At 43.5% G+C, this 144,179-nt stretch overlaps 1 protein-coding gene across 1 annotated transcript; it reads left to right on the top strand.

Annotated features, from left to right (window-relative positions):
* Positions 1 to 46,002: 46,002 nt before the first annotated feature.
* Positions 46,003 to 139,424, top strand: dennd4b (DENN/MADD domain containing 4B; the record flags this gene model as incomplete). The annotated part of the gene is made up of 28 exons (XM_084336825.1): positions 46,003 to 46,346; positions 51,347 to 51,602; positions 57,627 to 57,696; positions 60,451 to 60,620; positions 62,053 to 62,294; positions 63,036 to 63,102; positions 68,232 to 68,290; positions 70,987 to 71,131; positions 71,665 to 71,840; positions 72,647 to 72,747; positions 75,280 to 75,498; positions 77,967 to 78,112; positions 82,259 to 82,392; positions 82,864 to 82,978; positions 86,722 to 86,928; positions 89,957 to 90,085; positions 92,697 to 92,841; positions 95,877 to 96,032; positions 101,751 to 101,991; positions 110,045 to 110,333; positions 110,683 to 110,787; positions 114,022 to 114,197; positions 114,704 to 114,860; positions 116,921 to 117,160; positions 125,944 to 126,040; positions 130,131 to 130,296; positions 135,930 to 135,988; positions 137,507 to 139,424. The coding sequence occupies 28 exons, from the start codon at positions 46,003 to 46,005 to the stop codon at positions 137,650 to 137,652; spliced, it is 4,557 nt and encodes a 1,518-aa protein (XP_084192951.1). The 3' UTR covers positions 137,653 to 139,424.
* Between the last annotated feature and the right edge of the window lie 4,755 nt (positions 139,425 to 144,179).

Genomic DNA, 144,179 nt, shown 5'->3' with positions numbered 1-144,179 from the left:
CCTGTGCTACAAAACTATCAACCTCTGTAGCACCAGTGCTATGTGCAAAAAAAGTTAACGTACAGCCCTGCCAGCTGTGTTGTGATCATGCTAACCCAGTATGCAGGGACAGGTCTGGTACAGGGAACGGTATTGGATAATTTCCAGGTCTTGAAAAGGTTCAGAATTGCACAAAAGGTCTGCCAAGGTATGGAAGAAATACTGTTGTTGGGCCTGATGCACAAATGACTACACAAGCATCTCACAAGCGCTGCTTTTACATTTGCTGCTGGTTAGGTGTCTAAGGAGCGACAGTGACTCAGGAGGTAGAGCAGTCGTCTGGTAATCCGGAGGTTCCCGGTTCGATTCCCTCTCCTCCCGGGCAGCGTGTCGAAGTGTCCTTGAGCAAGACGCTTAACCCCTAATTGCTCCCGATGTGCAGGTTGGCACCTTGCATGGTTGCCTCTGCCATCGGTGTGTGAATGTGTGAGTGAATGGGTCAAATGCGAGGAACAAATTGTAAAGCGCTTTGGATAAAAGCACTATATAAATGCAGCCATTTAATAATAATTATTATAATAATACAAAAAAAAAATTATTTGTAGAGGCGCTTTATAATTGTGGAACAAATCTGTGTAAAAGAACATAAAAGCTAGCAAGAGTAAAAAAAATAATATAAAATTAGCAAGACTAAAACTAGTAAGGAGTGAAAAGAACATAAAATAAGAAGGGCTAAAACTAGTAAAAGAACATAAAATGTGTGGAGCTAAAATTAGATAAAAATCAACAAAAGGCTCTATTAAAAATATGTGTTTTGAGGCCCTTTTTGAAAGCATCCATGGTCTGTGGTGCTCTCAGGTGGTCAGGGAGAGCATTCCACAGACTGGGAGCGGATGAGCAGAAAGCCTGAAGTCTGGCACCTAGGGGTGGGGGAAAGATGTATACAGGAATATATCACTATTTTGTGTGCATATATATATATATATATTAGGGCTGGGCGTTATCGCGATAAAATTATTTTCATATAACTCGATATCGATAATTATCGTCGATATAATGTCTGTCAAGTTTAATTAACTTCTTATGCCCGGCGCCGATGGAGGGGCTATTAATAGACTTGTTTTGCTGCTGCGAATGTCTCGAGTTGATGTCGTCATCAGTCCGTGCACGTTAGCAGTTAGCCAGAGCAAGCGGTGTATTCCATGACAATGTACTAAATATGACCCTAAAATACTCCGTTCCGCCCCAATACATTGCAACGACGTCCACTGTATACCCCACACTACTATAAACGTGGCCTCAGAATTCACGCCACACACCCACTCGGCACGTAAATTATAAAATAGCGCTGTGCAAGCTAATTATCCTAGCCAGCCTTGTTTACTACCTCCGGGTCTCCTTCCGGGTCTCCTTCCGCTGTCGGCCATCTCCTTCACTGATTGGTTGTTAGTGCGTGTGCTCATATCCAAGCTTGGAAAATCGATATATCGAAACTTTGTGACTACGTTTCATGTTTATTTCGAGGAAATAATTTATTGCGATAGTTATCGTTATCGCTTTATCGCCCAGCCCTAATATATATATATATATATATATATATATATATATATATATATATATATATATATATATATATATATATATATATCAGCCAGGGGAGGAAACTAACTTTTTGGCTTACCAGCCAACTGGCGAGTATCTGATTTTTTTTACCAGCCAAACAGATTTTTTACCAGACAAAAAAAATCGCTAATTGTGATAATTACTTCTTTGTATGTCAAGCCGCGTCAATGTTGTGTATGCATCTGGGTAGGCACACTGTGCCTTTAAGACAGCACGGTGGTCTTACGACAGTGCTGTGAAATACCGTCAAGTGTTGTGGTAACGTCAGTTGGGTTGGTGTGCTGTTGTGCACAGTGCACTGGTTGAGCTAGCCCCTTTCGTGACTGCGATGTGCAAGCCAGGGGCTTTTGAGCATGAAATAAAATGTCTAACCTTACGTCGTAGTCCGGTGCTTTTTTGGAAACATTATAGTCATAACAGATACACCTAGCTGGCTGCTTTGAGCACACGGGGCTAACGTTAGCTAGCAAGCAGCTATAGCTAAAACGCTAACTAGAAGCTAACCACTGTATACAGTTCCAGTAGACTAACATTACACCTCTGTGATTTAAATGTGTCCTTAGTAACTTATACTCGAGGGTTGTACTAGGGTTGGATGCAGTTCCCCGTTGGTCAGTCTGTCTGTTTTCCATCTTCTGCTGTGTTTAACGTTATCTGTTTGCGAGTGCTCCTGATGGCTAGCCTAGTACCGCGGGACTTTTATTATTATATGTCCGCGGGTTGGCCAGTACTGCGCAAACGTTTATTAAACATTATATGTCCGCGGGTGGTCTTGTGCAGTGCTCTCGTGGCACTGTCAACTAAAGCGAACACTCAGAAGACGCGCACCATTTGCCAGTGCAGTGATTGCAGAATGTTTTATTTTTTTGTATACTCGCCAGCAGGGGAGGAAACTAACTTTTTGGCTTACCAGCCAACTGGCGGGTATCTGATTTTTTTTACCAGCCAAACATAAAAAATACTAGCATTTGGCCAGTAAAGTGGCCTAATTTCCTCCCCTGTAATATCACTATCACAACCGATATTGGCCAATATCGATACAGTGATATTGAAAGTGCCTTCTAAAAGCGTGTTCGTTGATTGCTGCAACAGTTAGGACAAAGGTAGAAGATAACACAACAGGTGGTTAAGTTTGATTATAAGGATGGAGATGGAGACGAAGTCAGATTTTAGAATAATACCAAAAGATGAGTTTATTCTAATCGCACAAGTAAAAATAGGTTTACAAGCCTGTGATCCAACAGCATAACAGGTGGAATGCAGAAGGTATGATGAATCGTGAGTGACATCAGGTTTTATACATGAACACTACTAGTTTAACTTTCGATACGTACTGCTAGGTGACTGGTTAATAAAAGTGATGAGGTAATGGTTGTTCACTCAGAAAAAATAAATAACGCACATCCTCCGTTTGTTGGTGCTGAGCCAAACTGTAAAAATGCTTGAAGAAGACCAGAAGGGTCGAAACGTCGCATCTGCCTTTTTTTGTCAAATAAACACCTTGGAACTACGAATGAGTTGCGAGCCCTGCTTTATTTTTTGTAATGGTTGTTCACTCCATTTACATTTAGTCGTTTAGCTGACGCCTTTTTTTTTTTTTTTTAACTTTATTTTTTAGCGCTTATCGCTTTTCTGGTCAAGCACGACCGACAGTTGTAGAGTGAAACGGGAGGGAGAACAGGGGAAGACATTCGGCAAATGACGGCGGGTCCGGGAATCGAACTCGGAGTCAACCAGAACCGTGACACAGCACGGCTCCTCCCGACGCAGAAATAGCGCCGAGATACGCGGTGAGCTACTGGAGCTCCCTTAGCTGACGCTTTTATCCAAAGCCACTTACAAGTTCTGTACGACAAGTCATCAGGAAGGGCACAACTCTATCAGCTGAGTAACAATGTTCATCAAAGTGTTGAGTGCTACAGTGTAGGTTAGTTTATTAGGACAAGTGCATGACAGTAAGGTTAGTTAGGGTTAGATTTGAATTATTATAATTTTTTATTATTACCCCCAGAAGGCGGTGCCGTAGCATTTGAGTATATTACAGAGTACAGATTACAAAAGTATTCTAGTATAAGAGTACTAGTTCTTGACTTTTTAGTTAGCTCGGGTACAAAAAAGCTACATTTAAGATTTCTCATGTCTTTTGAACAATGGAGTATTATAGGATTTTAGCTTATCAGTGATAAGAATGCAGATGTTCTGACTCCTAGCTATGAGTTCCGTACACCGAGGCTTTTACTCCTTATCAGACTGCACAAGGAGTGTCTCCTCTCCATTAAATCCCCACTGGACGAGGATTCACCCAAGATACACTCCCTACACCTACATTATAAGGCCTGCAGGGCCGCTTTCAGACTGAGACAGAGTAAATCAGATTCATATGAATGTATACAAATACTTACAATGCCAAGTGTCTATGTTTAAAATAAATAAATAAATAAATGTTATGCTTGACAATCCCATTTTTCTGCAATAACAATGGAATGAGGTAAACAGACTGAAAACCTTATTTTATTAGATAAAAATAGATGATGTAATATACAGTATATATATTTTCTTGTTTTATATATGACTGGCCATCTGTCAGTTGTCAGTAGTCGTAAAGGATATCGGCTAGCTAGTCCACAAACGAGTAATGAAACTAGTTTGCTACAATTGAGTAAATTTTAGTGGTTCAAAACATCCACAGCCACCGCGACAATCTATTTATCACCTGCTAGTACCGTAATCTCTCATAGCAACCGATCACACTGGTCCCATGAAGTTGTTTACATTTGAAAGCTTCATGTATTATGAATATGATACTAAACAACTTGACATCTCTTTTCAATTAACAGAAGGCCACGCCCCCCTCGACATACTGAGAATTGGCTGTTCTCAGAGAGGGTGTAAAACTAAAACAGCTATAACAAATCAAATGAAAAATGACACTCCTAACATTAACATTCCACAATAAGCTTTTCCTGACTCATTCCTGAATCATTGCACTGGATCTTTAAAGTCTGGAGAAAGTATGGAGTTGTGAAATGGAACATACGTATGAGGCATGAGGGAAACGGCCAATTGGACCAAGGAAACTATAAAAGAAGGAAGAGTCATTACGTCAGAACACCAGCGTTCTATGCTCTGCTTGGTGCCAGTTCTTCTAATATTGAAGCCCATGGGAGATGCATAGAGAAGCAAAATATACCAGCTATCTGAGGAAATATACATCAACCAATATATCAAAAGTTAGCTAGTTAACAATGCAACAAATTGCAGATGATTCTTACATCCGAGGTAATAACCTGTTTTAAATTACAGCTCATTAGGGATGGGTACCTTTCACATTTGAACCGATACCGGTACCGGTACCTGTGAATCGATACCGGTACCCAACGGTACCTTTTTTCGGTACTTTAGTCTCAAGAAATGTAATTTACCTACCTACCTCAGTCGTGAAAAACAAAAAATCCAAACTTCAAATAACAGTTTTCGGCTTGCCATTGCTCCGACTGCTTTGTTGTTGAATCAAGTCAAATCCTAGGTAAGCATATATTGTGCGTGTGAACGTTGACATGAAAAGAAAAAAGTAAAAAAAAAAGTAAAAAAAATAAAAAGTAATTTAATTTTTTTTTGGTATCTCACTTGAATCGATACTCGGTAGTACCGACGTGTTTTGGTTCGGTACCTCAAAAGTACCGAATTCGGTACCCATCCCTACAGCTCATAAACAAGGAGACGGCTGTTCCCATTCAACTCGATGTCGGCCGAACTGAACATTTCCACACTTGGCACCAATGTGCGTTCACACGCTACACAGTGACGTAATGACCCTTCCTTCTTTGATAGTTTCCTTGCATTGGACAAGGAACTGCAGAGAGATTTCCAACTTGTTCAGTAATGTGCTGTAGGATAGATTCAGAATAGCCTAGAACCTTCAAGATCCACTTGAAATAACACAGGAGGGGTTGTCCCTAACTGAGTTAGTATTGTAAACATGTGGGTTGTGTTGAGCTGTCATCAAACCCTGCAGGCTCAGGAAACCTGAGCAGGTTGCATGATCTTATGCTCCACACATTCCTTAGTTGTTTTCTATTGGTAGTAGACTGAGACCGTCTAGTAGGGGTGCACCGATGTATCGGTCGGGTATCGGTATCGGCCGATAAGCTCAAATGTGCCGATGGCAGTAGCCGATAAATATCCATCAATTTGTGTAGCGTCAAGACAAAAAAAGTTCACTTGCGACGTGCACAACGCCGTCCCCAGTCCCCCCCCCCCCCCCACACACACACACACACAAGCTACTGCATCAAAGTTACTACTTATGATTAACAAGCAGGGAGCGAAATTAACTTTTTGACTCACCGGCCAGTGGCGGGTAGATGGGAAGAATCTACCCGCCAAGCAGATTTCTTACCTGCCAACTTTTTTTTGATAAAAAAAAAATTATTATTATTTTATATCATTTTTTTTTAAACTAAAAGTGAATAGTTGACTGGGTCATTTTGTAACAGTAGCTAACATCAGCTCACGGAGGTCTCTCTGACTAGACTAACATCAGTCACGGTGACTGTGTGTTTACATGCAGCATACAGAAACAGGTAGGGGAGGTTTAGGAGCAGCAATGCTCAGACAGCGAGTGAGAACTCCGCTCAGAATTGGATCATGATTTTCGGTTTTCACATGACCATTTGATTGGCCGCCACACGGCGGTCAGTCCTCTAAGTGGGAGGCGCCAAACGTAAAAACTGCCCACAAATGGCGGGCGGCGCTCTCTAGTTTCGGTCCCTGTTAACAAGGCATTCATGTTGTGGCATTAACGTTATATAGTTAGTGTTACACGTTCAATAACATCAGCATATTATTAACCGAACGTAGCAAGCGTTCATACTAGCTCACTTCCTTCCGTTGCTCACAGAGCCCTGAGTTTTACCCATTCTGCAATCTGTTAATAACGTTTTCAATCAGACACATGTATAGAAAGGCTTTGTTTTATTATAACATTAGTTGCAGTAATCATTATGCCTCATTTAAGTCATCCTGCGGCGCTAAAAGCTAAACGTCGGCCGCGCCGTGTTGTTGTTCTAGAAAACCTCTCGTCAAAATCAATGGCGGACAAAAGCAGAAGTAAAAAATGTATACGCGATTGCCGATTGGTGGTAACGGCAGAGGCGGGTGCAAGCGGTGTGTGACGTAATTGGCAGAATCGACTGTCAATCAAAATGTCATTGGTTGAGACAATAGTATCTAGCTGCAGCCCAGCAGGTAGACCATGCTGGGAGAACTAGTATGTAGCTGCAGCCCTGCAGAACATACTGGGAGAGAGATAGTGCTATTTCTTGATGTTTCCTTTTTTTAAGTAAGTAAAGAGTAGGGATGCCCCGATCGATCGGCCACCGATCGTTATCGGCCGATAATCAGTATAAATATGCGATCGGGGAATTCCGATAATTAGTCATATTCGCCGATCGCGGAAACTGATCAAGTGGATATCTCACTCGCTTGTCTCAGACGCACAGGACCTGCAAACTGCTCCTCCTCCCTAGCCCCGCCCGTACCCGTGTAGAGTTTGTAAACACAGAGGAGGCGGACCTCCTCTGCTGAGTCTAGATAGTGCATTCGACCTGAGCTAACGTTAGCTACCTAGCTATCGTTACTGTTTAAACAAAATTACCCAGTCAACTATTCACTTTTAGTAGGCATTGTCTAACGGTATTTAGCCGGCTAGCTACTGATAGCTCCGGATATCAACAAATGCCCCAGGAAGTCTAGTAGTCCATGTTGATATCTCCGTTAGCTTGCGTTAGCTTGCGTTAGCTGACGTTAGTTCACAGTTCAAAACGAAATGTCCGATTGAACTAAATAGTTGTCTTAACGTCATCTAGCCGGCTAGCAGTAGCTACAGATAGCTCCTGATATCAATGTCTTATAACATTGATTGAATGCGTATTCGAGCTGAGGGCTTGCTGAATGTGAAATGACCAAAGCATAACGTTACCAATAGGGTCCCGCTGCAGCGCCGGAGAATCCTTTTTGGAGCTGGAGGCTACTAGAGTACACACAGACAGTGGAGCTGTTTGCAGATAGCGAGCATTTTGACTTGTTGCGTGGTGGCGATGTCTCGCAGATAATACAAGTACAAGTCTAATTATATAATATATATATTTTATAAAAAAAAAAATGTATATACAATAATTTTTAATTTCTTTTTAATCAAAAACGATCGGTATCGGATCGGTATCGGCCGATATGGCTCACGACGATCGGTGATCGGTATCGGTGGCAAAAAACGTGATCGGGGCATCCCTAGTAAAGAGGCCTATGTTCATATCGGTGAGCACAATTTGTAAGACAAATATACAGTAGTTTCATAAAAAAAAAGAAAAAAAAAGAAAAAAAAGATTTGCCACAAATATCGGTATTGGTATCGGCCGATTGTGTTAGTTGAACAATCGGTATCGGTATCGGTGGCAAATTTTCATATCGGTGCATCCCTACCGTCTAGTTGTTTTCTATTGGTATTAGGGCTGCAACTAATGATTATTTGCATTACATTACATGTTTTCAAGTGTGGTACTACTATCCTTAGGTACTTTGCCTCTCTGACACCAACTACTGAATACCCAGAGTAGGAGCTGATGTTTAGCCATGAAGTTTATTTATGTCTGTAAATGCTGTGTAGTGTGGATGCCTACTGTACATGAGTATTGTGTGTGTCTTGTATTGTGTCTTGTTATGTATGTTTTGTCATAATTTGTGCTTGCCTTCTTGGCCAGATCACCCTTGAAAAAGAGACGTCGGTCTCAATGGGTTTTTATTTTCTGGTTAAATAAAGGTTTGATTTTATTTGATTGAGTAGGTTGAGTAACCTACATGCCATTACTGCTTTTTATCTTTTGACATTGCATTATAGCTCCTTTATTATCCTGAAATAATATAACACGCACCAGTAGGGCTGTCTTAAATACTTAGAAGCTTCGAAGCTTCGTCCGATGGCACAAGCTTCGAACATTAAAAAAAAAATCGAAGTAAAAAATATTTTTTTTGCCTCCAAAATCTTGCGCCTCCATTCCAATGAAACGATAGTAAGCGGCGCCTCGACTCCACCTCTCTACAACAAGCACATGGAGATGATCTGTGTTGAAAACAACAAGGACATGTGCAGCAGACATGTCGACGAAGAAGTCATCAGACGTGTGGTTACACTTTAAAATATGCAAAGACAATGCCCAAAAAGCAGAGTGCCAGATATGCCAGAAGAAAATGGCATATCACAACTCTACAACAACTTTGTCAAATCACCTAAAAAACGTAAGTATCGTTGTACACGACGGCGACGCCGCACAAAACATTAATAAGGCTATGCCTATGCTGCTATGACTAATGTGTTACCAAGTTGGCTAATTTAATTGTAATCATCTGCTTTTGTAGGTGCATTGTCTGATATAATTATAAATGATAAATTAAATATAATATAATTGTTTGCTTGATAGACGAAGGTTGCAACATAATTATGTAATGTCATTGGCTGTGAGAGCAGCCCCACTGCACCCAGGCAGCGCAGCTGAGTGAAACCTTGTTGGCTGCGTCACAGTCACGAAAGGGGCTACTTAATTAATTAATCCAATCCACTTTATTTATAGAGCACATTTAAAAACAACAACGTTTACCAAAGTGCTGTACAAGTCCCACAACATAAGATACAAAAATATAAAAATTATAATTAATAAATTTTTCTTTTTCTCGAAGCTTCGAATTAAAATCGAAGCTCGGTCCCGAAGCTTCGATTGCCAAAAAAAGCTTTGAAGGTCAGCCCTACGCACCAGTTACTATGGCATTGTTTATCATTACATACAATTTATTTAGGCCTGCTGTAGCTAAATGCTGAAAAACAGGGAACAAAATTAACCTACCAGTCAGAAAGATTCTTTACCAGGTGGCTAAGTGGCGCAGTGGGCAAGGCGCTCGCCACTAACGCAGGAGATGCTGGGTTCGAGCCCAGCTCTCTGCGTTGCTACCGGCTTGGCTGGTCGTTCATACTAACACAATTGGCAGTGTTAGGGGTGGGAAAGCCGGTGCGTGGGGATTGGACGTTGTGGACAGCGACTCCTACAGGTCGGTTGGTGCGCCTGTACAGCAGGAGGTATCGGGGGCAGCGTGAGCCTCCCACGCGCTACTCCTCGCCACTGAGAGATCGCGCTGTTCAGGTGAAAAGATGCGACAGCTGCCTCCTCGTGTACCGGAGGGGACACGTGATGCAAGGCTTGGTCCTCACTGCAGCCGACCAGTGGGAGGCATAGTCTAGCAACGTTCGAGACAGGGGAGGGGAGAATTGAAGGGAGAATTGGCCAGGCGAAATTGGGATGGGAGAAAAATAAGGAGAAAAAGTGGATAAAAAAAAATAGAGATTCTTTACCGGCCAAAAATTATAAATAGCTTTTTAGTATATCTCCATGTGTTATTATATGTATTATGTCTTATCTCTGCACTCCACGTTATGGTAGTTCTTGTGCCAGCATAGAAGATACGATTTATAAAGAAGATGATATGTAAATCCTTTTGAATAAAATAGGCTCAGGAATCAGAGTTTTTGAGAGTTTGTTCAGAGAGTTTGTTAAGCCTTATTAGCCTAATCCATGTCAAAAAGAGTAGCCTATAGTAAACACACACGCACACACACACACACACGCACACGCACACACACACCAGGGTTTCCGTTAGAAAAAATTGTTGCCGGCCTCAAATGAGAGAAATTCCGGTCAGAGTTTATTGAGCTTAAAAACAATTGATAGGCAAAAGAATGACAACAAAACAAAAGAATGACATCATCAAGGCATGTAGATTTATAATATTTTTACTTAAAACTAGGCTACTTTTGCGTATAGTCATTATATTCCAAATAAAATAAGTCCCGAGACTCCATGCTGCTGCCGACTTTAAATCAAATGGGTGTCTGTGGGCAGTCGCCCGACATTAATAAACTAAACAGCAGTCTGTTATAATCACATTTTTATGAGCTAACGAATTCCGTTATATTGGACATTTGTATTAATTATATCAAGCGAAGAACTGAGAAATTTGGCAGAGAGAGACTAGAGCCATATGAAATCCGCGTTCACGGAATCGCGGACGGAATCGCGGAATTAACCAATAAAAATGGAATCAACTGCAAAACGTGGAATATTGCAGAATTTGGCCTAATCTGGACTGAAATTTCGTTTTTGGGTGGAACGTTTGGTGCACACGCGACCGGGGAGGCGGGGACTCTACAGCGTGTTACACACAACACAGCCGCGGTGCTCAAGCGTCTGGCTGCTTCAGTGTTAACATCGTCAAGAAGCTAAACAATTCCACAATAAGCCCTCAATTCAGAGCAGAACAGTATCCCAATGACTTTTATGCCTCCGGTGATAAGGTGTTTTGCTAATTCTGTCAACGTTCCGTGGACTGGACCCGCAAAAACACTTGCGACACTATTGTGATTAAATAGCTATAACGTTAGGACGTTTAGCTTCTAGTTAAATCTAGTGCACCCATCAATTTGTTTAATGCAAACGATTGTCATTATACACTGCCCTTTATAAACTAAATAAACTTAAATAGCTATGAAACGTTACAGTACATAGGACTATAGATGGAAATGATAGCTTCTTGCTAAATCTAGTGCACCCATCCATTTGTTTAATGCAAACCATTGCCATTATACACTGTCCTTTATAAACGAAATAAACTAAACTAAAGGTGCCTAAATGATGCATTACTATATTTCATCACAATATAATAGATATAGCTAGGTTACTGACATTGTCATTGTGATAATGTCAGTAGTAGCTAGCTGTATCTATTGTTTACACTTGAAATATGTATTTTTATTTTGTCACAATATTAATTGAAAAATATTGTGTAAAATTGAACTGTATTTCTGAGTTGCAGCACTTAAAAACATTAAATGGACTGTTATATCTTATTCAATTGTGGACATTTATTCATTCCCACTTATTAGACACTATTTCTGATGGTAAAATGAGCATAAAAGGCAAAATACAGAATTCTGAAATATTAAAACGGAAAAAATGGAATTTGGGAAAAAATAAAATGGAATTTGGAAAATAATAAAACGGATTTCATATGGCTCTAAGAGAGACGGCAACATTATCGTGGGTTTGCGTGACGACTCTCTCTCTCCACCTCCCAATGACTTATTTGCGAGAGTATGTCGATGCAGAGCAGCAGATTCAGCTGTTTTATGGCTCTTTTCTGGCTCTATCTGGGGACCGCTCAGCAGCGCCCCCCACCCAACAGCTGAATTGCCAATGGCTGAATTGGAGTACTGCACTGTGCCGCTGCTGCTCCGGCTCTGCAGCTGCACATGCATTCGCAAACCCAGCACTAAGCTCTCGCTGACAACGTCGTTGTCATTATTAGAAGCAACGATGAAACAAATGTAATGATTGTTTCGTTCATCGCATAGGCTATTTAATTTTAGCCTATTTTAATACAATTCAAATAATCAAATTGTGCTTAGAGGGAATTATTTTCACCGGACATTAAGACCGGAGAGATTAAATATGTCGGACTTCAACAGATTTTGCCGGTCAAATACCGGTAATTACCGGCTAACGGAAACGCTGGACCCCGCACCACCCGGTGACAGAACTCAGCGAATGAGATCGGCTTTGACGATCGGCGAAAATAAAGCATTATCACCGATCGCATATTTATACTGATTATCGGCCGATCGATCGGGGCATCCCTAATCCTGATGGCCTGGGGATAGAAGCTCCTTTTGAGTCATCGCTGTACCGGCCATGAGACTCCGGTAGCGCTTGCCTGACTGCAGCAGTGCAAAGAGGCAGTTTGTGTGGCTGGAGTCTTTGACTATTCTCACATGTAAAACGTTGTATTTAATGGGCTAGGTCTGTTTTTTGGACGGTCACTTGGTACTAGCAGGCACGGCCTTGAACGGAGAACCCCCCCCCCCCCCCACCAGCACCATTTGACCACGTATGTGTCCAATGCCACGGTCTTTGACGTGCTTAATGGGCAACCGGTAATAAAGGTGATCAAATTGGTTTTCAAGAAGCCACGCCATCTGCGCGTCCTCATACGTTCCTAAACAGATCACATCTATTAGCTCTGTGGATGTATTATTATTATTATTATTATTATTATTATTATTATTATTATTATTATTATTATTATTATTATTATTATTATTATTATTATTATTATTATTATTATTATTGTTTTTAAAATGATTACTCCATACACATTTTTATCTATAGCACCTTTAAATAAAACATATTTTAAATGTCTTCTATTTTCGATTGTCGGTCCTACTTTCTTTCCCCGTGTTGCTGCCGCATCCCTTTTTAAAACTCAGCTGGCCAGTTGAAGACGATCCTCAGAAGCAAGAGACTAATTGTTGTTTACTGTGGCTCACGACTAGACCTGCAAACAGTAGACCCACTGAAGGTTGGGAGGGAACAGCGGGAAGCCGCTGACGCCGCCTCTCCAGTGAGGGCCACTGTGTTCTACCCTTTCACTGCCACACAACAGCAGGTTAACCCTTTCACTGCGACAATACACAGAAGGTTAACCCTTTCACTGCCACACGACAGCAGGTTAACCCTTTCACTGCCAGATACAGGACACTACAGCTAGATAGCATAGCTTTTACAATTTTACGGTTATGAAACTGACGTTATTATTATTAACCCCCGGCATTCCTAGTCATCACAAGTATAGCAGTACAGGAATGTGTGTGTGTGTGTGTCAGATTGAGAATGATGCTGCTTACAGGCATGCCTATTGTCACCGTTTGGTATGAATGCTGTTACTTGTTGTGGGCGCTGCCCTGGATGACCATGGCTGCACCGTACCACTGTATGTCACTGTGGCGTAGCCGTGTGCAGCGTCCTCTGACCCGGGGCAGCACAAAGGGACATTGTAGCCCAGCCAGACCTCCCCTGTTCAGGGTTGACATCATGACCGTGCCCCTGGGCAGCACTCTCGCTCATATCTCCCCCAGCTACGCACGCACGCACGCACGCACGCACGCACGCACGCACTCACTCACTCACTCACTCACTCACTCACTCACTCACTCACTCACTCACTCACTCACTCACTCACTCACTCACTCACTCACTCACTCACTCACTCACTCACTCACTCACTCACTCACTCACTCACTCACTCACTCACTCACTCACTCACTCACTCACTCACTCACTCACTCACTCACTCACTCACTCACTCACTCACTCACTCACTCACTCACTCACTCACTCACTCACTCACTCACTCACTCACTCACTCACTCACTCACTCACTCACTCACTCACTCACTCACTCACTCACTCACTCACTCACTCACTCACTCACTCACTCACTCACTCACTCACTCACTCACTCACTCACTCACTCACTCACTCACTCACTCACTCACTCACTCACTCACTCACTCACTCACTCACTCACTCACTCACTCACTCACTCACTCACTCACTCACTCACTCACTCACTCACTCACTCACTCACTCACTCACTCACTCACTCACTCACTCACTCACTCACTCACTCACTCACTCACTCACTCACTCACTCACTCACTCACTCACTCACTCACTCACTCACTCACTCACTCACTCACTCACTCACTCACTCACTCACTCACTCACTCACTCACTCACTCGGGGAACAAAATAAGTACCAGCCAAGTTTTTAAAATCTACCAGCCAAATGGCTGGTAAGTCAAAAAGTTAAGTTTGTTCCCTGAGAGCAGAGCTACACAGCAGTGCGCCTATTTTGCGAGCCGAAATAAGTCTGTGGTTTTTTCTTCTTCTCACAACGGGTCAAATGCATCTAACATGCATTGCATCGTCGCCATTACTTTATGCCCACATCGCCCGAAATGAACGTTATGTTAGCGTAAGCTAACAAGCTAATCCTGATCAGCGGCAGAGCCATAGAGAACAGCAGACAGTGTGGACTGGGGAAAGGGAAATGGGGGGGGGGCACTCTCCCTTTCTCTGTGTGTGTGCATGCGTTTGGAAAGACGATGAAGTCACTAGTCAGGACTCAGGAGAGGAGTATATTGTAGTAAACTCAGGATTACTGAGGATGCACAGATAATGTTGATATTCAAATATAAAAAAGTTTCGAGAGGAGTGGAAGTTTGAAGACAGACTAGACTACAATATGATGCAGGGGTGGTGAGTTGAAACAGTGTGTGTGTGTCCAACCCCACTTCTATGTTTCAATAAATTATTTGCATTTAAAACTATTAACGCTGACTCATTCCTTCAGTCCACTCAAAATTATGCTAATATTCCTTATGTTGTTTATAATATTAATTGAAAATAGCATATCAGAGTATTATATAGTAATAATAACACATGGCGATATACTAAAAAGCTATTTTAAATTTTTGGCTGGTAAAAAATCTGCCTGGCTGGTAGTTTTTAAAATCGACCAGCCAAATGGCTGGTAAGTCAAAAAGTTAAGTTTGTTCCCTGCACACACTACTCTCTGCAATCCTGGTGAAGATGGCCTCTGAATAGGATTTCTGTTCGGTCATCCTAACTTCATTTTGACAACATGAATCGATGTATAGCCTATTATTCATACACATAAATACATATTTTTACACATAAACACATATTTATACACATACACTAGGGGTGTAACAATGCATCGATGGTCAAACAATGCATCGATGGTCAAATGAATATTGAATTGTTGCCTGAAGAATCGGAATCGAATCGTTGTGGGATCAAATATTTACCCTATTATTGACCTATAGTCCATTCATGCTGAGTGAATCAGTTCCCCCAGCCACATTTGTGTATTCAAATTTTTTTTGGGTTGATCTAAATGTTACTGATTGTGTTAAAGGGGACATGCATTGCTATTCCTTGCACTATTTGGGCAACTTTACACAATTCCTGTCAGTCTATGGAACACATCTGTACGTTTTTTTTCAAAATAATTCATTGTTTTATATTTCTAATCAAGTATGAGAGAGAGAGAGCGAGAGAGAGAGCGAGAGCGAGAAAACACAAGAATAAAAATAAGATTTGTATGAAACACAAAACACCAGTATAAATAACTGAGGGAAAAAAACCAAAGTAACCACCACTGCCTAGCTGTGGCCCTAGCAGTTGAAAACAACAAAGAAACCAACAGCACTAGAGACAGAGAAAACCCTAGAATCATGACGGGACCTCCTCTACTGTTGAGGGAAAAACATGAAATGGACAAGCATCCGAACACAGTCAACCAAGCCTACTTCAAGGCACTGCACACCTGACACCAATCAGGTGGCAATCAGGCCCACACACCTGCCATGCCGCATGGCAATCAACTGGTGTCTTGGTGATTGACAGCTCACCAGAGAAAACCCCAAATACATCCAAAGCACCTTAGAATAAACTCAAATAAAACCCACATAAACCGTGATCCATCACAATCACTTAGACTAGCACAGGGCTTCACAGGCACAAAGAAACGCAGAGATCTTCAGACGATGGCCCCCACCACCGTTGTGCTTTTTTTCTGCTAGCGCGCTAACGTCAGTGTCTCCTGTCAGGTTAGATCTCAGCGCTGTGCGGAGCAGAGGAGCAGACAGGAAACAGAGAGAGCGAGTCAGTCGAAAACAGGAACCACACCCTGTGTGTCCCGGTCGCTGGGTGTGGTCAGACGGGTCACTGGGTGTGTGTCCCCGGTCAGACAGGTCACTGGGTGTGTGTCCCCGGTCAGACAGGTCACTGGGTGTGTCCCCCCGGTCAGACGGGTCAGACAGAGAGAGAATATGAATTCCCGGTAACTGTAGAAAGGTATTCCCGTAACCTATGGATAACCGAGAATATCTTGAGGTAGGGCTGGGCGATATGGCCTAAATATGATATCACGATATTTTCTGACCCTTCGGCGATACACATCACAATGTTTTTATTTTTTCCCCCAAACAATTCATTATGAGGCTTACCAAGACAGTATTTGAGTTTGCAAGCTAACATTAAAGACAAAATAAAATACCCATGCATTTTTATATTATATATTAGATTTAGATTATTGGATTATTAGATTATATATTGCATATATTTAGCAATGAGATATTATATGATTTAGATATGAAATATGATTAAATGAAAATGGGGGACCCTGATCTCTGGTCTGCATCTCCTTAACAATTGTATGTATTGAGCTGTACTGTATAGGGATGGGTAGGGCTGGGCGATATGGAAAAAAATATCGCGATAACGATATGATAATGTTATCATATTTCTCGATATCGATAATTATCGAAATTGTTATAAGTATAAAAAAAAAATAAAAAAAATGTAACCCTTTTTATTTTATTATTATTATTTTTTTTAAACAACATATGTATGTTTATTTTGCAGCAATTCTTTGTTGTTGCCGCCATCTTTAGTGTTACATCCCCTCACACTCCAGTTCTCAGGCTGCAGCTGGTTTAAAAGCGAAAGTAAACCGGCTTCTCTGCTGGCTGTGGCTCCAGGGGAGTTGAACAGTTCTGGCTCTGCTAGTTTATTTTCTATCTTTTGGCACTTTTTTGGTGGACAAACCACCGCACATGTGCACCGTGACTCGTGACTGGAGTCTAGTTCTGCTAGCACACATAGCCTACTGTGTACAGACGGTTTCAAACTGTATTTTAAATTAGAAAGCAAACAAAATAAATGGACAAGAGAAAAATAAATCTCAATTTGGTCAGTATTGTCATTTGGACAAGCAAAGCCATTACTTTAAGTTGCAGGCAAGAAAGACAAGTCTGTCCACTGTCTCTGGTTTTAAAACTGCCCTGTTGCAGGTCAAACAAAAAAAAAAAAAAATTTGATTTTTTTCTTTTTCGATATCGATTATTAAAATATATCGCGATATTTATCGTTATCGTTATATCGCCCAGCCCTAGGGATGGGTACCGAATTCGGTATTTTTGAGGTACCAAACCGAAACACGTCGGTACTACCGAGTATCGATTCAAGTGAGATACAGAATATTTTTATTTTATTATTTTTTTTCATGTCAACGTTCACACGCACAATATATGCTTACCTAGGATTTTACTTGATTCAACAACAAAGCAGTCGGAGCAATGGCAAGCCGAAAACGGTCAAAATTGTAGTTATTTGAAGTTTGGATTTTTTTTTCACGACTGAGGTAGGTAAATTAAATTTCTTGAGACTAAAGTACCGAAAAAAGGTACTGTTGGGTACCGGTATCGATTCACAGGTATTCACGGTAATTTTAGATATTGATATGTATTCCGGTTACTTGTGAAAAGGAGAGGTTACCAGGAATACAGTTACCATATAGGTATTCACGGTAACTTATATGTATTCCGGTAATTAATTAATTAAATTTAGGCAATCATATTATCAGGGGTAGGCTAGCATATAGAATAGAATAGAATGCATTTTGTCATTGCACATCATATACAACTAAATTACAAAGGAGCTCAACACATGACCGTAGTATAACACGACACTGTAACACGTAACAGGACTGATAAAGTGCATGATGAGTGGTGGCATATTGATCACAGTTCATAGTGCATATGAGGTCGACATAAATAGACATATAATCACATTCCAGATGAAGTGAAGTACATGGTGTATATGAGGGGGACAGTTCAATGATCAGTCATTCAGCAGTCTGACTTCTGTCTTATGATGTACGTCATAGAGAAGTAGACTAACGTAGAAACAACTTTTCAAAGCATATTATATTATAAAGCAAAATATGTGTGTATGAATATGTGTGTTTGTGTGTATGAATGTGTGTATATGTGTATGAATATGTGTGTATGTGTATGAATAGTTTAGGGGTGGGAATCACCAGTTTCATCACGATACGATATCGATTATTTGGACAACGATACGATATTTGCCGATATCACAAAGTCTGCCACAATACGATACGATTCGATTCAGGTGGCTGCGATCGATATATGCCAAATGCAGCATGGTTTCCTAGCAATGGGCGATTATATCCTCTCTCTCTCTCTCTCTCTCTCTCTCTCTCTCTCTCTCTCTCTCTCTCTCTCTCTCTCTCTATATATATGGGTAACGCTTGTATTCCCGGTAACCTGCCCCATTTCTAAGCCATATAACCCAGGACGTTATACGAACAACATTAAAATCTTTTCTCATGTCAGGAATGATTGTTATAGATGCCAAATAATTCACCTTTAAAAAAAACATCATGTAATGAGGGATGGCGGACCTCTAAAGTTGACCTAAGTTACCGGGAATACCAATTCACTTTAATCCTCCAATTTAAGAGAGAATTCAAATGTTTTGGTTGTTTTGTAGCAGGGATATCATCATCATGTAACATATAGCCATAGTTCTCCCCGAGTTATCTCAAGAGAATTAAAATTTAGCTGAATCTGAAGGAAAGATCCGGGTAGAGGGATATGAGTCAACATAGGGCTGGGCGATATAACGATAAATATCGCGATATATTTTAATAATCGATATCGAATATCAAAAAAATATATATCAAAAAATCGATTTTTTAAACTTTTTTTGTGACCTGCAACAGGGCAGTTTTAAAACCAGAGACAGTGGACAGACTTGTCTTTCTTGCCTGCAACTTAAAGTAATGGCTTTGCTTGTCCAAATGACAATACTGACCAAATTGAGATTTATTTTTCTCTTGTCCATTTATTTTGTTTGCTTTCTAATTTAAAATACAGTTTGAAACCGTCTGTACACAGTAGGCTATGTGTGCTAGCAGAGCTAGACTCCAGTCACGAGTCACGGTGCACATGTGCGGTGGTTTGTCCACCAAAAAAGCGCCAACAAATCGAAAAGAAACTAGCAGAGCCAGAACTGTTCAACTCCCCTGGAGCCACAGCCAGCAGAGAAGCCGGTTTACTTTCGCTTTTAAACCAGCTGCAGCCTGAGAACTGGAGTGTGAGGGGATGTAACACATACAGACATAAAGCAGCCACTACTACCCGTTCCTCCTGCACCACAGATTAGCCTGCTGTATTATTATTCACGGCTGCTGCCTGAAACACGAGAGGAGTCCCCACCTCCTGCAGTAACTCAGTCAAGCGTGTCGTTCTCCGTGATTAACAGGTTACTGATCTACCTTTTTAGTATGAAGATGAGAAAGGAAACACTCTTGACTTGTTTTTCACTTCCTGTGTGAAACTAGACCCTATTTTTCCAATGAATATGAGGTAGGCCTACATACAAAACCTGTAAAGAAATATATATAGATATTATATATATATATATAATTTTTTTTTAATGGAAGTTGAAGTTTAGCTTCTCTCAAAAGAAGAGCGAATAGACATGGAAGAAGAAAAAGATTAATACATATATTAATACATATAATAAATGTAAAAATATATTGAATACATAATAAGTATTCACTATTCCCTGTGAAACATCCGCCCAGATTGTCTCTCCTCATATCGCTACGTCTACACAGTGTGCAGATAGATATGAATGGAGCTGTGCATTAATACATTTTATATTTTCTTCAGAGGTTGTATATGTTGGTATCGCTCTTGTCGTGGGAGCCTGTAGCTGTGCATGTTGCGTCACGCCTGGCCGTGTACGCCTCCGGATGCTCCCCCTACACATCGTCACCGACGCAGCAGAAATGGGTCAAAGGCTGCGGCCGCGCTCTCCGGCGGTGCACAGTGAGGCACATGTGACAGCTGTGGTCGACTTTGGTAAGGAAACCACTGCAGACACTTTGTTGAGGCTGTCGCTGACTACAGGAACTCGTACTCTACTAAGAGTCACAGATGCTCCTATGTAAAGGAAACCACTGCAGACACTTTGTTGAGGCTGTCACACTGACTACAGGAACTCGTACTCCACTAAGAGTCACAGATGCTCCTATGTAAAGGAAACCACTGCAGACACTTTGTTGAGGCTGTCACACTGACTACAGGAACTCGTACTCTACTAAGAGTCACAGATGCTCCTATGTAAAGGAAACCACTGCAGACACTTTGTTGAGGCTGTCGCTGACTACAGGAACTCGTACTCCACTAAGAGTCACAGATGCTCCTATGTAGGGGCGACAGTAGCTCAGGATGTAGAGCGGTCATCTGGTAATAGGAAGGTTCCCGGTTCGATTGCCGCTCCTCCCGGGCAGCATGTCGAAGTGTCCTTGAGCAAGACACTTAACCCCTAACTGCTCCCGATGAGCAGGTTGGGTCCTTGCATGGTTGCCTCCGCCTTCGGTGTTAGCGCGGGAGAGAGGTCTGGCTGAACCTATTATCATTCCGGTATAGGGGGAACAAAACGCTCTGGCTTGTTTGTATTTCTTTAAACCAATCAAAGTAATAAATCTTGCAAAATAGTGTCTCAGATAGTGGAAGGGGAGGAGAATTCCACTTGAAATTGTCGGCCGATGGCATGCTTTTATACACAGTCTATATCCACACCTGTCTGTACTTACCTGCACATAGTCATTTTACATATAGATACTATATCTATCTGTACATAAACATATCCTACTCTTACTAGTTACGCTGCTGGCCAGTATGACTACTACCATACTGTCTTTATACATGTATCACTCTGTACATATTATACTACAACTCTGTACATACATCTGATTAGCACTACACTCCGTAGTACTCATTTGTATATTTCGTACCCAGTTTAATCACCTGTACGTTGTATATTGCTATTGCACATTTTCACTCTGGTTGGTGGCCAAACTTATTTTCGTTGTACTGTACTTGTGCTGTATATGATTGACAATACATTTGAATGTAATCAAATCTAATCGATATCCTGTGAGTCAGACTAGGGTCGGTCAAGGTGCTAACTTAGTCTCCATAACCAACCCACTGCTGCCTTGATTCACCCTCAAACTAACTCTAACCAACCCACTGCTGCCTTGACTCGGCACACAGTGGAACCAGCTACACGCCTCTAAACCTATCCTCAAACTAACAGCAGCACACACACACACGCACACACACATACACACACACACACGCACACACATACACACACACGCCACACGCACAACAAGTCACATCCAACACCATGTTATTGTCTTTAGAGGGTTGTTGTTGTTGAACGTCCTGTGATGGTTGGAAGGCAACATTAGACGGTCAGGTGTGAGAGGATGTGGGCGAAGCTGTGAAAGCAGAGTTCCCTTTCTGACTGTGACAGAGATACACACAGTGAGGGTGCTTCACTGTGACTCAGTTACACAAAGTGAGGGTGCAGATTCATACAGTGAGGGTAGGGCTGGGCGATATAACGATAACGATAATTATCGCGATCTATTTTAATAATCAACACCAAAAAAAATTACTTTTTCTTATTTTTTTTGTGACCTGCAACAGGGCAGTTTTAAAACCAGAGACAGTGGACAGACTTGTCTTTCTTGCTTGTAACTTAAAGTAATGGCGTTGCTTGTCCAAATGACAATACTGAACAAATTGAGATATATTTTTCTCTTTTATTTTGTTTGCTTTCTAATTTAAAATACAGTTTGAAACCGTCTGTACACAGTAGGCTATGTGTGCTAGCAGAGCTAGACTCCAGTCATGAGTCACGGTGCACATGTGAGGTTTGTCCACCAAAAAAATGCCAAAAGATAGAAAAGAAACTAGCAGAGCCAGAACTGTTCAACTCCCCTGGAGCCACAGCCAGCAGAGAAGCCGGTTTACTTTCGCTTTCAAACCAGCTGCAGCCTGAGAACTGGAGTGTGCGGGGATGTAACACTAAAGATGGCGGCAACGACGAAGAATAGCTGCAAAATAAACATACATCTGTTGTTTAAAAAAAATTAAAAAAAAAGATTTTTTTTTGTTTAGTTTATATTCGTTTTTTTTATCACGTTTTTTTTTATATTGTTATCGATATCGTTATCGCAATTATCATTTTTGGCCATATCGCCCAGCCCTAAGTGAGGGTGCTTCAATGGGGCAATCTAGGACATTTGAGAGGGGTTTTCCATAAGAAGTGTGTATATATTTTCCTTGCCCAATCATATGGTAAAAAAGGGAACCAACCAATGATGCCAGAAGCTATTTGAGTTAATAAAGTGAAACTCCCTTTGTGTTTTAATGGGAGGTCATCGGAGGCTACTGTGGTGCCAGGAAGCCTGGGCTGTTGTAACCCGTCACTGTTTCCCCACACAGACTGTTACTGTGCTGGAGGACTATTGGTAATACTGTAGATCAGTGGTTCTCAAACTGTGGTACGCGTACCACTAGTGGTACTTGGTGGTACTGCTGGTGGTACTTGAAAACATTTACAAAAAAGCACAACATTTTAATTTATTTTTTGCAGTCAGGCCACTGAACATAGAAGCAGGCCAGGCCAGTGTTTCTGGTTGCAGCGGCGCGATAGTTAGATAACCTAAGTGGGGAACAACCAGGAGATCACTGTGACAGAGAGTAATGTAGTCTAAACAGTCATAAATCTTTAATTCAACTTCAGCCCTGATCATAACCATTAATTTTTTTTTAGATTTGTTTGTAATGTCAGATAAAAAATGAAAATAGTTTGTGTTAAATCTGACATTACAAAAAAATCCATCAAAATCTGTGTTGTTGCTAATCATTGACACATGCCTAGCCTGTAATAATCCCCCCCAGAAAAATGTACTTTGCATTTGATATATTGAAAATATTTTACTTTGTGTGTTTTTTTTAACAATAATTTGCGATGCCATCACACAAACTGGCATTTAAAGGGTAAACATTCAAAAATGCCTGCACCAGAATGCAGGAAATTAAGTTTTTGTAACCAAATAATTGTGTGTGTGTGTGTGTGTGTGTGTGTGTGTGTGTGTGTGTGTGTGTGTGTGTGTGTGTGTGTGTGTGTGTGTGTGTGTGTGTGTGTGTGTGTGTGTGTGTGTGTGTGTGTGTGTGTGTGTGTGTGTGTGTGTGTGTGTGTGTGTGTGTGTGTGTGTGTGTGTGTGTGTGTGTGTGTGTGTGTGTGTGTGTGTGTGTGTGTGTGTGTGTAAGTGTGTGTGTGTGTGTGTGTCTCAGCGTTTCCGTTAGCCGGTATTTGACCGGCAAAATATGTTGAAGTCCGAATATTTAAATATCTCCGGTCATAATGTCCGGTGAAAATAATTTCTCTAAGCACAATTTTATTATTTGAATTGTATTAAAATAGGCTCAAATTAAATAGCCTATGCGATGAACGAAACAATCATTACATGTTGCTTCACGCTGATAAAGCGCGGATGGCGCCGCTCGGATGTGAATCTTTTTTTCTTTCTTTTTTTGAGCCTGTCTGGCCACCATAACGACAAACAGGTATACGAGCGAGAGAGAGAGATGGCCAAACAAGCTAAGCTTAACAAATATTTCATGAAACCAAGCACAAGCAGGTCTAATAATAATGACAACGAAGATGAGTCTTCTGAACTTGAAGTCACAGAGACCGCTGATGCCGTGGTGAAAGAAAACAGAAACAGAAATGTCGAGCGTTCAGGCCCGAGTGGAAAGTTGAATTCTCCTGGCTGAGGTGCGACATTATATCCACATTTTCCAGTTCACTGATCCAGCCAGGGTTACCAGTGACACAGTTCATTCTGGAACCTCAGATCCCCGCTGATCATGGAGTTCTACAGTATCGCGTTGGATCCATACACGTATCGATTTTTTCGAATGGTGATCAGGAATTGGAATATACCAGTTGGATACCATCTGATGTCAGGTAAGGACTCTATGTTATCAGTGTTAGGATAATCAGAGTAAGTTTGATGAAGTTATAAGCTGTTTTGTGAAATGTCTTCTTTCGGTTTCACTAAAAGTCTGAGAGGAAATCAACGGGGCGATTATCCGCGCGCGGCCGCAATGTGCTTGCGTGCACGTATATTGATCATCTAGCGTTTATTTGAAAACGATTCATAAAAAGGCCGACGAATATCAACGTTGTGGAATATTCCACTAAAAGACGATTTTCATAGAATGCTCCAGAATGAGCTGTTTTTTATCTGAAAACGGGGGCTTTTCTAAATGCTCTGAAACGGAAACGACGCGATAAACAGCCTTGACAGCACTGACTGGAAAATAGTCTTTGATAATGCGATGGGCAGATTAGAGACACAGCCATAATTTAAAACATAGATTAGGCGATATTAACGTTAACATTGGCGCCGATGGTGGCATTCAGCCGGTAAAAAGGAAAACCAGGCTGACCGGCATTTTTCGAATATGTCCGGGGATAGAAATCTTGCAGGACACCCAGACCGGCACGAATATGTTCTAACGGAAACGCTGGTGTGTGTGTGTGTGTGCGCGAATAAAGGACAATTGCTTGCTGTGTGAGAGAGAGAGATAGAGAGAGAATTAAGTATATTTGCTGAAATACAGTTGTTCTTAATTTTCTCACTTGCTATGTGAGAATGTTAGTTATTATGTTCTCAATGCCCCTTGCATTGTATGAGTTGTGTGGAAGAGTTTGCTAGTTCTAGTGCTATCCCTTTGTACATTGTGGCTGTGTCTGACAAAAGTTAACAATAAATAATGGTATTAGGAATACATTTGCCTCCTGTGTGAACTGTGCATAGCTGAATAGACTGTATTTTAACGCCGGTCATATGGTGGTACTTGGAGAGCCAGCTACATTCTCAGGTGGTACTTGGTGTAAAAAGTTTGAGAACCACTGCTGTAGATGGTGGAAAGAACAGTGTGTCTGCAACATAGGAAGAGGTGCTTATGTCACTGTTGTCTCCACCAGGCATGGGAAGAGGAGATTATGTTGTTGTGAGTCGTGTGGGTGGGTGTGTGTGTGGGTGGGTAGACTTGTTTTGCTGCTGCGAATGTCTCGAGAGTCTAGTTGATGTCGTCATCAGTCCGCGCACGTTAGCAGTTAGCCAGAGCAAGCGGAGTATCTCATGACAATGTAAAATACTCTGTTCCGCCCCAATACATTGCAACGACGTCCACCGTACAGTATACCCCACACTACTATAACAGTTACCCTCAGAATTCAAAACACACACCAACTCGGCAGGTAAACTATAAAATAGCGCCGTGCAAGCTAATTATCCTAGCCAGCCTGTTGACTACTGGAGTCCTAGATTCCGGGTCTCCTTCCGCTGTCGGCCATCTCCTTCACTGATTGGTTGTTAGTGCGTGTGCTCATATCCAAGCTTGAAAATCGATATATCGAAACTTTGCGACCACGTTTCATGTTTATTTCGAGGAAATAATTTATCGCGATAGTTATCGTTATCGTTTTATCGCCCAGCCCTAAGATGAGGCATTACAGAGACTGGTATAGGGCTGCACGATTTTGGGATTTTTCTCACATATTGCGATAAAATTTGCGATTATAATATTATTATTTTTAAGCAGCCCCACAGAGGTTTATTGTAAAATGCGGCTTGCATCTGGCCTACGCATGGGTCTTTTCGGGACACCGAGCCTGAAAATGTTTCTTTTTACCTGGGAATCGATACTGGTACCCAACGGTATCTTTTTTCTGTACTTTACTCTCCCTCTCTGAAGTCTAAACTCTGAAGTCTAAACTTCACAACACACAATATAAAACCCCTTACCTCCCTCTCCCACACCGATCTTGTATCTCAATGGGACTTCCTGGTTAAATAAAAAAAATATTTTTTTTAAATTGCGAATATTTTATTTTTTTGTGATTTGATAATTGCATCATTCCAAATCGATTAATCGTTCAGCCCTAGACTGGTAGGCGGGAAGCATTTGGACATTTCCGGAAGCCAACGCATCTGACTTGAGAGAGAATCCCTAAACGGAGCATGGTTTTATGAACTTAGGGAGCCCTGTTGTTGGCAGACTGTGTTATTATCACATGTGACCCAGTGTCACTGGGAAATCACTGATGAGCGCTGGGAAATCCACAGGAAGCAGGCTGCCAGTGTCCACTTCCTGTTTGACGATTAACCTTCCAAGCCCAAACCTGGGCTTCACTCTCTCTCTCTCTCTCTCTCTCTATCTCTATCTCTATCTCTATCTCTATCTCTATCTCTCTCTCTCTCTCTCTCTCTCTCTCTCTCTCTCTCTCTCTCTCTCTCTCTCTCTCTCTCTCTCTCTCTCTCTCTCTCTCTCTCTCTCTCTCTCTCTCTCTCTCAAGGCCTTGTTAACAGAGCTCCATCACTCATTCTGCTACACATGACGCACAGGTCCTTCACCAGAGTGCGGTACAGGGTTTTAAAGGACCACACCAGTCTAATTTCTACTTCTCGCCTTTAACCCCTAATTTCTCACTTTTTATGTTTATGTTGTGTCTGTCCAGTCCACTATGTTTGTTACTTTTGTTATTCCCCCCCCTATGTAAAGCGACCTTGGGTCTTTTGAAAGGCGCTATATAAAATGAAGCTATTATTATTATTACCGCAGATTACCTGTCTTTAAAGGAACGCACCAACATTATAGGAAATGCGCTGCAAGCTAGCCTAACTTGGCACAATTAATGGAAGCGGATACGGACCAGCTAGCCTAGCTGTTGGCCAAAAGCACCTCACCCCGAGTTTTAAGCTAGGCTAGTGGTCCATATCCGCTTCCATTCATTTGTGCTAAGCTAGGCTAGCTTGCAGCCGGATAGCCTTCTACTGAACACACAGAGAGGAAATTGGTAACAATCTTCTTGTTTGACTCTGGAGAAGACGCTAAGCTCATTCACCATAATGTTGGCGTGTTCCTTTTAACACTTTCACTGCCCAAGCTTAATTCCTTATTACCCCCTTGAATGCCCAGCACCACTTCAATGTTAATGTTAATATCGCCTAATCTATGTTTTAAATTATGACTATGTGTCTAATCTTCCCGTCGCTTATCAAAGACTCATTTTCCAGTCAACATTGTCAAGGCAGATTGTTTTTTTATAGCTTCATTTCCGTTTGATAGCATTTTGAAAATCACTCGATTTCGCGGAAAAAAACAACCCTATGATGATAATCGCCTTTTACTGGAATATTCCAGAACGTTGTCATTTGTCGGCCTATTTATGAATCGTTTTCAAATAAACGCTAGATGATCGATAGTATATGTGTGCGTGCGTGCGCACGCACGCTCGTGCCGCGCGCTGATAATCACTGCTCTTATTTCCTGATGGCTTTTACAGTGAAACAGCAATATCACATATAGTGGAAACGCTTATATCTCCGTGAAAACGAGTCCTAATACTGATAACATAGATTCCTTACCTGACATCAGATGGTATCCAAATGGTATATTCCAATTCCTGATCACCATTCGGAAAAATTGATAATTGCATTGATCAGGGTTCGAAATTAACGGGGGCTCGGGGCAAAATGCCCTTGAAAATGGACAAAATGCCCCTGAATATCAGTTAAGGGGGGCAGAAAATGCCCCCGACAGTTTACTAATTATATATATAATTATATATATGATCTACAGTGCGAGCATTTCCCTTGTATTTGGCCCTAATAATATGTGTGTGCGCGCCACCCGGAAAAATCATTTACTCGAGACGAGTGACGATTACAAAACAGCTCCGCTGTTATAATAGTCCCACATTACACAAGGCGCATAAACGTCCAATCACAGTAGCGCCCGAAAACAAAGTCACGTTACCGGCTTAGGCAAGTTATACATTCAGAATCAGACAACGCAAAAAAATCAGCCAGCCATGAAGCCCATTCATTTTTATTTTGAGCAAAAGAGAGACGAGGAGAAAGAGAGGAATCCGGCTGACATGGCTTTTGAAGTGATATTCGCACGTGTTTTTGCGGGTCCAGTCCCCACGGTATGTTGACAGAATTCGCAAAACACCTTATCGACTGAAGCATAAAAGTCATTAGGATACTGCTCTGCTCTGAATTTAGGGCTTAGTGGGGAATTTCTTCCGACGTTAACGTTAACGACGCACCGAAGCAGCTAGACCATTTCTCCGTGTTGTGTGTAACACGCAGCGGTCCCCGCCTCCTCCCTCCTTGCAACAAACGTTCCACCCAAAAACGGAATTTCTATTTCATAATGAATTAAATAATTGTATAAAGAATTTTCAATGTTCTGTCATCTAATAATATATTCCACTACCTTTCCTATCTGTATCAAAGTCAAAATGTTGGTATCATAACAACACTACAACATACAAAAGCAGCTTGACAACCGATATCCTTTGCGTTTGATTGATTGAAAACTTTATTAACAGATTGCAGAATGGGTACAATACAGTACAGCTCAATACACACAAGTTAAGGGGATGCAGACCAGAGAAAGACTTTCGTCTTGTTTACATCAGGGTCCCCCATTTTCAATTCATAGTGTGCACACGCACAGTATAATAATGCATGAGATAAATAGTTAATAAACTCTGTTACTTGAACAATTTTCACTGTGCTCCTAAATTTCTTTGTGTGCTCCTAAATTTTTATTTAGATTTTATTTATTAACATTTTATTTAGGAGCACATGTGCTCCTTGGGAAAAAGGTTAGCGTAGAGCCCTATATATGGAGACATTAACATTACATTATCAAACATAGGGACGAAGACTGTAAAAAAAAGTGTCAACAATGTTTTATAATCCTTATGTTAATTTTCATCATAAAAATTCAGTGCCCCCGAAATACAAAAAAAAGCCCCCGAAAATCAATTAAGGGGGGCAAAAAAAGCCCTTGAAAAAAAATGTTAATTTCTAACCCTGGCATTGATCCACCGTGTGTACAGTATAACACATATTCGCCGTGGCACCAAGGTTCCAGAATGAACTCTGGTAGACCCCGGTTACATCAGTGAGAAGTAAAATGTGGAGTCAGAAATCCGTTCTCCCATTCACTTTCATTGAGTCCACTCCAAAAGGGTGATTTACCATCTGGGAGACAATAGGGGGCGCTTTTTTCACATCTGAGCGCCGGCGGTGCCTGGATATCCAACGGTAGGCTCGCTTGATGCAATATGATTTCAGATCGCTAATAAAAAAAACAAAAAAAAACAAACAGAGAAATCTCATGATGGGCATTCAACGGTCAGGGCGTAAACCCGAGATATCTCGGGCGTGGCATACAAAGTGTTAATAGTAGTCAATAGACACAGTGCAGGCTAGCCTCAATGTAGTGGAACCACTACGATATGTATTGAGGCCTACGCTTAGTTCAAGCTAGCCTATAGCCCAGTGTTTCCCAAACTTAGCGTCACGACCCAAAATGGATCACTGACCTGTTTATATTGGGTCCCCAATTGGCATTGAGTAAAAACGTGCCACTAACCACAATTTACCACGGTACAGCACTTTAATACCCCTCCCCTGATTGGCCCCATTCCTACCGAGTCAGCCCATTTACATTTGTTAGCATGTGTGTCCATTAGGGATGCCCCCCGGACCCCGGTTCTAAACGGGAACCGGTACTGAATTAGAAAAAACCGGAGTATTAATAAGCTCCGACGTTATCGGTACTGCTATCGATACTCGAGAAAGTATTATTATTATGAGGTTTTTTTTCCAGGAATTTAAACGTTGCAAACTATCTCTCCTCTCTCTGTCTCTGCACGAGAAGCGAGCCGCAGCAAGCCATTACACACACTTGTCGCGAGCCGCTCACACTCACACATACACGGGTAGGGACTGGAGGTGCCTGTCCGTGGCTAGCTACGTTAGCTACGGAGCTAATAGTCAGTTTCAGTGTTGCTGGATGGTACACTCTAACGTTAACGTTATGCCGAGTTCATACTACACTACACGTATGAACTCGACATAGCGTTAACGTTACTCCGTTTCCATGAAGTGTTTAATTAGCAGCAATCTGTTGTTGAACATTTAACGTTAACGTGGCTAGCTACGGAGCTAATAGAGTTTACCATCCAGCAACAACGTTAACGTTATGCCGACTCGCCGAGTTCATACTACACTATACTTATGAACTCGACATAGCGATAACGTTAATCCGTTTCCATGAAGTGTTTAATTAGCAGCAATCTGTTCTGTTGTTGAACATTTAACGTTAACGTGGCTAGCTACGTTAGCTACGGAGCTAATAGAGTGTACCATCCAGCAACACTGAAACTGACTAACGTTAACGTTATGCCGACTCGCCGAGTTCATACTACACTACACGTATGAACTCGACATAGCGTTAACGTTACTCCGTTTCCATGAAGTGTTTAATTAGCAACAATCTGTTCCGTTGTTGAAAATGTAACGTTAAGGTAGGTATCCGATGCACTTCCGGCGTGGACAGGAAAACGTCGTGAAATCGTTGTAGTCATTTTGTAGTCTTATTAACTAAAAGATTTTAACAAAATAAAAAGCAGCAGCACTATTGCATAACTGAGTCGTGTTTGCTATGTATTTCTTTCTTTAGGGGAGTAGGACATTTGTTTCACAGTTTTAGCATGATGTTTTATAGATGGCCAGGTTAAACACAGGTTTTTGTTTTTTAAGAGGGGGGGGTTTGATTTGATTGAAGTTTATTTCAAATATGCAACACAACAAACAAATATCAAGTACAGATATAGCCTTAAGCCGTTCAAATAATAATTTATAATTTTTTTTTAAATTTAAATATATTTAAATAATAATCTAAAAGAACCGATAAGAGTATCGATAAAGTACCGAACCGTTAAGCAGTATCAATAAGAGTAGTAGTATCGATAAAATCCTAACGATACCCATCCCTAGTGTCCATCAGTTAATAATGTGATAAGTTTGGAGGCAAAGCCAAACATTGGCATTCTGGGCAAAGCCTCTCTTTAAGAGCCAGAGAGAACCCTGTACAAGCATGGAATAAGTGTCTGCAGCATTGGCGAGCGATCAGGGATTTACCATAATACTGTCTGGTATAATATGATAGAACCAAGATTGAACATGGACGAGTGCCACTGACTCAAGCCTGGAAGTGCTGAGATCAGGGGCTTGGAGACTGAGGGGAAACTGTGGCTCCTAATGCTAAAGGGCCTTTAGCTCTAGGCCGGCCAGTAGCAGATACAGTAACACTGTTAATAGCCAAGGAGGCCTTTATTTGCTTCAATTATTGAATTACAACCAGGCCTATATTTGGGACGGCCGTCTATATGGGACCGGCCTTTAATTACTTTAGCACAAAACTCTTTGCTCAACAAAGATGGAAAATACTATTGAATTGTTTATTTAAAACAGTATGAATATTATAAAAAGCTATAAAAGGCTATCGAATAACATATAAATGATGAATCATTCATTTGATCTCGCTCCCAGAGACGGCGCATCTAGTGCCAATCCCACGCAGAGAGAGAGAGAGAGAGAGAAAGAGAGAGAGAGAGAGAGAGAGTGTTTCACTCAGTTTTTAAAGTGTCGCTAAAAATGGTGAGTAAATTACAGTTGTCATGCAGGCACGCTGTATTTGTGTAGTTAGCTAACTTGAATGTACTAGCAAGCGTTGTTGTGATGATGAGGAGCAATGTTAACTCACGGACGATCGCTGTGTGTATGTTGTGCGGGTGTCCGGTAGATGGATTTGTAACCTGCGCTTCACAACCTGTGCTTCACATTCACCCGTTCACTCGCACACCGGCGGTGGAGGCGACCATGCAAGGTGCACAACCTGCTCATCGGGAGCAGTTCGGGGTTAAGTGTCTTGCTCAAGGAGGAGTGGGGATTGAACTGGGAACCTTCTTGATTACCAGATGGCCGCTCTACCTCCTGAGCCACTGTCGCCCCCGTGATGAAGACGCAGTAGTGTTGAAACGTTAAGGCAGAATTATACTTCTGCATGGGCTGTCATGGCTCCTCCTTTCGCCGACCATCATACCTACATGTTGTCGGTGTCGCCTTGTACGTGTCGGCTGCACGTAGGCCTCGGTGTGGCTCTCGGCACTAGCGGCGCTGCCCCGACGAAGCATCTGCGCCACGTTTGAACATGGAGCGACCGTAAACAATTAGCGGTGAATTCATCAGTGTGCTCCAGCCCACTTTGTCCTTTTGAGACCGGCCTTTATTTGTCAAAACGTGTAGATAACCCTGGCCAGTATAAGGGACCTTTGGTCGTTCTCTCTGCACATTAATACCTGGTTAGTAAGAGGCTATGTGCAGTACAGACGGGTGTGGATAGATATGCTCTCTCTCTTTATCAAAGAGGAACAGATTGAGTCCAGGGTACCGCGGGTCAGTGCAGCTCTCTCATGTATGTATCTGTGTTTGCGTGCGCGTGGCCCTGACAGCGCAGGAGCAGGAAGAGTCGAGCTGACGTGCGCAAAAACAAAGCCCTCGGAGGGAGTCCGGCAAAGAGTAAGAGAGAGAGAGACGAGGAGTGACAGGGAGAGAGAGAGAGAGAGACCAGGGTTACATAAGAGAGCTTTTACGCGCTACGTTTCCTGCAGGCCCAGAGACACGACAGACATCCTATTTTTATGCCTGCCTCGTGTCCACTAGGGCTTATATCAAATCCATATTAATAGTGCTGTATGACGGGATGCAATATTTCATATAGCAGAGGCTGCAAGCCTGGACTGATATGGCTCTTAGTCACTGCATTCTGTCAACCAGCTGAATTAATTATTCTCTTTGATGCACAAATCGGTGAGTTTGCTTACATCGATGTCCTTCTGCGAATTACTGTAACCATGCAAGGGTACCTCTTTAAATCCATTATCTTCGACTACATACGCTATTTCCTCCACCGCTTTCAACTGTAGCAGGACCGACTCGAGGAAGCTTGAGGAAATAGCGTCCACAGTTCATTAGAGGGCTGCTCTCCTCCGAGTGACGTCATCCGGGGGAGGTTCTCAGTGGGCGATACGGCCAAGCTCTCGAGATGCAGAACATGTTAAGGTTTACGTCTGATTATCACATGGCCTCTCGAGATACAGAACATGTTAAGGTTCATGTCTGATTATCACATGTCAACATACAACAATAAGATTTAGGTTGAAAATCTGCTAAATGTCCCTTTTTAAACCAAAACATATTTGTGAATATTATTGTTGATGCCACATATGAGTGCTTGTCATTTCCCCTGGAAATAGGGGTAACATGTTCAAGCCTGGGGCAAAACCAACAATCCACTTTTTATGCTTTTGTTTATCGACCAAGTGGAAATGAGCAGCTGAGGAGCCTAATGGGCAATACAGCCCTTTAAACCACGCTCACACTGACTGAGGAGGCTGCATACAGCCCTTTAAACCACGCTCACACTGACTGAGGAGGCTGCATACAGCCCTTTAAACCACGCTCACACTGACTGAGGAGGCTGCATACAGCCCTTTAAACCACGCTCACACTGACTGAGGAGGCTGCATACAGCCCTTTAAACCACGCTCACACTGACTGAAGACTGTTAGCAGGAAGTCCTGTTCCAACAGTCTTACTTGTGAGCTACAGAGAGGGTTTCAAATCACATCCAGGATTGCCATTATTCACAATTACCGTTTTCTTTATCGAGAAAAAATCTGTTGGAAGTCCGACACATTTAAATCTCTCCGGACTCCGGTCATAACGTCTGGTGAAAAAGTGGGCCACGGTACCCTGCTTGATCCCCATCTCCAGTGAGCCAGCAGTGATCTGCTTCAGCCTTCATCGCTCTTTCAGTACAGTTCAGTTTCAGTGGCTCGGTGCTGTCCACTGTACTGTCCACTGTGCTGTCCACTGTGCTGTCCACTGTGCTGCCCACTGTACTGTCCACTGTGCTGCCCACTGTACTCTCCACTGTGCTGCCCACTGTACTCTCCACTGTGCTGCCCACTGTACTGTCCACTGTGCTGCCCACTGTACTCTCCACTGTACTGTCCACTGTGCTGCCCACTGTACTGTCCACTGTGCTGTCCACTGTACTGTCCACTGTGCTGCCCACTGTACTCTCCACTGTGCTGTCCACTGTGCTGCCCACTGTACTGTCCACTGTGCTGCCCACTGTACTGTCCACTGTGCTGCCCACTGTACTGTCCACTGTGCTGAACTGAGACTCAAACAACACAGGCAACAGTTTATTGATGGGACCTATTTTACTTGGAATATATAATGTGTAAGCAAAAGTAGCATTAATTTCTATAAAAAAAACATTATAAATCTACATGCGTCGATGATATCATTCTTATCTTATCTTATATCAATTGCTCAATAAAAACGGATACTATTTGACCAGTATTTCTCCCATTTGTCTGAGACATTGAAATCAGCTTGTTGCTCCAGACTAGGGCTGGGCGATATGGAAAAAAATCATATCGCGATAACGATATGATAATTTTATTTTATTTCTCGATATCGATAATTATCGGATTTATTTTATTTTTTTTTATATTTTTTTTATTATTGCATAACAAAAATTATTAAAAGTCAGTACTCAACACACAATGCATAATGAAACTTTCAGTAAAGGTGGTTAAAATATATGCAAGTACAGAAACAAGATAAAACAAAAATAGTCTATAATAACATTTTAACCGTATACAGTGTATATCCAGCGAAATTACAATTATATAAATGTTAGTATATAATATACCCCTAATACCTATTTTCTAAAACCCTACACACATATGCTCCAGCTCGAACCCCCCCCTCCCGGACCCCCTCTTGGATAGTACCTCCATTATCCCTCACTCCTAACCAGACACTACCATTATAAGCTAGCTTTTATTCTCTCCACCACTTCTAACCACATTGACATTTTGGATTCATTGAGACCCAGAATTCTTGCTGTAGATATTTCTTGATATATCACATCGAGATATGTAAGAAACCACACTTTTCGGCAAATTTTTTCCGGTTGAAACCAACGTGATGCGATCAGTTTTTTAGCTACTGTGATACCCGATAAAACTAATCTCTTTAGTTGTGGATTCACTGCAAACTCAAAAACATCATTCAATAGTAATACCGAGGGGTGTACAGGTATATTCCAAGATACGAGTATTGATAATTGTTGGGACACATCTTTCCAGAATGCCTTAACTGGTGGGCAGTCCCAATACATGTGCATAAATGTTCCTTCGTCCCCATTTGTACATTGGGAGCATTTGGAGTCTTGTTTAAGCCCCATTTTGCACAGCCTTATAGGAGTCAAGTATGTCCTGTGAATATAGTTCAGATTGATTTGTTGATGATCCGGGTTCCTTGATGTAAGTCGGACATTTGCCCAGGCTCCTTGCCAATCAAAGTCATTTTCCAGGTCTGGTATATCCCTCCTCCAGACAGTGTCTAGTTGAAGGGTTTCATACGAGGACGTTAGTAATTGATAATAAAAACCTGATACAAAACCTCCCAATGTTTCTCTTTCATAGAAAAATTTGTGGTATCTGTGGTGTTCAATTGGTATGAGTAATGGAACACCGTGAGACCTCAGACAAAGTCGTAACTGTATGTAAAAAAGCCATGTGGACTCGGTGAGGTTAAACTTTGTGCATATTTCGACATAACTACAGAGGCCCTGGTTATTAAAAATATCCCCTAATGAGTGTATGCCTTGCTCTTCCCATATAGGGAATCTTATAGGGCGTTTTCCCATTAAGAGTGCATTGTTATTGAATATGGGAGTGTGATTATGCCATTCTTGAGGGTTAGGATATTTCTTTTGTGTTTCCCGCCATGTTCTGATTGCATGGGTAATTATTGGGCCAAATTCTCGCTCACAATGCTTGATTGAAAGTTTAGTGTGTGCTATGTCTTTCAGTCTCTGTGGGGCTACTATGTTTTCTTCTAATTCTCTCCAAGATACCAAAGCCTGGGGGTCAAACCATATCTTCAATGGTCTTAATGTGAAGGCCTTAAAATATTGTAAAAAATCTGGAACTGCCATGCCACCGTCTGCTTTATTTCTCTGTGCGGTGGATCTTTTTATGCGAGGTGGTTTGTTATTCCAAATAAATTTGTATGTGGAGGTTTGTAATCTTTTCCAGTAGCCCTCTGGAGGAGGTAACGGAAGCATTGAGCTGAAGAAATTGATTCTTGGTAATACATCCATCTTAACTATTGATACCCTTGCCTGTACTGAGTTTTTAAGTTTTGCCCACCTGTCCAGGTCGTCTTTGATTTTGTTCTGTATTTTTGTGTAATTGTGCTTCACCGTTTGTCTTATGGTGGGAAATATTTCCACACCCAAGCATCTAAAATGTTTGACCATGGGTATCGCACCTGGGAGGGTTGTGTCTTTTTTTGCACTGATGTTAAGAGGAAGAAAAGCCGACTTAGGCCAATTTATTTTAAATCCCGATAAATCACCAAAGTTCTCTATCAACTTGAGTATATGCGGCAATGTGTTGTTGGGGTTTTGCATGAACAATATTACGTCGTCCGCATATAAACTAATTTTATGTTGTGTGCCCTTGATTACTATTGGTTCTATGTGTTGGGATTGTCTTATAAATTGTGCTAAAGGTTCTAATGATATATCGAATAGTCCGGGACTAAGAGGGCAACCCTGTCTGGCTGAGCGTGATACCGGAAAGATATCGGAGATGAATGTGCCTGTTGTAATCCTGGCCGATGGGTCCTTGTATAGTACTTTAATCATATCAATGAATCCTTTTCCTAACCCCATCCTTTCTAATACTGCCCATAGAAACGACCATTCCAACCTGTCAAATGCTTTCATAGCATCCAGGGATAGCATCGCCTTAGGTGTGGTGTCCTCTTTGTCTGCATCTAGTACGTGCAGTATTCGCCTTATGTTATCATTGATCAGGCGACCTTTTATGAAGCCTGTTTGGTCCGGATGAACTAAAGACGTCATATGCTTTTGCAATCTGATGGCTAATATCTTAGAGTACAGTTTGACATCGGTTCCGAGGAGGCTTAAAGGTCGGTAACTACCGCACTCAGTGGGGTCTTTGTCTTTTTTGTGAAGAACTGAAATGAGTGCGATATTTTGGTGTTTATGGAAGCTTCCCTCTTTGACTGAGTATAAGATCATATTTAGTAATAAGGGTCCAAATATGTCCCAGCAAGAAATGTACATTTCTGATGGGATACCGTCAATTCCCGGAGCCTTGCCGTTTTTCATTCCGGATATGGCCTTCTTGAGTTCTTCTAATGTGATCGGTGCTTCTAACTGTTTAGCGACGTCCTCCGAAAGTTTAGGGAGAGTAATTTGATTAAGATATGTGTCTAATTTGTCTTGATCAAAGGTCGTTTCTGAATTATACAAATCGGAGTAGAATTCTTTGAATGTATCGTTTATTATTTTGGGTTCTGTTACTAGAGCTTGTTGTTTCCTAATGGCAGTTATATCTGCAAATTTTGCATTAATTCTTAGTCGCATGGCTAATAGGTGACTAGGTTTAGATCCTTGGAAGTACTGCTGTTGTCTTGTGCTGCGTATTTGCAATTCCGATTTTTGTCTGTATATTGCTTTGATCTCTGTCTTTAGAATGTTAACTTGGTTTTCTAGTCTAGTAGAGTTGTTGTATTTTAAAGAATTAAAAAGCGTTGAGTAAAGCGTTTCCATTTCAGACAGTTTTGTGCATTGATTTTTGCGCAATATGGAGGAAAATCTATCCGTGAAATCCTTGATCATACTCTTTACCGACATCCATAATATTCTGGGATCTTGCACAGAGTTTGCATTATCTCGTAGGAATACTGTGAGAGCTTCTTTAATTTGTGTAATGAATTCCTTGTTGTTAAGCAGCATAGAATTAAAACGCCATCTTGGGGCCCGGGAAGATAGTGTACCAAATGTTGCTTTCAGGATTAAGTAGCAGTGATCTGATAGCGCATTGGGTGTCATTTCCACTTCATATTTATCAAATATTCTCGGGGATGCAAAGACGTAATCAATTCTGGATAGTGTGTTGTGTCTCGCCGAACGACAGGAGTACTTGCGGGTCATGGGATTAAGTGAACGCCATAAATCAATTACCCCTGTTGATTTTGACCAATCTTTTAATGCTTTAGATGAATTTTTTTTGTTCGCTGGAAAAGGTAAGGTAAGTTTTGTCCATCCTTGGGTTCCAAATGGCATTAAAATCCGCACCTATTATATATGAGTACTCGGGATGATTTAACATTTCTCCGGTTAGTGAAGTGAAGAAACCCACTTCGTACAAATTTGGGGCATATACCGCTGCCAACGCAATTTTCCTGTTATTGTGTATAATCCTAGCTATAGTTATGCGCCCCTCAGCATCCGACCATACCCCTTTCAATTCGATATTTAATTTGCGTCTGACGACTATGGCTACCCCTCTAGTTCTCGTAACAAAAGAAGAGTGACTAATATTATGGTATATGTTATCCGCTAACGTATTTATGTCTTCCTCTAAAATGTGCGTTTCGCTTAATAGAGCCACGTCCACATGTTCTTTTTTCATCAGTGTGAGCACGCTTTTGCGTTTGTGTTGTTTGTTTATCCCACCGGTGTTCCATACCATTATATTCAAACTAGCCATAATCTATGCATGTTTTTGTGTAGTTTTTGGTAATGCTTCTGGAGTGCGAAGCTACAATAGATGTACATCCAATTAATGAGGTCCCGTTGAGAGCTGAGCTTAAAAACATATATATATACAAATAAAAATCCCCTATTTTCCCCTCACCCAGAAAGTCGTACAGGCCTGTGTTCCAAAAACACATCCTCCGCGATTGACTTTCTCCCATAGTCCACCGGATTGCCCAAACTGAGCATTGTAATCTTAATCTTCCTATGCTAATTGCCATAGGATCTAACATTTCCATTCTATTGCAATAGAATGTCGCTTTTGGTCTTGCACCTTCCCTTACTGTAATGAAGTATTGTGATAAATGACAAAAAATAAAAAATAAAAAAAGAGAATAAACTTTCATCGACATATTCATTTGAACCCTCTACTAACGTGTGGGAAAAAAGGAAAAAAGGAAAAGATTGTAGAGCAATATTGACACCTTAATGTGAAGAACAGTGGAAAAGAACAATGTAAGTTAAAATATATATAAAAAATAGAGTAATGAGAAGAAAAAATAAAATAAAATAAAAATAAAATTAAAGGAAAGATATAGATAAGGAATGAGAGATAGAATAATTATCAACGTGGAGAAGCCACTAGAACCGAATTAACAGATTAGATAAGATAGAAAAGCAGAGCCTTTTAGAGCTTCAATGTGCCAGTCACCATCAATGGAGTGATTACTTAAATTGTTAGAATAACCTTGTAGTGTTCATACGTTTAGGTGTGGTTAATTTTTAAAGTATTATTAAGGACTGATTGAACTTCATTCAATTGATTATCTGCTATGTGTATACACACCGGATGTTTATTGTTAGAGTTGTAGGCCTTCGTTGTCATGGTGCCTTATATTCTAGAAGGTTGTAGAGTATACTAGTGCAATAGACTATTTTTATGTTCCAGAATGATCTAAGAGACCCAGGGCATTTGAGCGATAAACCCAGAATATTCCAGATAGATCTTTTTGCAATGATATGTATTTGTCTCCCCAGAGACCAGAGTCTGAAATTATAATGTATTACGAATCGTATTATACACAGTACACATTGTTATAGACGGCTTGCATATCGTCTGCTACCTTGATGAACACAATAAAGTCATTCTAACACTGGTATACATTGAGAAAGAGGCTTATCTGTTTCCGGCATTGTCGTCCTGCCTTGGGTTATTTGCTCCATTTCGATTCAGAAAATCCTCAGCTTCTTTAGGTGTGTATACACCAGACCTGTGGCCGTCACTGCCCACGAATGATAACAGCGCCGGGTATGATAACCTTGGCTTGTGACCAGATTTGAACAGCTTTTGCATCACCTCCTTGTATGGTAGACGTCGAATGATGGCTTCTTTGCTCAAATCTTCGTAGATAAATATTGATTTATCACCATAATTCAGATTCCCACGTTGGATGCGAGCAAATTTGATGATGTCATCCCTTGTTGTAGTCTTCCGCAGAGTAACAATGATGACTCTTGGCCCGATGTTTCTTTGCCCCCGAGAACCGATTCTGTAAACATGGTCCACTTCTGGCACTGTGTTTGGATCGTTGTTACCCAAAATCGTTGATAGCACTGTTGGAAAGTTGGCATCTTCGCAGTTTACTGCTTCATCAAGCCCTACAATGCGGATGTTATTCCGCCTGTGGTAGCGTTGGGATTCTAGTAGCCTCTCCGTCGCTTCGTTTTTAACCACTTGTATTTCCCTCCGGTATTCTTCTTTCACACTTTCTATCTCTTTTTCCATCTCTGTCATGCCACCTTCGTTCGCCTTGACTGCCCGTGTAATTTCTGTCACCGTATTCTCCACTGTCGTGATTCGCATGGACTGTACAGCGACCGCTCTCATAACCTCTTCGAATTTAGTATCGATGTGTGCAACGTGTAATTTGAAAGCGACCATCTGTTCTTTCATCAGGATAGTCAGAGAGTTGAAGTCGGGTTGTGTAATTGCACTGCTTGTGTCAGTTGATGTTATGGGTGCAGTGAGGGATCCGATGGATATGTTTGCTATTATCTTCTCAAAATCACCTGCTTTATCCTTCACGGTACTTTTTCCTGTCGTTCCTGTTATGTTGTCATCTATTGTCTCCCTCTCGGGGCCAGTAGTCCTTGGTCCCGGTGTATTCTCCTCTATATTCCCCACGTCGGGGCTTGTCACCGACGGATCTGCCGCAGCGTCGCCTGTTATTTTTCTTGAACGTGTTTCAATCGGCGCCGTTGGAATTGCTGTTTCTTGTTTCTTTCCACCCTTTTTCTTATCCTTATCCATGTTGTCTTTTGATATAGTTAGTAGAAGGTCTTATCAATACATACGATGTGGTTTATTCTCTTTTGGTATTGTCCAAATAAGGTTTTTAAACGAAATTAACGTTAACGGGAGCGGAGCTATAACCAAATGCGTGCGCTACATATTGCAGCTAAAGTTATAAGTATAAAAAAAAAAAAAAAAAAAAAAAAATTATTTTATTTTTTTTAACAACAGATGTATGTTTATTTTGCAGCAATTCTTTGTCATTGCCGCCATCTTTAGTGTTACATCCCCTCACACTCCAGTTCTCAGGCTGCAGCTGGTTTAAAAGCTAAAGTAAACCGGCTTCTCTGCTGGCTGTGGCTCCAGAGGAGTTGAACAGTTCTGGCTCTGCTAGTTTATTTTCGATCTTTTGGCGCTTTTTTGGTGGACAAACCACCGCACATGTGCACTGTGACTCGTGACTGGAGTCTAGTTCTGCTAGCACACATAGCCTACTGTGTACAGACGGTTTCAAAATGTATTTTAAATTAGAAAGCAAACAAAATAAATGGACCAAAGAAAAATAAATCTGAATTTGGTCAGTATTGTCATTTGGACAAGCAAAGCCATTACTTTAAGTTGCAGGCAAGAAAGACAAGTCTGTCCACTGTCTCTGGTTTTAAAACTGCCCTGTTGCAGGTAAAAAAAAAAAAAAAACGATTTTCAGATTTTTTTTTTATTTCGATATTCGATATCGATTATTAAAATATATTGCGATATTTATCGTTATCATTATATCGCCCAGCCCTACTCCAGACTCTGATCAGAGGGTGACTTCAGGGACCAGACTCTGATCAGAGGGTGACTTCAGCTTGTTGCTCCAGACTCTGATCAGAGGGTGACTCCAGCTTGTTGCACCAGACTCTGGTCAGAGGGTGACTCCAGGGACCAGACTCTGATCAGAGGGTAACTCCAGCTTGTTGCACCAGACTCTGATCAGAGGGTGACTCCAGGGACCAGACTCTGATCAGAGGGTGACTTCAGCTTGTTGCTCCAGACTCTGATCAGAGGGTAACACCAGCTTGTTGCTCCAGACTCTGATCAGAGGGTAACACCAGCTTGTTGCACCAGACTTTGATCAGAGGGTGACTTCAGCTTGTTGCACCAGACTCTGATCAGAGGGTGACTCCAGGGACCAGACTCTGATCAGAGGGTAACTCCAGCTTGTTGCTCCAGACTCTGATCAGTGGGTAACTCCAGGGACCAGACTCTGATCAGAGGGTAACTCCAGCTTGTTGCACCAGACTTTGATCAGAGGGTGACTCCAGGGACCAGACTCTGATCAGAGGGTGACTTCAGCTTGTTGCTCCAGACTCTGATCAGAGGGTAACTCCAGCTTGTTGCACCAGACTTTGATCAGAGGGTGACTTCAGCTTGTTGCTCCAGACTCTGATCAGAGGGTGACTCCAGCTTGTTGCTCCAGACTCTGATCAGAGGGTAACTCCAGCTTGTTGCTCCAGACTCTGATCAGAGGGTAACTCCAGCTTGTTGCTCCAGACTCTGATCAGAGGGTAACTCCAGCTTGTTGCTCCAGACTCTGATCAGAGGGTAACTTACTTCAGCTTGTTGCTCCAGACTCTGATCAGAGGGTAACTTCAGGGACCAGACTCTGATCAGAGGGTAACTCCAGGGACCAGACTCTGATCAGAGGGTAACTTCAGGGACCAGACTCTGATCAGAGGGTAACTTCAGGGACCAGACTCTGATCAGAGGGTAACTCCAGGGACCAGACTCTGATCAGAGGGTAACTTCAGGGACCAGACTCTGATCAGAGGGTAACTTACTTCAGCTTGTTGCTCCAGACTCTGATCAGAGGGTAACTTCAAGGACCAGACTCTGATCAGAGGGTGACTTCAGCTTGTTGCTCCAGACTCTGATCAGAGGGTGACTCCAGCTTGTTGCACCAGACTCTGGTCAGAGGGTGACTCCAGGGACCAGACTCTGATCAGAGGGTAACTCCAGCTTGTTGCACCAGACTCTGATCAGAGGGTGACTCCAGGGACCAGACTCTGATCAGAGGGTGACTTCAGCTTGTTGCTCCAGACTCTGATCAGAGGGTAACACCAGCTTGTTGCTCCAGACTCTGATCAGAGGGTAACACCAGCTTGTTGCACCAGACTTTGATCAGAGGGTGACTTCAGCTTGTTGCACCAGACTCTGATCAGAGGGTGACTCCAGGGACCAGACTCTGATCAGAGGGTAACTCCAGCTTGTTGCTCCAGACTCTGATCAGTGGGTAACTCCAGGGACCAGACTCTGATCAGAGGGTAACTCCAGCTTGTTGCACCAGACTTTGATCAGAGGGTGACTCCAGGGACCAGACTCTGATCAGAGGGTGACTTCAGCTTGTTGCTCCAGACTCTGATCAGAGGGTAACTCCAGCTTGTTGCACCAGACTTTGATCAGAGGGTGACTTCAGCTTGTTGCTCCAGACTCTGATCAGAGGGTGACTCCAGCTTGTTGCTCCAGACTCTGATCAGAGGGTAACTCCAGCTTGTTGCTCCAGACTCTGATCAGAGGGTAACTTACTTCAGCTTGTTGCTCCAGACTCTGATCAGAGGGTAACTTCAGGGACCAGACTCTGATCAGAGGGTAACTCCAGGGACCAGACTCTGATCAGAGGGTAACTTCAGGGACCAGACTCTGATCAGAGGGTAACTTCAGGGACCAGACTCTGATCAGAGGGTAACTTCAGGGACCAGACTCTGATCAGAGGGTAACTTACTTCAGCTTGTTGCTCCAGACTCTGATCAGAGGGTAACTTCAGGGACCAGACTCTGATCAGAGGGTAACTCCAGCTTGTTGCTCCAGACTCTGATCAGAGGGTAACTCCAGCTTGTTGCTCCAGACTCTGATCAGAGGGTAACTCCAGCTTGTTGCTCCAGACTCTGATCAGAGGGTAACTCCAGGGACCAGACTCTGATCAGAGGGTGACTCCAGGGACCAGACTCTGATCAGAGGGTAACTCCAGCTTGTTGCTCCAGACTCTGATCAGAGGGTAACTCCAGGGACCAGACTCTGATCAGAGGGTAACTTACTTCAGCTTGTTGCTCCAGACTCTGATCAGAGGGTAACTCCAGGGACCAGACTCTGATCAGAGGGTGACTCCAGGGACCAGACTCTGATCAGAGGGTAACTCCAGCTTGTTGCTCCAGACTCTGATCAGAGGGTAACTTCAGCTTGTTGCACCAGACTCTGATCAGAGGGTAACTTCAGCTTGTTGCTCCAGACTCTGATCAGAGGGTAACTTCAGCTTGTTGCTCCAGACTCTGATCAGAGGGTAACTCCAGGGACCAGACTCTGATCAGAGGGTGACTCCAGGGACCAGACTCTGATCAGAGGGTAACTTCAGCTTGTTGCACCAGACTCTGATCAGAGGGTAACTCCAGCTTGTTGCACCAGACTCTGATCAGAGGGTGACTCCAGCTTGTTGCACCAGACTCTGATCAGAGGGTAACTTCAGCTTGTTGCTCCAGACTCTGATCAGAGGGTAACTTCAGCTTGTTGCTCCAGACTCTGATCAGAGGGTAACTTCAGCTTGTTGCTCCAGACTCTGGTCAGAGGGTGACTCCAGGGACCAGACTCTGACCAGAGGGTAACTCCAGCTTGTTGCTCCAGACTCTGATCAGAGGGTGACTCCAGGGACCAGACTCTGATCAGACTCCAGCTTGTTGCTCTGTCTTGAGAAAGAGATCGTTGATCTCAAGTTCAATGAGGCGAGTCATATCTCTCACCCACATTATCTGTTTAAATAGTCATTATTCAATGCTTGTTCTGTATCATGCAGCCACACACACACACACGCACACGCATACACACACACAGACACACTCATACACACACACCACACACAGACACACAGACACACACCACTCGATACTTACCCACCAACCGCCCTTTGTGCACTTTAGTTTAATCACACATTGATTTTGAAACTAAGTACAGCTGGGAAAAAATGCAATGAACTCTCTCTCTCTATCTCTCTCTCTCTCTCTCTCTCTCTCTCTCTGTCTCTGTCTCTCTGTCTCTCCCTCTCTCTCTCTCTGTCTGTCTGTCTGTCTCTCTCTCTGTCTCTGTCTGTCTCTCTCTCTGTCTCTCTCTCTGTCTGTCTCTGTCTCTCTGTCTGTCTCTCTCTCTCTCTCTCTCTGTCTCTCTCTCTCTGTATCTCTGTCTTTGTCTCTCTGTCTCTGTCTGTCTCTCTCTTTCTGTCTGTCTCTGTCTCTCTCTCTCGCTTGTCAATTCAATTCAATTAAATTCAAATAGGCTTTATTGGCATGAAATATTAACATACGTATTGCCAAAGCAAGTTCAACATACAAACAATAACATATATATTAAGCAATAAAATACCATAATATTAGTAATAACAGTGAGGACAATCAACAGAAACATATTAATTTACAAAATAGTCATTCAATCGGGTAGTCTGTCGGGTAGTCTGTTTCTGTCTCTGTCTTTCTCTGTCTCTCTCTCTCTCTCTCTCTATCTCTCTATCTATCTATCTATCTATCTATCTATCTATCTATCTATCTATCTATCTATCTATCTATCTATCTATCTATCTATCTATCTATCTATCTATCTATCTATCTATCTCCGCAGTATTTTTCTTTTGACCTTATTTGAATGATTTGTTAATCAGTTGTCATGGTTATATTTTATTCAAATGTTTATTTTTTTCTCTCTCTCTCTCTCTCTCTGTCTCTCTCTCTGTCTCTCTCTCTCTCTCTCTCTCTCTCTCTCTCTCTCTCTCTCTCTCTCTCTCTCTCTCTCTCTCTCTCTCTCTCTCTCTCTCTCTCTCTCTCTCTGGCAGACCGGCGGTATGACGGAGGAGAAATGCCCCCAGCTGGTGGACTACTTTGTGGTGGCGGGCCTGGACCCCTCCGGCTCCTGGACGCCGCTGGACGAGGAGGGCAGGACCAGCTGCTTCTCCTCCTCCTCCACCTCCACCTCCTCGTCCTCCTCCTCGGCGAGGGCGGTGGACCCCGTCACGGACCTGGCTGTGATCGCGCGGGGCCTCGGGGAGGAGGTGCCCGAGGGCTTCACCTGCATCGAGAAGACGCCCGGGGGTCACCCTGCAGAGATGAGCGCCGGCCTCATCAACAACCCCCACCTGTACCTGTGCTACCGGAGGGGCCACGACAAGCCCCCCATCCTGGACCTGGGGTGAGGGCCCCGCACACACACACACGCACGCACTCACACACACACACACACACACACACACACACACGCACACACTCACGCACTCACACACACACAGAGCCTGATATGTGCACGTTATTGTTTTTAACACTTTGGTTGCCTAAGGTTAAATTCATGATATACCATAGATTGCCAGCGCTATTTGTCTATGGAGAAAGTCCCCTTCTTTGCAGGGCTATAACTTTTTAAATTCTATTGCTACATTGCCATTATTAGGGCCCATTCAAAGTCCTATATGTATTGTTCATTGTGTAGCAACGTTAAACCTTTTCATTCACATATTCATAGTAAAGTATGGTCTAATGTATAAGTATGTTTTCATCTCTTTCTGCAGCTTTCTCCAGAACGTGATATATAGCCCCAAATGCATTATATTGATGATGAAATACAGTTTGATGGCAATCAGCGCGATATAAAAAATTCCAACTAGACGTACTTCTAGAAGTTACTACACGTCATCTGATGTTGACCGGATGGGCGAGGGGGCGTTTATAATTCCGTGGGCAGCGTTATACCAATCATCTAATGTGGGTCAAATGTTGATAATAGCAGTTAGTATCGCAGATGGTAACGTTACACGCTGAAACTCACCCCAGTCTCCGCGCGCCCTTGGGCGATCATCGTCGAGTAGAAATCTTATCATTATGGGATATATTTTTACCCGGTCCATCTCCAGCTTGTATAATGGTATATACGTCCAAATCATGTTGTTTATCGAGTTATTGCCAATCGATCACCGTGTAGCGTGACGAGCCAGAGTCCCATGAACTATAGCGAGCGCCCGGAAGTACTACGGTCGTCATGACAACCTCTATTCAACATCCTGTTTGGCGATTGCGCCGATCGGCCACCAGATGGCGCTCCTGAACCGCCAGAGAGCTCAGTGGGTCCTGCTGGTGGATCTCAGGCCAGCGGAGGGGACATATGAATCCGATCACGGATTTTTGAAATATTGATATAAGGACGCTGTACAGCGTCCCCCGGCAACTTGAGCATGGCCAGCAATGACGTGAAAAGACGTTTCATGGCAGTCAAAGTGTTAATACTGGATGAATTGTATCCTGGAAAATGGTCTGAGCACATATCTGGAACTACAGTGTTCAGAAATATCTTCTGGTCTTTAATTAGCACTAGATAACGCGACCAATGTTAAGTTTACACGTTTGTCCATTAAAAGGTCTACTATGTGATTCAGAGTTTTACTCGAGGACAGCGCTATTTTCATTCATTCAACCCTTTAATCTCGAACGATAATTGAGAGCAAGCTCTCATTCACAGTGACATCGAGAATAGCACATAATAAATACAGTACAAAAACAATATAGACACACAGTCAATCAATTAAATAACTAAAACAACTACAGACTGATGTGAAATGTTTGGTTATTATAGATTTAAACTGAGACTAAAGTATTGAGTTTTAAAGTGTTTTGCAAAACAGTCCGCGTGTCGGGGGCACAGACGCTTCAGTGGAAACTGAGGGCCCTTAGATCTGGCCGTCTCGGGGGTCCTTGATCTACATTATCTTCATATTATTTATTAATAATAATGTATAGCCATGCTGCAGCCTCAACCCTTAAATCCTTGGACTCTTGTCTATCACTCTGCCCTCAGATTCATCACTAATGATAGATACTCAATATCACTGTGTCCTTCATGAGAAGGTTGGTTGGTCCTCGCTGATGGAGAGGCGCAACAAACACTGGTATTTGTTCATTTTTAAGGCCCTTATTCGTAAGCTACCTCCATCATTATTGGAATGGAATTTTGCAACCTATGGAACCCATTCTAGTGACTGGTATGGTCCCCAGAGTCAAGACAATAAGATACATACTAATTACCTCTCAGTGCAATCAGTAGAAAGCTATCCTGGCTGGTCCTTGAGGTCCACTAAGTTTGACTTGGAACAGGATAAATCAGCTTTTTTCCTCCCCTCTAGCTCATGGAATGAATTCCAACAGTCCTTAAAGCTTGAGATTCTCCTCTCTGTTGCAGAGTTGAAAACATTAATCTCCTGTCAATCAAGTCAACCAACAACCTGTAGCAGGTTGGAACTGAGTCACTCAGAAACATTCTGTTTGGAAGCAGTTTGCTGTCTTTCAAAACGGGTGAATGAATGTGCAGAGAATTATATGGCAATCCAGCCATTACTTTTCACCAACAGCAATAGGTGTATTCCACTGGGGGTTATGGACGCTCATAGCAGATTGTGTGACTGTACAATACATGGATCAGGAGATGCACTCATTTGAAAGTCTTGACTTGATGGTGGTGCTTGAGGAAAGGTCAACACCAGAATCAAGGGCTTTCGTCCTATTGGGGTCATGAATGTGCACAGAAAATGTCATGGCAATCTGACCATAGCCTTTTGAGATATATAATTCACAGGACTCGCATACTTACAAACTAGACCGATTAGATGACCTCCTAGGCGGAGGTAATAAAGATAATCAGACATCATATCTCTCATATGTCCACCAGATGTGGTTGCAATAGCACCAAGTGTTCAGAAGATATGACATATCTTCAGCATATGAGAAAACTTTGAGGACCTGCTATAGAAAAACTGTATGGGATGTCAAACATCCAAAAAATCTAAATTGGACAAAAGTCAAAATGTTGGAACATCTATCTAGATGCAAACTGCTGTGGCTTGCATGGCTAGATCGTCTGGATCCACAGAATCCAGGAAAACAAATATTTTGTTTTTGAGAATTACGGTTCAAAGGTTACCAGCCAAAACATGAAATTTGTTGTTATAGCGCCACCATCTGGCCAAATGGCACCAAATTCCACACTGTGCTCCCATGGGTCCACATGGGATAGACTTGTGAGACTCCGATCAGATGAGCGGTTCTCGAGATGCAGAGGACAGACAGAAAGACAGACACGCAATCGTACAGAGATTCCTTCCTTTATAGTTGGATGCATAATGAAGTTTAATTAAAGCTTGATTAATATCTTCACTTTGGTAGAGGCTTGTATCCTAACTGGCTTAGGAGTGTGAGTGCAGAGACCTTCAGCATGGGCGCTCCCCCTGAGGATTGGAATGGAACCCAAATACTTGCATAATGCAGTCATGGACTTGAGTCCTCTGCTGTAACTTGCATGAGATCATAAACACTTTCCAAATACAATGAACGTGTACATTGAAGGACTGCATTGTGTGTATTAGAGTAGACACTTTCATAACAGGCTTATTATGACATGTTGTGTCCCTTGATGACATGACAAAAAAAATAAACGTATGGCTGCAATTGAGTTTTACAGAATGTATCGTTGATATTGGTTGTTATTTCCCATTGTTTAATTTAAAGCAGCACTTTTTATATTTTCAACCGTAATCCTATCGTTCTGTTGTGAGGAGGACATGTAACTAACATGTTGTGAGGAGGACATGTGATGATCAGACATGTAACTAACATGTTGTGAGGAGGACATGTGATGATCAGACATGTAACTAACATGTTGTGAGAAGGACATGTGATGATCAGACATGTAACTAACATGTTGTGAGGAGGACATGTGATGATCAGACATGTAACTAACATGTTGTGAGGAGAACATGTGATGATCAGACATGTAACTAACATGTTGTGAGGAGGACATGTGATGATCAGACATGTAAGATGTAACTAACATGTGAGGAGGACATGTGATGATCAGACATGTAACTAACATGTTGTGAGGAGGATGTGATGATCAGACATGTAACTAACATGTTGTGAGGAGGACATGTGATGATCAGACATGTAACTAACGTGTTCTGTTGTGAGGAGGACATGTGATGATCAGACATGTAACTAACATGTTGTGAGGAGGACATGTGATGATCAGACATGTAACTAACATGTTGTGAGGAGGACATGTGATGATCAGACATGTAACTAACATGTTGTGAGGAGGACATGTGATGATCAGACATGTAACTAACATGTTGTGAGGAGGACATGTGATGATCAGACATGTAACTAACATGTTGTGAGGAGGACATGTGATGATCAGACATGTAACTAACATGTTGTGAGGAGGACATGTGATGATCAGACATGCAACTAACATGTTGTGAGGAGGACATGTGATGATCAGACATGTAACTAACATGTTGTGAGGAGGACATGTGATGATCAGACATGTAACTAACATGTTGTGAGGAGGACATGTGATGATCAGACATGTAACTAACATGTTGTGAGGAGGACATGTGATGATCAGACATGTAACTAACATGTTGTGAGGAGGACATGTGATGATCAGACATGTAACTAACATGTTGTGAGGAGGACATGTGATGAACTAGTTAGGAGCAGTGGGCAGCCACACAGTGCGTTTGACTCATCCTAACTAGTTAGGAGCAGTGGGCAGCCACACAGTGCGTTTGACTCATCCTAACTAGTTAGGAGCAGTGGGCAGCAGCCACACAGTGCGTTTGACTCATCCTAACTAGTTAGGAGCAGTGGGCAGCCACACGGTGCGTTTGACTCATCCTAACTAGTTAGGAGCAGTGGGCAGCCACACAGTGCGTTTGACTCATCCTAACTAGTTAGGAGCAGTGGGCAGCAGCCACACAGTGCGTTTGACTCATCCTAACTAGTTAGGAGCAGTGGGCAGCCACACAGTGTGGAGCCCGAGGAACAACTCCTGTTGTAATGCCAGTAAGTGCCGGGGGTAAGGGCAGTGACCTAGCATGTCTTTATAATGCTGTGGGAGGAAGCGGGGTGGATGAGAGGGAGATGAGAGAGGTAGAAAGAGGAGAAAGAGAGGGGGAAGAGAGAGGGGAGAAGGAGAGAGGTGGAGAGAGGAGAAAGAGAGGGAGATGGAGAGAGGGAGAAGAGAGTGAGGGAGAGGGGAGATGGAGAGAGAAGAGAGGAGAAAGAGCGAGGGAGAGAGAAGAGATGGAGGAGAGATGGGGTGGATGAAGGGCCGATCACTAAACTGGAGCGTCTCCTGTCCTCCTGCAGGGTGCTGTATGAGGGCAAGGAGCTGCTGAAGCAGGGCTGGTACGTGATCGAGACCACGCCCTACAGCCGCTCGGCCAGCCTGAGCTCCGGAGGAGGGCCGACCGCCCACCGGGTCTTCCTCACCTACCGGCGCGCCCTGGACTCCCAGGCGCTCCACACGCTGGGCGTCACCGACATCTCGCTGCTGCTGCCCAGCAAGGGGGAGGTGGCGCCACACACCTTCAGCCGCGTGGAGAAGAACCTCAACACCGGCATAGTGAGTCTTAACCCCCCACCCCCCACGCTTTCATCTTTCGGGTTTATTTTTGGTTGGCACCCTGTGGCTGTTAGAAGGAACTGCACCGCACTTAAACATGGCGGATACGAGATACAACTTTGAGCTGTTTTCTATTTGCGTGGTTCACATTATATACTCTAGAAATGAGACGGTACACTTTTTATGTGTTTTTCATATTTTTTCATGAAAAACTCGCATAAGGCTATGTGTCCACTAATAGCCTTTTTTTTCGAGGCGGACCGCTTTGAAAAAAGAAGAAAAAAAGCTCTGAGCTTTTCCAAAAGTTTAACTAGTTTCAACTTTATGAGCTGGGAGCGCTCCGCCAAAAACGCTGCCGTCAAGAGCTCATAAAACGCGAGGCGCGGCTCTGGGAAGAGGAGCGCGCCTGACGCTTCTCCAGCATAGAAATGAATGACAGAAAGGAGCTGACAACTCATAAAACGTCCGCTGTGGACACATAGCCTAATGCAGGTTTAAGGCTTACAGCTGTGACGGATGTTAACACTTTCAGTGCCACCACCCACTTCAATGATAGCGTTGTGAACGCATATTTTCTCTCTTAAATTATGGCTATGTGTCTAATCTGCCTGTCGTTTATCAATGACTTGTTTGCAGTCAACATTGTCGAAACGGATTTTTTTTTTATCGGTTAATTTTCGTTTTTTAGCATTTTGAAAAGCCCTTGTTTTCAAGGAAAATATAAAGATTCTGTGATAAAAGGCATTTATTGGAATATTCTAGAATACACAAAAACGTTGTAATTTTTCTGCCTATTTATGAATCGTTTTCAAAATAAACGCTAGATTATCGATAGTATATGTGTACTTATGCACGCTATAGAGGCGGGCTGAAAATATATTCTCTCATTTCCTCATCAGCGATCACAGCCACACACACACACACGCATAGGGAAAAAGCTTATATCTCCGTGAAAAGAAATAGATTCCTTACCTGAGATCAGATGTTATCCAAAAAGATTATTCCAATTCCAGATCGCCATTCCAAATATCGATCACGCTTATTGATTACAGTGTTGAGTCCTGTAAATACATAATCCACGCGTTTTCCAGGCCGGTGAGCACAATTGATCCTTCAGATGCCTTGAGGGAAAAATAAAATGAGGAAACTGACCACCCCCCCTTCAGCAGTGTAATGTAATGGGGTGCAGTTACACAGGGAGAGACGATAGGGGGCGGTATCTTCCCAATTGAGCTCAGAGAGACTCTGCAGCACTAACCCGAGGCTTGATTGATGAAATATGAATTCAAATCGCCAATAAAAAAAATTACGGCAAACAAACGATATATGTCTAGAACAAGAAGGAGGGCTGCAGCGTCTTTGGTGTGAATCCTGTGTCTTTTTGAAGGTGCTCTTGGATGAGGGAAGTCAGTTGAATACAAATAAGGAAGTTCCAGGCACTCTTCTTGTATATAAAAAAGCTTTAATAAATAGCTTAGTTCATATTAGAACCATTAAAAAAACACCATGTTTCGGCCTCTCTATCGGCCTTCTTCAGGGCATACAGACATACAAATGAGTAAACGGAGCTATATACAAGGTGGATGCTGTGCTGATTGCTCTATTGAGCTCAGGTGTGTGTACCTAGTCAGCCTGAGGTCTAGCTGTTACAATAGTATGTGCCTCTAGAGGTCCTCAAACATCTAGAGACCATAACAAGCATAAATCATCATATATACAATTTTAAACTAGAAAGGCAAAACACCAACACAAATTATTCCCATATTTACAAAAAGGACACCATATCTATAGTATCATTTATCCCTGGATATTACATGGCTTTAAGTCTATATATCCAGCGACTCTCTAGTTCAGGGGTCTCAAACTCGCGGCCCGCGGGCCAATTGCGGCCCGAGGGATGATATTTTGCGGCCCCCTACTTGACATCAAAGTTTAGTGTTAATGCGGCCCGCGCGCAACTGTTTGCCGAGTCGTTGCGCGAGAGTTGGAAGTTTTATTTATTTTATCACTTGTAGGCTACCATAGCGCAGGCTCATGACAGCAACGTTATGTTAGTGACTTGGTTGAAACGTGATTCTGGAGTGATATCAAGTAAAGTGGAAGGCAAATGCATCCTCGCTATCTCCTCTGACTGCGAGCAGTGCTCTGCATGTTCGGCTGCACTGCCACTGTCTGTGTCTGTGTCTGTGTACGGGTCTGGTCCAATCACATTCAGCATCCCGTCAGCGTTTTCCCCCCTCACCCACAGTCTGCGAATCAGATGCAGAGTAGGGGAGTAGGGCGGGTCTTCACGGAATGCAAGTCGTCTCTCTCTTTCAGTCCGAGTCAGTTGACAGCGCATCTACAGTAAACTCGCTCCCAGTTTTATCTCTGTGAGATTAATGTAGCTACTAGCCTAGTTTCGCCAGCAGGCAGCCAGCAGAAAAATATGGCATTTTCAAAGATGGTCAGTAAAAGAAAAGTCGACTGCAATTCAAAGGTGAATGGACTGAAAAATATGCGTTCATCCTGAGTCCCAGCACCAAACCAATATGATATGCCAAGAAACGGTAGCTCTTGTGAAGGGTGGCAATTTGAAAATAATGTATGACTGAGTGATGGAGACCATGTTTAAAGGCAAACAAAAGCAAATCCCCCTCAGATCGCACAGCAACCAGAATAACTGAAATACTGGCTGGTGATTTGATTAAACAGCTTTGTGATAGAATAAAAAAAAATGCACAGTGCATTTCCATAGCTGTGGATGAGTCCTCAGTCCACTGACACCACTGAGAAGCCTATGTTCTGAAGAACCATTCATGTTCTGAAGAACTGTTCATGTTCTGAAATGTTATTGCTAAAGATTGAGAAGATTGGATCAGTTGTACTTTTTTTTTTGAATACTTGAAACCCTTTTTTTGTGGAATATTTGATGCAGCCCAGCCTCACCCAGACTCTACCTCCAGCGGCCCCCAGGTAAATTGAGTTTGAGACCCCTGCTCTAGTTGGTTTAGTGTTCTCTCCCTATCCCCTCTTCGAGGATTGAGGGGGGCATGGTCGATTCCTAGAGCTGTAAAATAAATAGAACTGTCAGCATGTTTATCCATAAAATGTTTAACTATAGCATAATCACAGTTTAGAACCTTAGCTGCATATTTATGCTCACTGAGGCGGTCCTGTAAACGCCGTTTGGTGTGGCCAACATAGAAAGCATCACATCGAGAACAACACAATATATAAATAACATGGGTAGTTTTACAGTTTATAAAATGTCTCGTTGTGCTGCTGTGTTCTGGGATGGGTAAAGCCCTTACATTTCACTACAATGTCACACTGTTTACAGTGGCCACACTGAAACGTTCCATTGGGGACTTTAGGTAGCCATGTGGTTCTTTCCTCAGCTGGTAAGTGGCTGTGTACTAATCTGTCCCCTAGAGTAGGAGCTCTCCTAAAGGAACACACAGGGGGCTCTGGAAATACTTCTTTCAGCGTTTCATCACATTTGATGATGTCCCAGTTCCGTTTGATAATGTTCCGTATAGCGGGAGCCTCTGTACTGTATCTAGTGCAGAAATACACCTGGTCATTCTTAGGGCTAGTGGTGGGCTTCCTGGTTAAAAATGATTGGCGTTCTAGGGTGCTGGCCTTGGAGAGAGCTGAATCTTAGGGGAGTAGTTACGCTCCCTAAAGCGGGTATACATCTCTCTGCTCTGAGTTTCGAAATCCCTGTCATTGTCACATATTCTACGGAGCCTTTGGAATTGTCCAAACGGTATGTTCTCTATCAGACTTATCTGGATGGAAGCTATTAGCATGGAGTATGGTGTTTTTGTGTGTGTCTTTGCGATAGATAGTAGTGTGTAAATAGCCCCTAGTATCTTTACTGATTGTAAGATCTAGGAAGTAAATTTTATTTCTATCGTATTCCAAAGACCACATTGTTCCACATTGCTATTTATGCTGTTCAGATACCTATGAAATAACACCAACTCCTCCTCTGTTCCATCCCACCATAAAATCACATCATCTATGTAGCGAGCCCACCAGATTAATTTGTCTCTGTATGGATTACGTGGATGAAACACAATCTTATTCCCACTTGCCCATATACAGACCCGCATAGGAAGGACTAAAACGATATATGTCGTTGGCGGGCACTCAACGGGCGGCATGAACTAACGAGAAATCGCGTCGCTGGCACTCAAAGTGTTAATGAATTTTTTTATATTTTTTTGTATCTCTCTTTCTCAGATTTTTCTCAGTTTTCTCCCCGTCCCAATTTAGTTGTTGTGCCTATTTCCCCCCCTCCCCTACCTGGTTGGTGTGCGCATGTTCCCCTACTGGTCGGTACAAGGGAACCTTGAAGTATCCGCACGCTTCCTCCGACACGTGCGGCGACAGCCAGTGGCTCTCTTCTCACTTGGCAGCGAGGGCTCTCATTGGCGTGGGAGGTAGGGTTGGGCATCGTTTGGATTTGAACAATTCCGGTTCCGATTCTGATTCTCCATTTCGATTCCTGTTCTAAACGATTCTCGATTCCGATTCTTTGAGGTGCAGGTCAAAACAGGTCACAGCTTATTTCGCAGGAGCTTTTATTCAAATTTTTTATTATCTTACATTTTTTTCATACTATTCACATTGTCAGTTGACTTGATACAGTTTAATTTGGTTGCTGTACTGTAACTAGGGTATTAATTAACAAAGTACATTTTTATATATTTTTTTAAGGAATCGAAATTAAGAATCTAAATGCAAATATGTTACTTCCGGTTACAGAACCGGAAGTGAGGAACCGGTTCCTATTAGAACCGGTTTTCGGTGCCCAACCCTAGTGGGAGGTCACGCTGCCTTCCTCAAGTCCTGCCTCCGCTGAGCAAGCGCCCAGACCTGACCTGTAGGCGTCGCTGTCCACAACGCCAGTTTCCCCCCCACAGCTTCCCTCCCCCTAACCCAGCCAAACGAGTTAGTATAGCGATCAGCCCAAGCCAAGGCAATGCTGACTCCGGGAGTCGAGACCGCAGCCTCTTGCATTGGTGACGAGCGCAATCTCCGCTACGCCACCTGACCGCCTTATGTTAATGTATTCTTACATGTCTTTGCTAATTCTCTCTCTCTCCTCCCTCTCCTCTCTTCTTCCTCTATCAAAAGTCAAAGTCTCTCTCACCCTCTCTCTCTCTCTCTCCCTCCCCTCTCTCTCTCTAACTCTCTTTTCTCTCTCTCTCCTCATCTCTCTTTTCTCCCTCTCTTCTCTCTCTCTCTCTCTCTCTCTCTCTCTCTCTCTCTCTGTGTCTCTGTCTCCTCTCGCAGAGGGGAATATGACATAGATACTCACTTATGTACCTAATGTACTGCCCAGTTTGTAAAACAAATTGAATTGTTAAATTGCTTCTGATGGTGTAACTGTGTTTGGGTTGACAGTGTTTCTGACGGTGTGACTGTTTGTGTTGGCAGTGTTTCTGACGGTGTGACTGTTTGTGTTGGCAGTGTTTCTGACGGTGTGACTGTGTTTAGTGTTGACAGTGTTTCTGACGGTGTGACTGTGTTTAGTGTTGACAGTGTAACTGTATTTTGTGTTGACGGTGTTTCTGACAGTGTGACTGTTTGTGTTGACAGTGTAACTGTGTTTGTGTTGACAGTGAAACTGTGTTTGTGTTGACAGTGTTTCTGACAGTGTGACTGTTTGTGTTGACAGTGTAACTGTTTGTGTTGACAGTGTTTCTGACAGTGTGACTGTGTTTGTGTTGACAGTGTTTCTGACAGTGTAACTGTGTTTGTGTTGACAGTGTTTCTGACAGTGTGACTGTTTGTGTTGACAGTGTTTCTGACAGTGTAACTGTGTTTGTGTTGACAGTGTAACTGTGTTTGTGTTGACAGTGTGTTGACAGTGTAACTGTGTTTGTGTTGACAGTGTAACTGTGTTTGTGTTGACATTGTGTTGACAGTGTAACTGTGTTTGTGTTGACAGTGTAACTGTGTTTGTGTTGACAGTGTGTTGACAGTGTAACTGTGTTTGTGTTGACAGTGTAACTGTGTTTGTGTTGACAGTGGGGTCCAGCTTTATACCTGTGTTACAAGAGAGCTGTGGCCAAAGCCAATGCCTTGGTGTGTGAGGCTGGTGAGTATAGATCACACACAAACACACATACATACATACATACATACATACATACATACATACATACATACATACATACATACATACATACATACATACATACATACATACATACATACATACAGGGAGCGAAATTAACTTTTTGACTCACCGGCCAGTGGCGGGTAGATGGGAAGAGTCTACCCGCCAAGCATATTTCTTACCTGCCAAAATCTTTTTGATTAAAAAAATATATATATATATTTTATATAAAAAAAAAATTGAAATAAAATATATATTATATAATCATACTTGTAGTTGTATTATCTGCGAGACATCGCCACCACGCAATAAGTCAAAATGCTTGCTATCTGCAAACAGCTCCACTGTCTGTGTGTATACTTGAGTAGCCTCCAGCTCCAGCAAGGATTCTCCGGCCCTGCAGCTAGTCCCTATATTCAGCTAGACCCTACATTCAGCATGCAAGGATTCTCCGGCGATGCAGCTGGACCCTATTTTTAACGTTACAGTTCTTTTGTCAAATCACATTCAACATGCCCTCAGCTAGAATACGCATTCAATCAATGTTATAAGACATTGATATCAGGAGCTATCTGTAGCTACTGCTAGCCCGGTAGATAACGTTAAGACAATTTAGTTTACTGGGACAGATAAGATCTAACACGAGGGAACGGAGGTATTATGCACTCGAGTCGACTATTGCTGGAGCATTTGTTGATATCAGCAGCTATCAGTAGCTAGCCAGCTAGATACCGTTAGACAACGCCTCGTCATGTATTAAACTAAAAGTGAATAGTTGACTGGGTCATTGTTTAAACAGTAACTGTAGCTCAGCCCGCATATCGCAATGGTGGCGTTTCAGGAAGTAAACAAGCCAAATGAGAGCTTCCGATTGGTCATTTGCTTTCTTTCTCATGAAACCAGTCACGTCACTCTACTGTGATTGGACCGTTGACTTGAGTGCAATGTGGGACTTGTAGTTTTTTAACGATCTCGCGGCGGAGAAAAAAAATACGAGAGCGGCTATAATCTGTACTCGCACAATCAAAATAAGAGTATCGTTATGAACTACACGTCTACACGCCACACGGCGGGCAGCCCTCTAAGTGTCAAGCGCCAAAGGTAAAAACTGACCGCCCCTGGCGGGCGGCGGGCTTTAGTTTCGGTCCCTGCATACATACATACATACATACATGCATACATACATACTACATACATACATACATACATACATACATACATACATACATACATACATACATACATACATACATACATACATACATACATACATACATACATACATACATACATACACACACTAGGGATGTGCATCACTGAGGCTGATACGATGCGCATCTCGATACGGTGCCTACGATACATTAACGATACATTTGAAGCACCGGGCGATGCGATATGATTCACCCCTGTTGAGATACGATTCGATACGATTTGATTCAACATAATGCGATTCGGGGCGATACGATGCGATTCAACACAATGCAAAATAATGATACAATTTTATGGTATGACACGATTTTGTTGTATTACTTATATGCAGCTTATATTATTATAAAAAATAAAATAATCTACTGTAAGACAATTTATATAAAAACTCTTGGGTGCCTAAGACTTTTGCACAGTACTGTGTTTTCTATCCATTTTAGCTAAAAACACACACACACACAATGTATATATACACACTACTGTGAGACAATAATAATCACACACAAAGGGATAATGGCTTATAGCAGACTTAATGATTTTATAATATTTCAGATAATGAAATTAAATGTTTATCATCAACTATCCAGTTAGTATTTATATTGTAACGTTTGGCCACTTTAAATCATTGAACGCAGAGAGAGAGAGAGAGAGAGAGATTTTATTTTCATTTATTTGTTCCTCACTAATGGAACTGGTGTTGCAGAAACACGTTAGTTAGATACTGTAGTTTAGCGTTAGCTGAACGGCTAACGTTAGCCGGTTGATCAATTCAATTCATGTCTCCTCCTCGACTTCCACTGTTTGTTGATAACTGTGACGCGGCTCTCGCCTTCTGTAGTAGCGAAGAAAAGATAGTATCTGCTGTGTGCAGTGCACTGCTGACAGAAGTGGATGAGAGGAAATTATATGAATGAATCGGTTTTGACCGATGCAAAGACGCTAACAACAGATGCATCGCAAGTTCAACCGGAATTCTAGCCCATGCGCACTTATTCCACCGGTGCACTCGCATCGTGAAACTTTATGCCGGTGCACCGATGCGAAATCGGTGAATCTTAACATCACTAACATACACACACATGCATACATATATACACACACACACTGCTGTTGTATCATGCTTTATGTGACGTCTTAATAGTGCGCCTCAAGGATTTGCTTTGAATGACAAAATGTATAAATTAATTGGCCATTTTGACTTTTGTCCAATTTAGATTTTCTTTTGGATGTTTGACATTCCATACAGTTTTTATATAGCATGTCTTCAAAGTTTGCTCATATGCTGTGGGCGGAGCTTATATTACAAAGAAATGTCATAGCTTCTGAGGGTTGAGAGTGGCAGCGGATATACGCATTAGTGGTCTGCACGGGCCTTGAAATGAAGCCTGTGCCCAGCCCGAGTCCATGACCGACAATAAGCCCGACTTATGTGTGTGTGTGTGTGCCTGTGTGTGTGTGTGCGCCTGTGTGTGTGTGTGTGTGTGTGTGTGTGTGTGTGTGTGTGTGTGTGTGTGTGTGTGTGTGCAGGTCTGATCAGCCGCTACCCGGAGGAGGACCTGGAGTCCTTCCCGCTGCCAGACTCGGTGCCCATGTTCTGTCTGCCGATGGGCGTCACGGTGGAGAGCTGGCCGCTCAACACCAAGTACCAGCTGCCCGTCTTCTCCACCTTCGTCCTCACCAGCGCCTCGGGGGACAAGGTGGGCCGGCCTGGACACGCGCGCACACACACACACACACACACACACACACACACACACACACACACACACACACACACACACACACACACACACACACACACACACACACACACATACATATACACACACACACGCATACATACACACACGCATACATACACACATACAAACACACACACACACACATACATATACACACACACACGCATACATACACACACGCATACATACACACACACACACACACACACACACGCACACACACACACACACATACATTGACATACACACAGACACACACACACGTACATACACACACAGATACACACACACAGGCGCACACACACACACACACACACACACACACACACACACACACACACAGGCACACACACACATATACACATTAATCAAAAGAAGTCCCAGTTACCATTAGTAATAATTACTAGGGGTGGGAATCACCAGTGGCCTCACGATACGATAGTATTGCGATACTAAATATATTGCGATATGCTGAGTATTGCGATATTAATATTGCGATATATTGCGATTTATTACCTTTTTTCAACTGCAAAGTAAAACTTTGTCAACATATTTTATCGAATAAAATAAAGTTCAGTCTGTTCATCTCACTTCAATCATTTGTGTTGTAGAACATGGTATTTTCTCAAGCAGACAGATGTAAACACTGTAATCTGTGTTGCATGTACCTGACAAACTGAACTGTTTGTATTACAGTCATATTCCAACTTAACTGAATGCACATGTGTGTGGACTACTGTACTATTACAGGTATTGAAATGAACAATGCAACTTCCTTATACAAAAAAATATATATACAATAGTTTTTCTTTTTTTATTATAAATAATTAAATATCGATACTTGGCGTCCCTGTATCGATACAGTATCGCCACGCAAAGTATCGCGATACTACTACGTATCGATTCCCCCCCCGCCCCTAATAATTACATTACCTCCACTCTCTCTCCACTGGAACGGCAGCCTGATACAGCCAGCATGTCTGGAGTGTTTGGATCCATGTAGCACCACAACTTCACATCCATCAATTGTCTATGAACGCTGTGTGACTGGGCAACATGTTGTTGGCACAATTTGGAAATTTACAAACTACAAAACTCTCTCTCTCTCCCTCTCTCTCTCTCTCTCTCTCTCTCTGCCTCCCTCCCTCTCTTTCTTTCTTTCTCTCCCCCCCTCTCTCTCTCTCTTTCTTTCTATCTCTCTACCTCCCCCTCTTTCTCCCCCCCCCTCTCTCTGCCTCCCTCTTCTTTCTATCTCTCTACCTCCCTCTTTCTCCCCCCCCTCTCTTCTCTCTCTCTCTCTCTCTCTCTGCCTCCCTCACTTTCTCTCTCTGCATCTCTCTCTGTGTCTATCTCTCTCTCTCTCCCCCCCCCCCCCCCCCCCCTCTAGGTGTATGGAGCAGCCATCCAGTTCTACGAGGCGTTCCCTCGCGAGGCCCTGACTGAGCGTCAAGCCGTGCGCCTGGGCCTCCTGAGCGTGGTGGACCGCCGGCCCATCACCAACCGCACGCTGCAGGTGAAGAAGAGCGTGTGTGTCCTCTCCCACTGGCCCTTCTTCACCGTCTTCCAGAAGTTCCTCACCTTCATCTACCGCTACTCCATCTCTGGACCTCACGTCCTGCCGCTGGAGAAGTGAGTGCTTCCACACATCACTCCTGGGTTTACTGTGGTACTGTGTGGAACCCTTTGCTGTAGTCTATTACACCACTCCTGGGTTTACTGTGGTACTGAGCCCTTTACTGTAGTCTAATACATCACTCCTGGGTTTACTGTGGTACTGAGCCCTTTACTGTAGTCTAATACATCACTCCTGGGTTTACTGTGGTACTGAGCCCTTTAGTGTAGTCTAATACATCACTCCTGGGTTTACTGTGGTACTGAGCCCTTTACTGTAGTCTAATACATCACTCCTGGGTTTACTGTGGTACTGTGTGGAACCCTTTGCTGTAGTCTAATACATCACTCCTGGGTTTATTGGTCAGTTGATATACTGTGTGTCTCTCTGGTTACCTGGTCAGTTGATAGACTGTGTGTCTCTCTGGTTACCTGGTCAGTTGATAGACTGTGTGTCTCTCTGGTTACCTGGTCAGTTGATATACTGTGTGTCTCTCTGGTTACCTGGTCAGTTGATATACTGTGTGTCTCTCTGGTTACCTGGTCAGTTGATATACTGTGTGTCTCTCTGGTTACCTGGTCAGTTGATATACTGTGTGTCTCTCTGGTTACCTGGTCAGTTGATATACTGTGTGTCTCTCTGGTTACCTGGTCAGTTGATATACTGTGTGTCTCTCTGGTTACCTGGTCAGTTGATATACTGTGTGTCTCTCTGGTTACCTGGTCAGTTGATATACTGTGTGCCTCTTCTCTCCGCAGACACATCTCCAGCTTCTTGCACAACGTGCCGTTCCCTTCGCCACAGCGGCCGCGCATCCTAGTGCAGGTTTGAACCTTGTGTTTGTCTGCTGCTCGTCAACGAGGGAGCGTTTGGATTCATCTGCCACCAAACAGAGTCATGTGCATTACAGAGAGTCATGTGCATTACAGGGAGTTATGTGCATTACAGAGAGTCATGTGCATTACAGGGAGTCATGTGCATTACAGAGAGTCATGTGCATTACAGGGAGTTATGTGCATTACAGAGAGTCATGTGCATTACAGAGAGTCATGTGCATTACAGGGAGTTATGTGCATTACAGGGAGTTATGTGCATTACAGGGAGTCATGTGCATTACAGGGAGTTATGTGCATTACAGAGAGTCATGTGCATTACAGGGAGTTATGTCGTGCATTACAGGGAGTCATGTGCATTACAGGGAGTCATGTGCATTACAGGGAGTCATGTGCATTACAGAGAGTCATGTGCATTACAGAGAGTCATGTGCATTACAGAGAGTCATGTGCATTACAGGGAGTCATGTGCATTACAGAGAGTCATGTGCATTACAGGGAGTCATGTGCATTACAGAGAGTCATGTGCATTACAGAGAGTCATGTCGTGCATTACAGGGAGTCATGTGCATTACAGAGAGTCATGTCATGCATTACAGAGAGTCATGTGCATTACAGAGAGTCATGTGCATTACAGGGAGTCATGTGCATTACAGAGAGTCATGTCGTGCATTACAGAGAGTCATGTGCATTACAGGGAGTTATGTGCATTACAGGGAGTTATGTGCATTACAGAGAGTCATGTGCATTACAGGGAGTTATGTGCATTACAGGGAGTTATGTGCATTACAGAGAGTCATGTGCATTACAGAGAGTCATGTCGTGCATTACAGGGAGTCATGTGCATTACAGAGAGTCATGTCGTGCATTACAGGGAGTCATGTGCATTACAGAGAGTCATGTCGTGCATTACAGGGAGTCATGTGCATTACAGAGTCATGTCGTGCATTACAGGGAGTCATGTGCATTACAGAGAGTCATGTCGTGCATTACAGGGAGTCATGTGCATTACAGGGAGTCATGTGCATTACAGGGAGTCATGTGCATTACAGGGAGTCATGTGCATTACAGAGAGTCATGTCGTGCATTACAGGGAGTCGTGTGCATTACAGAGAGTCATGTCGTGCATTACAGGGAGTCATGTGCATTACAGAGAGTCATGTCGTGCATTACAGGGAGTCATGTGCATTACAGAGTCATGTCGTGCATTACAGGGAGTCATGTGCATTACAGAGAGTCATGTCGTGCATTACAGGGAGTCATGTGCATTACAGGGAGTCATGTGCATTACAGGGAGTCATGTGCATTACAGGGAGTCATGTGCATTACAGAGAGTCATGTCGTGCATTACAGGGAGTCGTGTGCATTACAGGGAGTCATGTGCATTACAGGGAGTCATGTGCATTACAGGGAGTCATGTGCATTACAGAGAGTCGTGTGCATTACAGGGAGTCGTGTGCATTACAGAGAGTCATGTGCATTACAGAGAGTCATGTGCATTACAGAGAGTCATGTGCATTATAGGGAGTCATGTGCATTACAGAGAATCATGTGCATTATAGGGAGTCATGTGCACAGAGTGTCATGTGCACAGAGTCATGTGCACAGAGATTAATTTGCATTACAGGGTGAAAAAAAAAATTGTCAACATTACCATTAGCTATCTGTGGTTAAAGGAACACACCAACTATTTGGGAAATGCTCTTATCCGCTTCCATTAATTTGTGCTAAGCTAGGCTAGCTTGCAGCTGGATAGATTTCTACTGAACGCACAGAGAGGAAATTGGTCATCAAAAGAAAGTGGTTATTTCTAAACCGACCATGTTACACCTGCCTTCAACAATCCTACAGTCAGAAATCCATCATAGAACAAGCAGACTTTACAATTTCCCAGTGAAAGTAGCCTAAACAGTCCAGCCCTGCAGCTAACAGTGGAAGTGTGGTTCTCAACTGGTCTAGCCTCGGGACCCAACATTTTCCTTAGTCATTAAGTCGCAACCCAATTTTTTTTTAACCACTCTGATTTATTTAAAAAATAATTGCAGTAATACACAATCTTTCATGCACTGTTAAAAACATGAAATAAACACAAACAAGTGCAACAAAAGTGCAACTAGGGCTAAAAACCCAATGAAATAAAATAATAATAAATAATATGCTGCTTCTCTCAGACTTCTTAGCTTAACCCATTCATTGCCGGAGCTTATATCCATCCTTGTAGCCTCTCTGCCAGCTCTATTTGTCTATGGAGATGTTCACCTTCTTTGCAGGGCTATAACTTTTTAAATTGTATTGCTAAATTGACATTACTATGGCCCATTCAACATCAATTATCTATCGTTCAGGATGTAGGAACGTTTTACTTTTTCATTCACACATTCATACAATAATACGGTCTAGAGTATAAATATGTTTTTATCGTTTTCTGCAGTATTGCATAGAACATGAGATATAGCCATAAATGCATATATTAGATCATCAAATGCAGTTTGATACCGATCAACGCCAGATTAAAAATGTCAACTGTACACGGTCCTAGACGTGTTGACTGTGATCATCTGCGGTTGACCGGAGGGGGGGGGGGGGGGGGGGGTCGTTTATAATTCAATGACCGACGTTAAATGATTTATGTAGTATGGGTGATATATAGATCAGAGCAGTTTGTATCGAAAATGGTAAAGAAAAACGCTGAAACTCACCCCAGTCTCCTCTTACCGTTGGGTGATGAGCGTGGAGCAAAAAGATCGCTATTATGGGATGTTGATCTAGGTGATCCAGTTCCGGTTTGTATAATACTAATACACGTCCAATCATGTTGTTTATTGAGTTATGGCAACGGATCGATATGCACGGTGTCTGGATAGAGTCCCGCGAGCGATAACGAGTGGCCGGACAGAATAGGGGACGGACTAAGCACTTCCGGCCACTTCCGGTTTAGGCAACTCGCCGATCGGCCACCAGGTGGCAGTATTGAAGCGTTACAGAGTTGAGCGGAGTCCTACAACACCAGCAAAGACTCTGTGGGTGAAATGTGAATACCATGACGAAAATATGAAATATTGATCTCAAAGACGCCGTAACCCGTCATTGGCAGATTACACATGGCGAGGAAAGACGTGTAAACACGTCATCGGTGGAGAAAGGGTTAACATAACAGACCTAAATTTGGGGGAACTAATGGGATAACTGGGGTTGCAACAAAAGTGCAACTAGGACTAAAAACACAATGAAATAAAATAATAATAATAAATAATAAGCTTCTTAGCAGACTTCTTAGCTTAACATAACATACCTAAGTTTGGGGGAACTAATGGGATAACTGGGGATGCAACAAAAGTGCAACTAGGGCTAAAAACACAATGAAATAAAATAATAATAAATAATATATGCTTCTTAGCAGACTTCTTAGAAAAAAAATTGGGTCGCGACTTAATGACTAAGGAAAATGTTGGGTCCCGAGGCTAGACCAGTTGAGAACCACTGGTCTAAACAGTCCAGCCCCGCAACTAACAGTGAAAGTGGTCTAAACAGTCCATAATGCCCTGCAGCTAACATAATACCGGTATTAACTTTACATTTCGTAAAAACGATCAATAGACAAAACCCCTGTGGTTCAGTTAAGTTGTGTTAGTTAGCTAGCCTAGCAAGTGACAAAATAGTCAACATATTGTTATCTTGATTCACCACATCTGGGTGTTTTGGGCTTTACTGAAAGTCACTCTGGGAAATGTAGTTCTTCACTAACTGAAGTAGAGGTGGACTCAGCAGGATCTGAGAGAGTAACGGCACAAAAAATGGTACATCACAATATTTCTTCTTGGAATCGATGATTTCTAACAGTGTAAAAGAGTGGATTTCTTTCCTTTTTAACTCAATTTATTTTATACTAAATACATTTGTGCAAGACTGCTTACAGTTAAAGCGTATGTGCATAATAGATTGGCACTGTTTTTCAGTGAAGTGCCCCTTTAATGACCCAAAAGTAGTGATACAATGCAACGCCTGCAAGCTAATTCCTCCACCTTGATTATGTGGTCGTGTTCCTCCATATGTTGTCAATGTCATCGTCTGTGTGTTGCCAGGGTAACCAAACTCTTTAGTTCAAGTGGACTGAGACAGTACTCTCTACTGAAATACCTCACTTCCTCCCTCACAGGAAATAGATGCTGGTTGTGTCGCAGACTGAAGTGGGTAACATCACCCAATCAAAACCATCCCTTACAGATCCTGTCCAATCAGCTCACTAATAATTTTGCTCAATCTTTGCATTAGGTCGAAGGTAGAGATGATTTGAGGTGGTGGTTACTAGTAAATCTGTAGCTTTTTCTGAATCAGCAGAAAACAGTTATGCATGGTGGTACATGAAATCAAAGCATGGGTGTGTGTGTGTCCTCAATCTGTCCACATAGTTAGCGTGTGTTTTTGTGTGTACTTGCATTACTATAATTGTGAGGACCAGGCTTATTTTTTATTTTAAAAGAATGTTGTCGACAAAATATCTACTGGTACCACGAGGCATAATGTTAAATAATTAATGTGGTTAGAAAAAATATTACAGGTGCCAGAGGCCCACAGGGTTACACCCAAATGGGGTTTATGTTCTAGCATTGCATGGTTACACCCAAATGGGGTTTATATTCTAGCGTTGCAGGGTTACACCCAAATGGGGTTTATATTCTAGCATTGCAGGGTTACACCCAAATGGGGTTTATATTCTAGCATTGCAGGGTTACACCCAAATGGGGTTTATATTCTAGCATTGCAGGGTTACACCCAAATTAGGTTTATGTTCTAGCGTTGCAGGGTTACACAACTTACACCCAAATGAGGTTTATGTTCTAGCGTTGCTAGAATGTCTGAACCAGACTAAAAAAAAAAATACAAAATAATTTGGGTGTGAGAGCTCACAAAGTCAGGGCCCTCTTCTCTCTGATGTCTAGCTTTAGGAGAGAGTGGAGTGAGCTGGGGCACAGGAAGAAGACCTGTGCATTCTTAAAATGGGTGACATTCCCTTTTTAAACGTTAATGTAGATTGTGCAAGGTCCTCACAAGTACAGTAATATGCACACGTGTGTGTGTGTGTGTGTTTGCGTAACACTTTCTTTCTCTTTTCTCTTCCAGCTCTCCTCGTATGACAACCTGCTGCTCTGCCAGCCGGTCTCCTCTCCACTACCACTGAGGTTAGCGGTGATCAATATGACTGAACCAGGGCGCGGCTGGGTAGTGTAGAGGTCTAAGCACCCAGACCAACAGCGCTAGGTCTACGTAGTAGTGCAACGACCAGGAAGGGAATAACTAAATTGGACACACACACAAAATATATATGACTGAATCAATAATAATTCCTGGTGTAAATATCAGCTCCATATTCTTTCATGACAACTATAGAATAAATGCGCAGTGTGTAAACGTGAAGCCCTACAGGAAACATTCATGCGATTTACTTTATTGTCCGCAGTGCTCATATTTTACTTGAGCGCTTTTGTTAAGTTAATTGAATGCCTTTTTGTCAGTAACAGGACTGAGGATGACATGCTTTTAATGTATGGATTAGTCTTATCGATTATCTATAAATGTAGTATAATATTAACACAGTTACACCGTCGGAAACACTGTCGACACAGACACAGGTGAGCTACATGTAGTTAACTCCTTCCCAACACCATCTGTACTTTCAAAGACCCATGAAGCTGCGTGAATAATTGATAAAGACTATTAGTATTAGTAATATATTGTGTTAACTGTAGTATATAAAACATTAACCCTTTCACCACACCATAGAAGGTTAACCCTTTCACTACCACACTATAGAAGGTTAATGAGCGTTACGACCTCCCTCCTCTTTACTGTACCTTTCACGTTGAGCTGTATGAGGTTTCTACTCGGTTTAATTTCATCATCTAATCTATATTCCAGAGAGTCGCCCAACACAAACCTTAATACACATGTCCCCTTTAGGAGAACAAGGTACCGTGAGCCTGTACTTTAGGAGAACAAGGTACTGTGAGCCTGTACTTTAGGAGAACAAGGTACTGTGAGCCTGTACTTTAGGAGAACAAGGTACTGTGAGTCTGTACTTTAGGAGAACAAGGTACTGTGAACCTGTACTTTAGGAGAACAAGGTACTGTGAGCATGTACTTTAGGAGAACAAGGTGCTGTGAACCTGTACTTTAGGAGAACAAGGTACTGTGAACCTGTACTTTAGGAGAACAAGGTACTGTGAACCTGTACTTTAGGAGAACAAGGTACTGTGAGCATGTACTTTAGGAGAACAAGGTACTGTGAGCATGTACTTTAGGAGAACAAGGTACTGTGAGCATGTACTTTAGGAGAACAAGGTACTGTGAGCATGTACTTTAGGAGAACAAGGTACTGTGAGCATGTACTTTAGGAGAACAAGGTACTGTGAGCCTGTACTTTAGGAGAACAAGGTACTGTGAACCTGTACTTTAGGAGAACAAGGTACTGTGAGCCTGTACTTTAGGAGAACAAGGTGCCGTGAGCCTGTACTTTAGGAGAACAAGGTGCCGTGAGCATGTACTTTAGGAGAACAAGGTACTGTGAGCCTGTACTTTAGGAGAACAAGGTACTGTGAACATGTACTTTAGGAGAACAAGGTACTGTGAGCCTGTACTTTAGGAGAACAAGGTACTGTGAACATGTACTTTAGGAGAACAAGGTACTGTGAACATGTACTTTAGGAGAACAAGGTACTGTGAGCCTGTACTTTAGGAGAACAAGGTACTGTGAACCTGTACTTTAGGAGAACAAGGTACTGTGAGCCTGTACTTTAGGAGAACAAGGTACTGTGAACCTGTACTTTAGGAGAACAAGGTGCTGTGAACCTGTACTTTAGGAGAACAAGGTACTGTGAGCATGTACTTTAGGAGAACAAGGTACTGTGAGCCTGTACTTTAGGAGAACAAGGTACTGTGAACCTGTACTTTAGGAGAACAAGGTACTGTGAGCCTGTACTTTAGGAGAACAAGGTACTGTGAGCCTGTACTTTAGGAGAACAAGGTGCCGTGAGCCTGTACTTTAGGAGAACAAGGTACTGTGAGCCTGTACTTTAGGAGAACAAGGTGCTGTGAGCCTGTACTTTAGGAGAACAAGGTGCCGTGAGCCTGTACTTTAGGAGAACAAGGTACCGTGAGCCTGTACTTTAGGAGAACAAGGTGCGGAGAACAAGGTACTGTGAACCTGTACTTTAGGAGAACAAGGTACTGTGAGCCTGTACTTTAGGAGAACAAGGTACCGTGAGCCTGTACTTTAGGAGAACAAGGTACTGTGAACCAGTACTTTAGGAGAACAAGGTACCGTGAGCCTGTACTTTAGGAGAACAAGGTACTGTGAGCCTGTACTTTAGGAGAACAAGGTGCCGTGAGCCTGTACTTTAGGAGAACAAGGTACCGTGAGCCTGTACTTTAGGAGAACAAGGTACCGTGAGCCTGTACTTTAGGAGAACAAGGTACCGTGAGCCTGTACTTTAGGAGAACAAGGTACCGTGAGCCTGTACTTTAGGAGAACAAGGTGCCGTGAGCCTGTACTTTAGGAGAACAAGGTACCGTGAGCCTGTACTTTAGGAGAACAAGGTGCCGTGAGCCTGTACTTTAGGAGAACAAGGTACCGTGAGCCTGTACTTTAGGAGAACAAGGTGCCGTGAGCCTGTACTTTAGGAGAACAAGGTGCCGTGAGCCTGTACTTTAGGAGAACAAGGTACTGTGAGCCTGTACTTTAGGAGAACAAGGTACTGTGAGCCTGTACTTTAGGAGAACAAGGTGCCGTGAGCCTGTACTTTAGGAGAACAAGGTACCGTGAGCCTGTACTTTAGGAGAACAAGGTGCCGTGTGGTCACTGCAGTGTGTTTGTCTCCAGCGGGGCCAGTTTCCTGAAGCTGCTGCAGAACCTGGGTCCTGAGAACGCCTGCACTCTGCTGCTGGCCGCGCTGACGGAACACAAGCTGCTGCTGCACTCCCTCCGCCCCGACGTGCTGACCTCCGTCAGCGAGGCCCTGGTCTCTGTGAGGACCACACACACACACACACACTGACATACACACACACACACACACACACACACACACACACACTGACATACACACACACACACACACACACACACACTGACATACACACACACACACACACACACACACTGACACTCAGAAATAATGCTGTGCTTGACCAGGTGTTTCCTTAAGTTACTTGTGTTACCCTGCCCAGCTTTGCATTTTGCGCAAAAAAGATTGCAGCGAGCGTTGTCTGCATCTAGCGTTGTAAAGTGTAACAACACTTGCGACCATTTTCGGCGTGCCATTGCCCCGACTGCTTTGTTGTAGTTTTGTTGCTTTGAATCAAGTAAAATCCTAGGTAAGCGTGTATTGTGCACGTGAACGTTGACGTGAATGTGTGGCACACTTCATAGGTTTCAAACGAAACGTGGACATCATCGGACTTAATTTTATTTTAATTAAAATAATATTTTTTTGCATTACACACACGCACACACACACTCTGTTCTTCAGCGTCATCACTCTCCACCCCTCTCCCCCAGATGACGTTCCCCCTGCGGTGGCCCTGCCCCTACATCCCGCTGTGCCCGCTGCGCTTGGCGGACGTCCTGAACGCCCCCATGCCCTTCATCGTGGGCGTCCACTCCAGCTACTTTGACCTGTACGACCCCCCAGCCGACGTGGTGTGCGTTGACCTGGATACTAACACCATCTTCCAGTGAGTACCCCCCCCCCCCCTATTGGTGGAGACGGACTGTAGACAGGATGTCAGTACCCCCCCCCCCCCCCCCTAGTGGTGGAGACAGACTGTAGACAGGACGTGAGTACCCCCCCCCCCCCCCCCTAGTAGTGGAGACAGACTGTAGACAGGACGTGAGTACCCCCCCCCCCCCCCCCCTAGTAGTGGAGACAGACTGTAGACAGGACGTGAGTACCCCCCCCCCCCCCCTAGTAGTGGAGACGGACTGTAGACAGGACGTGAGTACCCCCCCCCCCCCCCCCCCCCCTAGTGGTGGAGACAGACTGTAGACAGGATGTGAGTACCCCCCCCCCCCCCCTAGTAGTGGAGAGACAGACTGTAGACAGGACATGAGTACCCCCCCCCCCCCCCCCTAGTGGTGGAGACAGACTGTAGACAGGATGTGAGTACCCCCCCCCCCTAGTGGTGGAGACAGACTGTAGACAGGACATGAGTACCCCCCCCCCCCCCCCCCCTAGTGGTGGAGACAGACTGTAGACAGGATGTGAGTACCCCCCCCCCCTAGTGGTGGAGACAGACTGTAGACAGGACATGAGTACCCCCCCCCCTAGTGGTGGAGACAGACTGTAGACAGGATGTGAGTACCCCCCCCCCTAGTGGTGGAGACAGACTGTAGACAGGACATGAGTACCCCCCCCCCCCCCCCCTAGTGGTGGAGACAGACTGTAGACAGGATGTGAGTACCCCCCCCCCCCCCCTAGTAGTGGAGACAGACTGTAGACAGGACGTGAGTACCTAACTCCTCCTCTCCTCTGGTGTCTCAGGTCGGAGGACAAGAAGCCTCTGTCATGGCGCTCGCTGCCCAGGAAACACGGCAAGACCCTCTTCAACTCCCTGACCAACCTCCACAAGACGCTGGAGAAGAGTGAGTGTTGGCCTCACAGCTCCTTTGAAATGCCATAACCCCTCTGGTGAAATATAAAGTATGTTAGATTAGATTGGATTCAAATGTATTGTCATCATGCAGCACAAGTACAGTACAACGGAAATACGCTTGGCATCCAACCAGACTGCAAATGTAACAGTAAAGTGCAACAACAATATACAATGTACAGGTGATTAAACTGGGTACAAAATATATAAATTAGTACTACTGAAGTGTAGTATAATATGTACAGTGATACAGGTGTAAATGCAGTATGGTAGTAAGTCATACTGTCCAGCAGTGTAACTAGTAAGAGTAGGATATGTATAGATATAGTATCTACAGATATGTAAAAGGACTATGTGCAGGTAAATACAGACAGGTGTGGATAATATATATACTGTATATCATGTACATATTACAGCCTCAGTAGACCTGACTGTAAGCCCAGCTCTGACCATAACCCAGAAGATCTCGCTTCATAAGCCCAAGAGGTATCTCTTTTGGAAAAGCCCTAACCCCTAATAACAGTATTTATCCACCTTTGGAGCCTGAGGTACATCCCATAATGAGTGACCTAGCAATCCACCAATCAAGACACTGCTTCCAGTGCCAGTAATACTTTCATTTCATTTCAAGCCTTTATTTAAACTTGAAAAGCAACTGAGGTTTCCCTCGTTTACAGTCACGTCGAGTGTACTGTACATACAGAAATAAGCACAAAAAGGCATATAGAATCACATATAAAATCATAACAATAAGACAACAAGACTGTTGGAGATCAAGGTTTTAAACTCTGCAACAGAGGGGAGAATCTCAAGCTTTAACACATTGAGTGCCAGCCACGAGATTTCTCGTGATTTCATGCCATGCGTTGAGTGCCAACGACGATAAATCTCATTATTTATTTATGCTTTTATTAGCGATATCCATTCATTTTTCATCATTCCAGCCTCACGTTATCATTGGGACTGTCTATGAGCTTGAACAGGGAAAATACCGCCCCCTATCGTTTCCCGGATGGTAATGCACCCATTGGATTGGACTCAATGGAAATGCAAAAAAAATAAAAACGGAATCCACATTTTACTTCTCAGGCATGTAACCCGAGACGATTGCATTCATTGTGGACCCTCAGAGCAGTGTGGAATATGTGTTTCGAGGTTGGATCGTTGGATCAATAAACGCGATCGATATTTGGAATGGCGATCAGGAATTGGAATAATCTTTTTGCAGAACATCTGATGTGAGGTAAGGAATCTATTTTACCAGTCTTGGGGTAATCAGATGTTTTTTTCACATATTTCGCAACGTGTCCCATGTGCGTGTATGACATTAGCGCTGACCAGGTCATAGATAATCGAATTTTCAGCCCGCTTCTCTAGCGTGCATAAGTACACATATACTATTGATAATCTAGCGTTTATTTGAAAACGATTCATAAATCAGCCGGAAAATGACAACGTGTTGTGTGTATTGCAGTAAAGAGCTATTATCACAGAATCTTTTTTTTTCTAGTCATTTCTAAAAACGTTCGTTTTTCAAAACGGTATAAAACGGAAATGTACTGATGAAAAAAACAATCCGTTTCGTACTGCAAGCAAGTCATTGATAAGCGACGGGCGTATTAGACACATAGCCATAATATAGAATATAGAAATAGCTCCGCGAAAATCATGAAATATCGGAAAATCAGTCCAAAAAGGCTGGCATTCAAGCGATAAATAGTGCAGCCCCTGCTGGCACTCAATGTGTTAAGGACTGTTCCATGAGCTAGAGGGGCATCATAGCACAATGCTGATTTTACCCTGTTCTGAGCAAACTGGAGACACCACACTGACAGGCAAGGAAAATCACAGTCCTTGATGATTAAGAAAAGTAAGGATCGAATACTAAACTGAGCGTCTGGGGGGCAGCATTATCTTTATTTGTTGCGGTCATTTGACGCGCAGAGTAGCAGAGTTCATCTTGAAAGTTTGTCAGACTGAGAAACACACCCAGTTGTGTCCCTTTTGGGTTTGGGCTCAAATGTAAAGTAGAATCAGTACTAATCTAAATACCTCTCTTCTCTCTCACTCCTCCTCCTCCCTCTCTCCCCCACTCCCCTCTCTTCTCTCTCTCCCCCACGCCCCTCTCTTCTCTCTCACTCCTCCTCCTCTCTCTCTCTCCCCTCTCTTCTCTCTCACTCCTCTCTCTCTCCCCCACTCCCCTCTCTTCTCTCTCACTCCTCCTCTCTCTCCCCCACTCCCCTCTTTTCTCTCACTCCTCCTCCCCTCTCTTCTCTCAAACTCCTCCTCCCTCTCTCCCCTCTTCTCTCTCTCACTCCTCCCCCCTCTCTTCTCTCTCTCTCTCTCTCTCACTCCACTCCCCTCTCTCTCCCCCACTCCTCCCTCTCCCCCTCTTTCCCCCTCTCTCCCCTCTCCTCTCTCCCCTCTCTTCTCTCCTCCTCCACTCCCCTTCTCTCTCCCCTCTCCTCTCTCCCCTCTCTCTTCTCTCCTCCCCCTCTCCCCTTCTCTCCCCCCCCCCCCTCAGTCTGCACCCCGGCGGGGCAGGAGGAAGCCACGCTGGAGTTCCTGCTGACGGACTACGACCTGATCTACGGGCGGCAGAAGCAGCTGGAGCTGGAGATCCAGGAGGCCTTCCTGCGCTTCATGAGCCTCCTGCTGCGCGGCTACCGCTCCTACCTGCTGCCCATCACTCAGGCCCCGTCCGACCGCACCACCGACTGCAGCTCGCTCTTCCACCTGCAGGGTGCGTACTGGCTTGGCTTGGCTTGGCTTGGCTTGGCTTGGGTTGGGTTGGGTTGGGTTGGGTTGGGTTGTGTCTGCAGGGTGCGTACTAGGGATGGGCATTTTAAAGAAAAATCCAGATCGATTGATCGCATGCTATACTCGATTGATTGTGTATTACTCGAAAAGTATTTTTTTTAACAAAAAAAATATATATTAGATTTTTATTTAAATTTTTTTACTTATTTTTGTTCATTCACATATATATGTTTAAGGAAACCAACAAACAGTTATAATCGTACACATACATGTGAAAAGGTATGTAAAAAAAATATTCTTTCTTTTTGAATTTTGAATTTCGATATTTTTGTTGTTGTTGATTTTTCTCATAGCTACGAGTAATCGACGATTACTCACGCCCATCCCTAGTGCGTACTAGCTTGGGTTGTGTCTGCAGGGTGCATACTGGCTTGGGTTGGGTCTGCAGGGTGCATACTGGCTTGGGTTGGGTTGTGTCTGCAGGGTGCATACTAGCTTGGGTTGTGTCTGCAGGGTGCGTACTGGCTTGGGTTGGGTCTGCAGGGTGCATACTGGCTTGGGTTGGGTCTGCAGGGTGCATACTGGCTTGGGTTGGGTCTGCAGGGTGCATACTGGCTTGGGTTGGGTTGTGTCTGCAGGGTGCATACTAGCTTGGGTTGGGTCTGCAAGGTGCATACTAGCTTGGGTTGGGTCTGCAGGGTGCATACTGGCTTGGGTTGGGTCTGCAGGGTGCCTACTAGCTTAGGTTGGGTTGTGTCTGCAGGGTGCGTACTAGCTTGGGTTGGGTCTGCAAGGTGCATACTAGCTTGGGTTGGGTCTGCAGGTTGCGTACTAGCTTGGGTTGGGTCTGCAGGGTGCGTACTGGCTTGGGTTGGGTCTGCAGGGTGCATACTGGCTTGGGTTGGGTCTGCAGGGTGCATACTGGCTTGGGTTGTGTCTGCAGGGTGCATACTGGCTTGGGTTGTGTCTGCAGGGTGCATACTAGCTTGGGTTGGGTCTGCAGGGTGCATACTAGCTTGGGTTGGGTCTGCAGGGTGCATACTGGCTTGGGTTGTGTCTGCAGGGTGCATACTGGCTTGGGTTGTGTCTGCAGGGTGCATACTAGCTTGGGTTGTGTCTGCAGGGTGCGTACTGGCTTGGGTTGGGTCTGCAGGGTGCATACTGGCTTGGGTTGGGTCTGCAGGGTGCATACTGGCTTGGGTTGTGTCTGCAGGGTGCGTACTGGCTTGGGTTGTGTCTGCAGGGTGCATACTAGCTTGGGTTGGGTCTGCAGGGTGCATACTGGCTTGGGTTGTGTCTGCAGGGTGCGTACTGGCTTGGGTTGGGTTGGGTCTGCAGGGTGCATACTAGCTTGGGTTGGGTCTGCAAGGTGCATACTGGCTTGGGTTGGGTCTGCAGGGTGCATACTGGCTTGGGTTGGGTCTGCAGGGTGCATACTGGCTTGGGTTGGGTTGGGTCTGCAGGGTGCATACTGGCTTGGGTTGTGTCTGCAGGGTGCGTACTGGCTTGGGTTGGGTTGGGTCTGCAGGGTGCATACTAGCTTGGGTTGTGTCTGCAGGGTGCATACTGGCTTGGGTTGTGTCTGCAGGGTGCATACTGGCTTGGGTTGTGTCTGCAGGGTGCATACTGGCTTGGGTTGTGTCTGCAGGGTGCATACTGGCTTGGGTTGTGTCTGCAGGGTGCATACTGGCTTGGGTTGTGTCTGCAGGGTGCATACTAGCTTGGGTTGTGTCTGCAGGGTGCATACTAGCTTGGGTTGGGTCTGCAGGGTGCATACTGGCTTGGGTTGTGTCTGCAGGGTGCATACTGGCTTGGGTTGGGTCTGCAGGGTGCATACTAGCTTGGGTTGGGTCTGCAGGGTGCGTACTAGCTTGGGTTGTGTCTGCAGGGTGCGTACTAGCTTGGGTTGGGTCTGCAGGGTGCGTACTAGCTTGGGTTGTGTCTGCAGGGTGCATACTGGCTTGGGTTGGGTCTGCAGGGTGCGTACTGGCTTGGGTTGTGTCTGCAGGGTGCATACTGGCTTGGGTTGGGTCTGCAGGGTGCGTACTAGCTTGGGTTGTGTCTGCAGGGTGCATACTGGCTTGGGTTGGGTCTGCAGGGTGCATACTGGCTTGGGTTGGGTCTGCAGGGTGCGTACTGGCTTGGGTTGTGTCTGCAGGGTGCATACTGGCTTGGGTTGGGTCTGCAGGGTGCATACTGGCTTGGGTTGGGTCTGCAGGTTGCGTACTAGCTTAGGTTGGGTTGGGTCTGCAGGGTGCATACTAGCTTGGGTTGTCATGTCACACAAGATTCACACAAAAACCTGTTGGGGCAGGACTTTGATGATACAGATTATTATGCAGCACTTGTCACCAGAATGCCTGGATGGCTTTTTGTGCTATTCTGCTGTTGACTGGCTTGGCTGTTCGTATTCAATGCTAGGCTTCATTTAGTTTTTTCCTCGTCCTACAGGCTTCCTGAAGTCTCGTGAGCGAACCCATCAGAAGTTCTTCCTACAGATGACCAGGACCCAGATGTTCACCCAGTTCATCGAAGAGTGCTCCTTTGTCAGCGACCGCCACGCCTGTCTGGAGTTCTTTGACGAGTGTGTTCAGAAGGTTAGTCAGCTGTTGAACTGTACTAGTAACTAGTAACCAGCAGTTACCAGGTGTGATCTAGTCCGATTCTCTCTCAACATAATCCTCATCGTAACGAAGGTTCTTCATTAGAAACTGCTCTGTGATATTTTGGTTGTTTAACCTCTTAACCTCTTAACAGGCACCCAGAAAAGTGGCAATTATTTTTACTTGAACCTGAGGACTGCATACTTTTTTTGCAAAGCTTCTCTTTATACTTTATGCTTATAGCACATGCATAAGCCTGGTCTCTTTTGAAATATAACATTCTCAAGTTACTAATGCAAAAAATGAAAATCACTTTTAGTGCTAATGAAATAGAGTAACATAGGTCTGAACTTGAGTTGAACTTGTGTACTCAAACTTGTGTACTTTTTTCTGTAGCAGTAGGAATAAGCTGGGAAACACCACAGATCCATAGCCTGAAGTCTTATGTAGTACAAGTCCAAATTTAAAAAAAATCCGTTCAGAAATGGCTCTTTGAGAGAGATCCTGGTAAACCGTAAAAAAAAAAGCTCTCCAGAATTCCATTTCCTCATCCATGGCCATTCATTCCAAGTCTGATTGAGAGAAGAGCTCATTCTTGACCACTTGACTGCGTCAAAGAAATCCTTGAGTAAACACTGTTTACATACGGAACACTTGAAGTTGGAATCTGGTTGTCCCGGTTTCTATTTCAATATCTGAGTGAATACAACAATGAAATTGTATTGCAGATGTTATTATTGTGGCTTATTGTTGAGAATAAGGAGTTTGATTACATGGCGCATTGGCGTACCACACGGCTCTATTGTGGAGCATTTTGTTTTTAATGGATACAAGCTACTAATGGAACTAAACAAGTGTATCATGTCTACCATCTCGTCCTTGTATTTTTGTATACATGTATCTTTGTATACATTTCGCTTCGTCAGTTTAAAATCTTGTAGCTCCTGTTTTAATTTATTTTCTGTTTTTATTAATTGAAGGTTTTCATTTGCAGAGTAGGTTTCATGACCCAGTTCTGTTTTCAACTAATATATTTTTCGTCTTTTTGAAATCGATGAAAGTGAATCGGTCACCTGCTCATTGAAACATACGGTTATCCTATAACCATAGTTATATGAGTATAGCGAGCGCTCGCTATACTCATATAACTATGGTTATAGGATAACCGTATGTTATATTTTGTATTAGCTTATGCTCTGCGCTCAAGTGGAACACAGGAGCTGAGCAGAGCGGAAGCTCGACAAATGTACTTGCTGAGGCACCCCACAACCATCAGAACCGGGGAGGACCCGAGCCCCCGGACCCCCCTAGTGGAGGACGGGAGGGAATCGGATCCGACCGTGCGAAGAGGGTTTAGCAACTCAACGCACAGGGTGAGCAGACCGTGGGACTTACCTTCCCACAGAAGAACCCACGACTACACAGGCGCGCAACCCACATGCCACTAGGGAACGAACGTGAAGGGAAAAAAACTGTTACAACCCCTAATATCACAGGGTCAAGGTCAAGAACCCAACCCCGTGGCAAGGCCGTAGCAGCGGAGCGCGAAGGAGGACCCAGCCCCAGGAAGGGACAGGACCCCCCCGGAAAAGGGGGCCTGGTGAGGCCAACGACGCCGCAGCATCTAGACCCCACCAGACGGTCACTAGTGACACCACCCCCCACATCGCCAGCGTATCGGACAGGGCCCATCCAAGAGCAGGCCCTTCCCCCCTACAGCACGCCGCCCTCAAGAGGCTAGACCCCCCAGGGGGACCAGGCAGCACGCCGGGGAGACAACCCCCGAAGAGGTCGATCCCTCAATCCAGGCAACGGGTCAAAAAAACTCGACCTGTGCCTGGAGCACTGCGGACTAGACGGGCGCCTAAGGGGTCTGCTGAAAACTGCACCCCGGCGGAAGGGGCGTACGGTATGCTGTGCACCATGTCGCAGCCTCCACAAAAAAAACCTGACCCTCTAGAGGGGCCGAGGCAGAGAAGGCTGACACGATTGGCAGACGTCATGAAAGGTGCGGGGGCACACTCGCAGGCAGACGGGGTCAAGCCCGGCCTAACCCGAGAGTCGACTCCACTACCAACATACCTGGAAACCAACCACCACCTAACAGGAGGCGGTTGTTCCTATAACCCCCCCAAGAAAAAACTCCACAACACAACTGCGGGTATACACCGGCTATTAGCAGTACGAGTGTCTCAGTTCTCAAGAAGGGGTTAACCCAGGCCAACAGGTCGACGAGAACGAGTCCGGACCTGGGCCCGGCGGACCGGGACGTATACAGGGATGCCAGAGGGGCACGAAACCCACCTCGACAGCCCCCTCCCAGCCCCGCCAAGCAGGAGAAGAGAGGGGTGAAAAAAATAATGGAGAAGGACCAGGCTCCTTTAGCACAGCGCAAGGTACAACACAAAACGGACCAAGCAATAGTGAAGGATAACACGCAGTGATATAACCACGAACACCTCCATAACATCAACCCCTGCAACGCCCGAGCCTACCCCGGCATTTTAACCCCCAAAAAAGCACAAGTCCTACAGGGTACCAGAACAGCAGATCTGCGCCCCGGCGGACAACAGGTTAACTGACCTGGTCCGGCGCGACCAGAACCAGTCCCGTGTCCTAATCACGCCACCATCCCCAGTCCTAAGAGGGGGGTAGGTACGCGTGTTGATCTAAAACATCACAGAGGGCGCCACCAAGACGGTCAGAACATAAAAGCACCGCGCCCGGTGGCCCACCCCAAAAGCGTGAGACCCCTCCGCCAATGCTCTGATCTATTCCGTTATCTCCCACCAGAGATGAACGAGAATTCATCGAGACTAACCCAGTACACAGGCGCTCGGAAGAGACAAACTCCATCCCAGTTGCCCCATGAAAACGCTGTTACAATGAATGAGCAACCAAGGCGCGCAAGCCCACGCGTGATTCCACACAGAAGCACCCAGGGCCAGCACTATGTACACGTCGAGACCCAAAACATATCAATGGTAATTCTAACAAGAACCCAGATAACGTTCCCTCCAAGCCGACTGGGAGAGCAACACCCGCGTGACTGGCACGTAGGCGGGGGTAAGGCCAGTGCGGGAGATTACAAGGCACGCAACTCCCCTTGCGCACCTCCCTCCACGTCGCCCGCGTCCCTCGTACGGGAGGCTGCCATGTTGGGCGCCACCATCCGATGCGGCAGATAGCTGGGCATCATGTCTCAGGGTCGGAGGTTCTAACCCAACACCGGAGAACAAGGGACCCCAAGGAGACGCAACACTCCCTGCCACACCCCGAGGGGGAGAATGATACGACTCCATTGGGGCATCAAACAAGAGCGCTCTCGCCCCCGCCATGTGATCCTCAGTTTCCATTGGAAACGGAGACAGGGCAAGAGCACCCTCGTTTGGCTCCAGCACCTCCCCAAAGCCAGGCCGTTCGCCCCTGCAGCTCGCCGCCCTTCGACGGGAGTGAGCAGAGACGAAGAGCCTGCGTCGCAAATCCCCAGCCACCAGAGGAGCTGTCGGCCTATCGGCCGACCGTCCACTGGCGGGGGAACCAGGGCCGGAACTAGGCTATCTCACGGGAGACGGCGGTTCAACGGCCCCTCAGAGAGGCAGACTCGCCACCGGGCGCCGCTCGGGCGTATCTGACTGCCACGACCGTGGAGTCAGAGCAGCCCCACGACGCACGGCGGACGCGGCAATGGAGAAACGCTGGTGAAGGGTGACATTGTGAGCGTTCGAACCCCCCGAAGGTGCAGACATTATGACTTAGCTTTTCTCGAAAATTGGTGAGAGAGAGAAAAAACAAGATACAATGTCCACGTAGCTCCTTTCCAACAACTATTTCGGCACTAAACTCAAGTGGTGTATACAGACACTTGTCGGTGGTGAAAATAGGGAAGGAGCTGTTAGTATGGCCACACCCCTGCTTATGTAGAGGAGCGGATGGGGGTGTGGCCAGGCGGATGGGTGTGTACATGTGGAGAAATGTATTCAGTATTTAGACTGCTATGGGATGTGTTCCACTTGAGCGCAGAGCGTAAGCTAATACGAAATATAACGTGTTCATAGTGATCTAAGAAAGCGATGCCTCGTGAAAACAAACTCGTTTCATCGGACGGTGATGACCTGCGTGACCTCTGCGTATGAACAGGTGGACGTGGAGAGGCCCGAGGAGGTGCGTCTCATAGACTTGGATGAAACCCACAGCAGCGAACACACCGTCTTCATCATGCCTCCTGAGGAGCCGCAGGAACCCGACGGCTCCGAGTGCCCTGCTCTTTATAGGTAACACACATGCACGCACACACACACACACACACACACACACACACACACACACACGCACACGCACACGCACACACACACTCACATTGTTTGACTTTCACTTTCATTCACTGTTTCACTTTCAATTTCAGAGGCAAACACAAACCATTGAAAAGGCATTAAAGGGGAATACCATTCAATTTGAGATAGCATAGGTTATATCATGGTGTAGGACAGTCCAATCAACTTGAGATTCCATGTTATACTATTTGAGAAGTATTCTCTTTGAGTATGGCTAAGATTGCATGCTCTAATAGGAGTGTGTCCCTGTTGTTTTTTGAGTATAATTAAGATTGCATGCTCTAATAGGAGTCTGTCCCTGTTGTTTCTTTGGTATACTTAAGATTGCATGCTCTAATAGGAGTGTGTCCCTGTTGATTTTGAATATAGTTAAGATTGCAGCATGGGAGTGTTTCTCTTGTTTTCCTCCAGTTATGAGACCTTCCCCAGGCTGAGGCCGGAGCTCTTTGACCAGCCACAGGACCAGCTCAAAGTGCCTGCCAAAGGCAGCGCCCCCAGCAGTCCTGCCCCTCGACGCACCAAGCAGGTAGATGCTCACAGTGCTCCTTTAAAATCTATACCCTGTTTCAAAATGGAGAGAGAGAGATTGACATAAAAATGCATACTTTCCCCACTTTTATTTACACACCACACCATCATCTTCCAAATGAAAATATAATCTCATAATTTCTGATAAGCGTAGAGCTGCCTTTCCACTGCAGCCTTTACCCCCAACACGTCCCTGTTCTGGGGGTAGTACTTTTCCCAAGTGCAGGAACTTTGGGGAGTGGTGCCTGTGGTGCTGAACATTCTGATTGGTCGACTACTCACAGCATTTAATTTAAACCGGCATTTTCAAAAATCGGTAGCACAAACCAGTTTTTTGTTAATTGAGCTATGCATTAAAACAATTATTTTAGTGATTTTAGTTACATCAATATTGTGCTGTCAGAACAACCCTACGTTTGTAGGTTAAGTATTTTAATGAGACATTTAATGTCCATATCATCTGCTTTCACACTATTATAAGCTGATAAATGTAGTGATTTATCACAGTAATCACAAAAGCAAGTCCCTTACAACAAGATTGTATTAGCTATGCAGGTGAAGTGTCCGCAGGTTAAGTATTTAATGATCACTGTTGCCTAATACTAGGCAACCCAGGCACAGCGAAGATCAACAATCTACTACAAGCCTCGTTTTAAAATACTAATCATCTGGACTCTGTGAGTCGCCACGCCAGTTCATTGAGCGATCTGTTGCAAGTTCCAGTTCAATGGCAGGGAACATTGGTCTGTTCATTTAACCGTGATCACTGGTGCTCTAGTACGACATCTAGTTGCTGAATGTTATTTATAGCACCTTTTAACCTAGACCAATTAAAGTAGTAGTCTGTACTGAGTTCATTGACACCTCCCATAAGTCTCTACGGCAAACGGTTCAGGAGATATTCAAGATTCATGAGTTTTATTTGTCACATACATACACAAGACACATGCAGGGAAATGTAGGTGGCCATGCCTTGATTGTGCAAAAATACAAATAATAAAATTGAATAATAAAATAGAATAGATAATAAAATAAAATAGAGTAGACATGATAGAAAAGTAATAAGAATAAAATACAATGCAGGGCGGCTAGGTGGTGTAGTGGTCTAAGGCACTCGCCACCAGTGTGGAGACGCTAGGATTCGCGTGTTCGAATCCAGCTCTCCACATTGTTTTTCAGTTTGGCTGGTCGTCCGCAGTAATACACATTGGCCGTATTACGGGGAGGGAAAAACTGAAGGGTGGGGATCGAACGTTGTGAACAAGCGACTCCTACAAGTCGGTTGGTGCGCCTGCGCAGTAGAATCAGGAAGTGTCGGGGGCAGCGTGAGCCTCCCACGCGTTACTCCTCGAACACTGAGAGATCGAGCTGCGCAGGTGAAAAGATGCGACTGCTGTTACCTCAAGTACCGGAGGGGACTTGTGCTATGTATGACTTAGTCCTCACTGCAGCCGGCTTGTGGGAGGCAAGAAACAGCGTTCGTGACAGGGGAGGGTTGAATTGGATGATACGAAATTGGGATGGGAGAAAATATAGAAAATGGGAGAAAAAGTGGATCAAAAAAAAAAAGAATAAAATACAATGCTAAGCTTAACACTTTCCCGGCCAACCACATATATACGTTATTGGGAGCCAGCCGTTGACGGCCAAAAACGTATATATACGTTTTTGACTCGTTTTCCCTTTTATTCGATTTTAATACCCTATTCACTGTCAGGGAGCTGTATTTTGCCTGTAAAAGGCATACTGGGACTCCGAAGTTGCAGTACCGGCCAGATCCTGCTAGTAGCGCTGTATCAAGAATGCAGTAACCCCTGTTCCAGACCGGGTGCCACACTGAAAACGCTCCGGGCGCTCTTTTCTACTAACCTGAATCTAGGGCTTCACCCGATCGCATTGAATAGTTTTCGGGACCCCCGATTCATTATGCTGTTGTGGGTTATGTCGTCGAGCAAATGGACATACGATCTACCAGGTGGCGATCAAATAATTGGAATATTCTTTTTGGAATCCCACCGGCCACAGGTAAGAACAATTCAACGTCAATTTCAGCTTGATCGTGCAAGGTTTTCATAGCCAGCCCCCTGATCAGCGTATGTTGTGGTAATAACGAATGCCGTTATTGGCAATCAATTAATCAGAAACGACCCCCCCCCCCCCCCCCCCCCCCTTCATGCATTCATGATAGGGATGCTCGATATTGGCTTTTTTACCGATACCGATATTGTCCAACTCTTAATTTCACATTACATATATCTTGTTGTGGAATTAACACAACATTATGCATTCTTTTGACAATAAATAAAATCAGAATTTGTTCTTACTTGCTTGCCTGGGTAAATAAAGGTTCTAGAAATGTAAAAAAAATAAAAGAAAAAATTGAAAACGGATACCGATATATTTTCCGATATCACATTTTAATGCCGATATCGGCCGATAATATCGGACATCCCTAATTCATGATGAAACATAATACCTATCATATGCATTTGATTTTTTTAGCGTGTGTAGGGACGAAATGCCAATGGATTTGGTATAATATACACGTTGCGGCTTATAAACAGCCTCCCAGGAATTAGCCCCGATCATTCCGAAATAACACTCATATTCACCACGGTATAAAACGGGAATGTATGGATGGAAAAATTATTTGTTTTTTGCATCTTGAACGGAAGGTTCTTACTGTCAAATGACCATGATATTGTATCCATAGCTATAATATAAAATATAGATTTAGCTCTACAAACAACGTGACGCACAGTGAAAGTGTGTAATGGAAAGCTGGCCCAGCTATAGCTAGATGGGGATATTGAATGGCCGTGAATGTGTTAATAAAGGCAATGAGTACTATATACTTGTCGTTGACTGATGGGGAAAATATTCCAGAATTCACATCCCTGGCCTGCTGCCCGCCTATGCGCCAGGTTTCATCCACCACGGCTTTGTAGTTGGCGAGATTAGTTCAGATAGACAGACACACACACACGTAACCAAACGCACCATCCGCCGGTTGGAGATGATAGTGCAAATCTGCATTGTGGTCCTCATAAAGAGGTATCTAATCAATAAGTAGGATCTGCATCTAAAGCCCTCTGGTTGTGGTCTCCTGTTTATTGTGACCCATTTCCCCCTATGAATAAGGGAGGAGGGCCATTCTCTGTCACACTGTGCCACTTTAATTTCACGACTATTAATATTTCAATAGTCATCCAATATTCAGAAGCCACAGACTCTGTGCGGGTTGATATTCGGTGGTTAGCAGCTTAGGAAGTTAACGGGGCTTAAGGCAGAAACATTTCCAATGAAAGCTCATAAAATGCCCCTGAAATTGGGACTCATTGTGTCATGATTCTCATGAAATTGGGAATTTCTCTCTTTTTAAACAAGGGATTTGATGAAAATATTAAATAAATATCAATACAATTTAAATAATACAAAAGAAATAATACTAATTCCCTAAAGAGGAAATGTCCCACATTATCTTTTTGTTAAAACAATACTTGTGTATTAAGAATTCACCAGCTCCAAGCACATGAGGTTTTCTTCCAGATCACTCTTAACAGAAATAAAGGGGTTGAACGGTGCCGAGAATGCTCACGGTGAACTCGGTCTTGGCTTTAATCTCATTGAGACTCAGAGTAGCTCCTGCCCTGTCACAGTGATTGAAGGTCGGTTCTTTGATTGGGTTGAACCTTTTAAACAGTTTTTCCAAAGCCCTCCGTCTCTCTCCGCCCCATTTAGGAGATTAAGCTGGCACAGAAGCGGGCACAGAAGTACTCTGCGGTGCCAGACATGTGGTCCAAATGCCTGCTGGGCCACTGCTACGGTCTGTGGTTCATCTACCTGCCCACCTTCGTCCGGGCCGAGAGCGCCAAGGTACGCGCCCTGCATACCGCCTACGAGGTGCTGAAGCACATGGAGACCCGCAAGGTGGTGCTGCCTGATGAGGTGAGAGGCGTCTGGCTGGTTCACTACACTACAGTGTGATGGGGATGAGAGACGTCTGGCTGGTTCACTACACTACAGTGTGATGGGGATGAGAGGTGTCTGGCTGGTTCACTACAGTGTGATGGGGATGAGAGGCGTCTGGCTGGTTCACTACACTACAGTGTGATGGGGATGAGAGGTGTCTGGCTGGTTCACTACACTACAGTGTGATGGGGATGAGAGGCGTCTGGCTGGTTCACTACACTACAGTGTGATGGGGATGAGAGGTGTCTGGCTGGTTCACTACACTACAGTGTGATGGGGATGAGAGGCGTCTGGCTGGTTCACTACACTACAGTGTGATGGGGATGAGAGGTGTCTGGCTGGTTCACTACACTACAGTGTGATGGGGATGAGAGGTGTCTGGCTGGTTCACTACAGTGTGATGGGGATGAGAGGCGTCTGGCTGGTTCACTACACTACAGTGTGATGGGGATGAGAGACGTCTGCCTGGTTCACTACAGTGTGATGGGGATGAGAGGCTTCTGGCTGGTTCACTACACTACAGTGTGATGGGGATGAGAGGCTTCTGGCTGGTTCACTATCACTACACTACAGTGTGATGGGGATGAGAGGCTTCTGGCTGGTTCACTACACTACAGTGTGATGGGGATGAGAGGCGTCTGGCTGGTTCACTACAGTGTGATGGGGATGAGAGGCGTCTGGCTGGTTCACTACACTACAGTGTGATGGGGATGCTTCCATACGCATACTGATGTAAGATATCATACTGATACTGATGTAAGATATACTGATACTGATGTACGATAACAGTGATACTGATGTAAGATAGCATAGTGATACTGATGTAAGTAGCATACTCATACTGATATAAGATAATGTAACATAAGACATTATAATGAAGTTGTCTGAAGGGGATGTGGAGATGGGTTTAAAAGTATGCTGAAACATATTTTGCAGTATTATGGTTATACATTAAAGGGATAGTTCAGATCTTTGGAACCCGAGGCCTAGGGCTGGATGGTATGGTCTAAAATTTATATCACGGTATAATTTGAAGAATAGGCGGTAACGGTATATATCACGGTATATTAACTTATCTTTAAATGTCTTAGGGCTGTCTTAAATACTTCGAAGCTTCGAAGCTTCGTTCGATGGCACGAGCTTATAACAACCATGTCTTTAAAGCCCTTTCGATCGACAGTTTGAAAAGGAACCATGTCCTTACACAAGTAAACAGTGTTTACAGTGTTACTGTAATGCTTTCATGCTTGCTTGAATTTTGGGCAGATAAAAACATACAGCAAGAACTGGACAATACCCACAAAAACTATATTTATGGGCAATTTGGCGAGTTCAGAGTAGACCTCAATCAAACAAGCATGTTGAGCCTCACGGCTCAGTGGATGATGAAAAATTCGAGATGAAGCCTTGTTACAAGCCCCTGACTCGCATTAGGCCTGGCAATTCGTTTTGCCATTGCTATATACATTGGTTTCTTGTTCGAATGCATTTATTTCTATAGACTGATGTATTTTTCTGCCACGAAAAATGGAGCCTCTAATAATTGCCCAAAACGTAAGCTGTAAAAGATAAGCTAAAATGCATACAAAGCCACTTATTCTGAGATGATAATTCATGTATCTGGATAACCAATGCACAGATTTTGTCGAGGCCGGTAGCGTTATTTTGGGGAAATTGATATCTATAGTCTGGTGTCGTTTTCATCCACGAAAAATGGAGGCTGTAATAATTATTATTGCTCGAGAGTCTCTATGAATAATAATAATTAGAGCCTTCATTTTTTGTGGATGAAAACTACACCAGACTATAGATACCAATTTTCCTGAAATAACGCTACCGGCCTCGACAAAATCAGTTCATTGGTTATCCAGATACAGATGAATTAGCATATTAGAATAACAAATAACGCATAAAAGACACACGCAACATCCAATTTGGTTTTTCTCCAGCGCGACCAGCACGTCTTTTGTTATTGGCATGTCTAATAATGCTCTTATTAGAAAATGTGCGTGCACGCGTACAACAGATCAGTCAACAATGTCGAGCTAAAAAGTGAAGAAGATGAGGCTTCAATATCTTTTCCGTGGTTTGATGCAGTGGGAAGCATAATCGGCCAAAACCAACCAGTGATCCCTCCGTTGTCCACAGTAATGTGGCCGGTTAGCCCATCCAAAGCGCCCGACGTTGTGACTAGTTGTGTTCAGCGGGACTATAGCGATCAATATCAATATTATCTTTTACGTTGTTCGTTATATGTCATATGTTTTGTCTAGAGAGAGAGAGGGAGGGAGGGGGCTGCTAGAGTGGCGCTAACGTTAACTTGCTGAGGCTACATCAACATTTAACATTACATACGATTTTAGCGCGACGTGGGCATTCAAGCCAAAGCATGTTAGACGATTGGATCCGTCGCAGAGTTTACATTACACATAGAAACTGCGCGACTCGGGGGATAAGTTGTCACACAGCCTTCAAACGCAGGGCGGAAGAGCTTGTTTGCTTCTAGAAGGTCCGCTCTGTTCCGTGTGTGTCTATTATGAAATGACAATTGCGCGTTGACACGCCCACTGCGCGAAGCCTCTGTGCTCCTAAATAACTTTTTCCAGTTCGCACATATCTATTATCTATATCTAATTCTATCTATTTTTAGGGGCAAATGCGAGTGAAATAGTTGCACTGTCGAGCCCTGGCTGTGGTTACGTGACGTCATTGCTATTTTAGAGCTGCTCTACCGGTTACAAATTCATACCGTTTATACCGTATACCGTTTATATCGTCCACCCCTACCGAGGCCTATTTCTTACCAGTGATGGTGTTGATCGGTAGAGTCCAGCACAACCCATGCTGTTCCTCATACCAGCTCCTGATAGTTAGCCACAAGCCAACACAAACTCACACATTAATCAGTCCACTCAGAGGTTTCCGTGGATACAGAGGGCTTGTGGCTGTATTTCCTCGTTCGTACTGGTGTGTTTACTCGGCGCTCCCCTTGCCGTGTCTGCAGGTGTGCTACCGGATCCTGATGCAGCTGTGCGGTCAGTACGGCCAGCCGGTGCTGGCGGTCAGGGTGCTGCTGGAGATGAAGAAAGCGGGCGTCACGCCCAACACCATCACCTATGGCTACTACAACAAGGTGAGCTGAGCCCTCACGTGTTTCCCAGCGGTCAACTCATGTATCCGTTTGCAGACGTTTCCGCCGACCCTGCCGCAGGATTTAATTTCAAACCTTTATTTAAACTCGAGGGGCAACTGAGGTTGAGTGTACATACAGAGAACCGTTCTAATACCGGAGAACTAAATATTTGTCTAATCGGTCTAGTTTGTAAGTCTGTGAGTCGTGTGAATTATATGTCTCAAAAGGCTATGGTCAGATTGCCATGACATTTTCTGTGCACATTCATTGATTCTGGTGACCCCATGACCTTTCTTCAAGCACCACCATCAAGCCAAGACTTTCAAATGAGTGCATATCCTGATCCATGTATCGTACAGTCACACAATCAGCTATGAACGTCCATAATCCCCAGAGGAATACACCTATTGCTGGATTGTAACCCTCAGTTCCAACCTGCTACAGGTTGTTGGTTGACTTGATTGACAGGAGATGAAGGTTTTAAACTCTGCAACAGAGAGGAGAATCTCAAGCTTTAAGGACTGTTGGAGTTCATTCCATGAGCTAGAGGGGTATCATAGCAAAACACTGATTTATCCTGTTCAAAGTCAAACTTATTGGACCTCAAGGACCAGCCAGGATAGCTTTCTACTGATTGCACTGAGAGGAAATTAGTATCATCTTATTGTCTTGACTCGCATTTCCCATAATGTTGGTGTGTTCCTTTAATGCTAGAGTGAAAATGTTGGTAGCATGTGAAAGTAGATCAGAAGGAATCCGTTGAGAGAGAGATTTATTAGTCGCATACATACACGAGACATGTAGTGAAATGAAGGTGGCCATGCCCACCTTAATTGTGCAAAGAAATACAAATAATAATAGAATAAAATAGAATAGATAATAGTAAAAGGTACTAAGATAAAATACTATACAATGCTAAGCTTACGAATTGATACCAAATGACTAGCTTACTGCCCAGGAAGGGGCTAAATAGGGTTCCAACCTTTGCAGATATTTTGAAGGGGAAAAAATACTGCCAATATAGGAAAATTGTCAGGCTTAATTTAATGTATATTTGGTCTAATGTTTGCAAGTGCAAACCTAGCTGTCATCAAACAGCTAAGTTAACTAGCTAATAACTATTAGTGAACTTAATTAATTACATACATTTTTGTGTCTCATTTGTTATTATTAAATTTTTATTTTTTTTTATCAGATCAATCATTCTGCTCTCCAAATATCTGTGTTAGCATCTTCTCTTAGGGCTGGGCGATATAACGATAACGATAATTATCGCGATATATTTTAATAATCGATATCGTTTTTTTTTTTTACCAGCAACAGGGCAGTTTTAAAACCAGAGACAGTGGACAGACTTGTCTTTCTTGCCTGCAACTTAAAGTAATGGCTTTGCTTGTCCAAATGACAATACTGACCAAATTGAGATTTATTTTTCTCTTGTCCATTTATTTTGTTTGCTTTCTAATTTAAAATACAGTTTGAAACCGTCTGTACACAGTAGGCTATGTGTGCTAGCAGAGCTAGTCTCCAGTCACGAGTCACGGTGCACATGTGCGGTGGTTTGTCCACCAAAAAAGCACCAAAAGATAGAAAAGAAACTAGCAGAGCCAGAACTGTTCAACTCCCCTGGAGCCACAGCCAGCAGAGAAGCCGGTTTACTTTCACTTTCAAACCAGCTGCAGCCTGAGAACTGGAGTGTGAGGGGATGTAACACTAAAGATGGCGGCAACGACAAAGAATTGCTGCAAAATAAACATACATCTGTTGTTAAAAAAAATATATATATATATATTATTATAATTTTTTTTAATATTCGATTTTTTTTTAATCGAGTGATATGATATTGTTATCGATATCGTTATCGCAATATCATTTTTGGCCATATCGCCCAGCCCTATCTTCTCTGTATTCACCGTGGGTCTTCACTGTGCTGCTTCCACCAGACGTGGGAACATGCTACTTATTGTCTTCGGTTTTAAAGGCCTCCATGTTCTAAGCACTAATGGCACTCACAAAATGTTCCCCTATAGCTTAAGCCATACTGTGTGCCACACTGCTAACACAGTACTGAGTGTATGAGTGTAGTCTACTCTAATGTTTGATGTACATAGTGCTGGACAAGAAGACACCAATTTCCCCTCTTCTGTAGAAAGCTATCCGGCTGGAAGCTAATCTAGCTTAGCAGAAATTAATGGAAGCCGATACGGACCACTAGCGTATCCTAAAACCGCTAGGCTAGCTGGTCCATATCCTCTTCCATTCATTTGTGCTAAGTTAGGCTAGCTTAGGCAGCATTCTCATAATGTTAGCGTGCCCCCTGTGTGATTCTGATGCGTAGGACGTGTCTTTACGTTGTCTTTCAGGGCAACGTGGAATGCATGGAGTTCAGGGTTTCTCTGTATGGTGTGAAGCATAAACACACTGCACACTTTTAATCCTTTTTAATCCTGTAGCAATGATGTCAGCCATGTATATCGTCCTCTCATCCAGTCCGCTGAGTGAGTTTATTGCGATGAGGACACACGGCAGAGGACATGGAGCATCAGGACACCGAGCGGGACAGAAGGACGTTCTGCTACATGTCACATAACTGGATTTGCGTCTCTTCCAGGCCGTGCTGGAGAGTAAGTGGCCCTCCAGCAGCCAGGGCGGTCGTCTGCGTTGGGCCAAGCTCCGGAATGTTCTGATGGCGGTGGCCCAGTTCAGGCAGCCAATCAAATACAGGCAGAAGAGCGGCTCCCTGGGGTCGCGGACAGGTCAGCAAGGTTCCGCGAGAGAACGCCGGCATTGTTGTTGTCACAAAGCGTATCTTAAAGGAACGCACCGACATTATGGGAAATGCGCTCACCGTCTTCTCCAGAGTCGGATAAGAAGATGCATAGCGGTAGTGTAGAGGTCTAAGCACTCGCCTACCACCGCAGAGACGCAATTGTTAGTGTTCACGGGTGGGAAGCCGGTGGGGTATGAGTCCTGGTTGTTACAATAGTGACTCCTACTGGTTCTGTGGGAGATGGCGTGAACTAGAGCCATATGAAATCCGTTTTATTATTTTCCAAATGCCATAAAAAATTTTCCCAAATTAAATTTTTTCACTTTTAATATTTCAGAATTCTGTATTTTGCTTTTTATGCTCATTTTACCATCAGAAATAGTGTCTAATAAGTGGGAATGAATAAATGTCCACAATTGAATAAGATATAACAGTCCATTTAATGTTTTTAAGTGCTGCAACTCAGAAATACAGTTCAATTTTACACAATATTTTTCAAATAATATTGTGACAAAATAAAAATGCACACAAAGTGTAAACAATAGATACAGCTAGCTACTACTGACATTATCACAATGACAATGTCAGTAGACTAGCTATATCTATTATATTGTGATGAAATATAGTAATGCATAATTTAGGCACCTTTAGTTTAGTTTATTTCGTTTATAAAGGACACTGTACTGACAATCATTTGCATTAAACAAATGGATGGGTGCACCAGATTTAGCTAGAAGCTATCATTTCCATCTATAGTCCTATGTACTGTAACGTTACATAGCTATTTAATCACAATAGTGTCGCACATGTTTTTTTCGGGTCCAGTCCACGGAACGTTGACAGAATTTCCAAAACACATTATCGCCGGAGGCATAAAAGTCATTAGGATACTGCTCTGCTCTGAATTTAGGGCTTATTGCGGAATTTCTTAGCTTCTTGACGACGTTAACATAAAAGCAGCCAGACGCCTGGACACTGCTGCGTGTTGTGTGTAACACGCTGTAGCGTCCCCGCCTCCCCGGTCATGTTTGCTTTGCACCAAACGTTCCACCCAAAAACGGAATTTCAGTCCAGATTAGGCCAAATTCTGCAATATTCCCCTTTTTGCAGTTGATTCCATTTTTATTGGTCAATTCCGTCCACGATTCCGTGAACGCGGATTTCATATGGATCTACGTGAACCTCCACACGTGTTACGCTCTCCCAGTGAAACTCCTCGCTGTCAGGTGAAAAGAAGCGGCTGGAGACTCCACATGTATCGGAGGAGGCATGTGATAGTCTACACCAGGGGTCGGCAATTAAGTTTGGCCTCGGGCCAAGTTTTTTCCAAGCCATTATATGGTGGGCCAGAACCAAAAACAATGGCTAATTTAATAAATTGATAGTGATTTATTTTTGTACTCAGACAGACCACCTTATAAAACTAAGACATACATTTGTGGCAGAGGCAGAAAATTGATAAAAATAAACGCGTTGCATAGATGGCATAATAAACTGTAAACAAGCAGTTTTTTCTACTTTCAATTATTATATATAATACATGTTTGCACTGAACACTATACCTTTGTCTTTTTGCCATTTTATTATAAAACCAGAGACAAGCGCCTCTCTCTATCGGTCTATCCTATATTTCGCGCAACCAGCGTCTGTCTGACGGCCCGCTCTGTGGAGCGGACTGGACTATTGAGAAACTATAGGAATTTTCCATTGGTTCTCTTCTCCCAGTCCGTGTGACCATTTCTAGCATTTCCATTTCCAATGTCTCATTGTAATTCTTATTCGTACCTAATGTAGAGCGTCTTCTTGAAGCGGATTCAGCTTTTTTTGCTCTGATTTGACGTCAGTTTGATTACATTGTTACTGTTCACATGTGTGGTGCCGTCACAGTCGTATATAAGTAAAGATAACATTTTAATGACTTACTGAACTGGATGTTTTAATTTCATACCATACCACACTGCTTGTTTGGTATTTCAGCACCAGGCGCTGTCCACCAACTTTATTCATGTTGAGCAAGCGCTACATTGCACCTCGCTGCCTATAGCCTACCTGTTATTCACTCTCAACATGGATAAAACAAAGTATAATACGCATTCTTTAGGTGGTGGTATTTTCTCTGTTTGGACATTATAGCTTAACTATATAGCCTAGCCTATTCTGTCTCATATATATATGTATATATATCACAATAATGCGACTGGCCAGATATTATTGCTGGTGGGCCAATTTCGGCCCGCGGGCCGCCTATTGCCGAACACTGGTCTACACCCTCCCCAGACTGACAGTCGGGCAGTGCAAAGACCAGGAAGGTAATTAGCATAACAACTAAATTGGGGGATGGGAGAAAAATATTTCCAATCTGTGCGTCCAGCTGCAAGGTAGCCTAGCTTAGCACAAATGAATGGAAGCAGATGCAGACCAGCTAGCCTAGCTGTTGGCCAAAAACACCTCTCCCGGAGTTTTAAGCTAGGCTAGTGGTACGTGTACGCTTCTATTAAATTGTGTTAAGCTAGGCTAGCTTGCAGCCGGATAGCTTTCTACTGAACGCACCGAGAGGAATTTGGTATCTATCTTCTTGTCTGACTCTGGAGAAGACGGTAAACGCATTTCCCACAATGTTGGTGTGTTCCTTTAAAAGTGACCTCCTACATCTCTACTATAGCCGCCATGAGCACATTATACAGTACATTGCTTTCTACAGTCATTTTAAAGGAAGTCAGGCATATCAAGTGTCTTTTGAACGGGTAGACTGAAATAAATAATAATTTCATCTTGTATTGAGTCTTAAAATCTTATCATTTCACTTGTTCCAAAATTCCATAATACATAATATAATCATATTGAGCTGATTTGAATTATCTTCAAACAGAAACGTCCCGCCTTCAAGTGACATTCTCTCACCCTATTGGCAAATCATGACACTCGTTTTATAAAAGTAATATTTACATTCAATACTAAGCTTGAACTACTTGACTAGACGTGACTTTTTTGGGGGTTTTGTGTGGTTTTGGTTTTCCTCAGATGTCACAATGGATGGTTGCCTAAGGCCCCGCCTTCACTCAAGTCTGATTCGTCAGTCCAGCTGGAGTGGCCTGAGTGAAAGCTCCAGCCACGAATCTCTGACAGGCCCCCTGGTGAAGAGCAACAGCTTGAACAGCATGAAAGCCTCCACTGACAGTGAGTGAAAGATGGCAGGCTGGTTTGATCCTCTGTGTCAACAGCGACCATAAAGTCTCGTATAAAGTACATGTACATTACGGTGAAATGCTTGGTTCTGTATGAGCCCCTGAGAATGTGCTTCATACAGTAAGTAAAAGAGGAATAGCACTATACAATATACAAACTAAAGTACAACCTAAGTACAATTAAGTAAAAATGCAGACAATGAGGTAAACATTTTTATTTTATTTTTATTTTTTAAGGCAATGTGCAAATGAGGTATGGATGTGGTGAAAATATCTTTAATAAATAGATAAATATGATGTACAGTAGTGTTAAAATGTCTAAAGTGAGTGTTAAGATGAGTGTTTGTTTAAAGTGAGTGTGCGTGTGGATGTGTGCAATGAGTGTAGATGGATGGGTTGATGTTACGTAAGAGTCATTGAGTATCCTGATGGCCTGGGGATAGAAGCTCCTTCTGAGTCTCTCTGTGCCGGCCATGAGACTAGCGCTTGCCTGACCGCAGCAGTGCAAAGAGGCGGCAGTTTCGGTGACTTTGGAATCTTTGGCTATTCTCTTAGCCGTGGCCCTGCAACGCTTGGTATAGATAGATAGATAGATAGATAGATAGATAGATAGATAGATAGATAGATAGATAGATATTTTTATTTGTCCACTTTCATGGAAATTTGTCTTTGGCTTCACCATGGTTGCAATCCACAAGACAACACAATACAAACACCACATGTCACAGCACAAAAAAAAGAAAACAGCCCAATACTGTACATAGGCAAAAAGAGAAACAAAAACAGGGACAGAGCTTCAGGTACCTAACCAGTACCATGGTTAAAATTAAAATCTAAGAATTCATGGCAATGGCATGTGGGATGAAGGACTTCTTAAATATGTTTAATGAGGAACTCTATAGCGCCTTCCAGATGGAAGCATGTTAAACTCACCATGAAGGGGATGCAAAGGATCCGACAATATTTGCTGAGCCTTGTCCCTATTCCGAAGTACATACAACTCAGACAATTGTCTTTGTGGTTTCCCTATAACTGTCTTGGAGAGTGGGAAGCCCACCCCACCATGTGACGTCTACAAGGGGCGCCAGCGGCTCAGAAGGTTCCTACCGTAATTGTCGGACTATAAGGCGCACCTGAATATAAGCCGCAGCAGCTAAATTGAATGATGTGTACATATATAAGCCGCACTGGACTATAAGCCGCCGGTGTTTTAATGTTTAATTACCATATGTAAGGGTTTGTGCACAGAGGGGATTGTCGGGAAAGAGATGGCTGTTTGAGGAAGCTCCCATTTATTAACATTTTTGTTTAAACAGTAACGGTAGCTAGGTACTAACGTTAGCTCACGGAACGATAGCTAGTTAGCCAACACTAGGTAGGTACTAACGTTAGCTCACGGAACGATAGCTAGTTAGCCAACACTAGGTAGGTACTAACTAGGGATGCACGATAATTATCGGCAATTATGACGTCATCCCGATAAACCCGATAAAATTATTGATAGCTCTGATAATATATAATATATTTTTTGGTAAAAAAAATGCGGTGTGGGTGGATTGGGATGAAGGGCGTTTGTTTTTACTGTAGGCTCCTCCCGTTTTGCCAGTACTGTGGTTTAGGACGAGCGAGTTTTTCACAAATCCAGCGCTCCCTTTCTCATGCCTGGCTGTGACGTAGTCACGTAACTTTCAGAAGCAGCGCGTATAGTAAAAAAAAAACATGGCGTCGGTAGTGTGGGACTTTTTAAAGTTTCAGAGGAAAACAGTTTGCTTGCTATTTGTAACAAATGCAGAAGTTCCACGAGGAGGGAAAAGGGCAACAAGCTATAACACATCCAACATAATAAGTCACCTGAAACATCACCACCGCTACGATGGTGTATTAAAAGCCTACGACGCCGCCGAGCAACTAAAGGCTAAGCTAATCCAAAGCCAGCTGCAAAGGAACCGGCGGGGCTTGTACCTATTGACGAGGCGTTTGCAAAATTAAAGACGTTTGACAGAAATGACCCAAGGGCTCAAGCGATCTCTAACTTGATCACAGAAATGATGGCACTTGACGACCAGCCCTTTTCCCTCGTTGAAGACAAAGGATTCTGTCGGCTACTTCATCATTTAGAGCCCAGGTACATAATTCCCACTGATCCGACCAGTAGAAGACTTATCAAAAAAATAACAATACAGGGTCAAACGTGAATCTATCTGTCTCTCTCTCCCCCTCTCTCTCTCTCTCTCCATCTCTCTCTCTTTGAGAAAAAAACGAAAACAATTGAAAGTTTGAAACCTCAATGCTTTAGTAGTTTAGTGGAAAAAAGGGTTCACTCACTGTCATTTATATGGATTATTATAAGTAATATAATTAATCCTTTGTTCTGTAAAATGACTGTTTGTTACTGTGTGGAACTTGTTTCAGTAGCTTATTTATTTGTTTTTGATACTGTGAGGAATGCACTTTTTCAGTTTGTATACTTTGTTTACATAGAGACATATCTGACTGTCCGATTTTACCTGCCAGTCTTGAATTTGAATCCCATGTTTATGCAAAGATTTGCAACAGTTCTAGAGGCCTTTATTTTATTTTTACATCACTGAGTGATAAACCTTATGTTTACAAGTTATTGACGGATTGTGAATTTTGTGATTCAAATTATATTTATTTGGAAAAATAAATATGGTCACTTTATTTGAAGAGTCAAAACGGTTGTCTTGGCTTTGTTTTGTTCATAGTAGTAACGCTCATGTCATGATAAATCTGGTTAGTCAAAACTACAGGAATACACATTTTTAAAATAATAATACAATATATATAGGAGCAGAAAGTTATCGGTATCGATATTGGGGTCAAAAAATCAATATCGTGCACCCCTAGTACTAACGTTAGCTCACGGAACTATAGCTAGTTAGCCAATACTAGGTAGGTACTAACGTTAGCTCACGGAACGATAGCTAGTTAGCCAACACTAGGTAGGTACTAACGTTAGCTCACGGAACGATAGCTAGTTAGCCAACACTAGGTAGGTACTAACGTTAGCTCACAGAATGATAGCTAGTTAGCCAACACTAGGTAGGTACTAACGTTAGCTCACGGAACGATAGCTAGTTAGCCAACACTAGGTAGGTACTAACGTTAGCTCACGGAGCGATAGATAGTTAGCCAACACTAGGTAGGTACTAACGTTAGCTCACGGAACGATAGCTAGTTTGCCAACACTAGGTAGGTACTAACGTTAGCTCACGGAACGATAGCTAGTTAGCCAACACTAGGTAGGTACTAACGTTAGCTCACAGAACGATAGCTAGTTAGCCAACGCTAGCCAGCACCTGCGAAATCGAATGCCAAACTGATGATATCAGACGTTGATATCAGGAGCTATCAGTAGCTAGCCAGCTAGATAACATTAGACAATGCCTCATGTATTAAACTAAAGTGAATAGTCGACTGGGTCATTTTGTTTAATGCTTCAGTTATGTTGAAATAGGAGCTCTGAGCTGCTCATGCACTCGACTCTTGCCATAAGGGTTTGTTGACGTGGGTCTGTGAGGGGCAGGAGGAGGGGCAAGGCGTGCACTGCTGCAGCAGATTTACGAGTCTGATCTGACGGTCACAGAGCTGAGCGCGCCCAGTTAGCTGTACAAATCCATAGATTAGCCGCACCGTTATATAAGCCGCAGGGTCGAAAAATGGGGGGAAAAGCCGCGGCTTATAGTCAGAAAATTACGGTAGTTAGATTCCGGCAGCGTGTCGAATTGTCCTTGAGCAAGACATGACAGACTTTATTAGTGATTAGCTGCACCTCCCAGTGTACACAAGCGCACTCATTACCACACGTTTATCAATGGCCTAACCCATTTATTTCTCAATGAAAACCAGCTTTGACAAAAGGTGAATTAAAGGAAGGAAAACGGAGAAGAATAAAGGAGAACGCCATTATACTCCTTATTCATCCTAGTTTAAGTTTATAGATTAGTTTTCATGGTTACTCCTCTTGGAGGCATAACTTTGAGGATACAGATTGTTATTTGTGCAGAACGTTTCAGTCCCTTCCCCTGGAGAGGGAGAGCTTCTCTGTAGTTGAATGTGTGATGTCACTAATAGGTCCAATATTTGGTAACCTGCCACCTTTAGCTTCAGCTACACAGAAAGCTGAGTTTGAATTCCTGGTCAATATCAATGGGTGCTTGTTAGGGCTGGGCGATATGGCCAAAAATGATATTGCGATAACAATATCGATAACAATATCATATCACTCTATTTAATTTTTTAATTAAACAACAGATGTATGTTTATTTTGCAGCAATTCTTTGTCGTTGCCGCCATTTTTAGTGTTACAGCCCCTCACACTCCAGTTCTCAGGCTGCAGCTGGTTTGAAAGCGAAAGTAAACCGGCTTCTCTGCTGGCTGTGGCTCCAGGGGAGTTGAACAGTTCTGGCTCTGCTAGTTTCTTTTCTATCTTTTGGCGCTTTTTTGGTGGACAAACCACTGCACATGTGCACCGTGACTCATGACTGGAGACTAGCTCTGTTAGCACACACAGCCTACTGTGTACAGACGGTTTCAAACTGTATTTTAAATTAGAAAGCAAACAAAATAAATGGACAAGAGAAAAATAAATCTCAATTTGGTCAGTATTGTCATTTGGACAAGCAAAGCCATTACTTTAAGTTGCAGGCAAGAAAGACAAGTCTGTCCACTGTCTCTGGTTTTAAAACTGCCCTGTTGCAGGTAAAAAATAAATAGAAAATATGCGATTTCTTTTTCCGATTTTTTTTTTTTATTAAAATATATCGCGATAATTATCGTTATCGTTATATCGCCCAGCCCTAGTGCTTGTTGGCAATTTGCATTCATAGATCATTGCATCTCAATGAGGGTAAAGGTGTAGAGATGCTGTGAAGCTATTTTCAGTAGTTTATTGAACACGTGGACAAACATATTTATACAAATTGTTATTCAATATAGAGCATTTTGAGGGTAAAATACATCTTGATTGGATATTTAAAGGGAGAATTCTAGCCCTTTCTCCTGCTTACCAATGATGGTGTCGATTGGTAGAATCCTTGAATCCTTAGCCACAAGCTTCCGAGCTGACGGAAGCTCACTGAACCTTACTCTGCACACAAAGTAGACGTCAGTGAGCATCAGTCAGCTTGTACAGACAGGAGCTCGACCCCATTGGCCTGGCGTTGGTCTGTGGCCAACCATCTGGAGCTAATATGAGGAACAGCATGGATTGTGCTGAGAAAGGACATCATTGGTGAGTAAGAAATAATGCTAGGGTTCCTAAAATCTGAACGACCTCTTTAAGTTAGCATTAGTTTTAGTTAATCATAGTAGTAACCTTGCTCTCTAACACACCATTACTGGACTATATATTTGTATATATACACTCTTCATACTTGACTGTTCATTCTTTTTGCACATTACTAATCAATTGCACAACCCTTTTTATTCTAATTAGTGTATATACTCGACCACATCATGTACAATTGTACAGCCCTGGCCTATTTTATTTTATAATTCTATTCTACTTCTATTTTAATTTAGTTTATATTCCATTTGATCTCATTCTACCTTTTATTATATTCTACCGTAATTGTCCATCCGACTCCGTTAATGTCGCACCAAACGACCAAATGAAATTCCTTGTATGTGTAAAACTACTCTGACCTTTTGGATTCTGATGACCTGTCTCCCCCCGTCCCTGCCACAGAGGTCAACCTGTCCCGACAAGCTGTCCTCCGCAACACAGGGACCAACGGCTCCTGTGACCCCGGCTCCCGGAAGCCTCCCGTGGGGCCGCGGGACACCTCCACGCCGCCCCCCTTCATGCCCCCTGGTGGCACTCTGGTGCAGCGCAGCCAAGTCTGTCTGTCCACCTTCTACAAGGACTACGCCGAGACGGGCGACTCCGACCCCGACTGCAGCTGCCAGCCCGGGGAGAGAGACGGGAGGTGAGGCGGGGGGGAGAGACGGGAGGTGAGGCGGGGGGGAGAGACGGGAGGTGAGGCGGGGGAGGTGAGAGGCGGGAGGTGAGGGGACGGACAACTTCTACCAACTTCTGTTTTATTTGTCATGTTTAAAGTATGTTACAATGAAATGCTTGGTTCTGTATGAGCCTCCTGAGAATGTGCTTCATACAGTAAAAGAATAAAAATAATAAAGTCCAAACACTATACAAAATATACAATATACAAACTAAAGTACAACATTAACCCATTCTGCGCCCCGCTCCAAGCCCCATTTCATGTGTGCATGAGGAGACATAATAATGATAATCTAGCGTTGATTTCAGGAAGATTCGATAATCAGGCGAAGAATTACAACGTGATGACTGGATTTCACTAAAGGGCTATTTTCGCGTCTTCCTGGGATGACTCAGAATCACCCAAACTATACTCACATTCAACATAGGGCTGGGCGATATGGAAAAAAATCATATCGCGATAACGATATGATAATTTTATTTTATTTCTCGATATCGATAATTATCGAATTGTTATAAGTATTTTTTTTTTTTTTTTTTTTTTTTTTTTTTAACAACAGATGTATGTTTATTTTGCAGCAATTCTTTGTCATTGCCGCCATCTTTAGTGTTACATCCCCTCACACTCCAGTTCTCAGGCTGCAGCTGGTTTAAAAGCTAAAGTAAACCGGCTTCTCTGCTGGCTGTGGCTCCAGAGGAGTTGAACAGTTCTGGCTCTGCTAGTTTATTTTCGATCTTTTGGCGCTTTTTTGGTGGACAAACCACCGCACATGTGCACCGTGACTCATGACTGGAGTCTAGTTCTGCTAGCACACATAGCCTACTGTGTACAGACGGTTTCAAAATGTATTTTAAATTAGAAAGCAAACAAAATAAATGGACAAGAGAAAAAGAAATCTGAATTTGGTCAGTATTGTCATTTGGACAAGCAAAGCCATTACTTTAAGTTGCAGGCAAGAAAGACAAGTCTGTCCACTGTCTCTGGTTTTAAAACTGCCCTGTTGCAGGTAAAAAAAATAAAAAAATAAAAAATAAAAAAAAACGATTTTTCGATTCTTTTTTTATTTCGATATTCGATATCGATTATTAAAATATATCGCGATATTTATCGTTATCGTTATATCGCCCAGCCCTAATTCAACACGGTATAAAGCGGAAATTTACGGATGAAAAAACAATCTGTTTTTTGCATGTTGACCAGAATAAACTCACTGACAATCAGTGATGGGAATAACGGCGTTATAAGTAACAGCGTTACTAACGGCGTTAGTTTTTTCAGTAACGAGTAATCTAACGGATTACTCTTCCAATCTTAATAACGCCGTTACCGTTACTGCCAAAAAATGCGGCACGTTACTATGATTGAATAATCATTGAAGTTGTTTTTTTCATCAGACAGTTCTCTGCGCCGAGAAGCAATACTTTTTTTCCTTGGTTAGTGGACAGTGCACGATTGGCTGAGGTTGAGTAAAATGTCATGGTAAGCCAATCAGAGGTAGAGGTGGGCGGGTGTTTCGAAAGCATCCAGGGTCTGACACACAGCACAACACAATCGACTCAGTCAACGACACACCGCGGGTCCATGAGCGTTTTGATAGTTTGTTTGGCGAGCCCAAATAATCCAAAACTAATCCAACGAACAACACAAGCGAGCAGTCAATGAGCGTTATTTGTTCGCTCTTGTTATAGTTGTGTTGCAGCGCAGGGCACTATACCGTAGTGGAGGCTACAGCCTTATCAACAGTGCTGCACTTCCTGGTTTAATAGCACAGTCTTCAGGTGCTCAGATATATATATATATATATGTCATGCATGTCTTAAATGTCATGATTAGATTAGTTTAGATCAGGGGTCGGGAACCTATGGCTCGCGAGCCATATATGGCTCTTCTGGTGACAGCATATGGCTCCCAGAAATTAAAAAAAAAAAAACGTTTTTTTTTTTTTTTTTTTAATACTTGTGATATTTCTTAATAATACTGTGTCATTTTAAAGTAAACAGAATTTTATTTTTTTTTTTTAAACTTTGACCAGTCAGCTGGTTCTTTTAGCGTTTATCGCTTTTTTCATCGCATTTATACTTGGTCAAGTTCGACCGACAGAAGCAGGCTGAAAGGGTTCAGATGGGGGGGAAGACACTCTGGGAAAGGCATGGCTGCCGTCCGGGATTCGAACGCGCTCAACCCCAGATCCGTGACGAGCACGGTTGTCCACGGCGCTGAAATAGCACTCGCGGTACGTGGTGAGCTACTGGAGCTCCCCCAGAAATTAGTTTTGAAGATACAGCTAATAGTATCTGTAGCTGAAGATATAGCGAGCAGAGCTGGCGAGGGAACACAAGTGGACAGAAATTAAAAATCTTCAACCTGAAGACCAGCTGATTCTTAAAACTTGGAACGAGCTTCCTGTGACATACCACACAATGCAGCGTGAGTATTGCCGTATTGACCATGTTTGGCTCTACATATGCATATGGGCAGTCATTCTCGCATATGAGGAACATTAAGACCAACCTACGCTCACGTTTAACTGATGGAAGCCTCAACGCCTGCATGAAGCTCAACCTCAGCACGTATGAACCAGATTACAAGGCCATCAGCAAAACCATGCAGCACCAGAAGTCGCATTAAAAGTAAGACATATTTAATTTATTATACGTTAAAAATACTATATGGCTCTCAATGAAATATATTTAGAAATATTTGGCTTTTATGGCTCTCCCAGTCAAAAAGGTTCCTGACCCCTGGTTTAGATGATTAGATTAGATTCTTATATCTGTATGTTGTCTATGTCATAAATGTCATGAATTGAAAATGGGGGGACCCTGATGTAAACAAGACGAAAGTCTTTCTCTGGTCTGCATCCCCTTAACAATTGTGTGTATTGAGCTGTACTGTACTGTACCCATTCTGCAATCTGTTAATTAAAATGTTCAATCAATCAGTATATATTTGTTATTTTTGGTATAGTGCTTAACAAGCATAATTTAATGTTGCCCAGGTGTGGCCTGTTGAGGGGCAATACATATCAAAAGTACCAAAACATCTATTGTGTTTGTATTTGTATGATCCACTAAACATAGTAATTATAATATCTACATACATGGCATTTGATTGGAGGCTAGTCTCACTTTGTCCCACAGCAACATTAAAATAGTTTAGATTTGTGTATGTTGTTTATGTAAAAAAATTACTTGAAAGTAACGCAATAGTTACTTTCTGAAGTAACTAGTTACTTTTATCATTTGTAACTGAGTAAGTAATTTAGTTACTTTTTGGAAGAAGTAACTAGTAACTGTAACTAGTTACTTTTTAAAAGTAACTTGCCCAACACTGCTGACAATCGACAACGTTATTAGATCCATAGCTATAATATTTCATATAGTTTAAGCACTCGCAAACACGGGATTCTCTCCATTGAACAAATCGATGGCAGACAACGGCCCAATGACCGTAGCACCCTCTGGCGTCCAATGTGTTAAGTACAAAATGCAAACAATGAGGTACAAAATACAAAATGTGGGGTGTCTCCCGGGCCTTTCTGTGTGGAGTTTGCATGTTCTCCCCGTGCTCGCAAGGGTTTCCCCCGCGATAAGATGAACCCAATGGAAAAACATGCACAACAACAGATCGCTAACGCTGTGGCGTCCTTGACGAAGACGGACAGGAGCACTTGGATTGGTCCCCGGGGCGCGGCTCACGTTGACGCCCTATCTTTCTCCGGCTGCCCATGGGGGGGAAGGACGACGGGGTGGGTTAGGCGCAGAGACTCAATCGCATCGGCGACTGAGAAAAAGACAATGCATGTGTGTGTGTGTATCGCGGTGTGTGTGTGTGTGCCGCTCCAATTGCATGTCCAGTTCGTTGCATGCCGAATAAAGACCCCCCCTAAAGAGGTCCTGCATTATAATAATAAAAAAACAAAATGCAAACAATGAGGTACAAAATGCAAACAATGAGGTACAAAATGCAAACAATGAGGTACAAAATGCAAACAATGAGGTACAAAATGCAAACAATGAGGAACAAAATGCAAACAATGAGGTACAAAATACAAAATGCAAACAATGAGGCACAAAATGCAAACAATGAGGAACAAAATGCAAACAATGAGGCACAAAATACAAAATGCAAACAATGAGGAACAAAATGCAAACAATGAGGCACAAAATGCAAACAATGAGGCACAAAATGCAAACAATGAGGCAAAACATTTTGTGTAAAAAAAAAGATTACAAAATCATGTCTCATCATCAAGCCTAATGTCGTCGTGGGAAATTGTTTTGATACCTTGGTGTGATTACAGTAATCAAATGAGACCGCGGCTTGGGAGGTAGAGCAGTCGTCTGGTAATCTGGAGGTTCCCGGTTCGATTCCCGGGCTTGTCGAATGTGTCCTTGAGCAAGACACTTGACCCTTAACACATTCCCCGCCATTGGTTATACCCATCAATATACCCAGTCTGCCACCACTGTAAGCCTATGGAGTGGCTCACCTTTTTTGCAGGGCTATAACTTTTTTAATTTTATTGCTATATTGACATTACTATGGCCCATTCAACATTGTCTATCGTTCAGGATGTGGGAACGTTATACTTTTTCATTCATAGATTCATACAAAAATACCTTCTAGAATAGGGGTCTCAAACTCAATTTACCTGGGGGCCGCTGGAGGTAGAGTCTGGGTGAGGCTGGGCTGCATCAAATATTCCACAAAAAAAGGGTTTCAAGTACCGGTATTCAAAAAAAAAGTACAACTGATCCAATCTTCTCAATCTTTAGCAATAACATTTCAGAACATGAACAGTTCTTCAGAACATGAACGGTTCTTCAGGCTTCTCAGTGGTGTCAGTGGACTCATCCACAGCTATGGAAATGCACTGTGCATTTTTTTTATTCTATCACAAAGCTGTTTATAAAAAAAATAGGTAAAAACCATATTATGCGTTTTCATCAATAAATAAATGCCCCAAATTCTTTTATAGATTGGGGGCCCCACATTTTTTAATAGATTGGGGGCCCACAAATTGATTCTTTAATGGGGCCCAGAATCTCCAGCTACGCCCCTGGCTGGGACTTTTTCCGTCCATTCACCTTTGAATTGCAGTCGACTTTTCTTTTACTGACCATCTTTGAAAATGCCATATTTTTCTGCTGGCTGCCTGCTGGCGAAAATAGGCTAATAGCTACATTTATCTCACAGAGATAAAACTGGGAGTGAGTTTACTGTAGATGCGCTTTCAACTCTGCTCCGATTTGAACTGAAAGAGAGAGACGACATGCAGTCCGTGAAGACCCGCCCTACTCCCCTACTCTGCCTCTGATTCGCAGACTGTGGCTGAGGGGGAAAAACGCTGACGGGACGCATATGTGATTGGACCAGACCCGTACACACAGACAGACATATGTGGCAGTGCAGGCGGACAGCGCGCAGCACTGCTCGCAGAGGAGAGATAGCGAGGATGCATTTGCTTCCACTTTACTTGATATCATATCACTCCGGAATCACGTTTCAACCAAGTCACTAACATAACGTTGCTGTCATGAGCCTGCGTTATGGTAGCCTACAAGTGATAAAATAAATAAAACGTCCAACTCTCGCGCAACGACTCGGCAAACAGTAGTGCGCGGGCCGCAAAATATCTTGGCCCGCGGGCCGCGAGTTTGAGACCCCTGTTCTAGAATATAAGTGTTTTTATCGTTTTCTGCAGTAATTCCTAGAACGTGAGTTATAGGCCTAAATGCATATATAGATTATCGATTGCCGTTTCTTCCCTATACACGCTATATCAGGGGTAGGCAACCCTAGGCACGCGTGCCTGCATAGGCACGCGGGGGCATTTGCATAGGCACAGGGGGCAGCACTAAAAAAAACTAAAAAATTATTTAATTTTTTTTTGATTTAATTTTTTTTTGCTTTGAAATATTATAGTGAACTATTTTGCACTGTTGTCGCATTTATCTTGTTGAAATCCTCCCACAGGTTCTTTTTACTTCCACATATTTAATTGAGACCCTTTATTTGTTTATTATTTCAATTTAGCTGGAAATACATTGCTACATCATTCAGTAACATTTGCAGAGCCTTATAACAAAAACATTATTACGGTCACCATTGTGACCAGTGGGATTAATCAACAAATTGTATTATTTATTTTTCATTGAACATTGCACATGTTAAAAGCAATTTTTTTACTCAAAATGTGAGTATTACCAAGTCAACTTGTGTTCTTAAAACAATGACAATAAACATAGTTTTATTAGGTTGAAATAATGTGGTTGTGTACTTATTTTTCTGTTAACTTATTATGGATTGAAAACTGAAAACCTTAATGCACAGTAACTGAACTCAATATTTGTAAGTTCTGGTAACTAATAATTTTTTTTTTACAGTGTAGTCTTGCGATCAATCAAAACTTATTTACACGATATACCTCACATTCACCCTCCATTCACATCCTGGTGTTCTCCTGGTGTTCTCCATTAGGCCTGTAGGTGGAGCTATGACAGCACACGTACAGTACACACACCGATGGTGTGTGATGTGTCCAAAAATGAATGGGCAAATGTGAGTGAAATGGTCGCACTGTATGCAGCTGTTTGTCTGCATTGCATTCCCCCCCCCCAACTCAGATTTAGGGTTGATACAACCATCATAATAATATTGTTAATAATAACAATAACAATAATGATGTAATAATGTAAAAATTATCATTAAAAAGAACTGATTATGAGAAAAAAATATTACGATGCATGGAATATTGTTGAGGCACACTAGTTACAACTATATTTCAAACAGGCACTCCATGTCAAAAAGGTTGCTGACCCCTGCGCTATATGATCGGTATACATTATGCTTCATCATGTGTGGAGGAAAGGGGGGGGGGGGGTCGTTTATAATTCCCCGATCATCAGTAAATGCTTTATGTAGGTTGGGTGATATATTGATCAGATCGGTTTGCTCACAAGGAAACTCACAATTGGGATGAAAATAACGTTATAGTCCTCTTACCGTGGGTCAAAGAGACTGGCGGTGAAAGATCCCAGGTATACGACACCGATCGCCTAGGTCCATTTCCGGTTTGTATGTCGCAATAAACGCCAAAATCATATAGATTATTAAGTTTAGAAAGCGATCCATTATGTACATTGTGTCTGTCGGGAGTCATGCAACGATATCTGACGGCCGGATGAGTTTAATCGACGCACATCAGCCATATCCTGTAGGTGAGTGTAACTCGCCCGACCATCCACTAGGCGGCGGTATTGAGCCGTCGTTGCCGTCACCTCTAGGGGGTCCAGCTGCAGCGTCGCGGGTGTATATATGAATTATGAATGCCATGGCGAAAAAATGAAATATTGATCTCAATAACGCCCTACAGCGAGGTCTGGCGCTCAACGCATGGCGGCCAATAACGCTGTACAGCGGTTTTGGCGGAGAAAGTGTTAACTGCTCCAGATGAGCAGGTTGACATATTGCATGGTTGCCTCCGCCGTCTTTGTGTTAATAATAATAATAATAATAAACTTTATTTGTACAGCACCTTTCATACAAGAATTGCATCTCAAAGTGCTTCACAGCAGCAAAAAAAGTCATAAAATTACCATAAAAAAGACAGTCATAAAATTACCATAAAAAAGACAGGCATAAAATGAGCATAAAAAAGACAGGCATAAAATGAGCATAAAAAAGACGGGCATTAAATGAGCATAAAAAGACAGGCATTCAATGAGCACAGATGCAGACAAAATAAGTATAAAATAGATAGCATCAAAATAGAATCACATAGCTTTTCATTATGATCTAACATCTCAATAGGCCTCTTTGTTTACGGTTTGATTATCACTGATACTGTACACATCCTTTCAACTTTAGCTTTTGTGATTTATGGTCACAGAATTATCATAAATGAATGTGTGAGTGAACGGGTAAAAAATGGTGAGGAACAAACTGTGCAGCGCTTTGTATGCAAGCTGTTCTCTGAATGCAGTCCCTTCACCACCTGTTGCTCCTGGGTCCCCAGGCCTCCAGGGCAGCGCGACACCATCAGCCGCAGCAGCAAAGTGGTGGACGAGAACTCCAACAACGTGCCGTCGTCGTCCCCCGGCCGAGGGGGCCTGGCGGGGAAGCTCCAGCAGCTGCTCACTCCCACGCGCCACCGGACCCTGGCGAGGCGGACCGCCAGCGTGGACGACCGGCGAGGAGCAGGCCCGGGGAGCCGGCGGGCCTCGGAGCAGAGGCAGTCCCGCAAGGCTCAGGTGGCAGAGACCCTGCTGAGGGCCAAGGAGAGGCTGGTCAACGCCACGTCAGAGGTGAAGTGATGCTGGAGGACTTAACCTTTCTAACGTTTCTTCTTTGAGGATGTTTGTGTTTGTCGTGTCCATTATCCAGCACTTGGTTCTGATTAGGGATGGGCATAGATTTGTTTAATATTCAAATAGTCGTTTAATTATAAAAAATCTAAGTTTATGTGAATATCGTTAACATGGTGTTGTTTTGTGGATAGCCTATTATGTCTAACATGATGTTGTTGTTTTGTGGATAGCCTATTATGTCTAACATGGTGTTGTTGTTTTGTGGATAGCCTATACTGTATGTCTAACATGGTGTTGTTGTTTTGTGGATAGCCTATATGTCTAACATGGTCTTCTCTCTTCCTAGAGTTCTCTGTCTGTCGGTAGTGACATTGACCTGACAGACGCTCCCAGTTTGGCGTATCCTCTCCGCAGGTCCTGGGACTGTAACCAGGAAGGAGCAGGACTAGAGGTAAATGGAACAATGTGGGAGAATGAATGTCGACTCGGTCAATGGACGCAGTTTTGGTCTAGTTTATTTCCTCTGCTATTGTATTAGCAAACACTGCGACAGGAAATACACTTGAACCAATTTAGAATGTTTATGTTTTAATTTAGTAAGGGTCTATATGAGATTAGAATTTAGAATGTTTACGTTTGAGGTTTGTAAGGGTCTATATGAGATTAGAATTTATAATGTTTACGTTTGAGGTTTGTAAGGGTCTATATGAGATTAGAATTTGCAGAACCAATCATTCTAATGATGTTACTTTGGCTACTGACCATTGAAAGCTATAGAGTGATTTTGAGAAACGATTCCAAAAAACGTACAACAAAACAAACTGAACAACTCAATCACAGCTGAACCCCCTCTCCCCTACTGTGTTCATGTTACAACTGACCCCCCTCTCCCCTACTGTGTTCATGTTACAACTGACCCCCCTCTCCCCTACTGTTTTTATGTCACAACTGAACCCCCTCTCCCCTATTGTGTTCATGTTACAACTGACCCCCCTCTCCCCTACTGTTTTTATGTCACAACTGAACCCCCTCTCCCCTATTGTGTTCATGTTACAACTGACCCCCCTCTCCCCTACTGTTTTTATGTCACAACTGAACCCCCTCCCCTACTGTGTTCATGTTACAACTGACCCCCCTCTCCCCTACTGTGTTCATGTCACAACTGAACCCCCTCTCCCCTACTGTGTTCATGTTACAGCTGACCCCCCTCTCCCCTATTGTGTTCATGTTACAACTGACCCCCCTCTCCCCTACTGTGTTCATGTTACAACTGAACCCCCTCTCCCCTACTGTGTTCATGTTACAACTGAACCCCCTCTCCCCTACTGTGTTCACGTTACAACTGAACCCCCTCTCCCCTACTGTGTTCATGTTACAACTGAACCCCCTCTCCCCTACTGTGTTCACGTTACAACTGAACCCCCTCTCCCCTACTGTGTTCATGTCACACTGAACCCCCTCTCCCCTACTGTGTTCATGTTACAACTGAACCCCCTCTCCCCTACTGTGTTCACATCAGACCACGTGAGCGGATCGGCGCGGCCGAGAAATCCGCTCTTCGCTCTTTAAAGCTTGGTCCGCTCCGCTAATCACTCATGTTGACCCCGCCCCCAAGTCGCTCTCCGCTCGCTCCCCGCTCACCTTGAATCGAGCGCTCCCCGCTCCCCGCGCCAGATCGCTCGGCAGTTTTTTTTCTTCTTTTTTTGGAGCATGGTGTAAATGAGCTCAAACTACAACAGTCTACACCCCCTGGGCCCCTTAACAATTGTTTGTATTGAGCCGCATTGTAATTGTAGCCATTCTGCAATGTTAAATAACGTTGTTTATCCATTCACTATCTCTATTAAGCGATGATAGGCTAGCCGAGCCACAATGCTATGGTCGCTGCCATTAACGTTAGCATGTAAGCTAACGTCAACAACAATGGCGTCGATATACTTTTTCTAACTAGAGTGAGTGTGGGCGTCTCTACAGTGACAAAGCCTGAACGAACAGCCTATCACAGGTTCACCCTTCTCATTGGTTGAAAATGGCCTTCATGTTTGTACATCGCCATCTGTTGCTTTGGCATTGTACTGCATGTATATATTACATCAGTGTTAAACCACTGTGAGCGGCCTGGAGTGGATTGGAGCGGAGGAGAACTCTCGCTCCGGACGTCGCGCCGACTCATTTTAAAACCCACTCCTCGCTCACGTCAAAACCGGCCGCTCCGCGCCCCGCGCCGCTCGCGCTCCGATCCGCTCACATGCACTGGTTCACATCACAACTGACCCCCCTCTCCCCTACTGTGTTCATGTTACAACTGAACCCCCTCTCCCCTACTGTTTTTATGTCACAACTGAACCCCCTCTCCCCTACTGTTGTTCATGTTACAACTGAACCCCCTCTCCCCTACTGTGTTCATGTTACAACTGAACCCCCTCTCCCCTACTGTGTTCATGTTACAACTGAACCCCCTCTCCCCTACTGTGTTCATGTTACAACTGAACCCCATCTCCCCTACTGTGTTCATGTTACAACTGAACCCCCTCTCCCCTACTGTGTTCATGTTACAACCGAACCCCATCTCCCCTACTGTGTTCATGTTACAACTGAACCCCATCTCCCCTACTGTGTTCATGTTACAACTGAACCCCCTCTCCCCTACTGTGTTCATGTTACAACTGAACCCCATCTCCCCTACTGTGTTCATGTTACAACTGAACCCCCTCTCCCCTACTGTGTTCATGTTACAACTGAACCCCCCTCTCCCCTACAACTAGTCTTGTCTACACAGTACATTTTACTCAAACTGAGTACATTTTACTCAAACTGAGTAAGATTTTAGTAAGACCTCTCAGGGTCCCTTTGTTTTAGTGCCGTGTCAGCCCTAGTAAAAAGGTGCATAAATCCTTGTCGGGGAGGAATAAAGATGGAAAGCTTAGCTTTATACTTTATACGTATAGCACATGCATGAGCCTAGTCTCTTTTGAAAGATAACATTCTGAAGTTACTAATGCAAAAAAGGAAAATCACTTTTAGTGCTAATGAAATAGAGTAACAGAGGTCTGCACTTTAGTTGAACTTGAACTTGTGTACTTTTCTTTAGTGGTTGCAATATAATTAAAAAAAAAAAGTATAAGCTGGGAAAACACAGCGGATCCATAGCCTGAAGTCTTATGTAGTACAAGTCCAAATTTTATAAAGATCCGTTCAGAAATGGGTCTTTGAGAGAGATCCGGGTAAACCGTGCAAAAAAAAAGAAGCTCTTTCAAATCCATTTCCTCATCCACGGCCGTTCATGCTCAAGTGTGATTGACTTCTGGTTTTCACTCGTCAACTTTCACCTAGATCCCTTATTCGCTGAGTTCTGACTGTGTTCAGCTGCTCTCTGTGTTGTACTGAGACTGAGTTCTGACTGTGTTCAGGTGCTCTGTGTTGTACTGAGACTGAGTTCTGACTGTGTCCAGGTGCTCTCTGTTGTACTGAGACTGAGTTCTGACTGTGTTCAGCTGCTCTCTGTGTTGCACTGAGACTGAGTTCTGACTGTGCTGTGTTCAGCTGCTCTCTGTGTTGCACTGAGACTGAGTTCTGACTGTGTTCAGCTGCTCTCTGTGTTGCACTGAGACTGAGTTCTGACTGTGCTGTGTTCAGCTGCTCTCTGTGTTGCACTGAGACTGAGTTCTGACTGTGCTGTGTTCAGGTGCTGATGTCCAGCTGCTCGCTGTGTCGCAGCTGTAATTTGCTGGTGTACGACGAGGAGATCATGGCCGGCTGGACATCCGACGACTCCAACCTCAACTCCTCCTGTCCCTACTGCTCTGCCTCCTTCGTCCCCTTCCTTAACGCTGAGGTCCTTGACATGGGCCCCGTCAGCAGGTAGGCAGCGCTTCTCTTCAAATGACATGCTTTTTTGGGGGACTGATTTAGCTAGTTTAGACATCGGATTACCGGTAAGAACATTTTATTTATAATATTGAAATTGACATTCCTGATATTTAAGCAAAGAAAATAAAAATACTAACCCTCTAACCTTTTTACTATTATGTACCCTAATACTATGCTACTATTCTTATACTACTACCTATCTTGCTAATATATCTGTACTGCTATGCACTCAGAGTGTAACACTCAAGCTCGATACTATTTGACGAACAAGGCCACTGACCCTTAGCTGCCAGAGATGTACCCCTCCTGGTGACATGTTGTTCACAATCTGTAAGTTGAGCTAAATGACTAAATTGTAAGCAGTTGATTGCTATTGCACAAGTCAGTTTAGCTAATAGCGTGAATGACGTGCGTATGCCTATTCATATTTGCTGCTGATGTCCCTCTTCTGTGTCTCTCATAACTCTTCCTGAAAAGTCTATGCTTTTTGTACTCAGTGTGGAAAGGAATAATTGGAATACAGAGGATGAGGTGGAGAGTGCAGTGAGGTCCCCTGGTGGTCAGGAGGTTTTCCAGCGACAAAACTGCAACGGTGTGAGCGAAGACTCCAGTTCAGAGACCAGCAGCTACTCCGAGAACAGCAACAACACAATGGTAACATAAACACACACATTATCTGCTATCTTTACTCACTAGAACAGGTCCTCTTCACTGTAGGTTTGGTGTTTAAAAGTGATCATGAGAAGTTCTCTTGAGGAAGGTCCTCTTCACTGTAGGTTTGGTGTTTAAAAGTGATCATGAGAAGTTCTCTTGAGGAAGGTCCTCTTCACTGTAGGTTTGGTGTTTAAAAGTGATCATGAGAAGTTCTCTTGAGGAAGGTCCTCTTCACTGTAGGTTTGGTGTTTAAAAGTGATCATGAGAAGTTCTCTGGAGGAAGGTCCTCTTCACTGTAGGTTTGGTGTTTAAAAGTGATCATGAGAAGTTCTCTGGAGGAAGGTCCTCTTCACTGTAGGTTTGGTGTTTAAAAGTGATCATGAGAAGTTCTCTTGAGGAAGGTCCTCTTCACTGTAGGTTTGGTGTTTGTAGTCACTGTACTTTGTTGTGTGCCTCCTCCAGCAGAGCTCCCCGCGGCATTTTGACACGCGAGTGTGAATGAAACTCAGTGACGTTGTCACGGCCATAGAGGCGCCTCCAATCTAAATATACCCTCCGGGGGATCAGACTGTCTGCTGCTGCTCATCGGTCAGTTCTCCGTGTTCATGACGCGCTCTTCATCCTCCCAGAGGACACGGCTTCATCACAACTACCGCTCATGTCAGCCTGATGTATCTCCGCTTGTCCAACGATTTGACCACCAAGAGTGACAGAATCCACACCTCATGTAGAGCCTCTGTTAACGCCCAGCGGAGAGAACTAAAAGGATGAACAGAGCGTGTCTCATCGCTCACTTTGTTTTCTTTTAACGCCTGTGTTTTGTTACTCACCCAATGTTCACGACAAATAATACAAAATAAAGCCATGACAATTCATGTAGAAAATACTTAACAGATGTTAACTTGATCTCAATTACAAGCGATCTAGAAGGCATATGAGCTTAATAGTTGTGCACTCAATGAAAAAGTGTTCTTTTATAATAATAATAATACATTTGATATAGAGAAAGAAGCGCCTTTCTCAGACTCAAGGACACTTTACATAAGAAGAGAGAAGCTATATAAAATAAGATAAGAATATGGATATATATACAGTAACAACAAGAAAGTAAAACGAGATCAAAATTTAAAGGAAGCAAGGTGCAGTCCATTTGGAAGAAACAGAAACGCCAATATAAAACAAAAACAACAGGATCGGTAGCTTAAAAAAAAGAGTAAGGGGGTGGGCTACTTTGGAGCAGCGCAGTGTTGCGCGAAGGCAAGTGTGAACAGGTGTGTTTTTAGATTTGAAGAGGTTGATGGTGTCAGAGCCTCTGATGGAAGGGGAGAGGGAGTTCCACAGCCTGGGGGCAGCTACGGAGAAAGCTAGGTCTCCCAGTGTGGAACGCCTGGTGCGGGGAATGGTGAGGAGAGCGGAGTTGGAGGAGCGGAGGCCACATGCTGGAGTGTAGGGGTGGAGTAGGTCGATCAGGTAGGATGGAGCCAACCTGTGCAGGGATTTATAGGTGAGGAGGAGGATGATCTTGTAGGGGATTCTCTATTTGACGGGGAGCCAGTGGAGTTTTTTTGTCTTTTAACATTCACTTTAAACACTCACTTTAAAACTCACCTTTAACATTCACTTTAAACACTCACCTTTAACATTCACTTTAAACACTCACTTTAAACACTCACCTTTAACATTCACGTTAGACACTTTAAACACTCTTTAACACTACACCATATTTATTACAAAAAAGATTAGCACAACGTCTTTACCTCATTTTTGCATTTGTTGTATTTTGTATAGTGTTTGGTCTTTTTTTTACTGTATGAAGCACAATCGCAGGAGGCTCATACAGAACCAAGCATTTCACTGTAATGTACATGTACTTTATATGTGACAAATGCAAGTTGAACTGAATGAGAAGCTGTGTCCAGACTATTGACTGCTACTGTATGTTCTTCACACAAAATGAGCCACGGGCAATGAGTCTCAGGTAAAACATTGAAAACGGGTCTCACAGAACCGAACGCCACACGGGGGTTAGGTATAAACCCCCCTCTCCTTTGTTACCGCAGGGTTCGTCAGCGGGCAGCGCCCCCCAGGTGTCGGTGGCCTACCTGAGCCCCCTGGTGCTGCGTAAGGAACTGGAGAGTCTGCTGGAGAACGAGGGGGAGGCGGTGCTCGCCCAGGCCCAGCTCCTGGACAACCACTCCATCATCTTCTGGAACCTGGTGTGGTACTTCCAGCGCCTGGGCCTGCCCAGCAACCTGCTGCAGCTGGTCCGCGCCTCGCCTCTGGTCAACCAGCTCACACAGGTAACACCCAGGTTCCACTTTCAGACGGGTTTAAGTGCGGAACTGATAGAACATACGGTTATCCTATAACCATAGTTATATGAGTATAGAGAGCGCTCTGCTCTATTGGAACATATCCCATATCCAGTCTAATACTGAATACATTTCTTCACATGTACACACCCATCTGCCTGGCCACACCCCCATCCGCTCCTCTACATAAGCAGAGATGTGGCCATACTAACAGCTCCTTCCCAAGTCTTTCACCACTGAAGGTGAAGACCACGGGGTCCTCAGTCAGAGCAGAGCGCGCGCTATACTCATATAACTATGGTTATAGGATAACCGTATGTTATATTATCGTATAGCTTACGCTCTGCTCTATTGGAACACAGGAGCTGTGCAGAGCGGAAGCTCGACAAATGTACCCGCTGAGGCCCCCCACAACCATCAGAACCGGGGAGGACCCGAGCGGGGGACGGGAGGGAATCGGATCCGACTGTGCGAAGAGGGTTTAGTAACTCAACACACAGGGTGAGCAGATCGTGGGACTTACCGCAACTACTCCAGGCGCGCATCCCACATGCCACTAGGGAACGAACAGGAAGGGGAAAAAACCCTGTTAAAGCCCCTAACATCACAGGGTCAAAGGTCAAGAACCCAACCCTGGCAAGGCTGTAGCAGCGGAGCGCGAAGGAGGACCCAGCCCCAGGAACAGCCTGAGGGCCAGGACCCCCCGGAAAAAGGGGGCCTGGTGAGGCCAACGATGCCGCAGCATCGAGACCCCACCAGACGGTCACTAGTGACACCACCCCCCACATCGCCAGCGTATCGGACAGGGCCCAATCCAAGAGCACGCCACCCTGAAGCACTCCACAGAGGCTACACCCCCACAATACTGTGGGGCCAGTCGGCGCACCGGGGAGACAACCCCCAAAGAGGTTGATCCCTCAATCCTGGCAACAGGTCAAAATCGTAACTCGACCCGTGCCCGGAGCACTGCGGACTAGACAGGCGCCTAAGGGGTCTACTGAGAACAGCACCCCGGTGGAAGGGGCGTTCGGTATGCTGTGCACCATGTCGCAGCCTCCACAAAAACCCGACCCCCTAGAGAGGCCGAGGCAGAGAAGGCTGACATGATTGGCAGACGTCATGAAAGGTGCAGGGGCACACTCGCAGGCAGACTGGGTCAAGCCCGGCCTAACCCGAGAGTCGACTCCGCTATCAACACACTGGGGGACCAACCACCCCCCTATGTTTAGTTTAACAGGAGGCGGTTGTTCCCTTAACCCACCAAGAAAAGCCTAGAAACAGAGTGCTTCGGTTTTCAAAAGGGTTAACCCAGGCCAACAGGTCGACGGGAATGAGTCTGGACCTGGGTCTGGCGGACCGGGACCTACACAGGGATGCCTAGAGGGGTTGACAGCAACCACATCGACAGCCCCCTCCCATACCTGCCCAGCAGGGGGAGGGAGGAGTGACACAATGGAGAAGGACCAGGCCCCCTAACACAGCGCAAGGTACAACACAGTATGGACCAAGCACGTCACTGTCATGGGCAAGCCGTAGTGGCATACACATGACACACATATCCACGACATCAACCCTGCGAAGCCCGGACCGACCCGGCATTTTCCCCCCGGAAAAGCACAAAGTCCTTCGGGGTACCAGAACAGCAGATCTGCACCCCGGCGGACAACAGGTTAACTGACTTGGTCCGGCGTGACCAGAACCAGTCCCGCGTCCTAGTCACGCCGCCATCCTCAGTCCTAAGAGGGGGGTAGGTACCCGTGTCGATCTAAAACATCACAGAGGGCGCCACCAAGATGGACAGAGCGTGAATGCGCTGCTCCTGGCGGCCCACCTCATGGGCGTGAGACCCCTCCGCCAATGTAATGATCTACTCAGTCATCTCCCCCCGGAGATGTACGCAAGTCATCGAGTCTTCCTAGACGCCTGCATAAAAAAAAATTCGTTTCTATGAATTTGGCAACCAAGGCGCGCCGGCCCAAAACAGTGGTTCCACATAGGAAGCACCCAGGGCCAGCGCTATTATGCACGTCAAGAACCCGAAACACATCAATGGTGAATTCTAACAAGAAAACACCAGACGACGTCCCCTCCATGCTGTCTGGGACGAGCAGCAGGAAGCCGGTCAATAAGACACAGCCACAGGCCTTATATGACGCGACTGAGGGCAACCCTGTCAATTCCGCTCCTCACATAAGAGGGGAAGACAGAAGTTCCCCCAGAGAGACCTCCACGTGAGTACAATTGAAAAAGATACATGTAATAATAATTGGACCAAGTGACCAACAGCCCAATACACACTGTAATAGAGAGCAGAGCAGAAAACTAACAGTTTTCGAATGCAACGCATCATCCAACTTTGACAAAGACAGCGGTCTGCAGCACAGAGCCTGTAACCTCACGGACGTCTCCTGGCCAATAGGAACGCACCCAGTGACGTATCCCATGGCCCGGGGGAAAAAACCTGTGACCCACCCATCCTAACAGGGAGTGGAACCAGGGAACCCCACCCCCCCCTTCCCCTCCCTGTGACGCGCTGCCCCTCGGCCGACAGCGAAAAACTGACGGGCAGGAGGTCCCACCTCCCGGCCAATCAGTAAAGGGGGGGGGGGGTTTATCAGCCCACCCCTCATGACCCCTCACCCCTGATACAATGCAATGACAAAGCAGAGCCATGACACCAGTCATAGCGTGCTACTGTACATGAAGCGCATTTATACCTGTTTAAGCTAACAGCCTCACATTCTGCACGCCAGCCACAGACGATAACCTCGCCTGTGCAAAACTGGTTTTATATATGGCTTCAGGCTCATGTGCGAACCTGCCACCTGAATTTTCACACCTTTGCCCTAAAGGAAGAAAAAAAACACAGACCAAGAGAGGGGCCAAGGGCCCTGGTACAAGAGCTTACACATGTAACTTCTGTAGGCCAACACCTAACCCAGTTGTGGATCTTAAACGTGAATACGATACACGCAACCCTCCATCACAACAAAAAAGGGCAAAAGTACACTCTCACTACTAGAGTTGTTCCGATACCAATACCAGTATCGGAAATGCCGCCGATACTGCCTAAAATGCTGGTATCGGTATATGTAAATTGTAGCCTCCGATCCCATGATGTAATTTATCTCCTGCGGAGAGTGAGGATTATAAAATGAACGTGTTTTAAAGTGTGATGCTGTTTGTCATTTTAACAGCAGATACACTTTCTTAAATTCCATTGTCCCCGACAGAGCGTGTGACGGGGAGCTCGGATGTGTTTCGCTTGCTGGTGTTATTATACTGTAGCATTAACAGCTGAAAAGCTAGCTAGTTGGAACAACATCCGCCCGTTACATCAAATCAGATGATCGCCTGTCCTTTCTCCAGGACCTGACACTGTCCGTGACCGTCTATCAACAATAATGCACCCACGGTGAATTGTATTTAAGTTAAGTAGCTACTGACTAGCGTTAGCTGACTAACGTTATCAAATGTCAATGCGGGAAGACGAGCTAGGTCAGCTAGCTTAGCTTGATAACGATACCGTGTCTAAAGTTGGTGCTATTCATAATCCAGCAATAATGGCTGCAGACCTGCAAGCAAAGTACAGCAAGTTCCAAGTGCCAAAGGATAAGAGTCTGAGGCGGAGTCTCAAAGGAGAATGTTGAATATTTATTTTGCATCGAAAATCACAACATGAACGTTCTATCTGCTACTAGCTTACAGACTGAGTAGGGTATATCTGCAGAGTCACTGGGTAGCGAGTGCAACACCGTCTAATGTCCGTGTGGATCATTGGAGTAGGGTATATCTGCAGTGCTGCAGCCCCATACTTATTGATTAATGATACTAATACAAATCTATACAATCACCTGTTGTTGAATAAATACCATTACTTTCTAGTTATTACTAAAAAACAGTATATATAAAACAGTATCTGTAAAAAAAATAAAAAAAAGTATAATTCATATATTTTTTTTTTATTTTTTATGTATACTGGTATCGGATAAGTATCGGTATCGGCCGATACCCAAAGCTTAGGTATCGGAATCGGATCGGAAAGGAAAAAATGGTATCGGAACATCTCTACTCACTACTGTAAGAGGAAACGCCATTTTTCATGATGAGAGAAGACATAAGTCCTCGATTAAGTACTGGTCACAGTCCACATGACGGCGACTAAACAATTTTCAGAAAAAATTGCCTCTCTCTAAGCAAGAGCACAACCCCAGCAGAAGCTGAGCGATTTACACCGTATCCCCAAAAATATAGTGAATCGACACACATTTTGTAAACAAAATCATATTTGAGGGGAGGGGGGGGGGGGGCCAGGGGCAAACCGGGGAATAATTTCACCCACCCCTCACCACCTTACCCCTGATACGACGCCAAATGTGTAGAGTAAGCTTCACATCATGCACGCCAGCACAGCCGAAGACCTTGTTTGAACAGGCACAGCCCTGCTTATGTGTGAAAAAAACTTGACACTTGTTATTGTCATCATTACCCTCAAGTAAGAATAACAAGCTGAGAGAGGGACTCATCCCTCGATCACATGCCACTATGCACAGTATTGTAGGGTAACCCAGCCAGTTGTGGGCTCAGCCACGTTGTCTAAACGTTACATGAACACACACAACTTCTCATCATACAACAAAAACCCAGTTCATTTTACTCACGTAAAAAACAACGCTGTTCCTAGGTAGAGAGAAAGGCACAAGCCTTGGCCAACGCTACCCAAGCTATACAAAGCGACCAAGACAATTCACACACAGCACATGCCGTATCTCCAAATGTAGTGAAGTAACATATGTTTTGTAGACAAAGACATCGTTATTAACAAAACATTCGGGAGGGGAAGGAAGGAAGAGTGGGGTAATGTCCAATGGACATCTTACCTGCACCAAGGAATGCAGGGCGAAAGGCCGTAACACAGGTTGGTCTCCACGTTGACGAAAGGCCTCTCGCTGACGGGGCAAAAAGAAGCTATGGCCGGAGCCTCGCTCCGGCGAGACGCCCCCCTCCTGCAGCCGGTCATGGTGCAGGCCCGACTATATCTTCTGTCAAAGATGATGTCGTAGTCAGAGTGCCAGGGCCTGCTATTCTCACGGCTACGTCAATGGTTGTAGCACAAGCTAACAGCTAACTCTAGGCTAACTGATAGCATCAAGCTGACGTTCCCAGCCGAGCGAAACCGGTAGCTAACGTCGTAGCTAACAGTTAGCTCAACCCGGCTATCGCTAGCCACTAGCTCACGCAGAAGCAAGCTAAGCGGCTACCACTGAAAACTGCACAACGTGAGAAAAGCAATACAGGCCAACACTTCAGACAGCCGCTGTCTTTTCCTCTTCTCATCCGAAGAAAAGAAGCGAAAAAAGGCAACACACGTCCCTCTTCAGAACAGTGTTTACCAGACACAGCGGTGCCGGCAACAAGTCCCTCACGGACTATAGCCGACTTGAGCATGGAGATATTCTCATAATGAACACCAAGCTCACCTCCCTCGCACCGGGTGCTTTTCATCTTGAAAATCGGGGCCAGCACGGCGACAGTGGGTATCCGTTTGTCCAGAGACCCGGGGAATTGAACCGCAGATTCGGAATCACGGTCCCAGGAAAACAAAGCTCTTACTTGAGGAGGAGCTAATGTTAACGTGGGCATCAAACAAGAACCCCCTCCACGCCGCTAAGTGGCAGCGAAAAGGATCCCAGCCTGGAGCCGGCCTTCCTAAGCTGTGTAGCCGTTCCCCCCACAACCGACACACCTGGCGCCCGCCTCGCAAAAACATCACCCGCCCCGAGAGGCCGTCAGCCCTCACACGGCAGAGCGCCTCCCAAGCAAAGTGTCCAGCTGCAGAGCCGGAGGTAATGCCGGCGGGGATTGCTCAGCGACGCGAGCCCCTAATACGAAGCGCCGGTGGAAGTCAGAATGATCATCATCTTCTAGACACTCGCTGTATTTCCTCAAATAGTGAGAGAGAAAACAAAGATATAATGTCTTCTAGACAATCGCTGTATTTCCTCGAAAATAGTGAGAGAGAAAACAAAGATATAATGTCAACGCAGCTCCTTCTCTCCAACGTAGCTCCTTTCCAACTATTTCGGCACTAAACTCAAGTGGTGTATACAGACACTTGTCGGTGGTGAAAATAAGGAAGGAGCGGTTAGTATGGCCACATCCCCGCTTATGTAGAGGAGCGGATGGGGGTGTGGCCAGGCGGATGGGTGTGTACATGTGAAGAAATGTATTCAGTATTAGACTGGATATGGGATATGTTCCAATAGAGCAGAGCGTAAGCTATACGTTAATATAACTGGGTAGAGTAGAGGTCTAAGCACTCGCCCTACCACCACGGAGACCTGGGTTCGATTACCGGCAGCGGTACCTCCGGCTTGGTCGGTCATCCCTACGAACACGATTGCCAGTGTTCGCGGGTGGGAAGCCTATGGGGTCTGAGTCCTGGTCGTTGCAATAGCGACTCCTACTGGTCAGTCAGGGCATCTTTTCAGAAGGTAGGGGATCTGGGGGAGATGACTAGCTATAGTCAGATATAGACGGTCTATATCATGAGGAGACAGAACACTGGCAGTTTAACCAGAGACAGTCTATATCAGGGGTGGGCAATTATTTTTCCCAGGGGGCCAAATGAGCAACTGAAAATATTTTGGAGGGCCGGGCCAAAATTCCGAACTCAATTATGCATAATATACATTTTATTTCTATATAAAAAGCAGTAAATGGCATTGTTTTGACCGCTGGTAAGAGTGTATGTTATTATTTGGCAATTAAAATGTGAGGTTAGCTTTCAAAAATATCATTTATTCAAATAGAATTTCCAAAATGATAAACAAAATGTGAAACATTTAACTCATTTTCAGTCACATTAATAACAAAGGACATTTTGAGTTTCATATACTATTGAAACAAGGATCTTCTTAGCTTTCTAAAGACATCACATCATCTTTGTAGCCAAAATAAACAAGACATGTCACTGAACTGTAACTGTGTAAAGAAAAGTGTCCCAGTTTTGTAGCCTTTTTGACTTTACATGCCTATATTAAACATTTAATGTTTTCAGAACTGTGCAAAAAAAAAGTGTGTCCCATTTCACTTGTTATATTTCCACATTTTAGTGTTCTTCAGTTCTTTTTTTTACTGTGCAGAAAAAAAGAAAAGGATCAAGTGTCCCATTTCACTAGTTATATTTCCACATTTGAGTGTTCTTCAGTTATTTGTTTTCATTCAGTGTGCGAAATCCAGTCTCTTTTGAGCTTTTGAGTCCATCAAAGTCAGGTTGAATGTCTGAGGTGGAGATGCGAAGCACAGCTGACAGATGTTCATCAGTGAGAGAGGATCTGTACCTGGATTTGGTAAACTTCATGACTGAGAATGTCTATTCACATAATATGTATGTGGATCCAAAGAGAACCAACATCTTCTGAGCATGTCTCCTCATGCTTGGAAAGTGATCCTCCTTGAGAGCAGAGTAGAACTCTAGCAGTGATGCTGACTTAAAGTGCTCTTTCAGTAGTGAATCAGACTGCAGGTCAATGAGTTCAAGCTGAGCATCAATGGGTGCACTATCAACACTGCAGGTAAAGGGAGAGGAAACCAGCTGCATTTCATCCTCAACCTTTTTGAAATCTTGAAAATGCCTTGAAAATTCATCATGCAGTGCTCCTAACATGGATGAGTACCTGTGCCGGTGATCAGCTGATGGTTTGACTTCTTTCAGGGTTTTCATGTGTTCGAGATTGTTGCTGCCTAGTTGCCTTGAAATTAATTGCAAATAAACAAAATTGAATCTACCTACCTCGGTTGTGGAAAAAAATAACCACACTTTCGACAGTTTTCGGCTTGCCATTGCCCCGACTGCTTTGTTGGTGAATCAAGTCAAATCCTAGGTAAGCGTATATTGTGCGTGTGAACGTTGACATAAAAAAAATATATATGTAAAAGAAAATATATATATAATTATAAAAAAAAATAAAAAATGATCTTTTGCGGGCCGGTCAGAATCATCCCGCGGGCCGTATTTGGCCTGCGGGCAGTACAATGCCCAGGTCTGGTCTATATAATGAGGACACAGAACACTGCGGCAGTTTAACCAGAGACAGTCTATATAATGAGGACTCGGAACACTGTGGCAGTTTAACCAGAGACAGTTTATATAACGAGGAGTCAGAACACTGTGGCAGTTTAACCAGAGACAGTCTATATCATGAGGGGACAGCACTGTGGCAGTTTAACCAGAGACAGTCTATATCATGATGGGACAGCACTGTGGCAGTTTAACCAGAGACGGTCTATATAACGAGGAGACGGAACACTGTGGCAGTTTAACCAGAGACGGTCTATCTAACGAGGAGACGGAACACTGTGGCAGTTTAACCAGAGACGGTCTATATCACGAGGAGACGGAACACTGTGGCAGTTTAACCAGAGACGGTCTATATAACGAGGAGACGGAACACTGTGGCAGTTTAACCAGAGACGGTCTATATCACGAGGAGACAGACAGAATAAATTAGTTTGAACTAAATTAATGTGCGCAAAACTGTTTTGAATTTTTGGATGTGTGATTATGTGCAAAATAAATCGACTGTTTTTTGGTGAAGGCTTATTATTTGTATAGCATCACACAGAGAGAGAGAGAGATGACATGTACTGTAGCTCATTAGCTGAAGTTGAATTCACAATGTCTTGAGCACACAGCACACCTCAGCCCACTCATCCACAGAGCAGCCTGGCAGGAATCTGATGGTCCCACTGCTGTGTGTGTGTCCCAGACAGAGAACCCAGCGGTGAGGGTGCGACTACTGTGGGACACCCTGGTCCCGGACACGGACCACTGGCCCCCCCTCTATGTGCTCTGGAGGATTCACAGTAAGACAACATGCACACCACCACCACACCTCAGGAGCTCATGATAATGTCTTCTATCTAGGGGAGTAAAAAAAAATCTTTTGACACATCGATATGTATGTGGAAAAATCCATCTCCATCAATCTGTCAAAATGAATGTTGTGTTTTTTGTTTTTCAAAAGTAGCCAAGAGTAAAGACCCTAACCCTGTCAAAACAGCAGTCATAGTGTATATTTTCAGCAATACGTTTGTTTACCAATAGGTTAACTCATTCAACGCCAGTCACGAGTAAAGTCGGGTTAACTTGCCGTTCAGCGCCAATCACGAGTAAAGTCTGGTTTTAATTGTTATTTCTTTTATTAGCTATATACATTCATTTTTCATCCATCCAGCCTGATGTTATCATTGGGAATGGGTCTGAGCTTGCAAAAGGGCAAATACCGCCGCCTACGCCTTCCAGCCGGTATTGCACTCTATTAGCAATGGTGTAGTTTCTTTTCTGGGCCGATCTGAGCCGTGCGGGCGGGGTTTAAATACTAAGACGAGGCAGGCCTTTACAACGATGGCATGGAACAGTAATCCCGCCCGCCCGTTCATGTGTAACGCACGGTAATGTGGGACGGACCTCCACAAGCAGTATTTGGAATGGCGATTAGATAATTGGATTATTTCGTTTGCATTACATCAGAGACCAGGTAAGGACTCTATATATAAAATCTTGCGTTGATCTGATATTTCCTTCTACCGCGATCGACGCTGTCTGTGTGTGTGTGTGTGACTGTTTACCGTTGAGTGCAGGAGGTGGCGGGGGGAGCGCCACGTTACGAGGGCCATTTCATGTATGCAAGAGGATAATAATGATAATCTAGCGTTGATTTCAGGAAGATTCGATAATCAGGCGAAAAATGACAACGTGTTTAGTGTATTCCACTAAAGGGCTATTATCGCGTCTTTTCCTGGGATTATCAAGAATCACCAAAACTGTACTCTTATTCAAAACGGTATAAAACAGAAATGTACGGATGAAAAAACAATCTGTTTTGTGCATGTTGACTGGAAGCAACTCACTCGCTCGCAAATCTTGCAGTCTCCCCATTGATTAAAGCGGTGGCGTTCTAGCGCCCTCTGGCGCATTAAGCGATGGCGCTGAATGAGTTGAAGTGTTATTAGTGAAATATGAGTTTTGGAAATGTATTCAGAAACTAGCGAATATCGATGAGAGGAAATGCACACCGCCATTTTGTTTGTAGTCATATGAGGAGAGGAGACCCGGGGCTTTCAATGGGCTTTGGAATTTCGAAAAACTACACTACCCATCAAATGACTTGTGGATTAACTTTTTAATTTTTTGGGATTATCTCCCACAAACCTGACCGTTATTGGCATAAATTAGAACGCAGTTAGTTTCTCTACCTTTCCGTGAACGTCTAGCAAAGAACTGCGTTGCAATCTGATGAAAAATGGCAGAGAAATCTACATAATAAAAGTTACTGTACTTACAGTAGATTTCATTCACAGTCTTTGCTGCACGGCTGCTGATACTAAATCCAGATTGAACTCTGCCATTGGAAAGAGGAGATTTGGCCTGATCCATAGATGTGCGACTTGGCTATAAGGTCATTTATAGGCCTGATATTCTATATTCTATAATACAAATATTTCAAATTGCATGTGTCCAGGTGGCATAATTCAGTACTGTATCTACAAAACCTTCTGTTTAATCATTTTCCCTTTATTCATTTGCTTAAGATTTTTTTGTACACGTGATCTCAAGAAGGTGCTGAACGAGCTCAGTGGCAATTTTTCATGTCTGGTCATTTTTTGCATGGTGTTATTCACTGTCAAAGATGAAAAAGAATTATAAAATAAAAAAATATAATTGATATTCTCCTTTGGTTCATTACAATTTACTCAAGCCTAGTAACAGACACAATATTTATGACACTGCGAATACATTCACTGAGATCCATAGATTTCCCTAGATACCAAGAACATGCAAATGGACCTCGTAGAAGTGGAGCAATCTTCCATTTACTTAGGTATGTATTTTTAGGCAGATTTTCAAGAGGCAGAGGCTCAAGAGGTTAAAGGAACACGCCAACATTATGAGAGTCCAGAGTCAGACAAGAAGATAGATACCAATCTCCTCCCTGTGTGTTCAGTAGAATGCTATCCGGCTGCAAGCTAGCCTAGCCTAGCACAAATTAATGGAAGCTGATACGGACCAACTAGCCTAGCTAAAAACTCCGGGAGAGGTGGTTTTGGCAGGCTGGTCCGTATCCGCTTTTATTAATTTGTGCTAATCTAGGCTAGGCTATTGTGACAGTGTTGTGACTGTGTTGTATCAGTGTTGTATCAGTGTGGGGGCGCCAGGGTGGCGCACCACGTAACGCACTGTAGTGCAATGCGGCCGTCCCGGGTTTGACTCCCGGTCCCGGCGACCTTTGCTGAATGTCTTCCCCCATATCTCTCTCCCATCCTTCCTCTCTGCCGGACTTGTAAAGCAATAAAATGCCGAAAATAAAAAGTGTTGTAACTGTGTTGTATCAGTGTTGTGACTGTGTTGTATCAGTGTTGTGACCAGTGTTAATAAAAAAATTATGACAAAATATGGTTGCCAACTAAGCTTTTCCCCCTGACAACGAGACGAGACATCACGTTAGTGGAGATTGTGACACTAACGTGACAAAATAATTCATGCAATGTCGTTGACTACAAACGACGACACAAAATGTAGTTTACAAAATAAAACCATGCCGAAATATCTCTTGGCTAAAACAAGACGGCGGGCCGTCATGCCCTCGCGCGCACTCGTGGCACTATGCGCTCATCTGCCGGCTCCGGGCTGCATTTTTCGCCCCTCATCCAATACCGTTCGAAAGTTGAATTTGCCGCCTTTCGATCGCCACCAGACTCAACCTATTGCGTGCTTCGGGTCTCGAGTTACAAGACGATATATCCGGCGAGCGTAATTTGACAAGCCGCTCCGTCAAGTGACCGTATATGCTCCCGAACTGACCAATCACCGCTGATGGCGAAGATTATTGACCACCGTTGTAGCCAAGGAGTGTCTGATCCCAGATGGGCGGGTGAGAGTGGGGGAAGGTGACGAAGAAGTCCTTTGTCCTGACTCGCGCATCTGAATGAATTGAAGTGGATGGCCATTTTGGATTATCACGCTGAAACCTTTCTAAAAAAAACATGGGTTTTTTATAAACTTTAGTCAGTATGACTAATACTTCAGGCTATGGAACCGTTGTGTTTTCCAGCTCCTACCTCTCATCTGGAACCCAAAAACAGGCATCTGGCAACAAGTCAACACAAAAGTAAGGAGAAAATATTTATTTCAGTGTGTTCAAACCTTTGTTTCTCTTAATACATTAGCACTCAAAGGGATTTTTCTTTATTGTGTTATCAACTTCAGAATGTTACCTTTCAAAAGAGACCAGACTCATGCATGTGCTATAAGTATAAAGTAAAGCTTTGCAAAAAATGTATGCAATCGTCAAAAACTCAAATGGCCCCGTTTTTGCCCAATCCTTAAGAGGTTAGATTGCAATAATTTTAGTCTAACCAGCTAGCACTAACATTAGCTTGTTTTTGTTTAGAAAAAGCTCACACCAATTTATGAGGCTGTAACTGAGTGGCGAGACTAAACTAAAAATACTAAATTGAGACTAAAATGCTCAGACCTGTAGTTGACTAAAACGATATGATAACGAAAAAGAGCATTTGACACATGACTAAGACTAAAACAAAAAATGTAAATAGCTGATGAAATTAACACTGGTTGTGACTGTGTTGTATCAGTGTTGTGACTGTGTTGTATCAATGTTGTGTTGTGACTGTTGTATAAGTGTTGTGACTGTTGAATCAGTGTTGTGACTGTTGAATCAGTGTTGTGACTGTTGAATCAGTGTTGTGACTGTTGAATCAGTGTTGTGACTGTTGAATCAGTGTTGTGACTGTTGTATCAGTGTTGTGACTGTGTTGCATCAGTGTTGTGACTGTGTTGTATCAGTGTTGTGACTGTGTTGTATCAGTGTTGTGACTGTGTTGTATCAGTGTTGTGACTGTGTTGTGACTGTGTTATAATAACTGCCCCCACCAGGCGGAGTGCCCATGCGGAGCTACAGCTGGAGGAGACACAACCACCCCTTCACCCTGGCCTTCCTGGAGGAAGTCCTGCGCTGGGTGGGGATGAACGAGGTGCACAAGGCCGTCACGCTCTTCCTGGAAACCCTGGCCAAGCAGCCGTCGACGCCCAGGATCCAGAGGTGAGAGAGGGGCGTCATGTGACCGGGTTCACTGACAACATTTCTATGTTGATGAGATTAAATGGATAGGTCTGATTTTTTTGGAACCCTGGCCCTATTTCTTACTCACCAGCGATGGTGTTGATCGGTAGAGTCCTTTCTCAGCACAATCCAATCCACAATCCATCCCTCATGCCAGCTCCGGCTAGTTAGCCACAAACAAAGTCAATGGGGTCGAGCTCCTGTCTGTACAAGCTGACCGAGGCTCAATGAAATTCCACAGTGCACACAAAGTAGATTTCTTAACAAAAAATACTATTCACTAATCCAAATCCTCGCATCACACTCTTCCTTCCCCACTCACCCCCCTCCTCTCCAGCTGTCCCACAAGTCTCAAGCCACACCCAGATGCCTGCGATGCCCCCATCCCCAGTGCAGTCATTTGGAATATTGGGATTAGGATTATGTAATTTAACAGGCAGAATATAGGTCCTCAGCAGCTATTTATATTGTAATAATTTACATCTAGTATTTATAGTCTGGGTTTCGACCTGAAGACTAGCTCCTCCCAGTCCTCTACAAAGATGTCCTGCTGTAAGTCATGTTTCTAGGCCTCTAGGCATGATAGGGAGTTTTCTTTTGAGCCAATAGTTCACCATAAGATATAGATAATTCTTCTGCCATGTAGATGTTTTACAGTGAGTCTTTCAATGGTAGATAGTGGGGGTATCGTCATAGTATATCCAGAGAACTGTCCAGATATCTTCAAAAGATGATCCAGGGGCGCCCTCGTGGCGCATACCATAGTGCCTCGCGCACCTACGCTGTCAGGTGAAAAGAAGCGGCTGGCTGACTCCACATGTATCGGAGGAGGCATGTGGTAGTCTTCACCCTCCCTAGGCCGACAGTGGGGCAATGCGCGCAACGACCAGGAAGGGAATTGGCATAACGACTAAATTGAGATGGGAGAAAAATACAGAAAAAAAGTTAGAGAAGAAAATAGATTAAAAAAAAATGATGATCTAGCGCACTTATTGAGGTTCCCAGGTTCGTCAAAAATAACAAAAACAGACAAACGATGTTCTGTCTGGCCTGTTATACCTGTGATCTCAGTTGATTGACGTATTGCCATGGCCAAGGGTTCGATGGCAAACAAAAATAATAAAGGAGATATCAGACATTCTTGGCATGTCGATCTGCATAGATTGACAGGTTTTGAATATAGTTTTTGTATATAGTAAATGTATCCATTTAACCGCTTATCAAGCGGGCAGAAAAGTGGCAATTTTTTAACTTCAACTTGAGCACTGCATACTTTTTTTTATTACTTTTTACTTTATTACTTTTAGTGCTAACGTAATAGAGTAACATAGGTCTGAACTTGAGTTGTAGAAAAACTTGTTACTCAAGTTCTTCTGTAGTAGTTGGTAGTCCAGAGGTAGTATTTCCCCAGAAGGTGGTATGGTTTACAAATCCAGACGGAGCCATAGCCTGAAGCCTTATGTACCGTAGTACATATCCATTTAAAAAATTCATAATTTCATAAAGATCCATTCAGAAATGAGTGATTATGAGTGATTTTGGTAAACTGTGTACAAAGAAAAACTCAGGTTTCTCATAGACTTCAATTCATTTGGCTTCCTGTTAAAGAATTTAGTTGTTCACCTAGATCCCTGATTCACACATCCCCACATGGGGTATCATTGGAAGCCACACTCATTGGCTACAACGATCCACAATCATTTTCTAGCTCGGATCTAGATTGATGGAACTACGGCAGCCTGAGTCAGGAGTGGTATTTTACGCAATACCGTGTACTTTGCACAAGCCTCAAATACCGGCATGTAACTCGAGAACCACTGAACGGATTTTGTCGGATTTTGTATCGACAGGCAACAAATAAGCCTTCAATTCGATATATATATTGTATTACAAAATATGCACACCCGAGCCACTAGGGGTCGCCAAAGTGCTGGTTGCAAAAAGTCAGAAAAACATCCCGCCGGCGGGCTGTTGCAGGCTAAGAGGTAATCCATTTAACCTCTTAAGCCCGAGCGGTCCGGCGGTGGACCACAAATGACATCACGCCATAAATCAATATAAATAATATATAAATTAATATTGGCGGCCGGGTGGCGCAGCGGACTAAGCGTCTGCCCACCACCACAGAGACAGTGGGATCGAATCCAGCTGTGGTGCTTCCGGGTTGGCCGACCGTCCATACTAACACAATTGGCAGTGTTAGAGGGTGGGTCCTGGTCGTTGTAAACAGCGACTCCTACAGTTTGGTCGTGGCGCCTGCACAGCAAGGGAAGGATCTAAGAGAGGTAGTGTGACTTCCACACGTTACACTCTCCCAGTGAGAGTCCGCGCTGCCAGGTGAAAAGAAGCAGTGGGCTGGGTACACATGTGTCGGAGGAAGCATGTGATAGTCTCCGCCCTCCCGGACCGACGGTAGGGGGTAGAGTGCTCAACGACCAGGAAGGGGATTGGGAATTGGCATAACGACTAACATTGGGATGGGAGAAAAAAACGGAAAAAAGGAGGAAAAAGATAATTCAAAAAATATATATATATATAAATTAATGTTGCGTTTTCTTTTTCAAATGTAGCCAAGAGTAAAGACCCTAACCCTGTCAAAACAGCAGTCAAAGTGTATATTTTCAGCAATACGTTTGTTTACCAATAGGTTAAAGTGTCATTAGTGAATGAGTTTTGGAAATCTAGTTGGAAACAGGCTAATTATAGATGATAGGAATTGCGCGCCGCCCTTTTGTACCTAATCTACTGTACTTACAGTCGATTTCATTCGCGGTTTTTGCTGCACACCTGGTGATAATAAATCCAGATTGAACTCTGCCATTTGAAAGAGGAGATTTGGCCCGATCCATAGATGTGCGACTTGGCTATAATAAGGTCATTTATAGGCCTGATATTCTATAATCATATTTCAAATAGCATGTGTCCGGATGGCAGAATTCAGTACTGTACATTATCTACAAAACCTTCTGTTTAATCATCTTCCCTTTATTAATTTGCTTAGATTTTTTTTACACGTGATCTCAAGAAGGTGCTGAATGAGCTCAGTGGCAGTTTTTTTAATAGCACAATGAATGGAAGCGGACTAAGCTAGGCTAACGTGCAGCCAGATAGCTTTCTACTGAACGCACAAAGAGGAAACTGGTATCTATCTTCTTGTCTCTCTCTGGAGAAGACGATAAGCTAATTCCGAAAATGTTGGCGTGTTCTTTTAAGGATGGAGGTAACACTCCATCTTCATATGATTCATTAAACATTTGAAGAAGGTGCAGCAATAATGTCTGAGAATTTTTAGATAGACCATCCGGCCCTGGAGCCTTTCCACTGTTCATATTCTTCAAAGCCTCCACTAGTTCTTCTATACATATATCTTTATCACAATATTTCTTTCCTCCTCAGACAATATTAGAAACTGTAGTTGGTCCAAAAACTCATGTTTGTTTTCCTGGGCTATCTGGATATTCAGATTTATACAAATCCTCATAATATTTAGTAAAGGACTCATTTATTTCGACTGGGTCAACTAACATTTAGTATAGCTTATTATTTCACCCCTTATAAATGCCTTGTGCACCACATTTTATTGTAGCACTAATTTGGTAGAGAAATAATCGTCTAACTTTCCATCAATAAATTTCACAAAATCAGGGGATTGGAGCCCTTTAGATTGAAAGTAAAATCTAGGTGGTGAGGATATCTGGTATTTGCATTATTAATGAAGTTGGGGCATGATCTGATAGCAATATCGATTCTAGAATGTGTTTGAGAAGCATGAATAGTCCTTTTTATTGGGGTTAAGATATCTCCAAATGTCCGTCAAATTTAAGTCAACCATTAATCTTTGAATACTTTTTCTGACTTGTTGATGAGAAAAATCAATACCAGTAGAGCGATCAAGTGTCTGGTCCAACATACAGTTAAAGTCACCACCAATTATATATTGACCCAGATATTAAAATAAGGAGAGAAAGACGTTTTGATAAAAAGTCACTATTGGGCACATAAATACTTACCAAGTTTATCTGGGTAGATACTATGGTGCCACTAAGTATAATATACCTCCCTGTTGGATCTATATATTTGTTTCTCAGATGAAAGGGTATCGATTTGTGGATTAATACAGTGGCACCTGGCATTAGAAGTAAAGAATGGAGAATAAACCTGTCCTGGCCACCATTTCCCATTCTGTTGATGTCTTTTTGTACCAAGTGTGTTTCCTGCAGGATAATTATATTGGATATCATTTGTTTAATCTACTCTGTACCTGTTTACGTTTGACCAGTTTGTTCATGAATGTTGGATTATTATTTCTACAAGATATTTCTTAGGCACATTGTTGGAGAGGTAAAAAAAGAAAAAGAAAAACACAACCAAAAACTGAAGCATTGGAATAGTGATTTTGACATTGAATCATTCATCCATTCATAGTGATTTTCACATTGAATAATTCATCCATTCATAGTGATTTTCGCATTGAATCATTCATTCATTCATAGACATTTTGACATTGACTCGTTCATTCATTCATTCAGTGTTAAATTGAAGCCTTTAACTTAACACTTTCAGTGCCCAGCAAGGGGCACACGATTTAGTGCTTGAATGCCCAGCATCCACTTCAATGTTAGCGTTAATATCGCCTAATCTATGTTTTAAATTATGGCTATGTGTCTAATATGCCCGTCGCTTATCAATGACTCATTTTCCAGTCAACATTGTCGAAGCGGATTGTTTTTTTATCGGTTCATTTCCGTTTTATAGCATCTTGAAAAGCCCTCGTTTTCAAGGCAAATAAAAATATTCCATAATAAACTGAATATTCTAGAATACACAAAAACGTTCTCATTTTTCGGCCTATTTATGAATCGTTTTCAAATAAACGCTAGATTATCGATAGTATATGTGTACGTATGCACGCTATATAGGCGATCTGATATCTGCTCTGATATATTTCCTGATCGCTCGCACAGCCAAACAGCCATATCAAACATAGGGGAAAAGTTTATATCTCCGTGAAAACAGGTCTGATTATCCTAAGACTGGTAAAATAGATTCCTTACCTGAGATCAGATGGTATCCAAAAAGATTATTCCAATTCCTTATCGCCATTCCAAAAATAGATCCTTTTATTGATCCAACGCTAGATACTGTAAAGACATACCGGTATTACACGCTGTTCTGAGGCTCCACAATGACTGGGATCATCTCCGGTTACATGCGTGTGAAGTAAAATGTGGATTCCGGAGTTTTTTTTTCTCATCCATTTTCATTGAGTCCATTCCAAAAAGGTGCATTACCATCTGGGAGACAATAGGGGGCGCTTTTTTCACATCTGAGCTCCTGATGAGGCTGGTTTCCCAACGGTAGACTCGGTTGATGAAATATGAATTCAGATCGCTAATTAAAAAAAAAAAAAAACAGAGTTGTCGTGGTGGGCATTCAGGGGGCGGGCTGTTAACACGTGCTATGTCGTGGCTGGCATTCAAAGTGTTAAGCATCAAAAGGCAAAAGTTATACATGCAGTTGATGAAAAATGTAATGTGTTCATCGTTGTTGTCTTTTTGCGCTGCACAATTTGACATCACAGATAAAGCTCACGTGTACTTTCTGTTTTCCAGGAGTTTGTACAGAGAGATGCTCTTCCTCACGCTGGCAGCTATGGGCAAAGACCATGTTGGTGAGTAAAAGATCTTTTAAAACATCATGTCCTGACTTGTTGGGATGACATTAACATAGTCTACAACAGTGGTTCCCAAACTGTGGTCCGCGTGGGTATTGCAGGTCGTCCGTGGAAAAAAAGATAAATAAAATAGAAAATAATAGAACATGTATATAATATCATTTAAATTTAAGATAAAATTGTAAAACCGTGTAATATAAAATATATAAAACATAGTATTATAGTTTGTTATTCTCTCAAATTAGGCTAATCATTATCGGACTACATTTGTGTCGGAGGGGTGTGGTTAAATAGTCAGGCCTCAAGTGTCAGAGATGGAGGGAGACGCACAGAAATTACAGCTAATTTCCATTCCGAGACAACGGACTCAGTAGGCTACTTTGTTGGCGGTGTGAAACATTAATATCTTTTGAACCGTTTGTGTTCAATTGTATCTGAATCTCTCCATATAGCATAAAAGCCTGGCTCCGCAAGTCAGACTGAATGGCGCATAACGGAGTCTCTCTCTCTCTCTCTCTCTCTCTCTCTCTCTCTCTCTCTCTCTCTCTCTCGCGCTCTCTCTCTCGCGCTCTCTCTCTCGCGCTCTCTCTCTTTCTACCAAATCCATTCTGAGGCAAAGGAACGCAGACTGACCCACGTCACGCGTAACAAGAGTCTCTCTCTCTTTCTCTCTCTCTCTCTCTCTCTCTTACACTACAGCATAACATATTAAAAGAAAATCTGAAATAAATGACCAATAACAGACAGTAGTTAAAAACAGTGAACCAAATAAAATAAAATAAAAAATTTAAATAAAATCATCAGTCAATAACTAAAAACTATAGGAACAGTGAGGACAAAGGATTCCTATATATGACCAAAAGCCTGTCTGAACATGTGTGTTTTTAGCTGTTTTTGAGTTTTCTGAGGGGGCAGTTTGCAGGTCCAGGGGGAGGGCATTCCAGAGCCTTGGTGCCGTCACCTCGAAGGCTCGATCACCCCTTGTTATAAGCCTGGACCTGGGGACCACCAGGAGGTGCTGATCGGCAGATCTGAGTGAGCGGGTGTTGGTGTAGGGACGAATGAGTTCAGTGATGTAGATAGGGGCCTGACCTGATTTAACTTCATTAGCTGAAATATTCTAAAATCATTAAGTCTGCTATAAGCGTGTGTGTGGGTGTGCGTGTGTGCGTCCCCGTCCCATCTCTGGTCTTTGGAAAGACCAGATGAGGTCAGAGGAGTTTCAGTGTATGCGGTCCATAATTAACTATTAAAATATCTGCGTTTTAACACTACCACTTTATATATATACGTTTGATGTTTATTTATTTTTACTGTTTGCATATGAGGTGGTCCGCAAAAGTTCTTGATAACAATCTAGTGGTCCGCATAAACAAAAAGTTTGGGAACCACTGGTCTACAAGATGTAACGCCAGCTTTTCTCTCATCTTCTCTGAAATAACGTAAAAAGGAAAGGAGGCATTGAAGACAATGTTGTTGTTATTAAATGTGTCTTTTCTCCCCCTGGTCTCACAGCTGCCTTCGATAAGAAGTACAAGGCGGCCTACTCACGGCTCAGTGGCACCTTGGGTCGCGAGGAGCTCCGCAGGAGGCGGGCCCAGCCGCCGAGCCCCAAGGCTGTGGACTGCAGGCGCAGTTTCCTCCTCCCCCTCGAGTGCTGATCCCCCTGCTGACTCCACCCCTCTACCGCTGACTCCACCCCTCTGACGGCACTGATACCCGTCTCCCTTAGGAAGAGGAAGAGCCGCAGCGCACCGGGATGATCTCCCGTCACTCCTGGCGTCTCTCTGCTGCCCCCTAGTGCATACATGGGATGTTACGTCCTCTCTCTGTACCTCTATGCCTTGTTTGTGCAAAACCCAGTGTCAACAGTAACTGTTGCCCACCATTCACTTCCCATATTGAGGATCCGTGTAGTGACTGACCTCACCCTGCAGATGGGAAGCTGTGGCGTCTGGGGCCGGAGCAGCAGCCATGTTGGACCGCTCCTCGCTGAAAGTGCTCCTATATTGTGGCGTCTGGGGCCGGAGCAGCAGCCATGTTGGACCGCTCCTCGCTGAAAGTGCTCCTATATTGTATGCTTGGCCTCCGCCCCAAAAATATCTATTTTTTCCGAGCTCATGCAACAAAACGGCGGTGTAATAAACCAAGCAGAAACCTATGCATATGATGTGATGTGAACATGCATTCATGCTTCGCTTCACATGGCAACGCGTTTCTATAAATCGAAGCAGTCGGTTTTTGGGGGGGATAGCGGATGTCAAAGGGTGCGGAGATATCACAACGGCCGTCGAGGTTCAGTGGAATTCTCTGGGTGTCTTGATGACCATCAGACACGTGTCGCTCACACAAAAAAGAACCCAAAGAGAGGTTGCGTTTCTCTGCTTTCTGGAGTCCCTGGAGGGGATGGGAGTCTTCTGGGGACCGTAGCAATATGACTCCACAGAGGAATCTAATGTCACCTTCTCAACATGATCAATGTGGACACACTGTCGCTTTTTGGCTGTGTAGGAAAAAACCTGGCTTTCATGGAAAACTGCTATCAAAGCTTATTTTTTACGGGGGGGGTGATGCTACTTGTATAACCAGAAGGCGGATTGTTTGGTCGGTGATTCCTAGTGGAGTCATATCATTTCAGACGGGACGACGCACCCCTGGATCAGTGGCTCGCTGTTCAAGCTGACCTCGCGGCGCGTCGGGACGACACGCGTGACGACGGGATGTCTTATGATGAGGGGTTGCTATGGGAACTAACCTTGGGAAGACAATGCGCCTCCTATATAACCCGCAGCAAGACTGGACTCTCCTGGCAGACGTACATATATAGACTACAGGAATTATTATTATTGTTTCTTTTGTTCTTCCTCGTAGCAGGGATCGACTTAACCTTCAGTGAATAAAGTTTGGAGAGGCGTCTCCAGCGTAGGATGTGACCTACATGTGTAGTGAAAGAGTGTTTGTCACAGGATGCTGACGTGTGTTTTTCTAACCTTCTCATGTCACCGCTCTCTAACCCCCAAGGTCCATGTTAGTGTTGTCGCCCGTAAGGACGCACCGATCCCACTTTTTCAGTCCCGATGCCGTTACCTGGGCTTTGGCAGATACCGAGTACTGATCCGGTCCGTTGCTTTTAATGAACAGAGACTTGGATGTCATTTTGGGCTCATTGAACAAAATGTATGAAATGTAAAAAAAATAAATCCAGCAAATTGAGTCAATTTGCTTTGATTTCTGACACGTTAGACGTGTTTCTTGGTATCAGATTTTACTATCTGGGAATTTCTACCATATCAATATTTTATTTTAGCATCGGACCCCGATACCAGTATCGGTGCATCCCTAGTCACCGGTGTCTTTTTGTAGGAGGTTTTGATAACCGTAAGGCATGCTATTAACTGACTGTGAAAGATAGATAGTTAGAGCATGAAGATCAGCAATAATAATAGAATATACACACCGCTAATAACTCACTCCGGCTGTATTTATTGAGATCAATGATTTAAGTCTCGATCAACGCTTCATCCTGATCTCTCAATCGAACGTTGATCTCAATAAATATAGTGGGAGTGAGTTTAACAGTCTGCAGATTCTCATCATCTTTGATGCTATTAATTGACCCCATGACGGTGCTGTTGATACAATGGCTTGTTCACCTCACCTCCTCCCTCTAACATGGTTAGGATTCATTCACGTTCAACTCTATACACTTAGGCTTGTGGTGCCAGTCTTGTTCCAGGGGCACAGTTCGTTCCTACCCTTGAAACTGACATGATAAGCGTAACTATATATAAAGTTCATATTTGCATTTTAACACAGTGATGTCAATCTGTCCTTGTATGTACAGTCCACTTCATGACAACCATTTTCACCACATGTTTCAGTTTGTCAACTTGATATGTTAGCTTAGCTAGTCAAGATGGCGGATGCTCGCTAGCTAACGGTTATCTAGTTAGTTTCTCTATCAGGTTTCTAAATACAGCGGAAACCGATTGTGCATACGGCGACAGATTGATGTTGTGAATTTGAGATGCAAATATGACGTTTATTATATATTATTATTTTATGCCATTAGTTGTTCAACCTGGAAGTAGGATAGGAGATTCACCCCATGCTGTCATAAGATGATGTCACTCAGTCCTCCTAATCTACCCCACAATGCAAAGCGTCTTAACATCCTCTTTTGCTGTTAGCTAGCATTAGCACTAACATAAGCTATACCAATTTTTTTAGCTAATGTCAACTAACAAGTGTTGCAGAACTCTAGGTACTGTTAATGAAAGACCATCTTTGATTAACACTAAATAATGTTTTGATTTTTGTTGTTGTGTATTTGTGACAATTACTATTGTTTATTGTTTCATATGTAGTTATTTCACTTCTATTCTGATCTTTATATTTGGCTTGTTTTGCCTTTTTTGTTTTATTGATACAGTGTGATTTTAATTATTGTTTATTTTCTTATTGTTGTTTTTGTGTGGTCCCCAGGAAGACTAGCGACCACTTTGTGGACGCTAATGGGGATCCAAATAAAGAACACATCTGTAACATTAGTTAGCTGACTTAGCAGCTCTAATGCTTGGTTGCAAAAAATATGTTTTGCATTGTGGGATTGATGGAACACTTTGTTTCACAACATCATACAATCCCTCATTGAAATGAATCAACCCCAACCCTGAAACATAGTGACAACACATCACAAGTAATTAATCAAGTGCACCACCAAACTATTTAGCCGGTTGCATTGTTAATATTTTCGAGGAACCTTAAAGTGACACAGGAAAGATTTTTAAATTAAATTATACCTCTGTCGGTGTACTATTACACGATTCAACAAAACAATCCTGACTCCTTCTGTACCCTTAGTTTGACATGTTGACGTACATTTGACGTGCCAAATTGGTCCAAAATCTGTAAGATCTTCGATCTTTTGGAATGCGAACCACGTAGACTCAACCACGTACAAATGACATGGAATATCATGTGAATTGAGTACATGGTTCTCAGTCCACTGTTGACATCTTACCAGAGTCGGCGACTCGCACTCGAGTCTCACTTGAGTAGCACGCAAATCGACTCGAGACTCGCCCCCCCCCCCCCCCAAACGACTTTAGACATCGGACAACTAAATCAAACATTTTATTTGGTTTAATTTTCAATGTAACCTTGTGTGAATCAAAAGTAGGCTAGGCAAAAAGCAAGGCTGTCTTTAGTATGGTGTTTAAAAGTGATCATATCAATACATTCATGTAGGTGAAAGTTTTTGACAATTTCTGCTGTGGTAATAATAATATATTTATATATATTATATTATTATAGCTGCATTAGAGAGGATCAGCGCTGTGCGTTCCCCAGAAATAACCACGTTGCCCAGAGGTTGTTTCTAACCTCATGCACGGCGTATTAAACATTATCCCAAAAAGAGACTTGACTTCGACTGCAATGACTATTCTGAATCGTACAGATCACACCTTTTACGCTCATGTCTCCCAGGAATATTTGTACTGTACATGTTGTTGGAAAGGATTGAGAAGTGGACCTTGTACTGTACCCATCTCCTTTTAAGTGAAGGCTCCGGATTTTTTTTAATTCAAACCTCTTCTTAAGCCCCCTCTTAACTCATTGGGCGCCAAAAACGAGTATACTCGTGTTTCGTCGCCAACGCTTGAGCGCCAAAAATTTGTTTTCTCGTTTTTAGATCCTTTGATCCCCATTATAAACACTCGCTCGGAGCTGCCTGCGTCTCCCTGGCACCGCTGCATACGTTAAAATTGCAATGACGATCGAATCCCGCCAGGTGGCAGTATCGCCTACCATTTTAACTGGGGATATCAGTTGTCTTCCAGTACTGAGTTACCTCCGGCTGCTTCCCCCTCAAAGTGGATCAGGACATAGCGATCGGTCGGAGATTTGATGCATCAAACTAGGGATGCTCGATATTGGCTTTTTTACCAATACCGATATTCCGATATTGTCCAACTCTTAATTTCCGATACCGATATCAACCGATACCGATATATGCAGGGTTTCCCCCCCCAAAAAACTGAATAATTTCAGGTAACTAATAGTTTCACTGGATATATATATAACAAATATTGTTATTGTTTTTTTCTTTTTTTAAACCGATACCGATATTTTCCGATATCACATTTTACTGCCGATATCGGCCGATAATATTGGTCGGCCGATAATATCGGACATCCCTACATCAAACCTATTGTTTCCCGTATGATAGCCATGCCCAATATACACGAGTAATTGTGATCGCGATGGGACGACTGGGATTTATTAATTTTGGAATACCTTCTGACTGAGGTAAGGTCTATTTTAGGTAACCTGTAGCCTTTTTTAACCTAAAACATGCTTTTGTACCGATCAGTGTCGTATTTTACCGGACCTAAAACATGCTTTTGGTAACGATCGCAGTTTCGAGGCAAAACGACCCCCCCAATATACCATATTATGAAGACACATAATATGGTATATACCTTTTTGATTTGGAAATATTTGGAGGTTCAGGCGAGCAACCCGAACGATTTGGGCATAATGCATATAACACGTCATATCTCGTGATCTAGGAAAAAATACTGGATTCTTTTGGAAAGGGACGATGTTAAGTGCGGAATAGCGCACAAACTAAAGTATATAGAAATTAGCTGGTTAGTCAGTGTTGGACTATAAACGATGCCTGTCAAATGAGCCATACTATTATCTCCATAGCTATAATACAGAACACACGATGGGTCCGCAAACATCGCTAAAATGGTCGATAATGCTGGCGCCATTGAGTAGAGATGGGAAAACAGCGTGGCGGTCAATGAGTTAAGCCCCATCTTAAGTCATTTAGAAGGTTTTCTCGCTGCTGTAAGTGCGGATTGAAACCGCTTCTCAAAATCACAAGCAGGGCCTTTGAAATAGTTATATCATGTGTTCTTACTAATAATGGAAGCAAATGGACAAACGATGTGAAAAGGGATCATTGTTCAATCAATAGAGTGGGAGATACATGATCAGTCTGTATAAAGTAACAGTGTTTCATTTAAACATCATTGTGAGAGACATGTTCAGTCTGTATAAAGTAAGTGTTTCATTTAAACATCATTGGGAGAGACATGTTCAGTCTGTATAAAGTAAGTGTTTCATTTAAACATCATTGGGAGAGACAGTCTGTATAAAGTAACAGTGTTTCATTTAAACATCATTGGGAGAGACATGTTCAGTCTGTATAAAGTAAGTGTTTCATTTAAACATTGGGAGAGACGGTCTGTATAAAGTAACAGTGTTTCATTTAAACATCATTGGGAGAGACATGTTCAGTCTGTATAAAATAAGTGTTTCATTTAAACATTGTCATGTGTGAAAGCTGAACCTGTAAAGAACCATGGTGATGTCACACTGTTTCATGATGTCACACTGCTTCATGTTACACTGCTTCATGATGTCACACTGCTTCATGTTGTCACTGCTTCATGATGTCACACTGCTTCATGTAGATCTCAACCCTGATGTCACTGCTTCATGTAGTTCTGTCACCCCATCATGGTGTTGTCACACTGCTTCATGATGTCACACTGCTTCATGATGTCACACTGCTTCATGTAGTTTTGTCACCCCATCATGGTGTCACACTGCTTCATGATGTCACACTGCTTCATGATGTCACACTGCTTCATGTAGTTCTGTCAACCCATCATGGTGATGTCACACTGCTTCATGTAGTTCTGTCAACCCATCATGGTGATGTCACACTGCTTCATGGTATGTCTGCTTGCAGCGTTGTCGGAGGGGTGTGGCATGTCTGCTTGCAGCGTTCTAGAGAACCGCAGTATGTCTGCGTGCAGCGTTCTAGAGAACCGCAGTATGTCTGCGTGCAGTAGGGCTGGGCGATATGGCCTAAAAATAAAATCCCAGATTATTTTAATCGATTTTTTTTTCTCTTGAGAGCTAAAAAAAATAATAATAAAAACGTTGTTTTTATTTGACACAAAAAAAGTATCAAACCAAGATCAATGTCCCTATTGGGATTGAAGTGAAAACCTAACTTTCACCAATCTTAACTTAAAAAAAAGTATTATATATATATATATATATATATATAAGGTTACTATTGATCAAACAAAGATGAATGTCCCTATTTGGATTAATAGTGCATTAACTAGCTTTTTCACCATACTTCACTTAAAACAAATAA

The sequence above is a fragment of the Notolepis coatsorum genome, assembly GCF_963971535.1.
Source record: "Notolepis coatsorum genome assembly, chromosome: 19".
Taxonomy (NCBI): Eukaryota; Metazoa; Chordata; class Actinopteri; order Aulopiformes; family Paralepididae; genus Notolepis; species Notolepis coatsorum.
The sequence above is the reverse complement of the archived record's forward strand: the minus strand, read 5'-3'. Positions and strand labels throughout refer to the sequence as shown.